This window comes from Uranotaenia lowii, chromosome 1 (assembly GCF_029784155.1).
Source record: "Uranotaenia lowii strain MFRU-FL chromosome 1, ASM2978415v1, whole genome shotgun sequence".
Classification (NCBI taxonomy): Eukaryota; Metazoa; Arthropoda; class Insecta; order Diptera; family Culicidae; genus Uranotaenia; species Uranotaenia lowii.
Window position 1 is genome coordinate 164,708,894 of NC_073691.1, and position 114,475 is coordinate 164,823,368.

Consider the following 114,475-nt stretch of genomic DNA (forward strand, 5'->3'; position numbering starts at 1 on the left):
TAAAGCAAATGGAACCAAATTTGGCATGGGAGGGTATTTGGATACGACAAATATTACTATGATTATCTGGGACCCCTCCCTCTTTCCAGTAGGGAGATATAAAGGGGAGAGGGGGCCTCTTTTATAATTTTTACATAACTCAATAACTAATTAAGCAAATGGAACGAAATTTGGCATGGGCGGGTATTTGGGAACGTGACATATTCTTATGATTATTTAAGACCCCTTTTTTTCCAGCGGGTGAAAGGAAAGAGGGAGGGAAGTTTCATACAGTTATTACTGCATTTCTCAAAAACTACAACAGCAAATGAAGCCAAATTTGGCATGGAACGATATTTGGGTACGAGAAATTCTTCTATGAATATTTGGTATCCCTCACTCCTTCAAAGAGGTGGATGAAAAGGGGGAGAAGAGGTCTCCCTTACAATTTTCAGTATAACTAGAGAGTTGATCGATCAAATTGAACCATATTTGGCATGTGAGGATATTTGGATACGAGAAATGTTTCTATTATAAATTGAGGCCCCATCTTTTTTAGCGGAAAGATATAAAGGAGGAAAGGGGGGCTTCCATACAATGTTTTTGCATAACTCGAGAATTAATCGCGCAAATGAAACCAAATTTGGCATCAAAAAGCATTTGAGTACGAACAATACTTTTTCTATGTGAAACAATTCCTTTCTTGCAATAGGATGATAGAATTAGGAATATAGGAGGGGAAGAGGAGGCTTACATTTAACTTTTTTTTTTACAAAATCCGAGAAATGGACAAAACTTAACATGAAAATCTTTTTGGTATGATTCTATGATTATATGACACACTTTCAGTGAGTAGGTACAAAGGAGGAGGGAGGTTAGCCCAATACAATTTTATTAGCATAAGTTCTCAACGAATAAGTTCTAACGAAACCAACAAATGTACACAAATATGACATGGAAAAGTACTTGGTTACGAGATATGTTTCTACGATTGTTTTAGACCCTTACGCTTTACAGTGTAGAGAGAGGAAGAAAGGAGAAGGCTCCATATACATTTCGTTGTAAAGCTTAAAAACTTATCAACCAATCAATGGAACTATATTTGATATAAGAGGATTTTCGGGAACGAAAAAAATGGGTATGATTATTAAAGATCACGACCACCATTTAACAGGAGATGAAAGAAAGAACAGGGGAGGGGGCTCTCTTATCAGTTTTTAGCATAAATCTAGAACATATCAAGCAAAAACAACCATATTTTATAAGTTAGATTGTTTGCGTACGAATATTTGGGCCCTCCCAGCTCAGGGTGAAGTTTAAAGAAACAGATTAAAATTATCAGATCTTTAACACAAATTTATAGCTCAAGATTCAAAAAATTTGTTTTAGTCATCTTTGTACTGCAATTCAAAACTCCAGCTGCAGCCCTCATTTTATAGCGGTTGCTTTAGAATTATGTTATAATTTGATTTAAAATAATGCCAACAAAACAATAAAAATTTGGATAGTTTCTGAAAATACTATTTGTTTTTAAAAGGTGTAGCAAAGCACACCGGGTCAGCTAGTGGTATATATTATTTACTGAAACTTGATCTCTAAATTTGTTTTTCATGTTCTGAAATTTGTACTCTGTTTTTTAAAGCTTCATAATGACTTAAATAATGTAAAAATTTATGGATTTTCCACCTTATTTCGCAAAGTGGGAAGTTACGAACTTTCATAAAATCATTTGTCACATTTATTTTTGACTTATGCCAAATACCCGTACGCAAAAAAAAACCTCTTATAAAATATGGTCCTTTCTTTGAAAAGCTCTTTATCTTAAACTAACATCATAGGAGCTCCCCCATATTTTCCAATTTTGTCCCCCACTGCAGAAGGTAGGCTGATTAACCCTGCTCAAGTTACATAAATTTCTTCACTTCTTCACTTTCAGCTCCTGATTAGCTTTAGATGGTATATTTTTTGGAATTGAAATAATTAGCTACAGAAATTTGAAATAAAAAATGATGAAAAAGATTTTCAATAACCATTTCAAACAGCTTTTTTCGCCATCCTCGCCCTTTGAAGCAGTTTGAATATTTATCCTTTTTGCGCTAAAATTATGTTAAAAATGTCAAACTCGTGGACATGAGACATTACAGCTTGAAGTTTTCCCAAACAGCACTTGTCATGGTATGAAAATTATCGATTTTATACAGTGCAAATTTCTTTGTTTGCTAAATTTATAAAAACAAAAAAAATAAGTATTTAAAAAAAATATCAGTTGCATCACTAAATAAATTTTGAGCGTTTTTTGTTTTCTCTTTGAAAGTCAAATAAGGTACACCGGGGCAAGTGCAAACGGTTTTCACCATAGTTCAACTTTCACATGTCCTAGAAAAATATGTAAATCTTCAAAAATTATCAATTATCGTTCGTTGCATCATTAAAATGGTTCTCAACAAATTCCCGTAGAAAGTGAAAAATTAAAAAATGTTGGTAAAAAGTAACGGCACTTTTGTGAGAAAATTTCTAAATTTGCACTTGCCCCGTTTATGGGGGCAAGTGCAAACGCAATGCTTTTTCCAAACTTATTCAAAGATGCGTCAGTGTATCGTTACTAAAACGATTTAAATACATGTTCCGGTATGTTTTACCAACTTTTTTTGATGTTCTGCTATATTAATTACTTTTTGGAACTTCAGTTTTGCTGACTGTTGTTTGAAGCAAAAGACCTTCATTTGCCAAGGCATTACGGAATTTTGAATATCCGCTTCAGATATAACACTTTGGATACCCTTTCTGACCACTCTAATATAATGCTGAACCATTTTTGAGATGATTTTTCTTTAATGTCTGATGTTACATGGCTTAAAGGTGCATTTGCACTTACCCCGGTAGTGTCGTTTGCACTTGCCCCGCAGTGTGGGTTGACAGGAGTGAATATTATTTTCACAATTTTTAGGGTCTACTGAAAATTTATCATAAATTTTCTGCTTTCACCTGCTTTCAGTCCAAACACTCACCTTTCGATGAAAAATCGGATTTGAATTCCCTTTTTTGTAGCCAAAAAAAGCAAAACAAAAACACACTTTTCATGTCTAGTACGTACTTGAATTCGTGTGTAATCAAACAGTGCCGTGTTTTTAGTGAATAATTGAAAGAAAGTTTAGTTTATCTATGTCAGATTGTTAATTTGGACAACAACAACAACTTCTAGAAGAAGAAATATTTTTTATTTTTTTTTGTAACAGAGGAAAGTTGATCGTTTGCATTTGCCCCGAGTTTGCACTTGCCCCGGTGCCCCTTATTCAAAAATGTTGGCAAAAACATATTTCTAAGTAAACATTTGTCCCGTATGTTGGGGCAAGTGGAAAAGCAAAACATATTTTCAGATGCGTCAGAGTAATGGCTTTAAAATGGATTTAATACGTATTTCTGTTTGTATGTTTTATCAAGTTTCATTGAAATATCTGCAGTATTCCTGCAGAATTCCTGCAGTATAAATTTATGTTTGTTACTCCACTTTTAACGAATGCTGTTCAAAGCAAATGAACTTCATTTACAAAGACATTTAAGAGTTTCAAATATCCGCTTCAGTTTCAACATTCGGAATACCCCTTCTGGTCTTTCCAACATATTGAATAATTTTGAAGATGAATTTCTTAAGAGTTCGACGTTTGCCCTTGTCCAACCGTGTAAGTTGATAGGAGGGAATATTGTTTTTATTACTTCAAGGATATACTAAAAATTTCTCAAAAAAAATTAGCTTTCAGTTGAATATCAGTTCACAAGTTTCATTTTTCAAAAAAGAAGCAAATCAAAAGTCGCTTGATAAAACTTCAGTTAAGTATATATTAACATGTTCAACAAAATGTTTCCATCTACCTCTGTAGAAAACATCTTATTCATATCTCTGTTATCAATATGAATCAAAAATAACCTTGTAGGCAAAATGTGTTAAAAAATTGTAAATGTCAATTCTTTATTTTTTGTTTTTTTTTCAATTGTCCGCAAAGTGTCATACCATTATTTCATTAGCATCAGAACTAAATTTATATTTTTTAGATAACAAATGCTACCTACATTTACACGAATTAAATATGGAAGTATTTTTGCAGATCTTTCAATTGGTTTTGTGTAGATTGATAAAATACCAATCCGTGTCACATCTCGGCAGCATTTATTTTCACGTGCTGTGTACAATTAAGCAAGAAAAAACACATCTAGGTTGCATATCGCCCCACGTACATAAGAAATATAGGTACTTGATTGAGAAACAGGCGCCTGATTGATAAATTGTTCCAGTGATCAATGAACAGTATGTTTTGGTTACTATCCACTTGCGACGACGTTTGCTCGACCATAGAGACGAAAAAAAACCCCTCGAAGAAAAGAAAATCTCTTAAAATTGATGCCATGACTTTTCAATTTCAGATTTTGGCAAAAAAAAAATGTATATGTTTTATTAGATCGACAAAATGTCAATCTGGATCACATCTAGGCGTCATTCATAAACATGTGCTGTACAAATGAGCTAGGAATCAAGTAGAAAAAAAAATCACATCAAGACATCGCCACCCCTTGCATTGAAAATATGCTTGGTTGAGAAATACGCGTCAAAATATTCCCACTGATCAGTATGCTATGCCTTGGTTACTATCCTCTCGCGACGTTGGCTCGCAACGGCTCGACCATGGAGACGAAAAACAAACCGCCCAAAGGAAAAAAAATCTAAAGAAAATGGATGACATGACTTTAATTTAACTCCTTTCAAAAAGAAAAAAAAAGACTTTAATTTGTTTCGACAAACTACAAATTTTGTATGGAAGCCCCTCCTCCCTAAAGTCGGAGCGGTTTGTAACTATTATAGAAACCATCTCCGGCCCCAAAAACCCTTAGATGCCAAGTTTCACGATGATCGGTTCAGTAGTTTCCGAGTCTATAGGGAACAGACAGACAGACAAACATTCATTTATATACATATACTAGCTGACCCGGTGTGCTTTGCTACACTTTCAAAAATTTTTGAAACTTGTGGTACCTAGTTATTTAACTTGTTATTTATTTGCACAAAATTTTGAGTTCAATTTCAATATCATTAAATTTTTTTTTTCAAAATGAATTTGCAAATTTTTTATTTTGAAATCTTAATTATTTTTTTAAATCCGTGTTTTAATCCTTTTTATGACTCTGAATTTCTTTGCTTAAAAAGTTTATAACTTATGCCAAAATATTTTTTTTTTATAAATATGAAACTTTGTCAAACTATCATGTGAGCATTTTCAGTAACAAAATAACATCATGGGACATTTATTTCACCTATTCGTTCTCGAATTATCATACGAATTACCCCCATTCCTATATCCCTAATTGAAAGAAGGTGGGTCTCATAACATCAGAAAAACACTTCTTGTATACAAATACGATCCCACGTCATATATGGCCCCATTCTCGGTAAGTTCTCGAGTTATTCAAAAAATTGGTGTCCCTCTCCCTACTGTATATCTCCCCTCTGGCAAGAGAAGGGGTTTTCAAAGCATCGAAGAAACATTGCTTGTACACAAATTTGCTCCCATGATAATTTAATTCTATTTTCTCGATAAGTTTTAGAAATATTAAACAAATTTTATCAATGCCCTCTTTTCCCTCTATATCGTTCCACTGATTTGTGGTAGTGATGCTAAACTACCGGAAAAAACATATCTTGAGCTCGAATACCCTCTCATGCCAAATTTGGTTTCGATTGATTTATAAGTATTGTCGAGTTATGCTATAAAATTTGTATCGGAGCCGCTCTTCCTACCTATCCCCTACCTGGAAGAACAGGATCAAGATTGAACATTCCGTGTATTCAAATACACTCCTATGCCAAATTCTTCCCCAGTTGCTAAATTGAATGATTGTTCCATTTGTTAGATAAGTTTTTGGTTTATGCAAAACAATCATACATATATGAGCTTCCGTCTTCCCTAACTGCATTCTCAATTGAAGGAGAAAGAAGTCTCAAATAAGCTAATAACCATTTTACGTATTCATGCCAAAGCTTTCCCATGCCAAAGTTGTTTCCATTTGCTTGATTAGTTCTCGAGTAATGCGAATAATTGTAAAGGAGCCCCCCCCCCCTCCCCCTCTCCTTCATATCACCCCACTGGAAGGAGGCAGTAGTACCAAATATTCACATAAACCTTCCCTGTGCTCAAATACCCTCTCAACCCAAATTTCATTCCATATGCTTAGTAAGTTCCCGAGGGATGTAAAAATTATATGGGAGGACCCTCCCCCCTTAAGATTTTCCGACTTGAAGGACGAAAGGTTCTCAAAATATCATAGAAACATTTATCGTAATCATATACCTTCCCACGTCAAATTAGGTGCCATTTGCTTGATTATTTATCCAGTTTTGCTAAAAATTGTAAAGGAGCACCCTCCCCCCCTTTCTATATCCTCACTGGAAGGAGGGAGGAGTACCAAATATTCATAGAACTGTTTATCGTACCCATATACCCTTCCTAGCCAAATTTGGTTTCATTTGCTCGAATAGTTTTCAAGCTATGCAACAAAAAAGTGGTTAAAGCCTCCCCCCCCCTCCTTCTTCCTGTATCTCCAATGGAAGGAAGGAGGAGTTTGAAATAATCATAGAACCATTTTTCGCATTCCACTACCCTCCTATGCCAAATTTTGTTCCATTAGCTTGATTAGTTTTCGAGTTATATGAAAAAATGTAAGGTAGCCCCCCTCCCCCCTTCTTATCATCCCACTGAGAAGAGGGAGGGGTAACAAATATTCATAGAAATATTCCTCGTTCCCAAATATCACCCCATGCCAAATTTGATACCATTTGCTTGATGGGTTCTCGACTTATGCAAAAAATTGTCTATTGTTTGGGAGGCCCCTCCCTCCCTTCATGAGAGAGGGAGGGGTCTCAAACCATAATAGGAACCTTCCCCTGCCTCCAATACCCCCACCTGCCAAGTTTCACGCAAATCGGTTCAGTAGTTTCCGAGTCTATAGGGAACAGACAGACAGACAGACAGACAGACAGACTGACAGACAGACAGACAGACAGAAATTCATTTTTATATATATAGATATAGACAACCGTCATGTTAAATTACAAGATAACTTTCAACTTACATTATTCATATTTACGAATTAAACTTAAAAAACACTCAGAATATCAACCGGGCAAAATCTGGGTAAAAATAAAACTAATAAAAATGGGCAATCTAGAATGCTTACTTTAAAAGCATAAGTATAAGTATAATAATACTAAATTAATGTATGAATGAAAAAAAACTACTGTGGTTAGAAATAAATATTTCTATTTTTGTAATCTTGTCTTCTTCTAGATTTTAAAACAGATATCAAATTCTTTGAAATTTTCGAGTTTTGTGTCGTTCCTTCAGTTTTATCATTTGAATTCCTTATCCCATTTTTAGCTATTTTATAACTGAATTACTGTCTCCATATTTGAAACATCTAATCACAATTTAGAATTTATGTTTTCAACTTTTGTTACATTTAGAAGAACTAACGACACTTTACCATCCATGTAGCATTCGTGTCTGAATTTGATTTGAACTTACGATAAAATGGTTCTGATTGTGGTTGTGATTCCGGGCAAAATCTGATTAATGGTTTTGAATTTTACTCTTCAACTCTTAAGTATCTGTATCTCCATACCATGGAATATAAGGTGAATTATTTGGTGTACTTTTTTTTAGTTTAGGAGTCCAGAATATTAATATTAATTCTTAATTGTCATGAGGAAAATATTTATTATGCTTTCGCTGAAGCACTTACAGTGAAACAAATTGATTTGTTTATTCAAGATTTTTTCCAAAACAGTGAATTTTAGTTGGTGATAGAGTTATTAAATAAATTGCGAATTGATGTTAGCATTTAACCTAATAGAAAAAAAAAATTGAAAAAATCGGAAAAAAAATTTCACTTCTTGATCGACTCTTACCTGTGCGCATCCGCTATCGATTTGGCTACCATTTTTTCGTGAAATAAGCCACCAAAAGAACCGCCAGCATCGAGTTTCCAGAACGGCACTGAGTCACGTCGGTTTGTTTTTTTTTTGTCTCTACCGGCAGCGGCTGCTATCTAGAAATACGGTGGCTAGAAAACCTTTGTTTCAATAAAATCGAGCAAGATAAACTTTCTGATTATTAAAATCAAGTAAGTTTAGCTTTTTGCTAACTCAAAAGTAAAAAAAATATTTTTACTAACGGAAAGTAACAGCGAATTTTTGCTAAGTGGAGCCCCGAAAGTTTTGTGTGTACTATGAAATATAATTCTATTATATAAAATTCTCTTGTAACGGTGTTTGTAATACTACTCCTCCGAAATGACCCAAACGATTCGAATGAAATTATTTTTAGAATATTCTGTAGCCATGCGAATCGGTTTATATCGAATAAAAATAATACAAAGTTGCAACAATTGTCCGTAATAATTAATTTGTACTTTTTTGAATCAAATAAAAGTCATAGCTTCCATTTTTTCGAGATTTTCTTTCCTTTGGATGCCGGGCGGTTTGTTTTTCGGCTCCATGGTCGAGGCGTCGTGAGCAAACGTCGCGAAAGAATAGTAACCATGGCATAGCATACTGATTAGTGGAAACATTTGGGCGCGTATTTCTCAACCAGGCATACCGTCAAAGCACATGGGGGTGCTATGAAGCCTAGATGTGGTATTTTTCTTTATGATTCCCAGCACATTGGTACAGCACATATTAATGAATGCGGCCTAGATGTGACCAAGATTGATATTTTGCCAACCTGATGAAAACGATTTAAAAAATAAAATAAAACCATTTTGAGTTCGTGTTATTTTAAGAAGGAATTGTTGTCTGAAAAATATGAATTTGGTACTTATGAGTATGAAATAATGGTATGACTCCCTGCGACGTTTTGAAAAAGGAAAGTGGGCCCAATAAATAATCTAACTAAGTAATTTCAACTTTTTTAAATGAAAAACACTGTACTGTTTGTTTACACACAATTCAAGTACGTACTTAACATGAAAAGTGTGTAGTTGTTTTTCATATTTTGATTCCATGAAAAAGACTTTGCATCCGCTTTTTCGTTAAAAAGTTTTCTTTGATTGATAATTTATAAGTGTTTGATATGACCGGTGGAACAAATACAAACGCGCTTTCTAGCCATGAAACATATACTTTTGAAAAAATTCATCTCCAAAATGATTTAGCTTGCTGTGCGAAAGGTTAGAAAGGGGTATGTCGTGTCTTGAGCCTGAAGTGGATATTTAAAATTAATGTCTTTGTAAATGAAGGTCTTTTGCTTAAAACTGAATTCAGTATAAGTGGAGCATTGTGTTTGCACATGCCTCAATAAACGGGACGAATGTTACCTAAGAAACATCTTTTGGGCAACATTTTTAAATATATAAAATTCAACAAGAGTTGGTTGAGAACTGATTTAGTTATGCAACAAACGAAAATTGATTTGTTTTTAAGAATTAAATAGGTTTCTAAGATTTATAAAAGTTCAACTCTGGTAAAATTAGTGTATCTGAACTAAAACTTAAATTGAAAATAAAATTAAAAAATAGAAGCAATAAAAAACTTTGATAATACAGTGAGCGAAATAAGAATAGAACCACTATGTGTTTTGCTTGTTAAAATATGAATGATTGAAAATCACCAAAACTTTGTTCTATAAATTGTTCTGAATTGTTTAACGGATAAATCAAGCATAAGTTTACTTTTTTTGGACGTTGCAAATGGCGTTGAGGACCAAAACTATGGAAAAAGGGTGCGAAAGAAGAATAGAACCACTTGTGTTTTTTCAACAAAAACAAAATTATTTCTAAAAATTTACTGTGTAATAGTGAATAATAATGCTTCTATGAATTATTTGAATAGTTTACTGTATTTTAAGCAGTTTTCTAGAATTTCAAAGATTTTCAAAGGTTTCAAAAGGGGGTTTCGAGAGATGCTCCTCTAGCGTTTAGGAATTTGATACTTGAGCTATAATACTCTATCAAACTGCTTTATTTCTTCATCATCATTCATAAGTATGATGCAAATTGACGAAACATAGATTTGATGCTGAATTTGAAGAAAAAAACAGGCTTCAAATTCAAAAATACTAATGTTTTTAAATAGTCAAACGCTATTTCTCTAGTTTCAAGTCATAGATGGCAGCACTATCTTGCAGTTAAACCGAATTGATGCCCATTTTCGAATATCTGGGATTAATTCAGGTGTGCTGGATGATTTTGGTCAAGAAATAAGTACTTGGTATCGTGTGACCGCCTTGGAAATTCTAAGATCACAATATCAAAAAATAAGAATTTCATCATGAACCCATGAAAGTGAATTTCTTGGACCGATAATCAGAATAATTTTGTACTTTCCGATGGAGCTTGATGAACCAGATAAATAGCAGTATTATTAGTATGATTTGAAATTGAATCGGAAGTTGAGATGTGTAGTAATTTTGGCAGTGTTATATTCTTGTGCTGGTTTTTTTTTTTTGCAAATCCGGAAAAGATTTCTGCAGCGTGAACTCCAACAAAACTATGTTGGAAAACAACATCGAAATGATGAATATGGGCCTAAATTAACCTGAAAAATCAATATTGAGACTTAATTTGGTGTTAACGGCAAGATAGTGCTGCCATCTATGACTTGAAACTGGAAAAAGTTATGTTTATTGAAAAAAAATCTAAGTTTATGAATACCAATCTGTTTTTTAATGATTTAAAATAAACCGAAAATGTTTGATTCATCATTTCACGTCATTTTAATGAAGAAAGTAAGTAGTTTGGTAAAGAATTACAGCTCAAATATCAAATTCCTTAGTTCTAGAAGAGCATCTCTTAAAACACCATTTTAAACCCTTTGAAAATCTTTGTAATTCTAGAAAACTCCTTAAAATGCAGTGAACTATTCAAATAATTCGTAGAAGCATTATTATTCACTTTTACACAGTAAATTTTTAGAAATAATCTTGTTTTTGTTGAAAAAACACAAGTGGTTCTATTCTTATTTCGCACCCTTTTTCCATAGTTTTGGTCCTCAACGCCAATTGCAACGTCCAAAAAAAGTAGACTTATGCTTGTTTTATCCGTTAAACAATTCAAAACAATTTATAGAAGAAAATTTTGGTGATTTTCAAACATTCATATTTTAACAAGCAAAACACATAGTGGTGCTATTCTTATTTCGCTCACTGTAGTTACCCGTCTCGGCGCAAAAATCACAATTTTGAGGTATTGTGTTATGTTTACAGCCAAATTTTAAGAAAACATTCATACCTGATTGCCAATGGGCAGATAAGGTCAGTAAGTCAGACTTTCAGCACAAAAGAATTGCTGTGATTCAGTGATTCAGCAAAATGTCTGGAAGTCCATATCATTAAAACATGCATATTGAAATAAACAGAAACTCAAAAAAGACAGTTATAGTTTTAGATCTTGAAAACCTAATTTGGAGATCAATTTTAAGAAAAAACTAATAAAACATCTTTGCACTGAAGTAAAAAACTTCAGTTGCTGCTTTCTTTTTAAAGCATTTGCTTCTAAATTATGTTGAAATTTAGTTTTATACGTCGTCTAGGAAATAAAACTGAATATTAATTGTTTTAACAAACTTAATACAATTTTGGAAGGTGTAGCAAAGCACACCGGGTCAGCTAGTCTATATATATATAAAGCAATTTCTGTATGTTTGTTTGTTTGTCCTCTATAGACTCAGCCGTCTTTAGAGCTAGAGAGCTGAAATTTGGCATGGATGCTTATTAGGACCAGGAATGATGAACAATGTTTTTAGATTTTCGGATGACCCCTTCTGAAGGGAGTCGTCCATAGAAGACAAATATGGTTTTCGCGATATTGACGTTACTTTTTGTCGGATCGTGTTGAAAATTTGCACATGAGTGTTTTGAAAGACGAGCAATCGATTTCGGGTATCAAATTTTGTGTAAGGGGTCAGCCAAAGGGGTCGTCCATATTAACTGTTTGCTGTTTTTGCTATATTGACGTTATTATGCATCGTATTCATATGAAAATTGGTACATGATAGTTTTGAGTTACGTGCAATCGATTTGAGGTATCAAATTCAGTGTAAGAGGCCGGCAAAAAGGGTCGTCAATATTAAATTTTCAGTATCTTAGTGATACATTAGATTGGGATGAAAATTTGCACATAGGAGATATTAGGGACAAACAACTGATTTCACTTATCCAAACTAAAATCAGGGGTCGGCCAAAGGCGTCGTCCATATTAGCTATTCATTGTTGATGCGATATTGTCGTTATTATACATCGGATTCAGACGAAAATTGGTACACGAGAGTTTTGAGAGATGAGAAATGGATTTCAGGTATTAAATTCAGTGAATGGGGCCGGTAAAGGGGGTCGTCCATATAAACTTTTCAATATTTTTGCATTATCGTCGTTATTATACATCGGATTGGGATGAAAATTTGCACACGGTAGTTTTCAGGGACGGGCAATCGATTGCAGATGTCAAAGGTTTGGCCAGGGGTCAACGAAAGGGGTCGTCCATATAAATTAATTTTTCACTGTTTTAGCAATATTGACGGTATTTTACAATGGTTTGCTTTGAAAATTTGCACACGGGAGTTTTGAGGGAAGGGCAATCGATTTCAGATATCAACGATTATATAAGAGCCCCCGAAAGGAGTTTAGCTTTTTGGCAATAATTAAGTTGTTATGCAATGATTTAGTCGGAATTTATACACGTAGTTTTTTGGCACGGCACTTTCATACAAACTGTTCATGACATATTCCAAGTTGAAAGCGAAACGGAGTTCGTATGGGATCAGCTAGTATGTAAATAAATATGGGAGAGTGGGTAATCATGGGCCACTTTTTTCTATGCTCCATAACTTCTTTATTTTGAAAGATAAAATATAAAAAATAAATGGTACGGTTTTTTTACAGTTCTTACGTATCATAAGGTTTGTTTTTTTTTTAATTTTTAATGAGTAATTTTCTCCAAGTTCTGACAGTTTTGAAAAAAAAAAACATTTTTTTTTTTGGATTTTGAAAAATGGTAGGGATTCGTGGGCCACAAAATTCAATTTGACCAAATAACATGCAAAGTTTATGAGTTGACCCAAAACTGTAATTTCATAATTCATTTCGTTATTTTTAAGTTATTTTATATGATGAAATTAAAAAAAAGAGTTGTGTATAATCGAATACTTTCGAAAACCTGGCTCGCGAACATTTCGGCAAAATTCCTTATATAGGATGGACAAAATATTTTTCATTTTCATTTAGCATAAGGAATAGCAAATAGGAAAAATGTATTTTATGTTCTGAATGTGTATAAAAACATAAAAATATAGGTGGCCAAAGATTCCCTACAAAATGTGGCCCACGATTTCTCAATTAACCCTTCGTTTCATAAAGTGACAAATTTGCAACATTTAATGTATGAAAAAAATGGAAAAATCGTATTTTTTTTTAATTTTTTTTCTTGATGTACACATAATTTCAAACAGTTTAAAATAATTTTTGAGGAAAAATAAAAAATCATGAAACGAAGGGTTAATGGATGTTTCATAAAAAAAACCTTTTTCACGTGAAAGAACAAAAAAAAACTTAGATCCTAAGCGTATGAGCATATATGTCGGGTCCAGGACGGTTCAAGCCTTTAAAACCCCTCAGATGACCACCCAATTCTGGTTTTCGGGTCCGATAAATTAAGACGGCGACTAGATTACAATCTATTCTATTTCGCACTTTTCGGGACCCCGAGTTACTGCAGGGTTCGTTGAGTACTGTTCTAGTCGGCACAACACTAACGAACAAGGTGTTCAAAAGAAAATCAATAAGTTTATATACTCTTACATAACTGCACTTTATCGATTTTTCTAGGGATGATCAATCCGACATATATTTCTTATGACCTTTAGGTTAGTAAATTTTTAATACTTTTTTAAGCTTGATATAAAAAAAGCATATGATGCGTATTTAAGTCAACAACATATACAAAAATATGCTTACGCAAAGCGTCGGCGATGACTGTTGGATTGAGATGTTTATCTCAACATACATCTGAGATATTAAAAGTGGACCACGTTACCCCACTCTCCCCTATGTAAATCTTCCGAAATTCTTTTTTCAAACGTCCGCAAAGAGTCATACCATTATTTTATTTTTATGCATCAGTACCAAATTCATAATTTTAAGACAACTGCTTTAATAAGAACAAACTAAAAATGGTTTGAATTTAAAAATCGTTTAAATGGTTTTGATTTGATCGGCAAAATATCAATCTGGGTCACATCTAGGCGTTTTTTTTAAATATGTCTTTATTTGTATAAATTCATCATTACATTTATATTACATTATTACATTAAATTAGGTGTTCAGCTCAATAATGAACTGTTCAGAGCCCTATAGTTAATTAGATAATAAAAATTTGTTTATAAGACTTAAATTTGCGGAGCGCAATCAAGTATCTAATGAAAGAGAACATCATGTAATGGCAAAAATATTTTAAACTTAAAACAAAAACTATCCTAAAATTAAACTAGGTAATTGTAGATAAAGCGAATCCCTGCGATGGAAGACTGCATCGATTTGCCTCTGAAATTGGAGATGATTTTGTTGGCCATCTCTTCGATCGATTCAATGCCCGCAATCCGATGAAGATCTTCGATGCTGTGCCATGGTGGAAGCCGCAAAATCATTTTCAGATCCTTGTTCTGAATCCTCTGGATGGCTTTTTTCCTCGTCGCGCAGCAGCTAGACCAAAATCGGAACTGCATACATTATCGCTGGTTGAAACACCTGTTTGTAGATTAGCATCTTATTTCGCAGACACAACCTGGATTTCCTGTTGATGAGAGAATAAAGAGATTTGGCGTATTTATTACATTTTGATTGAATATCTTCAATGTGATTTTTAAAAGTAAGATTCCGATCAAGTGTGAGTCCCAAGTACTTCACGTGATCAGACCATTCTAATGAAACCCCATTAAAAGTTATGGAATGATTTTCATTAGGTTTTAAAAATTTAGCTCTTGGCTTATGGGGAAATAAAATAAGTTGAGTTTTGGAAGCGTTAGGAGAAATTTTCCACATTTTCAAGTAATTCAAAAAAGGATTTAATCTACTGCGTACCACCCGTAAATTTCGACCTTTGGCTGAAAGCAAAGTATCATCAGCAAATAATCTTCTACCTTTTCCTTCTGGTACGTCAGGAAGATCAGAAGTAAAAATATTGTATAAAATCGGCCCAAGTATACTGCCCTGAGGGACCCCAGCTCTAATGGGTGTCCTTTCAGAGCATGAATTTTGATAGCTTACTTGTAAGGTTCGGCTAGTCAAATAATTTTGAATAATTTTAGTGAGATATACAGGAAAATCAAATCGAGCTAATTTAGCTACTAAACCTTTGTGCCAAACACTGTCAAATGCTTTTTCAATATCTAGAAGAGCAACACCAGTTGAATAACCTTCAGATTTGCTAGCGTTAATCATATTAGTTGCACTCAAAAGTTGATGTGTAGTAGAATGTCCATGACGAAAACCAAATTGTTCATCAGGGAAAATAGAATTCTGATTAATGTGAATCATCATTCTATTCAAAATAACTCTCTCAAATAGTTTACTTAGAGAAGTAAGCAAACCAATTTTTCGATAACTTGAAGGCTCTGAAGCACTTTTTCCAGGTTTCAAAATTGGAGTTACTTTGGCATTTTTCCATTTATTTGGAAAATATGCCAAGTGAAAACATTTATTGAAGATTTTAACTAAAAAAATTAAAGTGCTTTCAGGCAACCTTTTAATAAGAATATAGAAAATCCCATCTTCCCCCGGAGCTTTCATATTTTTAAATTTTTTGAAAATTAATTTAAGTTCATCAATATTTGTCCTACAAGAACTTTCAAACACATTTTGTTTAGAAAGAATATCATCCAATTCTAGGGAAATTTGAGAATCAATTCGACTAACAACGTTTAAATTAAAATCATGAGCAGACTCAAACTGTTGGGTTAATTTTTAAGCATTTTCTGCGTTAGTTAAAAGAAGTTTATCTCCATCTTTCAAAGTAGGAATTGGCTTCTGGGGCTTTTTCAGAATTCTAGTTAATTTCCAAAATGGCTTTTAGTAGGGTTTTATGTCCTCTACTGCTTTTGCTAATTTTTCATTAAGCATAAAATTTAAACGACGTTTGATCTCTTTTTGAAGGTCGCAATAAATAAATTTCAAATAAGGATCCCTAGTTCGTTGATATTGGCGTTGACGGATGTTGTTCAGTCGTATCAAAAACTGAAGATCATCATCGATCAAAGGTTGATTAAATTTATGTTTAACTTTAGGTATTGAAGCGGCTTTAGCATTGACTATTGTAGTTGTCAAATTTTCTACAGCCAAATCAATATCTTCTATTGAATTCAGTGGAACGTTTACATCTAAATTACGTTCAACAAAATTCCTATATCGCTCCCAGTCAGCTTTTTGAAAGTTAAAAGTAGAATTTAAAGGGTTTTCAATGGGACTTTGGGATAAAGAGAAAGTTATTGAAAGGTGGTCTGAATCGAGGTCCGCATGAGTAACTAATTTACTACAATGCTCGGCTGAATCCGTTATAACCAAATCAATTGTGGAGGGATTTCTAATTGAAGAAAAACAAGTATGCCGATTAGGATATTCAACAGTAACTATAAGACATCAAGGCGTTAATTTTTAATATGTGCTGTAAAAATGAGCTAAGAATCTAGAAGAAAAAAATCACATCTAGGCTTCATATAGTCACCACGTGCATTGAAACAAAACTTGCTAGTTTGTAGAAAATCTATCCAAAACTAATGTTATATTTATATATCAATGAAAAGCCAATAACTTGACCAACAAAACCCACTAAAAAAATTATACGAACTCGTCCGTACTCTTAAGGTTATAACTACACCCAAAATTCAGCCTCTGTGCCAATGGCGTGTAGTCAATTACATAGCATCATTGGTACAAGAAGATAACGCGATCGGTGCTGATTCGATTTGCTCCCACCGGCATTAATCTCCCAAGTTAATCGAATTGCGTATGTCTGAAAGAAACAAAATAAAAACGCTTTCACGTCCCTCCCTATAGCATCACAAGACGAAGAAGGATGGAAATAAATACCGGCCAACACCAGGCAGCCAGCCAACCGAGCACTGTGCGTATGAATGTAGCAAAAGCAATAACAAAAACATTCTTCTAATAAAGCATTTCCCGACTTGTCAACCGAACAGCTGATTTCTCATGTTTACAATTTTCGGCACCTGGTGGTAGGGTAAAAATAACAACAACACTACGCATGTTCAATGGCGGGATAGTAACGAAACCAAATTGGCGGTGTAATAGTTATGCATAACCATGGTTATTCAAAGTTCTTGATTTTTTAAACTACCTCAAATTAAATAACTGTAGACATGAAATACTTTGAAGGTAATGTTGATGTTATGTAATGTCAATTTAAAAAAAACAAATTTCTTTTGAAGAAATAATTGAACAGTGCAAATCTCTCAAGTTCAAAATGGCGACCAGTAGGTGTTTACATTTTTCAAAACAAAAACAAAAAGCTACCCTACCATCATCTGTCTCAGGAAATACTCTATTCAATCCCTTCAATCCACCGGCAAACAACCACGGCCAAGCTGTGCGTATGTATGCAGTAAAAGCAACAAAAACAACATTGCTTCAATTCAATCTACCGGCAAACAACCCGTCATTCACTCGGCGATAGTCACTGAGTTCGGACGGTTTTTCATTTCGCTCTTCTACGCTCGTGTGTTTGTTGGCCTGGTGTCACTATCAGGGACATCCAAATAACATCCCGTTTCTGGCGGTTGTTCTCCCGACGTGAAAATTAAAACCGCCTACAAATAGAGTGAATTTTTCGGATATCTTACCAAAAGGATGGTGGATCCTAATCCACCTTGGGCCAACCGGACCCAAAATCAGAAACAAAATCACAGAAGGACGCTCCCTTCATGGATGGATCCAAAAGGACTTCATGGCGATATTCAATTTCTTGTGCTGCGAGCTGAAGAAAACTATAAACTCCCAAACAATCCATTTGTTGTTGCCAAGTCCATCGACCGTGCTGTCGGACGAATTGATGGGGCAAATCCTATCAACAACGGTGAGGCCTACCTGCTGAAAATTCGAAGCATCCACCAATTCAACCAACTGCAACAACTCTCGGAACTGATTGACGGAACCAAAATCAAAATTGCGCCACACCCAACACTCAACACCTGCCAACGAGTGGTATCCTGTAGAGAAGTTCTTGGATTGTCCGACGAAGAGATCCAAGAAAATTTAGCGGACCAAGGCGTTACCAAGGTGTACCGTTTCATCAGAAAAGTTGACGGAAAGTCAGTACCAACAAATTCAATGGTCTTGACGATAAGTGGAACTGTCGCTCCGGATTATATTTATTTCGGATTCATCCGCACACCTACTCGACCATACTATCCAAGGCCTCTCCTCTGCCGAAAATGCGGAAAATTCGGACACTCTAAGGTCAGATGTCAACAACAAGAAAAATGTCTTAATTGTGGGGAATCCCCTGCACATAGTGATTGTTCCCAGGATCCACATTGCCTTAACTGTGATGGGACGCACTCCGCTATGAGTCGCTCCTGTCCTGTCCAGCAGGAGGAACAAGAAATCGTCAAAATCCGGGTGAATTTGGGGATTTCCCAGGGTGCAGCAGTACGTGAGTACCGAAACCGCCAAAAAGCAGCCCAAAACATCAGCCAAATTCAGCAACGCCTCACCACATCATCCGAACATGAAAACGCTAAAGACCTCCGGATACAAGAATTGGAACAGCGAGTGGCCCAACTCACCACACAACTACAACTTCTTCTAGCTAGCCCGGAATTGGAATCGACAACCGAAACTGATAACTCGGATCATTCTGGAACCACAACTATTACAGTCAGCAGCCATGCAAACTCAAAATCATCAAAACGCAGCCGACGTCGCAACCGCAAGTCCAACGATGACAAAATTCCCGAAACAAACTCAACTCCTAAGAAACAGTGCCTCGAACCAGATTGTGAACCAGGCTCCTCCTACCCCCGGAAAAATCGACCCCACAACCAACAAGAGAATGGTAAGTCCGTTCCAATTAATCTTTCCTAATGGCTTCATACATGAACTCCCAAACATACAACATAATGACGCCTGACAGCAATAGTTCTCTCAACAACAATAGACCGAATAACTATCCCACCAGAAAAAACAACCAGCTTTTAGCTATTCAATGGAATCTTTTCGGGTTACGAGCACGTACATCCGACCTACAAATACTTTCCACCCAGTATTCTCCAATCATCTTTGCCCTACAAGAAACTATGGCACAACCACAACACATCCCAAAAGAATTCATAAAAGGCTATCATCTTCACCTCAACTACCATCCGGGCATGCAAGGCACCGGATTAGCCATAAAAATAGGATTTCCTTATGCACCTCTAGTGATAAACTCTACCCTTAACATAGTGGCAGTCCGCCTAAGATCTCCCGTCGAAATCACCGTAGCATCTATTTACATTTCCCCAAAACTTCAATTCGTAGAGTTTTGCGAGGAATTAGAAAGTATAATTACCCAACTTCCAGAACCAGTATTAATTATGGGCGATTTCAATGCGCACTCCACCTTGTGGGGGGCAACTCAAACCGACAGAAGAGGATCTTTTATCGAAAATTTTACTGCCAACAATAACCTGCATATCCTTAACAACTCACTTCCCACCCGAATCTGTCCCTCAACCGGAAACACATCTGCCTTAGACCTTACTATGGTTTCGTGGAATTTGAGCTCAAAAATTAGTTGGAAGGTATTTGAAGACACCTACGGAAGTGACCATTATCCCATCTCAATCTCCCTTGAGGTCTCGACCCCCCAAGCTTCCACGAGACCCAGGTGGAAATATGACGAAGCCGACTGGATCGGGTATCAGATAGACATTGAGAAAAATCTACACAGGGAGGCCAACCACAACATCACATCTTTTTCGAAGCTGCTCTTCGATACAGCCAAACAGTACATCCCCAGAACCAGTGGAACACCTGGAAAAGCATCCGTTCCCTGGTGGAATTCGGAAGTTCGAGACGCAGTAAAACTTCGCAGGAAAAAGTTACGATCCTTGAAAAGACTCCCTAATAACGATCCCCGAAAGGAGGTTGCACTGAGTGAATTCAAATCTGCACGCTCCACAGCTCGCTCTACCATTAAGCAGGCCAAACAAGAGTGCTGGAAACAATTTGTCGAAGAAATTAACCCCTCAACTCCATCCGTCAAAATATGGGACAAAATAAAACGGTTGAACGGCTCTAATAGATCCAGCCGATTCCATCTACTGCTCAATCAACAATACTCCAATGACCCTTCCTTACTAGCTAACTCATTCTGTAATTTCTTTTCCTCTGTATCCTCTCCCGAATCCAACTCCCCTCAAACTCAGACCATTGACTTCCATACCCTCCAACACTTTGATTATAACACCGATTTTGACATGTTTGAGCTTGAGAAAGCTCTCGAAAAAGTCAAAGGTCGCTCAGCCGGAATGGATGAAATCGGATATCCTCTGCTAAAAAACTTGCCACCTCTTGGTAAGACCATCCTCCTGAACATCCTAAATCAGATCTGGCAAAGTGGAACTATACCTACACAGTGGAAGGAAGGACTTGTTATCCCCATACCCAAACCAAATCAAGATTTGCATCAATTGAACAGCTACCGACCAATAACACTTTTGGATTGTTCTGGAAAGATCCTTGACGCATGGTTAAACGTCGGTTGGTGTCTATTATCGAGTCAGACAATCGTCTTGACAGTCGACAATTTGGATTCCGCCCCGGCTTCTCTACCGATGACCACTTGACACATTTAGAAAATTATCTGGAAAAAGCTCTCTCCAAAAGAAATCACGTGGGCTGTCTCTCTGTAGACATCTCAAAGGCTTTTGATAGTGTCAGTCGCCTGAAAATCCTCTCAACGATTAAAAAATGGGGAATTCTTGGCAGAATGGGAAAGTACATACAAAGTTTTCTCACAGATAGAACAGCCAGGGTTTTTATAGACGGAGTATACTCGTCTCCCAGTGTGATACGCAACGGGGTACCCCAAGGCTCTGTGATAGCACCTACTCTTTTCCTAATAGGCTTGCAATCTGTTTTCGGAGTAGTACCCGAACAAGTCGAAACACTGGCCTATGCTGACGACCTCATCATCCTAGCCTCCTCCCCCTACTCACGACTTGCTCGAAAGAAATTGCAACTAGCTGTAAACAAACTAGAAGCCTGGGCACCCTCTGTTGGTTTTACTTTCGCCCCCGATAAATCCAAATTATTGCACTTTGGCCCCAACAGAAGAAAATTGCGTAAAATACCCCCACTTACTCTGCAAAACAAAACTATACCTCTCGTCCGCACAACCAGGATACTTGGAGTGTGGATAGATGATCAACTCAAGTTTACGAACCACATCAATCGTGTTCGGAAGGCAACGAACAACAAACTAAACATCTTAAAGAAACTATGTACCCCAAATGGAGCAGGATCCCGCTCAACTTTACTTCTCTTCCTCCATGGATGGCTCCTACCAACGATGCTTCATGGTATTGGATTTTATGGCCGTAGTTATGATTTCACTCTAAAAAAATTGGAACCCGTTTACAATCAGGCTGTTCGCTCTATCAGTGGAGCCTTTAAGAGCAGCCCAATACCCTCCATTATGGCCGAGAGCGGCCAATTGCCATTTAAACTTATCCTTACCAAGATAATCTCCACAAAAGCAATTAGATGGATATCTCTCGATCGCTGTACAAATGCACCACTGGTTCTACGTGCCAAAAAACTCCTCATGGAAATACATGCCTTAATCCCACCCATCTGTACTCGTTATGATCCAAGAATGCTCAAATGGAACGCTCCAACTCCAAAAATCGACCTATCTTTACTCTCAAAAATAAAAGCTGGCGTAAATCCGTCTATAGTGCTTCCCCATTTTCATCACTTAGTGAATAAGAAGTACAGTACATCACCAAAATTTTATACCGATGGTTCAAAAACCCTTAGCGGCCGAGTAGGTTGTGGTGTATACAGCGGAAACACAAGTTTATCACTTGCTCTCCCTGCTATCTGCTCTGTCTTCAGCTCTGAAGCGTTCGCAATATTGTCAGCTGCTCAAAATCTATGTCCACGCGGTTCAGTTATTTTCTCTGATTCAGCCAGCGTGTTGAAAGCTACTGCTGCCGGTAATATTAAGCACCTTTGGATAGCCGAGCTTTCCGCAGTTATCTTGCAGAAAAACATCACTCTGTGCTGGATTCCCGGGCATTCAAATATAATAGGGAACGAACAAGCTGATCTACTCGCCGCAGCAGGTGGGCATCTCGATCCCCCAGATCAGGCAGTACCACATAGCGATGCCATTCAATGGCTGAAACGACACATCACTCTAACTTGGTCCCAGGAGTGGAATAATATTCAAAACAACAAACTAAGGGAAGTCAAGAACTCAACCGATACATGGAACGATCGTTTACTCTTCCACGAAAGACGACTATTGACCCGTCTTCGCATAGGTCACACCAGACTGACCCACGGATACCTGATGGGCAAGGAAGATGCCCCATTTTGCATTGCTTGCCAAACACCTCTGAGCATAAAACACATCCTCCTATATTGTCCAATATATCAACAAGCCCGCAAAGAAGCAAATCTTGGAATCAGCCTAAGACAAGTTCTTTCTAACTGCCCCACGGAAGAAAATAAACTTTTGGAATTCCTTCGAAAAAGTAAACTCCTATCACAAATATAATCAGCCAAACATTTCTGGCAACACTAGACACGGAGGAGAAGGGATGAATAACGCGAAAGTGTTAAAATCCCAGAAAAACAAAAAAACAAAAAAAACAAAAGGCAAACAACCCACTTCCCGGCAATGTTATTCAAACCGTGTGGAGCCAGATCCCTGCAACGCTACACGATTTGTCTATGTATCGTGTGACCAACATCTTTTAAACATGTGCTCGTGAATCTCGTTTTTAAGCTTTTTTTCCTCAGATTTAAGCTTTTTTTGCCTTGAGAGCATAGGAGACGAAAGTTTAAATCTGAGGAAAAAAGCTTAAATCTGTCAAAACGAGGGGAAAAAAAGGGGAAATCTGAGAGATGTGCTCCACAAGGTTTGAATAACATTGCCGGGAAGTGTGTGGAGCACATCTCTCAGATTTCCCCTTTTTTCCCCTCGTTTTGACAGATTTAAGCTTTTTTCCTCAGATTTAAACTTTCGTCTCCTATGCTCTCAAGGCAAAAAAAGCTTAAATCTGAGGAAAAAAAAAGCTTAAAAACGAGATTCACGAGCACATGTTTAAAAGATGTTGGTCACACGATACATAGACAAATCGTGTAGCGTTGCAGGGATCTGAAACAACCACGGCTAAGCTGTGCGTGTGTATGTAGCAAAAGCAACAACAAAAACATTCCTTCAATTCACCGGCAAACAACCATCGGCCAAGCTGCTCACCTTAAGCAGCTGTGTATATGTAGCGTGTGTATGTAATAGCAGGCAGTAAGCAAAGCACAGTTCTCATTCAATGAGTTTCCCTTTGCCTTCACTCCCGTTCCCTTTCCCGTTTCCATCGCAAGACAAAGGACTACCTTGAAAGGCGGCCAAACGCCGGGAATCCACCGTTGTGCGATTATTTGTGATTGTTCGGTGGCAGAAACCCTATGACAAATATCCCTCGTCCTGCATGAAGCTCAAATAGTACACTGGTTAGGATGTCGGACTGGCAAGATGATATAGTTGGTGATCTGAGTTCGACTCTCCCTACGGGCGCTGTAGTTTATATTTTTATTTTCTTGTTTCTGGGATGAATTATCCAATAGGAAGGAAATCCCATAAAATGTTTTACTTGTTTCGCTTGAATGTAGTGGTCATGCATCATTTTGTTTGGGAGCCGAGTCCTTATGCCAGTTATGGTTTTTCAAACATACCGTCTTCGGCACAGTGCACATTTCAGCGCATTATCGGTACAGAGATTTGCTAAATAGGCATTGGATTATCGCAACCTCTTCTATGGGTGTACCCCTGTGTGCGACGCCTCGACCATGAAGACGAAAAACAAAGCCTCCACAGGAAAGATTATTTTGAAAAAATGGAAGCCATGACATATATTTGATTTAAATAAGTACAAATTTAATTATTACGGCAATTGATGTGACTTTGTGTGCTTTTTCAACTGATAAAAACCGATTCTCATGCCTACGAAATATTCTAAAAATAATTTCATTCGAATCGTTTAGGTAATTTCGCAGGAGTAGTGCTACACACACCGTTACCTACTAGAGAATTTTATATAATAGAAGATAACTTATCCCCCCATTTCCCAACAGTTAACTCTAAGACCGCGCCTGAATCTCACTTGAAACTTTTGAAATCATTTCGATATTGGTAGGTCACCGGATGACCAGAACATGATTAGTCGGCAACATTGCTTCAATGAATAAAGTGCATAGCTGGAAGCTCTCGAACTTTAAACTTCATCGTTAAAGCTCGCTTAAAGTTCAACTTCCCCGAAACTTACTTTCCACACTGGACAACAACAAGAGTCTGCTCGATCAAACCGAAACGCGGCCTGTCAGTCCACGCGAAACACTCGATCGAGAAAGTCGCTCACCGTCCGGAGAGTTCGTTGCTTCAAGCCGCGCAAGTCTTCGCTATCGATCAGCCGATCGGGGAGACGAACGAGGAAAAAAGGGTGGAGGAGTTGCATCAATAGAATTTGTTTACATTTCAAGCAATCTTCTGGGAAGAATCACCTAGTGCTGACCTAGTGCTAGCTAACATGGCCAACGAGAAGGAAAGTGACAAATCGGGGGTGCAAACGTTGTCCAAGACGGAAAAAAAGCTGGAGAAAAAGCCACAAGTGGCAGGTGAAGGCGGCAGCAAGAAAGTTGATCAGTGAGTTGATTTGTTTGTGCTAAAGCGTTACGAAATAGGAGCTCAAAAGTGAAAGAATCAATTTGAGAAAGGGCGTTCTTGAACTTGCCCGCAAAACGGGTTTCGCTGCAACGTGGCTGGAGATGATCTTATTTCGGTACAAAAGTGAAAGAAATGTCAACAACGCAGAGCGAATGTTTGCGTTTTCGGTAATAGGCTGGAGTGATTTTTTTACGCAACCGATATGAAGATGTTGCATGGTTTGAGTCAAATGAGGTTTTTTTTGTTGGGTTGAATATCGTCGTCGCACAAAACGCTGCTTGCATTTGGCGATCTCGATCTCGGCTAGTTTGCGTGATGGTTGCTGGCTTTGAAAAAGAAGACTATCCAAGGGCGACATAATCGGTGTTAGTTTAGTTGAATTACTGGTTTTTGCTAAGCCGTACAGTGAAGATCTGATTCATGTTTTGAAATTAGACTGAGTATTCTTTTCAGAACTATTATGATTCAATTAACAAAACGGATGAAAATCGATTGGAGCGACATTTTATTTATTTGAAATACCGATGAACTCAAAGCCACACCAAATATAAATCATGACACTACACTACTGGAAGTTCGACAACTTGTTATTTTATTCGGGTGTATAAAAATAAATAAAAATCTACAGGAACCCTCAATAAATTCTTAAAATCGTTAATTTTGCATCTTTTCGTAAACGCACCCTGAAGGCTCAGGAAAAATAACTTCCCAATCCGACCTTGAGTGTAAATTTAATACTCCTCGCTTAAAACCGCTGTATCACTCTTGTTTCTCAACCGATTTTTACAAAATTTATGGTAAGAGAAATTTCGTGATGTTACTCAAATATGTTTTTCAGACAACATTCAGCTACAATTCACCAATTTTCCGTCATTAAGAGTTTAAGAAAAAAAAACTGAAAAAACATGCTTCGAAAAAAAGACTGTAGATCAGCTACGGAATGCTTAAGAAAATTTTCACCTAGTGGCCAAGAAAGCTGAAGTTAGAAGCTATACGTTGCATATAAGGATTTTTTTTTTAATTTCTTACGAGCATGACCGGCTACAAAAAATGTAAAATAAGTTATGCAAAAACCGTACTTTTAAATCAATGAATCGTCAAAATTGTTAAAATCACATCAAATAAATTTTGCAAAGAGGATTGGAAATTAACGTAATTAGAAGCTATACGATGCAGATGAAGAGATATTTTAAGAATTTTTTTAAGATCATTATCACAAAAATGTAAAAAAGTGATGTAAAAACCGTTCTTTTCAGAATCGTCAAAACTGTTTAAGTCACACCCACTAGATACATTTTGAAAAGAGGATTGAAAAGTTGACGTAATTTGGCTCTTTTTTGAATGTATAGATTGTCAAAATACAAAACACAGAATTTTTGATGAATTTTCACCGTTTTCATGTTTTACGAACTTTGGATCAATTTGCAATTTCTCAGATTTCCTCACAATCAAATTCTTTTTTTTTGCACTGGATTTCGAGTACATTCCCGCAAGATTTCGCAAAAATTTTGAAAAAAAAAATTTCATCAGAAAGGAAATTTCAAACCGATTCTAGTGGTGTAATTACATTAGCGTTCCAATACTTTACACAAATATAATTAATACACTATTATTACATCTCTAGAATCGGTATAAAATTCCCTTTCTGATGGAGTTATATTTTATTAAGAAAATCTTGCGTGAATGTACTCAAAATCCAGTCCAAAGTTGAATTTTAGTGCAAGAAAGTCTGAGAAATTGCAAAATGATAAAAGGTTAAATAACAGCCTCTTTTGAAAACTCGTCAAAACTTCTGTATTTCGTATGTTGACAATCTTAAAATGCAGGAATGGGTCACATAACGTCAACTTTTCAATCCTTTTTTGAAAATGTATCTGATGTGACGTAAACTACAGCATGGATCACGATCACGTGCTGAAAATTAATTAATTAGACAGTGAACGAGGGATAATCTTCCTTCAATTTTCAGCTAATGACACAAGTCGGGAGCTGCAGCTTTCCACTGAACCACTCATCCGGATCTCTGAATAAACTAATTTCGTTAGTCAACAGGCACAACGGCCCAAAAACATTTCATAGCAAACAAATGTTAGCCCTTTTCTTATGAGAATTTGCAATAACACGCTTGAGAAAATTCCTTGAAACGGATTTCAAAAGTCATCCACTTATACTTTACGTGAAATTCATGAGGAAGTTGACAAGTCACTTCAGGATTCACGTAGAATCGATGGGATGCGACAAATTTTGAGTTTACGTGAAAAATTCCGTAAAATAAATTTCCAAATTATTTTGTGCAAATTATGTGCTTGAAAAAAATCGTTTAGGACGCATGAATAAAAACTCCAAATTTTGTTTTTTTTTCAGTTGGATTTGGCCGGACATTTCCCAAATTTCATAATTAATATCCGGGAAAACCCAGATAAAACTGGGCTATCTGGAAACCTTCATTTTCCGTAGTAACGTGAAATAACTTGATTCCAAAAGGTGATTTGAAAGTAAATGCCAGAAAATTTGCTTGCATCCGCCGGTTTAAAGTCCCATACCACTCTAGGCCTGTGAAATTTTATTCTACGACACTCTATGACGTTCACGAATTGAAACCAAATTTTAATTATTAATTTTAATTAACAATTGAATATACTTTTTGAATTGAAACTCAAATCTTGACACAAAAAAACCCTACCTCGTTTTTCATATTGTTTTTTTTTTTTCAAAAGAAGTGTTTCTATACAAGTAATGATTAATCACAATCATAAAAAGTCGTTCATACATAAGAATTATTAAAGAAAATTCTGTAATTTACTGACAAAACTTAAAAAAACATAAAATCGCGTTAAAAATGATAAATTAAGTCGTTGATAATAAGTAAACGATCGTAAAAATGGTCACTTAAAGTCGGTATAAGTCGGATATGATAAACAGTCCGCCATGTTTACAATTTGGTTCTCCCGCACAAGATTCAAGTGAGAAAGAAACCTTGTTATTCTCTCTGTGAGAAGCAGTGCAACCAGATTACTAAATAACAGATGATTTGTTTGAAAGAATTGTCCAATGAGAGAAGCAGCAAATATTATCGCTGGCAATGGTTTACATGAATTGAGGGCAAAACTTGCGCTCTCTTGCTTACTTTCTTACTTACTTGCTTACTATCGTCCTATTTGTATAGTTCTGATCGCTCTAAAAGAATTCAAAAAAAAATTGTGTAGGGGAGAGTGAGGATACTTGATCCCCTTTTCTTATTTTCACCATATCTTTTTGGACAAATTTAGAAACTCGCACTCTTTTACATTTTCTGACAGCGTGTAACTTCAAGTTTCTATGCTCCTAAAATTAGAACGATACTTGAACCCGTAGATGAACTAGAAGCATTTTCGTGGGAGTAAAAAAATCGCGATATTTTTGAAGTTAGGGGATACTTGATCCTTTATTCAGGAAGCCCTAATCCATGGAAAAAATCAAACAAAACCTCAAGATAGAATGTTAATTGACTATTTTGGTCATGTTTGTTCTCATTTCACAATCTATAATTGTCAGAAAAATAAATTTCATAGCTTATTCTCAACCCTTATGACATTGCATACTTACGGGCGCAATTTTTTATAAACAAGAGAAAATCAATTATTTAAGCCCTTTTCTTCAGATAATGGATGGATGAATATTAGCTATTTGATAAATATTAGTAATCTCGTAATCAGCAATGACCACGATCCACTGAGAAGAAGAATATACCGGGATCAATTGTACCCAAAATCAACATTTTAGAAAACTTTCCCTGAAAAAAGTTGGGAGTTTTCCATCACTTCGAAAATATTGTATTTTGAAGTTCATTTTACACTTGAAAGATTGATGTATCGGAATAAATATTTTTGTTATAATATTTCCATGTTAGGATCATTTCAAAATGATGAAAACCCGAGCAGACTTTGATGCCCAAATTGATAGCAAACTGAGATCATAATAAGGTGTCAACAGTAAATTGATAGCATATCTTATATATAAAAATGGAGGCGTTTTCTTTGTGATAACATCACGTATGAATGATCGGTCGGAATGAAGTGAAATTTGGTATCTGAGGGTTTTTTGCGTCAGAGATGGTTTGTATAATAGTTTCAAGAATCTCACTTTTTATGGAAGGTGGTCCCAACACAAATTCAACTTTATTTGTTACGATTTCCATAAGAATGCAGTTAAGGACGTGTAGATGAAATTGAACATTAATTACGATTTATACTTTAGAAGGTAAAACGAAGTTTACCGGGTCAGCTAGTTTTGCTATAGAATTTTGAGTGAGAGCAAAATGAGGCATAAATAAGGTTTCATATATATTTTTATTTGATACCCAGCTGAGACCAAATTTTAGTATCAACAGCAAACTAGAAGCAAAATGTGATGTAGAAATTAGTTTGATAGCAAAACTAGGCATCATTGAGGTATCTATTTCTTTTTATAAAATACAAACTTGAGACTAAAACTACCTTGATAGCAGAATTTAGCATCATTGGGGTATCCATAATAATAAAAAAATACAAATATGAAATAATATTTCATGATTGTATTTGCTGGTTGTAAGTACAAATATCGCGGCCACCGATCCTCTCATTTTTGAAAATATTGAAAATGAATTATTCACACGCTCCCGATTTCAAAATCAAATAACCTACTAGACTCAAAATAGAAATTCATTGGGGGTCCTTATCTTTGAGTTCGTCTAGGCATTCTCAAAATTAAGTTCTAACAGGAATGTTCAAGATCATGCTCGTTCAATTACTCTGACTTGACTTGTTTTTGAGTCTTTTATTAGATTTCTTTTGATAGCTAACTGAGGCCACAATAAGATGTCAACAACAAATTGAATTCTGCGAAAGTTAAACTAAAGGCATTATAAGCGTTTAAATTTCATATGATTTTAAACTGCGATCATTATCCGGAATAAATAGCAAAGAAATCTTGCAGGGCTTAGTTTTTATAAAAGGAAAATTATGAATAATTAAGAGGTCGATGGTTTTTTCAGAAACAAACTGAAAAAATTACACACCAAGAGAAAATTGATTGATTTCACCGCACCGTCTTTAAAATCCCTGAGAAAAAGGAAAAAAATGATTTCACCGTTTGCAAAATTAAGAATAACAAATGTATCTCTAATGGTAGGACGTATCTAAAATGTTTCAAACGAGGGATATTTCAGGGTAATATTCTATTTTTCCAAAAATAGGATTCATTGAGTTCACTAATCTCTAAACAGTAAAGTTCCAAGACTTAACTGTTTTTGAGAACAGAAAAGATAAAAAAATGACCTTTAGCTGCGATAAGTATTCAAAAAACCTGATTTACGAGCAACCTTATGTTGAATATGAGGAATATGATTGAATACGAAAATGAGAATAAATCTTATCCGATTATAAATCTTATCCGAATATTAGGATAATTAAAAAATTCACTTGCAGCTCTACTAGGACGATGACATAGCGAGTGCGATGCGAACGCGCATTGCTCTCACTATGTAATCGGCCTAACACAGATTGTTCAACGCATTATGATATATCCACATGAACATGAATTTCAACCGTTGTTGTTTTGTTTTGATTTTAAAATTAATTCTTAGATGTTAAAGTATTAAATGAAGAAATTGCTTTCTATGCGTTGGAACATGTTGATTTGAATTAAAAAATCTCATTGTTTGGTTCGACGATTTTGATTAATTTATCCGCAAATAAACCAAGAATGAACAAAAAACAGTTTTTGTTCACATTTGTTAAGCATGTCATATCAAATCATCGTCATAATTTAAAATATTTAAGTTCATTTTAATTTAAACTCATATAGAAGATGTAATGATACAAAGAAGCAGTGGGTATATGGTGAAGGTTACTGAACCACTTGGTTTGTTTTTATACCGAAAGTGTTTTCGTTTGTTGATCAACGTTTGTTGATTACCTAAGTGAATTTTTTTTTTACGAACAATGCACCACGGCAAAGATTGCAGAGGATTCAGCTGCAACGGCTTTATGGTGATGGTGAGTAAAACAGGAAATAAACTGGATACATAGTAATAAACTTCCGCTGCCCTCACAGAAATCACAGCAGCCCCAGCCGCAACAATCGCTGAATGTTAAAACTGTCGCCCATCCCGGGACCCTGGATATGTCCGTTTTGCATCCTAGGACATGTCGGCACTATAAAAAAAATCAGCAGCCGAAGAAGGAAGACTCCTGCCGGCAACGCAGAGCAGAAATGAATCGCTACCGTTTCCGTTTAATCGTCAAAATGCTCAAAGTGTACGGACGAAATAAGAGGAGGAAAAGGTTTTGTGAAGCCAGCATCAACTCGGCCAAAAAATCTAGGTGAAAATGTATCCGAAGTCGTAAACATCGCTGTTGACCTCTGGGAGCGAATTGAAATTAGGACAGGACCGATTCCAGCTTCACCAAGAATTTCCAAGGCATCTGCTTGAGAAAGAACAACTAGAAAAGGTTACTTCAATGAAAAATTTAAAAGGTATGTACGTGTCATTCCTTTTTTAGATCAAGCGTTAGCAAATCATAATGAGCACCAAGGATCAGTATCCTAAAAAACCAAAATTTCATTCATTTAAAAAAAAATTCTTTAAAAATCGGGTAAAGGGCATCCATTCAATTTCATTAGGCCAACAGATACACTCGGCACATTGAAAGTTTATAAAAATAAAAGGCCTTTAATAAACTAGTTGTATAAAAAAAAAGTTAGGCTTACACTACACCCAATTGAGTTAGTTGCTGCAAGAAAAAACTTAAAACTCCCCCTTTTGCTCGGGAGACAGGATAAAGTACCGAAAAATGATAAGAGCCTCCTGAACAACATGAGATATCTGCAACTAATCTCATCAACCAACATAACGCATTCGACGCCTAGTGTAGACTAGGATTCAAAAAAAAATAACATACCTATATTGAACCATTCCTGTTCATTTACGAAAATTGAACAATTAAATTTGAAACATTCATGACACCGTAACAATTTTTTCCATCAAAATAGTTCATAACAGTATTTCAATTGTATATATTCAGGCGTTTCAGTATGTATGCTTGTTTATGTATATTACATGACGGCAAACCAACTATGACAATGAACATCATGCACACAAAATTTTCGAGGCCTGAAATTAGCAAAATTTTGCTCAAATTTGACCAGCTAAAAAGTTAGCAATGGAATTAGCAATTTTTTTTAACTAAAATTTTAGCAATATAGTCGAAAGGTGTCCAGACTAAATTTTTACTAATTTTTCAGCATATAAAATTATTTTTGCTAAAATTTAAGCAAAAAATTGTTTACCCCCAAAAATTACTAAAATTTTAGTAAATTTTGAATTTCAAAGTTTTCGTTGGTTTTTCAGATATCTATTTAAAAAAAGAAAAATCGTAATTATTTAATTGCTGTTAATTTATTCAATAAAAACAGCTGCATGCGAAAGCTGTAGTAAGATAGATTTTTTTCACTAACACTTTACGGAGCCTTAACACTCGCGTGCCAACATTATGGATGGAGCCAATATTATACCTGAGGGCATTTGACAAAAGCCATAAGACTATATACTTTCATCTGGGGCCACCAATCAGCTTGGCTGAAATTTTGTAAGAGAAAAATTGTTAAAAATTAAAAATATGATTTTAAGCAGAAATATATTTCTGTTGAACTATTTAACTCAGCTTGAATAAAATGAAAAACATACTTGTAGAAAGCCCATCTTCAACTCAACATGTTTCTAAATTCTCGCCTTTAACAAACAGATCAAGAAGTGAATAAAGCAACGAGGCCTTATTGTTCCAGCAACGCAATGATATCATTCGGAAACAGCATCGCAGTGGCGTACCTGTTGATTGAAACACAAATAAAAATAAGTACCTATCTATTAATAATCTTAGTCAGAATAAAAATATCATTTGTTATGTACATGTTTGTTTTCGGATAAATAGTTTAGATTAGGTAAATTTAAATTCGATTCAGATGTGCTATTTATTTTTGTCAAACATCTGGTACTGAGAAATCAAATTTTGGAGCTTAAATGTGTATGTGTATCAGATTTCACCTTTCAGATGGCATTGCAAAACTTTTCTAAAAACATGTTTGTTTTTAAACAATATTTGTAGTAACAGAACTGAATGAACGAAGCACGAATTTGAGAGAGAATTACATTATTGCATAAAAATTGTAAGCAGAGTACGGAAAACGGGTTCCGGTTTTATACTCCCTGGAAAAAACATAAATGAAAAAAAACCTACCTAATACAAAACACATAGGACATGATTCCCGGAAAATGGCGTTGGACATGATTTCGCTGAGAGTCGATGATGAGTGCTGAATTTTATTGGATTGCACAATTGTCAGCGGAAAGTTGGAATTAGAGTCCGGATCCGTCCTAGTCGGATATCATTGTTTTATTATCCTCTATGTACAAAGCACTGTTTCCATCTTTAACATGAGATGAATCATCCAACAGGATGAAAATCCCTGAAAAAAAATCAATCTTTAGCGTTGTCGCAACTTTTTTCATAATTCACACCGCCGCCACTCTCACCAACTCCGGTGCCTTCTATCAGCTTACCGCTTTTGGGAGATCACCTGCTCCTGCAGCATCCAGTTAGGCTTTTTGCTATGCTCCGTACTGTACCACTGTTACCTAAAATATAAAATGTTTTGTTTCAAACTCAATCTTATTCACAAACTTACTGATCCTCTTACTTCCGGATAATGTCCTTCGACAGCAAGAACATCATTACGTAACCCTCCTTGGTCGTCGCCTCCCCAAGCTTCTCGTCTGGAGTGGGGTTGTCTTTTGTTGACCGCTTTACCACAGGCAGGTATCATCGTTCATACCGAAAGTATCCGGAAGGTAATTTAAAACAGCCTGAGATGAACGTCCCGGGAACAGATATTCACTGGCTAACGAAACAGCCACGACCGATGGATTGTTTGAAATAACAATCCATGGGATTTTATCTCGCCGAATGTAGAGAAACAGAAATGAAATTATTTACATTTTTTTAGCCTGAAACCGCGCGGCCGAACGAATAACACCCGAAAAATGAACTGTCAACAAACGCGGTTCGAGCACATACTATTAGTTCGAGTCCATGCTAATATAGTTGCTCAATTTAGTAGCAAAGGGTTTTTTTTACTCAAATTGAGCAAAAGTCGTGACAATTTGAGAAAGTGCTAACTGGACAGTAAAAAAAAAAATTTGCTAACGGAAAGTAACAGCTCATTTTTGCTAAGTGGAGCCTCGAAAGTTTTGTGTGTGGTATTATGAACATTGCAGTGTGCGCCTTCGTTTGTAGTTGCATAAGTGAAGGCGATTTTCATGATTCATTTCTTTCTTGAGAAGTTGCTATATTATCCTCCATATTCGATATAGTAAATGTCATGTACTTGACATATCATATGTACTTTACATTTACTGTATGACTTTAAATTTTATTTAAATTAAGAAAAGCTACTCACAAAATTAAAAAAAAAAATCACTTTACTAATTACATCATGTCCTGGCGTTTGAAATCATGCGTGCTGAAGTACATAACGTCTCTTGCTTTTCTTACCAAATAAGATGGAAAATAAAGAATATAACAAAAACATGTTTCACGATTGTCATAAAAAACGAAATATTTTACCTAAATTCTTGTTCTAAAATTCCCTTTTCCGCCACAAGATGAAGATAAAGCTACGCTAGAATAATCTATTTGTTTCAAAATTAAAAAATATAACTGAACCAACAAGTATTGCATTATTAGATATAGGTAATGCTTAAAATGGAAAAAAAATTATTTACAATATTGCAGTTTGAACTAGCCTACCTTTATGTATATTGTTTGGAAATTTTTAATATTTTCAAACATTAATACTATCAAATTAATTTGTTATAAAACTGTTAATACAGAAAACTAATGGGTGCATTAAATCTACACGTTTTGATTTTCGTCGTTCATCACAATGAAATAGTTCATTTATCTGTAATTTTCAGAAAAAAAATACTAATTCAGCAAATTGATGCTTACAAGTGTATAGATTTCATACACAATATATCATCGATCGAATTTTTAAAATCAGCATTCTTGCATTTTTCAGCATTTCTTGCAAGGTGTATACCACCCTCAGTTCCCCTTCCGTATATGAAACGCCTGAATGTATACAATTTATTTGTTTATGTCTATTTTTATAGTTAGAAAATATAATGACAAATATCAGTGATAAGATTATTTTTTTAAGTTTTCTGGTTCATGCTAAAGATTAGCTTTGATGATTAAAGGAAACCCCGAATAGAATTTTATGCCAAAATAATAGAAAAAATTGCTATCACGTTCTGAGTGCAAATTTTGTTATCCTTTTGGTTGACTTAAGGTCGTACAGCAAAGGGATGCCAAACTTAATCTTTTGTTGAAAGCCAAATAATGCCTCAATTTTGAATATTTTGAGGGCATATTAAAAGCAAGTTTTGCTATCGCATTAATTTTATTGATGCCTTATATAACCATCATTATGCTGTCAAATCGTTAAAAATGTGAGGTGTCATTTGGGTCTCATAAATAGCAAAAGTTGGTCTCACTTTGCTAACCAAGTATGAAAATTTGTGCTCTCATTTTTGCTGTGTACCACCTTATGTCAAGCAAAATGAGAGCAAATTTGGCTGTCAGGGCGTGATAGCAAAATTTGCTATAATTTTGCCATAAAAGTCTGCTCGGGAAATGATCTTCAAGTCACGTTTTGTGAAATTTTTCAAACAAAGTTCAATAACCCAAAAACTTATTTTGTTAAAAATTTTTGAGCTTCAACCATTGCTGTTTTGTTCCATTTGGCACATTTTTCTAGAACATTTGATCTTTGTAAGACATTCCAGTTTCGAGATATAGCTAAGGAATCAAGTATCCCCAGGGATCAAGTATCCTCATTCTCCCCTATATATTGCCTTCACTTTGGTAGGTAAATGCTGTTTTTTTCAAGTTTTATACGATCATTCTATAATGTATATCAAATGTATAACAAAGTTGTTGAGAAATATACCTAAAAACATGTTTGCTGGGTAGTTTGCTAAATAAAACCTTTGTTTTAATAAACATTCTTCAGTAGTGTCCGAAGTACTTGTGTTTCCTATTATTATTAACTGAAGTTTTTTTTTAGATCATTCATCATCATCATCATCATCAAAATGTTAATCCCTAGTGGAATAAAATATAATAAACAAATTCAGAATCACTAAGTTCATCAGTTATCAATGATTGATTTCACTCAAAACTAATTCATTTTGAAGCTTATAATCGTCAAATCAGCTGATAGACAATATCTGATTCAAGGTTCGAGTTCAGCGCACCAAAATGTGCTTAATCAATCATTTGAACATAGGCATTAAAATTCTGTCTCTTGAATTATCTTGATAAGACGTTTTAATTGAAAAAAATCTTTTTTAAATGTTTAAAAATAATCTTTTTCATCTTCATATTATGTTTTAATTTATAAAGGGTTTAATCGCCGTGATTTTGTTTGTTAATTTCATTTATCGACCTTATCGGTGAAAGTTAAAAGAACATAACAAAGAACACTTCAAGATTTTGAAAATAAACAAGAAGGAACACATTTTCATTTTCAAAATCTCTAAATGGGCTTGTGATATAGCTCTGTTGGTAAGTCAGTTGCTTCCTGAGTCGATGTCCGCGAATTCGAGATCAGGAGTAAACATCGTTGCAACGTTGATATAAAGTCACGAATGCCATTAAAATGATAAAGCGACTACAATCGAAACAAAAAATAAGTTCAAATTCAAAAGTTGTTATCGGTAAAATTAATCCTCTTTAAGTTTTACCGATAACATTTGATTTATTTTTTTTTTATTATGAAGAGAAATCACCGTGAATTTGTTTTATGAAATTAATTTGCGGTTTTATCGGTGAGGGTTAAAGAGTTGAAATGAAAGACGGATAGAATATCAGAAGAAAATTCTAAGGTGGTGAAAAGAGCGAAGAGCATTTGAAATAGAAGCTTGGCCACATACTAAATTCTTTGTCCCACACCAATTAACTGTATTGAAGAAGTAGTACCCAATAGAGAAGGCACTACGTTTTTCGATACAGTTAATTATGGATGGTTCGACCGCCATGTGAATGCACATGTGTCGAACGGATTAATTTTTAATCATTTAATTCAAATTGCTTTGTTTAGTTTTTTTTTTGTTTTTAAATAAATTTGCCAAATTGAAAAGTCAAACTAATAATTTTATTTGGAAATAACTTTTAATAAGCTTGTCTTTGTTTTTCAATTCCGAATTTTTATGTTCTGAATCATCATCTTCTTGGAAGAATATAAATCTATGTTTTGAATAAAAAAAGATAAATTTCTAGCTTTTTCCCTTTCCAGGACTCATTTTTTTTTAATCTGTCATGATTTTTATGTAATCTTTGAAAAAATCGAAAGTAGCTAAGCATAACTTTAAAGCGCAATGTAAACTTAGTTAGTAGGTATTTTCTATATTTTTTTCAAAATTTACAACAAAACTCGAAACTTATGATTTTAAGCGCCGATGTGGTTTTAAGCGGATAGGCTGGCGCGAGTCTGGTTTTGGTATGCCAGGCGTACTGGGTTCGATTTCCGGTATCGGCAAGAAAACTTTTAGGTTCGAATCCCATAAGTGGGCCGACAGGTTAGATGTGTTTCTTTCTATAACTGACTCGTAATAGGTATGTTCAATCAGTCGCCAGCTGGTCAGGTATATAAACGGATGCCGGAATACCTGTAAGAAAACTAGCCCACCTACACGCTCGGCCATATTGAACCATTAATGCTTGAAAAATAACCATAGTCGAAGTTTTGTGGATCAAGTCGTTTTATGAGTTTTCAGTGAAAACTTATAACATGAGAATTCGATGAGAACTTGGATTATGGTTATTTTTTAACCGTTTGCTTAAGGTAGAAAATGGTTAAAAACCCCCGTTTTGAGCAAAAGTGAATGAGATTCTTTCGTTAAGTATTAAAAGGAACAACTTCGATGGAAAACGGATATTTTTAAGGTACTTATTGAAATCAAACAAATGTACATTATTATACTTTTTCATAATATGTACCCAGATTACGTGCCAATGGAATTGATATTAAAAAAGAAGCACCCATAATGTTCGGTCACAATCCATCAAGGCTGGTTGTTAGTGTACTGAATGTTCGTTGAAGGCCAAAAACTAAGTTGGAGCACAACTTGCAGCACGAAATACTCCATGAATCTTTCCATTTGCTTAAGTAGCGGATCATTTTTTTCTAAAACAATTAAAAAAAAAAATTAAAATTTCGTTTACAAAATTTTCACCTAGTTCACCGACCTGAAGGTAAATTAGAATAGCAAAGGAACACAATGCAAAACCACGATAGCAGCGGCTCATTTGGTTTAATGAAAATATTAAACTTTGGAGCAAGTGTTTTGTAAGAAGCAGTTTGAGCCATCGGAAACACCGGATGTATGTTATCTCCCATCATTTATGAGATTCTCTGTAATGAAAAAAAAATTATGAGTATAGCCAATATGTAAACAATGTTTGAAAAAGCAATTTACCTTTGATTTTTGGTTCCAAATGGTTTCTTTTTTTGTGCTCGTTATTCTAAAAAATCCCTTTCAAGCTTTCGTGCAAAACACTTCGGCATCTGAACACAATTTGCACCGAATGAATCAAAAGAAAACCGGAGTATAATCTTCCAAGTCGATTTAAAAAAAATGAACAATGGCGGAACGGAACATTTTTTAACCATTATTATGGTTTTCCACTGAAACTCTGAAAACGCATGAAATTTAACAATTCATTCCGTTTGAAAAATAACAATTTTCGAAGTTTCCGAAGGAAAATCAGAAAACGGTTGAAAAAAACTCGAAAATGGTTAGAAAAAAAAATGAGCGTGTGATTGATTTCTTCTTCCAAAATATACCTAAATCATCACACGCATACATTCACTCCACAGTATGGTGGTGCACTGCTTTGGAGATTTGTCGAACTTAATAATCTAAAGAATGCACTTAGGCAGAAACTGCGGCGAATCCCCATGCACCCATGGTGGATTACTAACATACATACCCAATAAAACTCGAAACTCCCTATTTTGATTTCTATTATTATCTGATTATTCAAGGAATCATCCACATCCCAACTTGTGCTTTACCAGAGATGATGAATTGTACATGTTGTATTTTAAATACATAAAGTTATTATTGTGAACTCAATGAAAATCAACTTTTCTCGCCTTTGATTTTGATAACTGGTAGAATTTGAATATAAGAAAAAGGTTTCATTTCTGAATTTTATCACTGGCACCAAGCATGAAAAAAAAATCGCATCGAAGTTCAATCAATTTGCAATTCGTGCTGAATTTCAGAATGCCGGCTTTGACGAGATTTCTCGTACCCTGGTTTCCATCGACCGGGAATCTGAGCTCGACTTTCTCTGATCCTCACGCTGCGGCCGAAACCTTCTCGCACATTTTGAATTAAGTTATCGATCGTCACGTACCAAAACACGCTACTGAAAAGAATATACGGACTCCTTGGATCACGAATGAACTACGACGACTAAAGACGGTAAAGAAGAAATTATAGAAATCATAACAAATCAAGATCTCCCACACTCAGGACATTTATCGTACACTAAATTTTGTTTACAAAAAAGTCAGCAAACGTTATCACCAAAACTATCTAGCTCGAGTTCAGCGTGATCTTAAGCCCGGACCTAAAAACATGTTAAAAGTCAGCGGAATGAACCTGCCCAGTGAACATTTTGGTCTGTATATTTCAGTTGTTTCTGAGATATACACACTTTTGTACAATCTGAAAAAGTTGTATAGAATATTCTATATGAGCCTGTACGTACCAAAGTGGAGGCAATATACGGACCAAATTTTGCTCACCTTGGAAATATAAAACTTTGTATTGCGTTTTCAACAATTTGATAGCAACTTTGCTTTGCATAAAATCTTAGGATTGTACAACTTACAACTTTCTATTGCCTGCCCTACAATTTGATTACAATTTCCTTTTGCACGTAGCCTGAGGTTTGTACAACTTTCTTCGCCATGTAATACAATTTATTGTTACTGTATCCCAAAGCAATTATATTTTTCCCTTATTACGATTTTACTATGAATCGCCTTGAACATTAATACAATAGAATTTAATGTTTACTGCGAAAAAAAATTGAACTTTATACAACTTTATGTGTCTCTTTTTCCTCAGTCTCGAACTCACAACGTTCCGATACCTGTCTTTCGATAGTTCCTCGGCGCCATTTCATGTTGATACAAACAAGCAAATTTGTTCATGTACAGTTGAAAGTTCTGTTTAAAAACCAGTTGATCGTATAAAATACCACTGACTGCATCATTTCGGACTTCAAATATATTTATAGATGCCGTTTTTTGAAATACAACTTTGATCTATCTCATAGACGATTCTATGACAATCAATAATTGTCATAGAATCGTCTATGTCTAACTATTTACTGTACTGTCTATGTCTATGTCTAACTATTTACTGTACTGTTAAACAATTTGACAATCTACAGATTGTTTAAATTCCATTATACGATGATCTTACAATTACTGTACGACCTTTCATGGAAATAATATGTCATCATAGATCGCAAGCATGAAAGATTGCGTAATTGTACAGTGGGATATAATATTGAGCTTTACACAATTCTACTGCAATTCAAAACAACTTTAGTGATCTTTCTATACGATTAACAAAATATTACCGTATATAATGAACTATACAAACCATAAACGATAAAATATAACTTGGTTTAGTTACAACATGATTAATTTTAAAAGACATACACCGTCTTAGCCGATTTAGGCTTTACAGACTGAATAAATGACGTGGACAACTTAAGATTAACATTTAAACACCCAGTACCGAGATGGGAATCGAACCCATGCCATCAGTGGGCTAGCGATTACCGTCATACCACGCTAACCACTCGACCACCGAGGACGTATTAATTAACACTGCCTTCATGTTTGAAACATAATTTGTCAAGGATTTCCAATTTTTGCAATTGTTGTCATAAGATGATTACGATATTACTAAGCATAGGAATTGCATTATTAACAATTATTTACCGATTAAGTTAATCTCAATAAGCGACTTTGAATGACATATATGAATAGATTGTTTAAATTACACTATACGATTTTCTCACAATTACTGTACAACCTTGCATGGAAATAATATGTCATCATAGATCGCAAGCATGAAAGATTGCTTAGTTGTACTGTGGGATAAAATATTGAGCTTAACACAACGCTACTGTGATTCAAAACATCTTTATTGATCTTTCTATACGATTAACAAAATGTTATCGTATGTAATGAACTATACAAACCATAAACGATAAAATATAACTTGGTTTAGCTACAACATGATGTTTATACAATTCCACTTTAAACTGGATGCATATACAATCGAAAATGAACACTGCTTTACGATTTCTGGTTATCTGGGTGGTCTGCCAACCCAAATGTTTCTGGATGACAATGCGGCGAACTCTGATCATGGCATCTGTGGCCGAAAAATTCTCGTCTATCTGTAATACAGCGTCGATATCCCCTGAACATTTGTATAGAGCCGCCAGGAAGATTGCGCCAATGGGCTTCTCTATAAACAACATTGTAGTTGAGGATGCAGTCATCTAAGAAGCAGCAGCTAAACTCAAAAATTCTTTCTCTACGGGTCCGGACGGAATACCTGCTACTTTTATTAAACGTGTCATGCCTGTTTTGCTGACTCCCGTTAGGCTTATTTTCCAAGCTTCGCTAGACAGAGCTACCTTCCCCTCACTGTGGAAAAAGGCTTAAAGGGTGATACGGTCAAAATTTGGTCAATATCAACTTGACGTATTCCTTTCAATTTTGCGTTTAAAAACCTGAACACCCCTCATTTTGAAGGTATGTGTGTAGAATGTTTCTCCTATTTTTATTTTGGAATTCAGTCTTCAGTTGTCAAAATGCCGTCCAAGAAAGAAGAGCAGTGTATTAAAATTTTGCTCACGCATCTCGAAAATCCGAGCTACTCGCACGCAAAGCTGGCAAAATCGCTAAAAGTTGCCAAATCAACCGTTACAAATGTAATTAAAGTGTTTGGGAAACGTTTGTCGACAGCCAGGAAGTATGGATCGGGGGGAAATCGAAAACCGGAAGCCACTGAGACGACAAAGAGAGTTGCCGGTAGTTCCAAGCGAAAGCCTAACCTCTCTCTCCGAGATGCCGCAAATAAGCTGGGTGTATCGTCTACAACCGTGCATCGAGCCAAAAAACGAGCCGGACTATCGACTTACAAGAAGGTAGTGACTCCAAATCGCGATGATAAACAAAATACGACGGCCAAAGGGCGATCCCGGAGGCTGTACACGACGATGCTGACGAAGTTTAACTGCGTGGTAATGGACGACGAAACCTACGTCAAAGCCGACTACAAGCAGCTTCCGGGACATGAGTTTTATACGGCAAAAGGAAGGGGAAATGTAGCAAATATTTTCAAACACATGAAACTGTCAAAGTTCGCGAAGAAATATCTGGTTTGGCAAGCCATCTGTACCTGTGGCTTGAAAAGCAGCATTTCCATAGCTTCCGGAACTGTCAACCAAGAAATTTACGTGAAAGAGTGTTTGAATAAACGTCTGCTGCCATTCCTGAAGAAACACGTTCCGTACTGTTTTGGCCGGATTTGGCATCTTGCCATTACGTTAAAATGGCCATAGAGTGGTACGCCGCGAACAACGTGCAGGTGGTTTCCAAGGACAAGAACCCTCCCAACACGCCAGAGCTCCGCCCAATTGAGAAATACTGGGCTATTGTCAAGCGGAACGTAAAGAAGACCAAAAAAATTGCTAAGGACGAGCAGCAGTTCAAGGCAAACTGGCTTTCTGCGGCGAAGAAGGTGGACAAGGTAGCTGTACAAAATCTGATGGCAGGGGTTAAGCGTAAGGCCCGGCAATTCAGATTTGGAAAAGCGGAAGCCTAATTTTTCCTGAATTTTATACTAATTAAACTTGTAGAAGAAATTAAATTTGATTTTTTCACCGATTTCACCGATTTACACGCGTTTTCCCTTGACCAAATTTTGACCATATCATGCTTTACATGTTTCCGGTGTATAAAAAAGGTAACAGGAGAGATGTCTGTGGTAAAATGTCTATAATAAATATATAAAAAAAAGGAGAGATGTCAACAACTAGCGGGGAATCACGGCATTATGCGCAGTAGCCAAACTATTCGAGTTGGTGGTCTTGGATCCGATTTTCTTGCCCTGTAATAATATTTTTTCCGACGATCTACACGGATTCATGCCCAAGCGTTCCACGACAACTAAACTTCTGACGTTTACTTCTTACGTGCATGAAAGTTTTGCTGCGAAGTTTCAAACCGACGCAATTTACACCGATTTGTCTGTGGCATTCGACAAAGTCAACCACGATATTGCCATTGGAAAGCTCGAACGCCTGGGTTTCTGTGGAACTCTTCTTGGTTGGTTTCGGAGCTTCCTATCTGGACGTAAATCAACAGCTCGCATCGGGGACTCTTTCTCCAGATAATTCTCTGCTTATCCTGGTGTGCCTCAGGGAAGCCATTTAGGGCCGATTATCTTCTTAATCTATTTCAAAGATGCGCTCTCACTGCTCGACGGCCCATAGATATGCTATGCTGACGACCTAAAACTATTCTACAACATCAACGGCTACAACGATATTGATTTCCTACAAAATCAATTTAACCTCTTCGCTCACTAGTGTGTAGGTGTGCTATAAACTGAATGCCTTTGAATCGCAGTAAATGTGTGTGTAGTCATCAGCTTTTCAAGAAGGTGCAGCCTTTTTCCGCTGAGAACATCCTCGGAGATAAGCCAATCGCATGTGTTGATCACATCAATGATCTGGGCGTAATTCTAGACCGGAAGTTGGAATTCAGGACACTCACAAACTACGTTGTCGACAAAGCCTCGAGAAGTCTTGGATTCTTATTTCGAGTGTCCAAGGACTTCAAGAATGTGTATTGTCTAAAAAGTTTGTATTGCAGTATTGTTCACTCTATCCTTGAATATGCATCAGCTGTTTGGTGTCCCTTCTACCAGAATGGGGTCAAACGGATCGAGGCTATACCGCGGCGCTTTTTGCGATTCGCCCTTAGACATTTGCCTTGGCAAGACCCGTTTCACTTGCCAAGCTATGAACATTGATGCCGTCTCATAGACATAGACACTCTTCAAGCCCGCAGAAACGCTGCACGAGCTACCTTCGTCGCCAAACTCTTGACATCGCGAATTGACTGCCCCACGCTCCTAAAAGTAATTTCTATAAGTGTGCGACCCCGAGGACTTAGAAACCAAGATCTTCGATTGTATGTTCCCATTCGATTGAACAATTATGGAGCTAGTAGCGCTATCATCGGTGTTATGAGAACATTCAACCGCTTTTCTGAGCACTTTGACTTCGACGTTTCGAGAGTTTTCCGTAGTAAAGTTTTAAATATATTGAGAACCCTGTAATTAGAATTAGAGTAAGGTGGGGTAAAAGTACGAGTCGGGTGAAAGTACGTTTTGAGATTATCAGAAACTGAGAACAGCAAAATTCAAAACTCTGGCGTGGTTTGATAATGATTTAGAAATCCTACATCCAGCCAAAACATTTTTTCGTAGATGTTGAAAATACTCCGGAAAATAAGGTGAAGTAATTTTTTTGCATAAATGATGTAATATTTGAAAAAAAAAAACGGCAAACATGTTTGGGCAATCAATATTCTGGCTCTCAATCAAAGTGTTAATGTGTTTGTTTAGTTGTTTTCAAGCACTATCAAATGCCGAAGAAACAATTGAAATGTCTTTGCTTTGCACAATAAGCTGTGAATCACAAGAAACCTTGAAGGGGCGCAAGTTCGAACTGCAAATGGGGCAAAAGTACGAATGATAGACAAGGTCCACTGTAGTAAATCTGATTCGAATTTTTTTTTTGAAAATGCACTGCAAACAGCAGCGCATATTTTTGTTTCTACAGAGACCTGCGTGCAGAAAAAATTGCTCAAATGCGATGAGAACTGGATTTCGTTAACCTAGGGTTGCCATCCGTCCCGCAAAAGCGGGACATGTCCCGCTTTATTGTTGAATGTCCCGCTGTCCCGCTTTTTTCATCAAAATGTCCCGCTTTTTTTCGGAACATTTTAACAAAGTTCACTCATTTGAACTGAAAGAAATCAAATTTTAGTCTCAATTTGAATTTATTGGTTCAACACAGAAAATCTCAAATACGTCTTTTTACAAATAAGCAGCCTTTTTCATAGTTTATATAAAACAATACTGAATAAATCTCAAGTTCTTAGTATTACAGTAACATTCTGATCCAATTATGCTTTTTTGGAGCACGTTCAATCAATGTATGAAGAAAATATTGTTGAGATTGCTTCCAAATAATTTTAGATTATTCTAGTTTTTTTTTCGCAGGAATCTCAATCTTATCTTGTATAAGATAGTCTCATAAGATAGTCTTATATACCACCTTTTTTGACTCAATTGTCCAAATTATATAAAAAATGGATGCTTTCTTGAGTTTTCAAATTTTTAAACAAATTACCAAACAAACAAAGTTTTATACAAACAGAACAAAAGTTTTTTACGCGATATAAAATCCGCCGTTAACATGTAGATACGACTTGAAATATTTTCCCTAAAAAACATGTTAATTCGTAAGATTTGTGTAAATTGAAGTCATGTAGGAAAAAACTGAGTATAGTGTACTTTCTATGAACAACTTTGGCTAATGGTATACGTTTAAATTGAGCTATACAATTAAGCTTTTTTGAGAGTTTCTAAAATGTCCCGCTTTTTTCGGCTATGTCCCCCTTTTTTTCGTGAAATGTCCCGCTTTTTTCTGAAAGTATCTGGCAAGCCTACGTTAACCTGTTAAATACGGACAATTGGTGAAGGACTCCGAATTCGCGCAGTTTGTTCGCCTCTGTATCAGAAGCGAACACAGAAGCTGCTGCTGTAAGCAAAGATTGATTGAAAATATTGTTCCTCTTGACTTCATACAGAAATGTGGAATTTTGAATGGTCGTACTTTTACCCCACATCATTCGAACTTTTGCCCCAGAGGTGGGGTTAGAGTACGTTTCGATAGCGGTTAGGCATTTTCACTACTGCTATCAAATGCGTCGATCGATTATCTTCGTATTTTTTTAGAAAAGAGATAAGAGTCCAAGGAATCAAATGCTGTTCTTGGTTTTTTGGAAAAACAACTGCACAATTTTCTAAAAATATGATAGCACTAAGATCGTACTTTTACCCCACCATACTCTAGTACTCTTTTACTCTTTTAATTTTTATGTCATCATTTGGACCAATATGTGTTTCGTTGATTTGTAATAAATAAATAAATAAATTCGTTTAGTTTTAACTGCCGATCAAAGCAATCGGGAAAGGAAAAAAGTTCACACACCAGAATGAACACTAACGATTGCAATTTCGAATGCATGAACTTTTAATAAGTTCGGGTGAACGAAAAAAAACCCGGCCTGAAACATTCGCCGCAGTAAACTTGGATCGTTTTTTATTTTCACCAAATTTTGCACTATCGAAAAATATTGGGCAATGGGCGATGGAAGCGAAAAGTTATTCTTTCTCTCCTTAAGAAAAACGCCTTTAGAACTGTCAAAAGTTGGGTGAAATTATAGCTGCATCACACTTGCACTAATGCAAAACCATCACCCAAATTCGTCAGCGCTTCCATCGCCTATTGACAAGCAGATGACGAAGACAATGGTAAGACGATTCGGGATGAAGATGAAAAAATGGTGGAACAAAATGCCCGCTGAGGTTCGCGGACAGGGTGTCCAAACTATGATTAGTGGTATTCGCCGGTTGATTCGAGATTTCATCAACACCACATCGGAATATTTTTTTGTTTTTTTTACCTGTAAAGTGCAATAACATACCTACATTTCGAATGCATCCTGATTTAAGATCAACTATGCTTTAAACTTTATACTAAAAGCATAATAAAATTTGAAAAAATAAACACAAAGGAAAGGTTTCAATTATTTTTTACTTCATCATTGCAGCAACTGGTGGCTCCTGTTCGGGGTGGTCCTGGCCGCCACCATCGGAACCCGCTTTTACAATGTCACGGTTCCGGATCACGTCTGCTGGGACGAAACCCATTTTGGCAAGATGGGTAGCTGGTACATCAACCGGACCTTTTTCTTCGACGTTCACCCGCCGCTCGGGAAAATGCTGATCGGCCTGTCCGGCTACCTGACCGGGTACGATGGCAAGTATCCTTTTGACAAACCGGGCGACAAGTACAACGGGACCCACTACGAGGGGATGAGGATTGTGAGTTTTGATTAATGTGTTTTTTTTTAATTTGTAAGTTTATATATAATTTTTAAATTTCAGTTCTGCACAGCGTTGGGTGCCGCAATCGTTCCCATGTCATTCCACACAGTTTGGGATATGACAGGATCGCTGACTGCTTCCGGTTTTGCTGCCGCTTATCTGCTTTTCGATATCGGTATTTTAATCTTAAATCGATACATTTTGTTGGATCCCCCGTTGATCTTCTTCATGACGGCTTCTGTGATGGGCATGGCTCGGGTGACCAAGTTGACTCGGGACGGAGTCAGTTTTGGTGGAAAATGGTGGGGATGGCTTTCCTTTACCGGAGCTATGTTGGCTTGCACGATTAGTGTCAAGTTTGTGGGTTTGTTTGTAGTTCTTCTGGTTGGACTGCACACGGCTAGTGATTTGTGGGATGTTCTGGGTGATCTTAGTCGTCCAATCGCATATACCGTGAAGCAATTGCTAGCCCGAGCAGCAACGCTGATAGTGCTGCCAATTATTCTATACGCAACATTTTTCTTCATCCATCTGCACGTGTTGAATCGGAGCGGAAGTGGAGACGGATTCTACAGTTCCGGTTTCCAATCGAATTTGATTGGAAACTCACTGTTTAACGTCTCGATGCCCCGACAGGTGGCCTATGGTGCCGTGATAACGTTAAAAAATCACAAAACCGGAGGAGGATATTTGCATTCACACAATCACCTGTACCCGAAAGGATTCGGCGCCCAGCAGCAACAAGTCACGACCTACAGCCATAAGGACGATAACAACAAGTGGTTGATAAAGCCGCATAACAAGCAAACGGTAGAAAACGTAACGCTAGTAAAGCACGGCGCTTTGATTCGTTTGGAACATGTTCCCACAACGCGAAACTTGCATTCCCATCGAGAACAAGCACCCGTTACCAAGAAGCACATGCAAATCACGTGTTACGGAGAGGTGAGTACCTAGAGATATGTAGTCGGGACACCAACCTCTCTAAAGCTCCAGCTAACGCCGTTACAGAACGATTAACTTTCAAAAGCTTTCGTCCAAAATTCACCACTCACAAACTTTATCCTTTCTTCCCACAGTCCGGACTGGGCGATACCAACGATGTGTGGCAAGTTGAAATCATTGGCGGCAAGGATGGCGATGTGATAGAAACCGTTACCAGTCGGTTGATCCTGTATCACTACAACGAGCGGTGCGTGCTCACCACAACGAACAAAGCGTTGCCCAAGTGGGGCTTCGAGCAGCAGGAAGTGACCTGCAATCCGAACATCCGGGATAAGGCTGCGGTCTGGAACGTGGAGGATAACCAGTTCGATCAATGTCGGTAGTCGAATGTTGGTTTTAATGGGCTTTAAATTAAGTTTTTCTTTTATCTTCAGTACCCAGTGTGAATTTCCAGGTGTACGCACCCGGATTCATAAGTCGGTTTTTTGAGTCACACGCGGTCATGTTGCAGGGCAATTCGGGACTGAAACCCAAGGAAGGAGAAGTTACTAGTCAACCGTGGCAGTGGCCCATCAACTATAAGGTAAGTGCAGATATTTTTTTAAACGTACCAATTACAAGGTTGAAAACGAGGGTAGAAAGTAGAGTAGCGCTTTCGCTTTTCACAAAAAAGGGATAGTACTTTCGCTGTTGCCACATTTATTGAAAATGGGTGGTTAAGTGGACTTAAAGTGTTGTATCCTTGAGGTTTTGGATTCAACGATGCCTGTTTTCTATCAAACATCTACACTTGTTCCTGAAACAGAAAGCCTTCTCATGTGCTTTTCGTCTACACGCAGTTGGTCTCTGGCTGTCAATAAATATCGAAAGATCGTCGAGTCATACAAATGTGCGGCCTGAATTAGTTAGATTAAACGAGTTCAATTTAGTGCCAAACGATTTAACACCAAGAGTAGTTTTCTATAAATGAACTTTACAGTCAATTTTCCTTCTCCTCAAGATTGGTGATCAGGTTTTTTGGAGGACCAAATGTCCTCTCATATTGTATTCTATACTGACGGTTCATTATCCAACGGCCGTGCAAGTGCAGGAATTTACTGTCAGGTGTTGAACATAGAAATTGATATTGGTACTGTATTTCAGGCTGAGCTATATGCGATTATGTATGGAGTGCAAATTGCACTCCAGAAGAAAATTATGTTTAGAACAATTTATTTCTGTTCAAAAAGTCAAGCAGCTATCAAATCACTAACTGCTTCCGGTTCTAGATCAAAACTGGTAATCGCATGCCGGAAAGCAATCAAAGAACTTGTTGCGGGCAACGGATTAAACCTTCTATGGGTACCCGGACATAAGAGAATTTTTGGAAACGAGTGCACCGACGAACTCGCCGGAGCTAGATCGGAAAAGGAATTTTGCGGACCAGAGTCGGCTGTCCCAATATCGCCATGTTTATTCAGAAACCAAATTCAAACTTGGTCCTCTAATCAGGATCAACGAAACTGGGAGGAGTTGGACCCTTGTCGCTCTTGCAGTACCATAACGCAAGACTAAGTAATCCAAGAAGAGTGTGTCTAGATTGGACGACAGAGGACAGAACTTTTTTTTTTCATCTCCGAATGCTCGAGAATAAAGTTCATTAACTTAAATTGTTCTGTTTATATTTTGTGATCCGATTGGTGCTTTACGTTTCCTGACCGAATTGAATATGGTGTCAGAAGAACCCGTTTAAAAATCGATCTTGTGCGAAGCTCCGGTCGAAAAATCCGTGCACTTTTGTCTTTCGGTTCCAGTAGGCGGACATAACCTACTGTCGTAACCTGGTGATTTCGTTTTAGTAACAATTGCTTAGCCAATTCAAGATAAATCTCTTTGTTTGATTTAATGGCAGCAGTGAAAACTGCTGAACCATTATCGCAACGTTCTACTTCGTCCTGGTGCCCGAACAAGGGGACCTCGACCAGCTTGCGGGCACCACCGTCTTCAAAGCTGTCGGTTTTGGTTCGAATTTTCGAACCATTGTTTCCTGACCCGGCGCTTCCTTCTTCTTGATTGTGGTGGAGGTGGTGGTTGGATTATCCCTTTTGGCAGAGGGACCCGGGACTTCCTTCTTGGTCTGCATCTCCATCTTTATACACTTTTTCACTGGTTATAAACAACTCTTCTGGCAGCGCTGGTTTTTGATCGACCGTCTTGTTTTATTGTCCCGCAGTTTTATTGAAATATTTACTAGAAATACGTATTTTTTAATCTGTGATGAGTTTAAGTGGCGTTATTTAGTGTTCAGTGTGCAAAACCGTACTATGATTTTCTACTTTAAATTGTCCTAAATGTGTTAAAATTGAGTTTTCCTTTGTGCCGTAACACGTAAAAAAAAAACATACCCCAAGCATTCGTGTAGTGAGCTGTGTATTGAAAGTCACTCCTCTAGGTTGGTGAGTAAAGTGAACTTTCTTTCTTATTACTTTTCACAACTAACATTCTCAAGAGTATATTGCACAGCAACAAATCGTTGATCAAGCATATATCTCAACCGTATCTGCATGCGTCCACCGTTTGTCGGTCTATCTGAGTAAAAAAAACTGCCGCTGTTCAACTTCTTGTGGTTCTATCATTTGCTCAGCTGTTAGTAAATCTCGTCGCTGAGCGGTGTAGTATTTGGCCAACCTCGGGGCACTTGCAAGTAGTGCGAAAGTGTGTGTCTCTGTTATTAGCGCACTTCAAAGGGTTGTGTTTCTTACACTTGCTAGCTTGTTAGTCAATCTCGATCGCTAGCGGTGAAGATTAGGCAAACGCAGCCAGCGCACATGAGTAGGTACGAAAGTATTGTTGCTTCCGTCAGTAGCACACATTGTTGGAACTAGCGTGTGCTGGTTTTAATGGTGACTCGTCACTTGTATTCTTGATAGTCGTACACAGTGCAACATAAACTTGAAAATTGTTCTTTTTGGAAAGCAATGATTTTTCTTTTGTTTTAAAATTAGATTTTTATTAGATTTTTTTTTTGTGCGTTTAATATTATGTAATCAATTTTTTTTTTTATTTCAAGCGCTTTAAATTACATTATCTTTAATTTCGTACACACACATTATTTAGGTTTGTCTTTGTCCTTAAAATTTAATTTGAGTTGCGATTTTGACATTGAACCCTTTTAAATAACGCTTTTAATTAAATAGTTCTCATCTCCGTACATACATATAATTTAAGATAGCTTAGGGTTTTTTTAATTAAATTTTTGTTCCTCTTTTCATAACAGTCTTTCCTTTTTAATATTTATTGTGTTGTTTTCTTAAATAATCCTAGTTTTAGTTGTGCATTTATTAAAAATAAATTTATAAGTCTCTTATTTCTTAATTTTAATAATTTCTAGCTTTAGTTGTGCGTTTCATCAAACGAGTTAGTTCCTTTTAGCTTTTAATCGTTGTATTATGGCGATGGCGAACATGGAATGTGATGACGAAGTTATCTGTATAGAGTGTAATAATACTGAAAATAATCTTGATAAAATACTTACTTGTGCATATTGTTTCAAGAGCGTTCATCTTCGGTGCAAAAATTTGATTGGCAGTGCAGCTCGCAAAATGAAAGCGCAGCAATACTTTTGCGATGCCAACTGTGCATGTATTTACGCCAAAATAATAAGTTTACGGAAAGATCATGAAACTATTATCGAAAATATCCATACTAAAATTGAAACGACCGTACATAATGTGGTTTCACATGAATTGACCTCAATCAAAACGGATATGAGATCAGTTACTACTGCGATAGAGGCTTCGCAGGAATTTTTGTCCACGAAATTCGATGAAATTCAGACTGATTTCAAAGACATAAAACTCCGAAACGATGCTCTTGAAAAAGAAGTAACTGACCTCAAATCTAAGCATTCAAATCTTTCTAATCAGGTCCTTAAATTAGAAGTAAACCTCGACCGATTTAACCGGGAAGCTGTTTCTAAAAACCTCATGATCTTCGGAATGCCATACAAAAATGGAGAAAATACACAAGAACTTGTACGCAAAACATGTGGCACTTTTGGCTACGAGCTTAAAACTGAGTCCATTTTAAACGCTGTTAGGTTAATATCCTCGAACAAACCCAATGAAAAGTGTCCACCGATCAAAGTTTTATTAAAAGATACAGTCATAAAAGAAGAAATTTTTAGTAAAAAAAAATTTTTTGGGAAACTTGCCTCTTCTTCAATAGATCCTTTATTAGTAGTTGATGGTAAAGCGCTTAACGTCACAATAAGGGATGAATTGACGCCCTTATCTATGGAAATTCTAACTGAATTGCGCGAATATCAAGATTTAATTGGAGCCAAATACATCTGGCCCGGAAGAAATGGTGCCATTCTGGTCAAACAAACAGAAAATTCAAAACCTGATATAATTAAGACTAAACTCGAAATGAATCGTTATATGAGCATGCATGTCACTCAGCAAGGAAATAACACATCTACGATTCCAAATGAAAGTCCTTCACTCAAACGAAAAAGGAACAATGCTGATCCACGATCAAAATAAGATCTTAAATCTACAACTGTTTGAAACTTTTATATATTTTATTCAATGGATAGTTTAATTAATAGATACCACGAAAATGTAGAAGATTTTAATTTAAGTAGTTTTAATAATGATTCAAGATCCTTTAGAATTTTGCAATGGAATGTACGTAGTATGAATAATTTAGATAAATTTGATTGCATATTACAAACTATTGATCATTTTAATGTTTGTATCGATGTTATTGTTATTTGTGAAACTTGGCTTGGTAAAGATAACTGTTGTATTTACAACATTCCGGGATATACATCTATTTTCTCTTGCCGTGATCAACCATATGGAGGCCTAGCTATGTATATAAAAACAAATTTGAATTTTAAAACTACTGAAAATATAACTTTTGATGGCTTTCACCGAATAAGTGTCGAAATCTGTACAAGTGGTCAAGTAATTTGTGTTCATGGCGTATATAGACCCCCTGCATTTTCGTTTAACAAGTTTTGTGATCAAATTGAATCTCTTCTAACGTCTGTTGCTGATAATCACTCCTGCTTTATTGTAGGTGATTTAAACGTTCCTGTGAATCTGGTTAATTTGAATACCGTAGCAAAATATAGATCTATCTTAGAATCTTTTGGATACGCTTGTACAAACACATTTCCTACTAGGCCAACAACTCGGAATATTCTAGATCACGTAATATCGAAGCAAATTGACTTAGATCGATTGAAAAATGATACAATCTTTTCTGATGTTAGTGACCATCTACAAATACTCACGTCCTTCAATTTATTAGGTGATAAAAATGTAACAATTCTAAGAAAAGAGATAGTTGACTACGCTAAACTAAACAGCTTATTTGTGAATTATTTAAACAGTATTCAACTACCAGAAAGTGTTGATGAAGGCCTACAAGAAATCACATCAACTTACAATCGCTTTGTGAAAGTTTCTACTCGTACACTTAATAAAAGGGTAAAACTTAAAGGTAATTGCTGTCCGTGGATGACATTTGACCTGTGGACACTCATCAAAATAAAAGATAATTATTTAAAACGATCAAAAAAGCATCCTAATGATAACAATTTGAAAGAGATGTTAATTCATTTAAATAAAAAAGTGAGTGCAAAAAAACAAGAATGTAAAAGGCTCTATTACGAGCGCTTATTAAATAATTCTCCGCATTCTAAGCTCTGGAAAAACATAAATACGCTCTTAGGTAAATCTAAAACGACTTCCTCAATCAACCTTTCAGATGAAAGAGGTGTTATAACCAATAGTACACAGATTTGTGAGAAATTTAACAAACATTTTTCCACAATTGGAAAGAACCTGGCTAAAGAGATTCCAATAGACACTGAAAATGATCATTTGTCTCATATCGCACAGGTAGAAAATACAATCTTCTTACGACCCGCTAATGTAAACGAGGTTCGATTAGTTATTTTTTCACTTAAAAATAAAAAGGGTCATGGACCAGATGGCTTCCCTGTTAATGTCCTAAAAAACAACCATGAAACATTCTCGTACATACTCACACAATATTTTAACCAAATATTAGAGTCAGGAGTTTTCCCGAACTGTCTAAAAATTGCGAAAGTTATCCCTGTTTTTAAGGCTGGCGATTCGCTTGACGTCAATAACTATCGTCCTATCTCGACCTTAAGCGTTTTTAGTAAAGTGTTCGAGAAGCTTCTTGTTAATAGGATTGTAGACTTTCTAAATCAGAACAATATACTCTATAAACTGCAATATGGATTTAGATCAGGCTCGAGCACTCAAATTGCCATCTCAGAATTAGTGGAATCTATCATATGTAAAATAGAGTCAAAAAATGTTGTTGGGGCATTGTTTTTGGATCTCAAAAAAGCTTTCGACACTCTAAATCATGACATATTATTGTCCAAATTGCATAAATACGGGATAAGAGGAACAGCAAATAATATCCTTCGTAGCTACCTAGAAGATCGCAAGCAGTTTGTGGCTATTGAAAATACAAGAAGCGAATTAAGAAATATTGATATCGGTGTACCACAAGGGAGTAATATCGGGCCATTACTTTTCCTCTTATATGTAAATGATTTATGTAACCTTCAACTTAAAGGCACAGCACGTTTATTTGCCGATGATACAGCAATTTTTTATTCAGAAACTTCACCTGATATTATAATTCAGCACATTGAAGACGACCTAAAACTGCTTTCAAAATATTTCAATTCAAACCTACTTTCACTTAATTATACAAAAACCAAATACATGTTGTTTCGTTCTTCACATAAAAAACTGCCTCGTACTAATGACCCAGCTATGAATGGTAATACGATTGAGAGAGTTAGTTGTTTCAAATACTTAGGAATTTACTTAGATGAAACTCTTTCATGGAATCGTCAAATTGAACACCTGGAAAAAAAAATTACTCCTCTTTGCGGTGTTCTTTGGAAACTGAGAAATTTTGTTCCCCAACATGTTCTCTTTAAATTTTATTTTGCGTTTATTCACTCTCATTTGAACTACCTTGTTATGATATGGGGAAGAGCTTCTTTGTCTCACTTACAGAAACTTCAAACGCTCCAGAATAGATGCTTGAAAAACATCTTAAAACTCCCTTTGTTATTCCCTACCTTTCAGCTATACTCTTTAAGAACGCATAACGTTCTTCCAATATCTGAACTCTGTGATTTGCAAACTGTTATATATATCTATGATAATCTACACTCAACTGAAAATATTCAAAACCTCCATTTTACTACGGGGTTGCGAACTCATAACACTCGCCAGTCAGATTTCTTGCAACGAAGCCGATCCACAACATCATTAGGGCAAAAAAGAATTTCGTTTATTGGACCTACTAAATACAACACCTTACCAACTGATATTAAAAACATAACCAATCGTTCCATGTTCAAAACCAAAGTGATACAGCTTTTGAAAGAAAAATTGAACCATTAAAACAGTCGATCATCAACCAGTCTTTGTTTTGCTTACCTTTTGCATATTTGTAGCGTTAATTTCTAATATTATTATTCTTTAAAAAATTGTAGTTTGTATTTTTATCTTATTAAATTATTGAACATAACTTGATAAAATTAGTAAATATAATTAGTGTAATAGTAAATATAGTATAATGAATCTCTTCAAAGGAAATTATTTTCCATTGAGATTCATATTGTTGTCAATTTAGTTAAATAATACATTTCCTCGCACGACATTAAACAATTTTGTGTTCTCAGCATGATTAAAATTTGCTCGCGTTAACTTTTATTATTCATTGCTGCCAGACATGCTGAGAACAGTAGCGTCCATTACCAGGGGGCTCAATTGAGCCTTTTGGTGTGGGGGAGTGTGGTGGGCCGCTACAAAAAATAAAAAAAAAAAAACCGTCACAAGTCTTCCAAGGTGTGCTCTGACATGAACTATCAAAGAGATGTCCGTGATAGAGACCATCATCTCAGAGCTCTTGCGGAAACCAACCAACTTTTGAAGAATTTTATATCCGAAATTAAACTTTTCTTCAAAATCAATGTTTTTTTTTTTTTTTTTTTTGTTTCGATTATAGTCGTTTTACCATCTTTATGGCATTCGCGACTTTATCAACGTTACAGTTGGCGGATCGTTATTGAAAAACTATCCGGTACAACTGTGTTCGATGTTTACTCTTGGGCTCGAACTCGCGGACATCGGCTCAGGAGACAACAGACTTGCCAACTGAGCTATATCACAAGCCCAAAAAAATCAATGTTTGTTTTGTAATGAATTGTTCGTTTAGGTAAATCCCTTATTATCAGGGTTGTAAATTACTAACATTTACATAGTAATTCAAGCAAACGAAGGAGATATAGACATAAATCTGTTTCATTTTAGCGGGTTTTTGAATGACTTCTTCTTGTTAGTCTTATTGTTCTGTTTAGTTTCAGTTTTATTTTCTCTATTATTAATCGCCTATCTCTACACCTACATATCGTGATTGTTTTGGTTTCGGTTCCGGAATAAGTTGAGTGATCACAATGAAATGGATGAACTCAAAGTTTTGCTTGAAAAGCAGAACGCTATTTTCAGCCGATTAGTGGTCGGGATGAATAAGCCACAGAAGCTTAAAATCCCTTGAGAAAAAAAAAAGCCGATTAGTGGTTCATATGGGAGCTATGCAACCAGCAAACACTGCTCAATCCGTGTCTCAACCGGTCCCTCCGCCCCCACCGTTGTGTCTTGAGGGGGACATGCAAGAGAATCTGGATTTTTTTTCGAGAAGAATTGGCACACCTATGTAGGAACCAATAGGAGTCAGCAGAAATCAAATGAATGTTTTCAGTAATAGTATTTAAAGGGATAATAAACTTTCTTAAGATCATCATGAGTATCAGTTAAAATGAGATTAACAAATGTAACCAGCATAACCTGTACTGCCTAGTTCAGTAGGGATCTTTGATTAAAGCGCGTACCATGCAAGGAAGCGCCTTAGTGAGCAACGAAGGAGGACCACCTGACATTCCCTATCGCACCACCAACCAGCGCGATTAGGTCATTACCAAGAATGACAAGAGGGCATGATGGGAGGAATCCATGGATGCACCACAAAGCCTTTGACCTGGATCGGGGTCAAATACCGCATGCAAGATCCGCTTCATTTGGATGGAAGATCTCGACGAAGCCACACAATCCTGTGAACGCAATCAACCAGCTGTGAAAAGCGTTTGAACATCCAGGTAGCAATCCGACTCCACCCCGAAAAGGCAAGAATATGACGCTGGTGCAATCCTTTCTCCCATCATGTTCCTACAGGACCCCGATATTTGGCTTTGGAAAACCAACCCGCCGTGCCAGCGTCCGTCAACCAGTGCTGGCCGTTTTGGGCTCATTCCTTCGCGCCACCTTGGCAGCATCCGTTTACCTGTGCTGGCCATTCTAGGGCTTGAACCCATTGGTCGGATTACCGTGCCGCACCTGGCCTGGCTCTTCGACCGCCCGTACACTGACCGCGTGTGTCGACCATTTGCACCTGGATTCCCCCCAGAGGTGTTCGGAATTTGTGTAGTGCAATCAGGCAGCCATCAACAACCGACGGCCAGGACGTCAGAGGTGGGCAAACCGTGCATGCAGTATCAGCAGTGACCCGTTGACCTACCTGTGACCCACGTTCCAGGGGTCCTTCCGGCATCCGTTCCGGAGAGAACCCCTTCCTTGGCCCACGTGCTTCGGCTGTACCAGCTCGCCACCTGTAAGACGCCACCCTAAGGTAGGACAACCCAGCTTAATCTACTGAGAGTTCCGGTGACCATTTGTGTGTACCCCAAGATAGGGAAATAAAGGTGGGATTTCTTTAATGCGCATTTAAGGTGTTTCCTTGTTCCGAAAATTTATCGAGTGTGCCGACCCTGAGGCTTAGAGGGGGGTTCTTGCTCGGCTGAGCAGTCTGGGGAACCGTTGGTTACACAAACAAGTTAATATAAATAATTTAAATGCGATTTTATATAGTGACAACGATTCCGATCAATTTATTTTGAAGGTAACCGTTTTGTATTCCAGTGTAGACAAATTTGTCACAGTAGAACTAAACGCTCAAATGTATGTTCTGAAGTAAGAGTGTAACATAAAACGCAAACTTTGACCGAGAGCCCGAGGAAGCGGGATCAAGAGCGTCATTCTTGAACCGATTTCCGGACAAACAAGTGGTGTTCAAGTGAAATTCAGGAATTTCGGATAGAATACGCTATCGGAATGAATGAGTGGCCTGAAGTACAAAATTCCAAAAAAGTTAGTTTCCTACTCTCGGTGATTGGATTTGATGCTCTCAAAAGATACTTTAATTTCCAACTGACCGACGAACAGAGAAAATCCCCAGAAACTGCCTTTGCTGCTATTCGTGCGCGTGTGATTAGACCTCGCCACATCTTCGAAAGCGGCTTATTGCCAATAGTAAAATAACGTTGGATAAAGCTGTTGATGAGTGTCGGCTGGAGGAAGTTTCAGCAAAATGCATATCTACATGATCTGGGGAACGAAGAAAAAAGTGAAGTGTTAAAAATAAAAAAGAAAGTACAGAAAAATTGCAAATTTTGTGGTAGTTGGCACATTTTTAAGAAGATTCATGCTCTTCTGCCTATGGACATAAGTGTAAAATATGTAAAGGAAAGAATTACTTCGAAATTGTGTGCCACAAAAACACTGGTGAAAAGAAAAACAAGAGAAGAGTTAAAGAACTAAAACAAGAGTCAGATGAAGACATGTGTGATACCAGTGAATCAGTGTTATCAGGATCATCGGCAGGTGAATACGAAAAGGAGATCAGGAAAATTCACAACCAACGCAGCGATTGGAGGGCATGTTTTAGCAGATCTGTTGCTCAAATTTGGTTCTAGCTGGAGCAAGGGAAAATGCGAACTAGATACTGGCGCAAATACTAGCATTGTTGGCGTTAATTGGCTTAATCAGTTTTATGGTTCCGGATGCCCAAAGTTGCTTCCTCCACGTTTGAAACTTCAAAATTTTGGTGGAGGGACTATTCCTGTATTGGGTGAAATAAAAGTGCGCTGCAAACACAAGTCGAAGGAAGTAATTCTGGTGCTACAGGTAGTCGATGTAGATCACCGCCCTCTCCTATCGGTGAATGTCAGCGAAATTCTTGGACTGATCAAATTTTTCAATTCAGTCGCTTAACAAGTCCCAAACACGTCATTGGATTTATGGAAAATCTACCGCCTAGCAGCCAACAAAATAGCTGACATCCATGCCTGTGTATTTGAAGGTTTTGGAAAGATCGCATGAGAAATATCACTGGAAGTTGATTCGTCCATTCAGCCACACATACTGCCACCTCACCGTGTTCCCATCGCTCTTATGGAAAGATTGCGTTAAGAACTGATCCAACTAGAAAAGACGGAATCATCACTAAGGAACAACGCCACACGGATTGGGTAAGCAACATCCTACTCGTCAAGCGATCTTGCTTTGCTTGCTTGCTTTTTTCGACAGTTGATGCCAAAAAAGGATTTTGGCATATTTCTCTGGGTCATGAAAGCAGTCTTTTGACCACATTCTGGACCTCTTCCGGTAGATACAGATGGTTGCGTTTACCGTTTGGGATCTCGTCAACTCCATAATTTTTCCAAATGAAGTTCAAAGAAGTAATTGATGGACCAGAAGGTATTGAGTGTCTTGCAGACGACATTCTCATCTACGGACGAGGAGAAACACTCGAGGAAGCGTTAAAAGACCACAACATTCGTCTCCGACATCTCATTTATCGGTTGGAGCAGCACAACGTCAAACTCAACCGTAGAAAGCTCAAACTATGTCAGTCAAAAGTGAAGTTTTTCGGACATGCATTCACCCCGAAGTCTGATTTCGGAGAGAACGCCTTGGAATTGGAGCTCAGCTGAACAAATGGAGTTTCAAAAAAAAAAAAAAATAAAGGATATGGTGCCCAGTGCAGATACTCTACGGTATGACGACATGAGACGACCCCTTATGATTGAATGTGATGCCAGTTCCTTCGGACGGGGGGTGGCAGTATTTCAAGAACAGGGCATTATAGGAAATGCGTCGCGTACGTTATCTGAAACTGAAAAAAATATGTTCAAATACAAAAAGAGCTACTTTTAGTTCTTTTCGTTTGCATCAAGTTCGATCATCTTATTATTGACATTCCGCACGTTGTGATCAAGACAGATCATAATAACCTTTAATAAATGTTATGAAAGCTCCGAAAGCTCCGAAAACGCTTCAAACCCTTTACGTTCCCTGCACCGAACTTAATAGTCGCCTAACTAAATTATTTTTAGAAAAACCATCTAAAATCATATTAAGTTACTTGTTCACTTTAAGTAAATCTCATTGCAGCGCCTTGATCAGGGCACTCTCCGGTCATTGTAAACTCATCTATCATATGTAAAACATTCAGCGTGCTGAATCTCCAGTATGTGGTAATTGTAAACCACACAGTATTAAATATTATTGTGCATTTACATGATTTAGCTGCAAAAAATTGGAACAAGTCTTTTCTACTAAATTCACATGACTTATGTAAATTACGAGATGAAAAAATGCTATTGTAAATTAACATGACCAACACAATCAATCCGTTCTGGCTTATTATTCCTTTTTAATTTTTGGATAATTATTTTATCAACTTCTAGTCACTAGCCTCATAATCAAGCATGTTAATGATGGCAAAGTCATTCATAATGTTTAATTTTTCTAGAGTCAACAAGCTCCAGATTTGAGACACTATTTTCTTGGAGCATCAAGTCGAACCTGCTGCTTACCGGCCGACCATTTGGTGTTGGTTTGTGAAACGATTCTGCTACATATTGTTTCATGCTTAAATCACTGAAAAGCTGGTATAACTCCCCCTGCGTAGGAGAAAGATATTCATCGCCCAGAGCTCCTGGCGCCAACTAGCTCATCATTCCCTAAGCTTCGTTTCCCTATCATGTAGTGATACCAATAGCAATATTTCGATTTTTTCGTAAATCATTCAGTTTTCATTTGACAATTCGAAAATATTTTTTATGAAGGAAGAGTTATGTAACTCAGTTAGTTTAAATTTTTGTTTCAATGTAGCGGATCCATTCCATTTTTATTGAAGAAGAGTGCATAATCTTTTAAAAATTTTATCCATAGGGGAAATTTGAAGAAATTTCAGACGATCTAAAAACTATACTCTCTAATAAAATGCCTAGACTAAATCGTTCACCAGAAGATTCTTTTTAAAAGAACCGCAATTTTTTCCTCAATAAAAAAAGAACATTTTCGCTTTGAAAGTCTTTAAATCTATCACTTTTATTTATTTGCTAAACTTAATTATTAAAAACTGTTAAACTTTAATTCAATAATATTATGTTATTATTTTTTAAATTTTAATATCCAAATAGGAATTTTTTTTTAATACGAAGAATTGATTTTCATATGTAGGCATGTTTCAAATTTTGTTCCTCAAATTTCAAAGCTCAATGAATCTAATACATTTCAACCATCGGGACCTTTTTTCAGGAAAACATAACAAATATTGGACACCATAACAACTTATACTTTTGCACGCAGAAAAATTGAAGCAGGCTTAAAATACTTGGTAGATAATGAAATTCTATATATTTTTCTACGTGTCATTAGAACACGTGGAGTAATTTTTGAATGCTAGCGCCCTATCACAACCAGTGGATTAATCACTTACTAAGCAGTTAAGACACCTTTGGTTGATGGAAATGTGGCGCAGAGTTATATCAGTTTATCAGTGCTTTAACCTCCACCGCGATAGCAGTTTTGTTTCCAGATATTCGATACTTAATTTGATGGCAAGTAGCTATGGACGCCAACATTGAATCACAAACCAGCGCTTAATAGCTATCGCCATGATGTTCACAAATTTCGGCAGCTATTTCGTCGGTTTTCTGATAAATACTGTTGTTGCTGTTTCGAAGCTCGTATTCCGGTAAATAGCCCAAGGAAGACTTTTTCTTTGGCGATATCTGTTTCAGCTTTTATCGGATTACTTCCGGTTACACCGCCGCCGTCGTCGCCGCCTAGCTTGACGCCAGCAACAGCCGCACCCAGCATCAACGAGAAACGGAAGCTGTTGGCTTTTGCCCTGTTCTGTCCTTTTACCAGTTCACATCAACCCCTTTCCTTCACCTACTTAATCGTTCTCAATGAAGCGATGGAAATCGGGCAAGGGGTGTAAATGCTGTTGCCCATTAGAGCCGTTAACGAGGGTTGAAGTAATTAAGAGATCTTGCGAAATGAGTTTTGATCGGGCAGATTTTTTTCTGAAGGGGGAAGGGGAGCGGTGGCTCCTGGCACGACTTCGAGCGGAAGTTGCTAGCCGCAGCTGGCGATGAGTGTTTCTTCGATTTCCATCAGCTGTGAACATAAATAATCAGGCAAAATAGCGAAAGTGATGAAACAGATCGGGTGGATATTTTGACGGAACGATCTATGTATACTTTAATCGAAGTTAGTTGAACTATGATGTCGATATTTTTTTTTTGCTTATATAGGTATCAACGAAAAATTTCGAACATATGGGCTGACAATGCAAGGGGGTATACGAGAATTTAGAATAAGGTACACCGGGACAAGTGAAGACAATAGTTAATTGATTACGAATTACACGATTTTTGAATGTAAAAGTTTATTGCAAAAAAGTGTGAACAACTGAAAAAAGATGGGGTTCATTTTATGAATATTCGTTGGATCAGGAGGACCAACATGAAGAATGTTCTGAAGGTTAAGTTTAGGAATATTCGTTTGATTGAGAGGACCAACATGAAGAGTGTTCTGAAGGTTTATTTTATGAATATTCTTTGGATCGGGAGGACCAACATGAAGAATGTTCGGAAGCTTCACTTCATGAGCTTGCGTTGGATCGGGAGGACTAACATGAAGAGTGTTCTGAAGGTTAACTTAACGAATTTATTTTGGATCGAGAGGACCAACATGAAGAGTGTTCTGAAGGTTCACTTCATGAGTATTTGTTGGATCGGGAGAACCAACATGAAGAATGTTCTGAAGGTTAATTTGAGGAATATTCGCTGGATTGAGAGGACCAACGTGAAGAATGTTCTGAAGGTTCACTTTACGAATTTCGTTGGATTGGGAGGACCAACATGAAGGATGTTCTGAAGGTTCAATTTATTAGTTTTTGTTGGATCGAGAGGACCAACATGAAGAGTGTTCTGAAGGTTCACTCTATGCGTATTCGTTGGATCGGGAGGACCAACATGAAGAGTGTTCTAAAGGTTTATTTTATGAATATTCCTTGGATCGGGAGGAATGAACAACATGAAGAATGTTCTGAAGCTTCACTTCATGAGCTTTCGTTGGATCGGGAGGACTGACATGAAGAGTGTTCTAAAGGTTCCCTTAATGATTTTTTTTTTGGATCGGGAGGACCATCATGAAAAGTGTTCAGAAGGTTCATTTTTTGAATATTCGTTAGATCGGGAAAGAATGTTCTGAAGCTTCACTTCATGAGTTTTCGTTGGATCGGGAGGACCAACATGAAGAGTGTTAGGAAGGTACATTTGATGAACATTCGTTGGATCGAAAGGACCAACATAAGGCTGGTCTAAAGATTTACTTAATGAGTATTTGTTGGATCGGGCGGACCAACGTGAAGAGTGTTCTAATGGTTCACTTCACGAATTTCGTTGGATTGGGAGGACCAACATGAAAGATGTTCCGAAGGTTCAATTTATTAGTTTTTGTTCGATAGGGAGGACAAACATGAAGAGTGTTCTGAAGATTAACTTTATAAATTTTCGTTTGATCGGGAGGATCAACAAAAAGAGTGTTTTGAAGGTTTATTTTTCGAATATTCGTTGGATCGGGAGGATCAACATGAAGAGTGTTCTGGGGGTTCATTTCATAAGTTTTCGTTGGATCGGGAGGATCATTATGAAGAATGTTCTGAAGGTTCATTTTATGAATATTCGTTGGATCAGGAGGACCAACATGAAAAGTGTTCTGAAGGTTCTTTTAAAAAGTTTTCGTTGGATTGAGAGGACCAACATGAAGAGTATTCTGAAGGTTCACTTCATGAGTTTTCATTGGATCGGGTGGACCAACATGAAGAGCGTTCTAAAGGTTTTTTTTTAAATATTCGTTGGATCGGGAGAACCAACATAAAGAATGTTCTGAAGCTTCACTTCATGAGCTTGCGTTGGATCGGGAGGACTGACATGAAGAGTGTTCTGAAGGTTCCCTTAACGATTTTTTTGGATCGGGAGAACCACCATGAAAAATGTTCTGAAGGTTAATTTTAGGAATATTCGCTGGATTGGAGGACCAACATGAACAGTGTTCTGGGAGGACAAACATGAAGAGTGTTTTGAAGGTTTACTTTACGAATTTCGTTGGATCGGGAGGGCCAACATGAGGAATGTTCTGAAGGTTCACTTTATGAGTTTTTGTTGGTTCGGGAGGACCAACAAGAAGAGTTTTCTGAAGGTTCACTTTATGCAGAAAATGTTTAAATTGTGTATGAAAAAGTTTTGTTCCAAAACACCAGTTTGTAAAATTTAGAAAAAGAAAGATTGGTTATAAACATTATCGAATGGGATTGGGATTGTTTTAAGTGTGACTGGAGAGGGATGTCCAGTATATTAAGGTTGTAGTATGTATAGTATTAAATAGTTGTTTTGAGAACTTTTCTAGTCAAATGGATTGGAAGGACCGCAATTTATATCTGTGAAGAACTGGATGTTCAATATCTGCATAGAAGTTTGTTTAGGTAGCATTCTCGTTGGAAAGGCGTTTCAGAGTGAAATGTTGAGTACAAAAAAGAGACCTCCACTGTAAGATTAGCATGACTAACTTCAGGAGTGTTCTGAAGGATTCCCACGAAGGATTCACTGAGTTGAGATTAACAGTAAATCATGTGTTTGGTTGGAGCGAGATGTTCAATACCAGAGGAAAGTTGAGGGACCTTCGAATCAGTTTTTGTTTGTATAACGAATCGATAATGTCTATGTCGTTAAAACTTCAGGCCTTTTTTTCAGGGGAACACAATTATGGAGAAGGCAGATCTTGTCATTGATAAGGCCGATAAACCAATCAACAAAACAGAACTCAGAACTCAGGGCTCAGATTTCAGAACTTGTAATTCAGATCTTAGAACTAAGAACTTTTGACTCTGAGTGATATCTCATCACTCAGATTTCAGAGCACAGATCTCAGAACTAAAATCCCAGAACTCAGATCCCAGAACTTAGATCTCAGAACTCAGGAACTTAGAACTCTGAACTTGGAATTTAGAGCTCAGAACTCAGAACTTTTTATTAAAAACTTCCCAGTAAGCGCGTCCTCTCAAAAATCGACAGAGCATGTAAAAAATTGAGAGTTGAGTCACCGAACTAAGAATAAAACGGTTATTTTCGGCGACACTCCAAGAACGCAAATATTCTCATTCGGTTTGTCCTGCCGAGATACCTAGAGGCAACGAATGCTAATGCGTACATGCGAAATCAGTTTGAATCGTACGCTCGTACGGTGCAGTCGACTTCTCAGACAGGCAAACACGCGTTTCGAAGGGAAACATACAAACACGATTCGGGTTGTTTTCGTGTGTTTCTCTGGAAGGAATGTCTTAGATTATTTCGTGGCACTCACTCAAGGCACGCGTATGGTGTGTTCCTCTCTGCCGATGTGATGATGCAAAATCGCCAGAGAGATCGTTACGATCCCTCTGGCGATTTGAGTTACCTCTCTGCCGATTCATGTTTACTGGGTTAAAGCTCAGATCTTAGAACTTGGAACTCAGAACATAGAACTCAAAACTCAGAGCACAGACCTCAGGGCTCCAGACTTAAAAATCCAAACTTTGAATGACATGAAATCATTGTTATAATTTTATTTTGTTTTCAGATAATCAATGTAAGTGATAGTTTTGTACGGATCCATAACGATATTGGATCATTAATAAGATTCATTTTCTCAATAAACAAATTTTGATTTTGATCATAGTCGTTTTCGACTGAATGGTTTTGGCTGCTAAGGTGCTTGAATATGTTGATGAAGGAGAGTACCAAGCATATAGACTCGTAATCATGCTCATCACGGTCAGGTAAATGCATCCGGAACACTTCAATATAATTATTACAGAGGGGGAGCCATAAACCGACACGTGCGGTGTATTTGAAGTGTTGACAAAGATTTCTACATCCAGAATCATTCAACTTTAGGAACGGTGCACATGGGGCGGAAACGTTCATTCCATTCATTCACATTTTACACGCATTAGGTACCATGCCACAACATTCAAACCAAATGCCATTCATGAGCAGGGTCTAAGGTGTAGTGCCAGAGTTCTTGGCCCCCATCCTTCCTTCCTATCAAAGAAATTCCAACCAACATTCTCGGTCGATAATAGAACAAAGACATTCCCGAGTGCGCCTAAATGTATGCACTTATTTAGCAGCAGTCTTTGGCTCTCGAATACAAAACGAGCACCTTCAAGCTCATCCACCCCACACGCAAGCACATACTTTCGAGATGAACATTATGCCGCTTAATCATCGTTAATCTGACCTGCTCGTACGGTCCATTTACAACGATGAATAGAAGGGAGGGTGGCTTCAGTTGTGGTTCAGAATGTTGTGGCACTGCTTTTATTAGGAATGGATCGTGATTAAAGTGCTAACACTGAAACCATTTACAAAAAAATCCGTTCGATGCGATATTTATTTTCAAGCAAAAAACAATCTCCACCGTTGCCTAAACAAAAGCGTTGTTTCAAAATACTTACCATAAATTAAGGCGATTTCTTACCGAGCCCGGAAAAGACCATCGTACCGCAACCGATGAACATCACACTGCTGTTCAAAGTGTTGTTTTTTCTGTTCAACCAACTTTCGACACGTTCCAATGCTAGGGCCTGCGGTAGTCGATGATGTAAATAGCTTTCCGGCTGGAGGATGGATTGAAGAGAAGAGGATGAATGCGGTTACTCCAAAGGTAAATACTTCAACGGTGATTGCAACCAGTTCAATTTCTAAATTCGATTTGTCCGAACCTAGTTGCGAATTCATAAGTCAATTTTCGGACTTCTCATCCGTCAATGAACAAGCAGTATTTCTGTTATCATGGCACTCGAAGTGATGTGCCGAATTTGACATCAGAATCTTGAGCACAGTCAAACAATAAAGGGTGATACGGTCAAAATTTGGTCAAGGGAAAACGCGTGTAAATCGGTGAAATCGTTTATTTAAAAATTCAAATTAAATTTCTTTTTCAAGTTTAATTAGTATAAAATTCAGGAAAAATATTCAGTTAGGCTTCCGCTTTTCCAAATCCGAATTGCCGGACCTTACGCTTAACCCCTGCCATCAGATTTTGTACAGCCACCTTGTCCACTTTCTTCGCCGCAGAAAGCCAGTTTGCCTTGATCTGCTGCTCGTCATTAGTAGTTTTTTTGGTCTTCTTTAGGTTCCGCTTGACAAATTCAAATACTCTTTCACGTAAATTCCTTGGTTGACAGTCCCGGAAGCTACGAAAATGCTGCTTTTCAAGCCACAGGTACAGATGGCTTGCCAAACCAGATGTTTCTTCGCGAACTTTGACAGTTTCATGTGCTTGAAAATATCTGCTACCTTTCCCCTTCCTTTTGCCGTATAAAATTCCTGTCCTGGAAGCTGCTTGTAGTCGGCTTTGACGTAGGTTTCGTCGTCCATTTCCACGCAGTCAAACTTCGTCAGCATCGTCGTGTACAACCTCCGGTATCGCGCTTTGGCCGTCGTATTTTGTTTATCGTCGCGATTTGGAGTCACTACCTTCTTGTAAGTCGATAGTCCGGCTCGTTTTTTGGCTCGATGCACGGTTGTAGACGATACACCCAGCTTATTTGCGGCATCTCGGAGAGAGAGGTTAGCGTTTCGCTTGAAACTACCGGCAACTCTCTTCTTCCGGTTTTCGATTTTCCCCCGATCCAGACTTCCTGGCTATCGACAAACGTTTCCCAAACACTTTAATTACATTTGTAACGGTTGATTTGGCAACTTTTAGCGATTTTGCCAGCTTTGCGTGCGAATAGCTCGGATTTTCGCGATGCGCGAGCTAAATTTTGATACGCTGCTCTTCTTCCTTGGACGGCATTTTGACAACTGAAAAGTGAATTCCAAAATTAAAATAGGAGCAACATTCTACACACATACACCTTTAAATTGAGGGGTGTTCAGGTTTTTTAAATGAAAAATTGAAAGAAATACATCAAGTTGATGTTGACCAAATTTTGACCTGGCATACGAGGAAAACCTGCTATTCGGGAATGAGGAGTTGGTTTCCTGTCAAGCCGCAGGCCTACGCGGCCCTCATTAGATGGGAACCGAAAAACGAAAGAATAATCTTTTTTTTTTTTTTTTTTTAAACTGTGACCCAAAAATGGGTCTTGACTCAAATATTCAGTCAGCGAAACCGTGCAGTATATGAGAAGGCAATGCAAATCTTGCCGTGCCTAAAATATCCAAATTTGAGTCCAACTACCGTAAGATGAAAAGATGGGAATAGATATAGACCAAGAAAAATGATTATGATCACATGGGAGAACTATTCCCTTCATTCCGATAGACATCGACACTCAACCAGTATAATTTTCAATCGCCAGGTTGGTCTCCTGTAGTAGAATGTTAATACATGGGCCCCGGAGAGGCGCAAGATGTGGGTTCAAGTCTCACCGGGAGACAAGGCGAATTTTTTTCGCATGTTTTTCAACATCAATTTTCCCATATCTAGTCCCTGAAATTTCATCTAAGTTGGATTCATTTCTCTACAAAGAAAGAATAATCGTAGCCAGATTTAGAACACGGGTTAGAAACCTTACAATGGTTCAGTTTTATGCGCCAACTGACGTTGCTGATTTGCAGGAGAAAGAGCAGTTTTACAGTCAACTGAACAGCGTGGTAGAGAAAATTCCGAAGGGTGACATTCAAAATCATTTGGGCGACTTCAACGCAAAGAATGGCTCTTACAATCAGGACCTTGAGCGCATCATGGGGCGCCATGGTCTAGGACAGATGAGCGAAAACGGAGCGCTGTTTGTAGAATTTTGTGGCAACAACAACATGGTGATCGGTGGATCGCTCTTCCCCCATCGGCCAGCACATATGGTCACTTTGGTAGTCCGAGATGGCCGAACAGAAAATCAAATTGACCACATCTGCATCAACCGAAAATGGAGAAGGAGCCGATCTTGATGTCCGCCACAAACGAAGCGCAGACATTGCATCTGACCATCACCTCGTCCTTGGCGAGATACGAATAAGAGTTGCGCGTGTCCAACGGCACGAGGAGAAAGTCGGCTGTCGATACGACTTCCGCCGGTTGGAGAATCCAGAGGTGAAAAGGGCATATGTTGAACAGCTAGAATCCCGAGCCTCGGAGTTGCCGACAGACGGAACAGTCGAAGAACAGTGGTGTGGAATCAAGAATGCTTTTATCACGACGAGCCATGGTACTCTCGGTAAAGTTTGTGGAAGAAGAAGTGAATGGATGTCGGATGAAACTTTGAGGATGTTCGATGATCGGAGAAAGGCGAATGTCGGAATTGAGCAGGCATGTACCGGGTCAGCCAAAGCAGCCGCCCGCTTACGATATGCGGAGCTGGAAAAGGCAATTAAACGAGCTTGTAGACGAGACAAGAGAGCCTGACAAACTTCCTAGCCGAAGAGGGAGATATCCGATTACTTTATGACATTTCTCGCCGCCTCAGTGGTGCAAGGACTAATGCTAGAATGTCGCTAAATGGCCGAGCAGATCAGTTATTGACCGATCAACAGATCAGCTCAAACGATGGACCTAGCCCTTCGAACAACTCTTCCGAGTCACGAATAGCGATGGCCAACAGAACCCGCAGCTCGAAGGGCCAACGGTAAGTCGCATTAATGTCGTCAACTCGGAAGTGCCCTCGTTGGCTGAAATAGAAGCGGCAATCAAAGACATGAAATCCAACAAAGCACCTGGGATCGATTGCATCCCTGCTGAAATGCTGAAAGCCAACCCTGCCTTGTCAGCACAAATGTTGCACCGTCTTTCCGCTGACATCTGGGATACTGCAACATTCCCGGCCGACTGGAGGCAGGGTATCCTCGTAAAGGTCCCGAAGAAAAGAGACCTGACAAAGTGCGGTAACTGGCGAGGCATAACGTTGATCTGTACAACCCTCAAAGTACTCTGCAAAATGATCCTGAATAGGATCCAGGAGAAAATCGACGCCACACTACGACGGCAACAAGCTGGATTCCGATTCGGACGATCATGTGTGGACCACATCACAACGCTACGAATCATACTGGAACAAATCAACGTATTCCAGGACTCTCTGCTGCCAGTGCTCGTTGATTTTGAAACAGCATTCGACAGACTTAACCATGAAACATCTGGGCAGCTCTAAGGCGACGAGGAGTCCCAGAGAAAATAGTCCATCTCATCGAAGCACAGTACGAGGCATTTTCGTGCAAGGTCTTGCACGCCAGTGTCTTGTCCGATCCAATCCCGGTAACTGCTTGAGTGAGACAGAGATGTGTCTTATCACTGCTACTCTTTCTCATCGTAATGGATGAGATTCTGACTGGATCGATCGACTGTGCACCGAACCGAGGATTGCCGTAAAATCCTTCAACAATGGAGCAACTGAACGACCTTGACCTGGCAGACGATATCGTTTTGCTCGCCCAAACACAACCGGATATGCAGGGAGAGCAAACTCGACGACCTCGGAGATAGAAATCAACACAGGAAATCTTTCCAGTTTCATGGTAGCTGGGCAACAGGTTGAGAAAGTGGAGTGCTTCCAGTATCTCGGTAGCCAGATAACGCCTGATGGTGATTTGCATTTGCTAGATTTGCATTTGCGAGTCTCCGGAACACTTGACGCTCACGCCAAATATCTCTACGAACGAAAATTCGAACCTTTAACTCAAACGTCAAATCCGTATTGCTGTACGGGTGCGAAACTTGCGTGCACATATGCGGTAACGACGCGAAAACTGCAAGTATTTGTAAACCACTGAATGCGGAGTATCATCCGCGCTTGGTGGCCTGGCATCTGGATCTCAAATGAGGAACTACATCGCCGGTGTCATCAAAGGGCGCTAGAAATCAAGATTCGGGAACTTAAGTGGAGATGGAATGGGCACACGTTGCGAATAGATGAGAACGAGATTTGCAGAGAGGCGCTTGAATGGAATCCAGAAGGACATCGGAGAAGAGATAGACCCAGAAACTCGTGGCGGCGAAGTCCGGCCGCGGAAATCCGAACTGTCGACGAGAATCTTGACTTTGACCAAGTGAAGACGCTGGCTCCGGATCGTCAACAGTGGAGGTCTTTTACCACGGCTCTATGCACCCGAGGATCGGCGCGGGAACGTTAAGTGAGTAAGTAAAGTGGCTGCGTCCTTTTGTTTACACACTGTACGTGATAACATCAAAAAAAACATTTAGTTTGTGATAATATTTCAAAATGCGTGGTCTAACACCGGAGAAGAGAAAAAGTGTACTGATGGTGTACTGTGGTGTACTGTTAGCGGAATGTAAATGAGAAAATTGGCCAAAGAAGAGGATGTAATGTGAGCGTCGAAGCTGTACGAACAGCTGTTGAAAAATATGGTGAACATTGTATATTTGAAGATTATCCGAGGAGTGGTCGAAAATTTGGTCCTGTAAGCCCTGCTATCGACAAAAAGGTCAGGGATACCTACAAACAGAAACCATCTAACGTGATGGGGTCAAGACGTACCGGAAGCATAAAAAAACCTTAAAGGAACCAAATCAAGCCGTTGCTGTCAAACCAAGAGCCCGGAAACTGTATGATCCAATATTTTGCAAAATTTCTGTGTGCATTAGGCTGGAACAAATTTGTATAGATCGCTGAAATTTCCAAAAAAAAAATCTTCGATAAGCTGAAAGCGTTCCCTAGTTATGAGTCATTTAAACCTAACCTCAAAAAACAACTGTTTTGATAGTTTCAGAGCTCGTAAGCTGTATAGCCGATACCGAGGCAATAAGACAGGTGATTTCTAATAGACGGCAAAACTCACGAAAAACCATATTCCAGACAAATTCCAGCGGTTGAATCCAATAACATTTCTGATCGTGGCTAGGTCCCTAGCATTTTATAGTATGTATTTGCTGGTTCTTTTGTATAAAATATAACGATTGGTCAAGATTCTGCTCCTGTGAAAATAACAACAATTTTCAAAAAGAACACTTAAGTTTTCGCTATTTTTAAAAGCCTAGAAAGAGTAATCTTGAATGTACCCTTCGCCACCTATGATCTGTACTAACATATTATACTTAAAGTTCAATCTCATGATGGTTTTGCTTCGTTATTGTCGGATTTTGCAGCAGCCATTTAATTAAAATCGCTTTGAGATGGCTTAAAAATAATAAAGTTTTGTTAAATTCATAACAGCTGCATTCACTAAATTGTCCTCAGTTTCTTTTAAAAGAGAAATATTTTGGACCGAAAAGTACCAGAAATTGAAGGAGAAGAATGTAGCCGCCTAAAATATAGATTAGAAGAAGGATAAGTGGGATCAACTGATCAATATTCTGGCCGAAAAAAGTGTGCGCTGGCCGATGGGAGATACAGAGAATAAAGTAGAATTTTTTCTTACAAAAAACGATACATTTTTTTTCAAATTATTTCATGAATTATCATAATCTACATTTCCTTCATAGAAAGTATTTCGATCAAACGAACTGTTAATGAGATACACGCATTCGTAACTGTCCCATTTCTAAATCCACTAAGCTTTATTTCATCTTTTGTATTCTTCATATTATTGATTTTTTTGATAAAAAAAATACTTGATCTATAGATTTTGTGCAATGATTTTGTATGTAATTTTGTTGCATTGTTATTTATTCCAATTTATTTTTTTTTCGTTATTTTTTATTAGCCCCCCCCCCTTTGCGGGGTTCCAACTCCGAGTGACAAAAGAAGGATTTGAAATTTGTTCTGGCATCATGGACGATAAACCGTACGTGAAATTGGACTTTAAATCCCTTCCTGGGCCACAATACTTCACTGTACGCAAGGACAAGGATATCCCGAAACGGAGAAGGAAATTTTCACAAAAGATTCCGATTTCATTATTAAAATTCCAGTTGATTTAACAAGTTTGTTTCCTCGGCAAAATTAATAACAATTTTTTTTCCTAAAAAACGAATGATTTTTTTCTTAATGACACAAGCAATTAAATTAAAACTCATCGTATGAAATCTTTTTTAATCAAAATCAAAATGTTAGTAAAAATCTTCTCTAGATGAATAAATAAGAATTCCGATTCCCTGCAGGACAACTCACGTCTCGTTCCAGATTTTTCCTGAAAACTTTTTAAGTGGCCACCACTTGCGTCACTCTTACAAACTTCTCTATTGGAAAAGTTGAAAAAAAAATTGACATCAATCGAGCAAATGACTCCCAACTTTTCGCCTGTCCGATTGTCCAGGGAATGATTTTCCGGGTTCTTTTTTTGCTATGGTTTTTGAAACCAAGAATCAAAATCGGAACCCGCGAAATGGTGTTACGTAAACATTTGAAGTGGCAAATCGGTTCGATGCGTGCTGTTTCATTGATCCAAAATTTCCCGGAGGATGCCGGGAAGAAAATGAAAAGAAGGGGGGGGGGGGGGGGGTACAGCGAGTCACGATGGAAATACGAAAGGAGAAAAACTTTTCTGCAATTCATTTGAATACTTACTTTCGGGTTTCTTTGTTTTGTTTGCGTTGGGAATTGTGGGTCAATTTTAAAATTTAGAGGGGTAAAATCTGACGAACGTTGCCACATTGAAAGTCCAATGATCTATTTTTAGCTGTTTATTTCTATTGAAAAAAGCTAGTTTTGTGCTTATAATTATTTTAAACAAAGGTGTTAGAAATTTTTGGGGGCTTCTTGCTACACTGTACACCTGAAAAACGAGTCCCGAAACAGAAAAAGTGAAGCTTTAAGTGGTTTTGGTTTGTTTGCTTATGCCGATGATATTTCTGAGAGTTTCCAATTTTTGTTTCATTCTTTTCTATTTATTTGATTTGAACTTGTTTGTTTCCATTCACAACCGTTTTTCCTTTTTATTTTCAGGGTCAATTTTTCTCTGGCTCCGAGCATCGAGTCTATCTCCTGGGTAATCCTGTCATCTGGTGGAGCAATTTGGTCTTTCTGGCACTGTTTGTGCTGGTGTTTTCGGTAGAAGTTGTCCGAAACCAGCGGAATTCAGGGGCGGAAACGACCGGCCTGGCCGGAACCGGAAATGATGGTAAGTTTCACGATCGCGTTTTATGCCTGACTTTCAATAAACCAATTCGAAACAAATCAAGATGAAAACAATCTCCGATAGTGATACAGTCAATTTTTATTAATTCATTTCGATGATGATGTTTGATTTGAAGCTTCCAATCGCCGTCAAAGATTTGTTTCGACATCAATTGGCTTCGGTCGTTTTCACGGGAGCCTTTTCGAGTGTTTTTTTTATCTATTACAAAATATTGTTATTCATATGGAAGGCATTGTAGTTTCAAAGAAAATGAATAGTAAAATTTATCATAAGTTTAAGTTGGGACTCTTGTTGGGGCTTGAGTTTTTTGTATAAGTAAATTAAAACAAAATAAAACGTGTCGCCACTCAAAAGTGGCTTAAGCAGGAAAGTTGATTGCGATAAAATGAATAAAATTTCAAATTTTCACTTAATTTTCCCGAATGAAATGTATATGGATTTTTTTTTTATTACAACTATTTGACTTAACCTCTGATACATAGCTGGCCAAGTCGGTATCGAAAATGATATTAATCTATCTATTAATCTATGATACTACTGATTACAAATCGATTTCACAATCTATAAAAAACTGAGCTATTGTTTTATAAATTTGGATGTCACATTTTTTCAACAGGATTTGGATGTCAGGAACCACGCGTTTGTCCAAAAGTATCCTCCAGATGATGCTCCGTTTTGCATCGAAGTTAGGGCATAGGAAAAGGAAATGATCAGGATCTGCATGTGTTGCTCCACAGTTGCACATAGCGTTTGGTATAATCCTATTTCTATGCAAGTGCGCAGGTAAACGGGAGTGATTACTGATCAGTTTTGATAAAATTATTATTTCCCTTCTGTCTAGTTGCAGCTGATGAAACCATGGGAATGTGTTAACTTTAGTCAAAATACTATGACAAAATCGACCTTTGAGTCCAGCGTTCCACGCACTTTGCCATCGATGCTTGGCGTTTTGTAAAATCGGAAAAGAGAGATCATGGCTTGTGATCGTGTATTCCTCTGGTATACCATCTCTACACGCCAGTTTTGCTTCTTGATCAGCCCATTCATTTATCTGGATGCCTCGATGTGAGGGAACCCATACAAAATTAATTTCAGTACCCTGACGTTGAGCTGAAGAGGTCATCTTTTTGATATCATACCATGCCATGGAGTTCGACGATCGAAATTTGTTGCTTTGAAGGCTACGAAGACTGCTCATGCTATCAGTGATGATAACATATTTACCTGTTGGAAGTTCGGAAATAATAGAAACCGCTTTCCGAATGGCAAGTAATTCCGCTGAGTAGACATTCATTGAAGGATGGAGTTTGATGCTACATATTGCAGCATTAAAGTTATTGACTACTGCGTAACCAACACCCAGTAAATCCTTTGATCCGTCTGTGGCCAAAACGTAGTGTCCAGCATATTTCTGTTCCAGTAAATTGTCGACTAATGTAACAGTTGGAGTTTCCTGTTGTTGTAGATTGGCAACAGACAAATCAATCGAAAGTGCCGTTTTTCTTACACCCGCGTTGTACAGGAAACATGGGAGATTGTCCAGAGTATTTTGCAAGGGAAAAAAGTCGTTCAGGTGCTGTAGAGCCCGTCGAATGCCAGTGGCGAAGGATCTCGTTTCCAGAGTTGGTTCTACAAACTGCTGATGCCATGATTTCAAAAATGCTCTTCTGTTGACGAAGCGTATTGCCGATGAGTCTCTTCTTATACTTAGTGGACAGAGGCCAGCCAGGACATCAAGCGATCCTGTATGTGTAGTTTTTGTAGACCCTAAACATACTCGGATGCATGCCCACTGGATTCTGTCTAGTGTTAGGCTATCCTTAGAAGTCAAGTTTGTCATCAGCACGGAACCATACTCAATGATCGACCGAATGCACGTTTTGTAGATGTGAATCATTGCTGATGGGTGCGCTCCCCAGTACTGTCCAGCGATACTTCGAAGAAAATTAATATAGAGGGTTGTGCGTTTTTTGATTAGCTGAATATGGCCTGTCCAAGAAAGATTTCTAGTCAAGTGCATGCCTAGAAGTTTCATCGAACTAACAAATTGCAACGGTTCATTATGCATCACGATATTAGGCACTGTACGAGGTTGCCGATTGGTGATTAGAAGGCATTTACTTTTTGTTCGGGAGATTTCCAATCCAAGGAGCGTAAGACCATGAATCAGAATATCTATCCCCAACTGAAGTGCTCGGCAACTGTTGTCCAAATTGTTTCCCCTGACAGCAAGTGTGGTATCGTCAGCATAGTTAACCTTGATCACTCCTGACGGTAAATTACGCAACAGTCTTGTCATTATGACGTTGAAACAAATCGGGCTGAGGGGTGATCCTTGAGGGAGGCCTTTCCAGGTTGTTCTTTTTATCATACTAAGATCATTTCGACTTGTGGATAGAATCCTTTCCCTAAAAAGTACATAGATACTGCGAGTGAGACATTCTGGTACTTCTAGTGCTCTTAGTTCTTCAACGAGTAATCCAATTTCAACATCATCGTAAGCGCTTTTGATGCCCACGCTGCATACAACAACATGTTCTTGGTTTTCTAAGGCATCTGTAGCTTCCTCCAAAAGAGGAAAAAGGGCGTCCATGGTTCCTTTATTTTTCCTGAATCCGCAAATTTCACTAGGAAATATGTTGTTGCTTTCTAGAAACCATTCTAATTTTTCTTTGATTACTCGATTTCAAGAACGCCGATTTTGTCGCTATGTCACAAACGCTTGACGCCATCGACTGGAATTCTGAACTCGAATCTTGCGATCCAAACGCCGCTGCTATGAAGTTCTCCCATATCATCAACTACATTATCGATCGTCACGTACCAAAACGCTCAGCAGCCCCTGACCTACGTGCTCCCTGGGTCACGAAAGAGTTGCGACAGATGAAAGCACTCAAGAACAAAGCCCTCCGCTACTACTTGAGGCACAAGTCTCTCCACGCCAAAAACCAATATCGCAAACTTAACGCAGCTTATAAAAAAGTATGCACGCGTTGTTACCAGGGCTACCTTATCCGGATTCAGAGTGGTTTTAAAACTAGACCTAAATCGTTTTGGCAGTACATTAAGGACCAACGGAAAGAATCGGGCTTACCGTCCTGCATGTTTTTGGAAGACAAGTCGGCGACCTCGGACCTTGATATTTGTAACCTCTTCGCTGACAAATTCCGTAGTACCTTCGATTCTGGTTCAATATCTACGGACCAGTTGACTGTGGCGGCTAATAACGTCCCACGTCAGAGCACTTCATTCCATCACATCGTAATCGATGATGATACCATCTTGAAGGCAACTGCTAAGCTGAAATCCAGTGTTTCTGCAGGTCCGGATGGCATTCCAGCGACTTTTCTAAAACGCTATATATCACATATGCTGACTCCTATAAAACGAATCTTCCAATTATCGCTCACGGAATCCACGTTCCCTTTAATTTGGAAAGAGGCTTACATGTTTCCGGTCTACAAAAAAGGTGACAGGAGGAACGTTAACAATTATCGCGGTATTTCTGCCCTATGTGCGATCGCCAAACTGTTTGAGCTGGTTGTATTAGATCCATTTTTCTCGTATTGCAATTTTTACTTCTCTAACGAACAACATGGATTCATGCCCAAACGTTCTACGACTACAAACTTGTTGACGTTTACATCTTTCGTGCAAGACAGTTTTGCCAAGGGATCTCAAACCGACGTAATCTACACCGACCTGACCGCAGCTTTCGACAAGGTAAACCACAAAATAGCCATAGCCAAACTAGATCGTATCGGTATTTGCGGCTCCTTACTGGAATGGTTCCATAGCTACCTGGTAGGACGGAAACTTATTGTACGATCAGGTGAATCATTTTCCAATCAATTCCCTGCCTCTTCTGGAGTACCTCAAGGGAGCCACCTAGGACCCATCATATTCCTGATCTACTTCAACGACGTGCTGCTGCTTCTCGATGGACCAAAACTGGCGTATGCCGACGACTTGAAATTGTTTCAATCTATCAACAGCCCCGAAGATGTCAACGTCTTGCAGAGCCAGTTTAACATCTTCACCGCCTGGTGTGATGTTAATTGCCTTCCCTTGAACCGCAACAAATGTTCGGTAATTTCGTTTTCACGCAAGCGGCTACCGCTATCGGCTGATTATTTTCTGGGAAATGAGGCAGTTGCACGAGTTGAGCATGTGAAAGACCTTGGTGTGATCCTGGACAAACGACTGGATTTCAAGATCCACACTAACTACATCGTCGATAAAGCTTCCAGATGCCTGGGTCTTTTATTCCGCATGACAAAAGACTTTAAGGACATTTATTGTCTTAAAAGTCTCTACTGCAGCTTGGTTCGATCGACCCTCGAATATGCCTCGGCTGTATGGTGCCCCTACTACCAAAATGGCTCGGAGCGTATCGAGGCCATCCAGAGGCGTTTTCTGCGCTTTGCTCTCCGGAACCTGAACTGGCAAGACCCGTTCCGACTTCCCAGCTACGAAAGCCGCTGCCGCCTTATCGACATCGACACGCTGCAGGCCCGCCGGACCGCAACACGGGCCTCTATTGTTGCCGATCTGCTTTCGTCGAGAACCGACTGCCCTGCACTGCTAGAAACACTCCAACTCAGCGTACGATCCCGAGGCTTGAGGAATCGTAATCTTCAGCTCTTTGCTCCTCTCCGACAGAATAATTACGGAGCTAATACAGCGGTAATTGGTGCAATAAGGACGTTTAACCGCTTCTCCGATCATTTTGATTTTGACGTTTCGAGGGAATTATTCCGAAGAAGAATCCTCAGTGCTTTAAGAATAGTATAGGGTAAATTCCGTGTAATTGTAGTTTGTCTTTAATTTTTAATTTTTAACCTATCATTTGGATCAATATGTGATCTGTTGATGAAAATAAATAAATAAATAAACATAAACATTAGCATTTCGTAAATTTTGCGAAAGCACGAGGCTAATGCTATTGGACGAATACCGGAGGCTACGAGGGTATCTTGGTTTGGTTTAGGGATTGCCACAATTTTGAAAATTTTCCAAGCGCATGGTATCACTCCATTGGAAAAAACGTCGTTGTAAATTTTAGCTAAGCAGCGTAAGGCAACAGGTGGAAGATTTTTGATGACTGAGTGTGGGATCAGATCTACTCCTGGAGCTGAATCTTTCCCAGTTTTCATAACTGATTCGATATCCCGAACAGTGAAAGAAGAATTTTCCAAATGTTCATCACATTGGCAAGTTGAAAAAACCAATTCAGGACCTATCGAAGATTGCGGTGCTATTTTGTCCAACAAGCTGTTCAAAGTGTCCTCTCCAATTGCTTGAGCCAAAGATGTCGCACCATTTCTAAAATTCCTAGCTAATCTCCACAGAGAATGCAGTGTTGTCGTTGAATCGAAATCGTTGCAGAAAGAATGCCATGATTCAGTTTTCTTCCGTCTTACCAGACTTCTAAATATTCTTTCTTTAATCGCATACCGTTCATAAGACTCAAGAGAAAGACTTCTTTTCCAACTTCGAAAAGCTAAGCGGGTTGCTTTTTTAGCTGCAGTCAACTCTTGATCCCAATATGGCTGTGGACACTTGTTGAGATTGGAATCTTGTCTTGAAGGAGTTGCGTACTCCAAAGCTTCCCAGATTTTTTGAAAGAAGTCTTCGAATGTTGAGATGTTGGGGCCTGATATATCATCTTCCAATTTGTCAGAGAACATCTGCCAATCAGTTCTCCTAACATTTAATCTCGAATTCATGCGGTGGATTACTATGCTATTAGATCCAAAAGTAATGGGGAAATGGTCACTACCATTTGGCGAATCCATAACGTTCCAATCAAAGTCCAGACTTAGATCAGATGAAACCAGAGTGACGTCAATAGCACTCCACGTCCGGTTTACATCATATCTAGTTGGACTGCCAGTGTTCAGCACAACAAGATTACTGCATTCCAAAGCCTCAGCTAAGTGTAAGCCACGAGTGTTATCCGTTTCATTGCCCCATAGCATGTGTTTGGCATTAAAATCTCCTCCGATGATACACGGTGTAGGGATCGCAGCAAAAAATTCCTCAAATTTTGTTTTGGGCACTACCGCTTGATGATGAATATATAATGAAACCACCGTTACAATTCCAAAACTGCTTTTGATTTGACATGCTGTGTGCTGGATATCGAAGATACCAGGTGTCGTGATTTTACGAATCTCAATTCAGAGATTCACCTAAACACGTCTGTCGCTCGCAAGAATAGATCAATGACTGACTTTGTTTTGTTTGTTTGTCAAGTGCTGCCAAAATAGCAAATGTTCTCATAGAAATTTATTTTATTTTATTCATCTACAGTGTTGCCGAATACAACTATTATTTTATTTTATTCCTAATTAAATTTGATTTATTTTCTGTATATTCTTTATCTCATCCCTACATTCCTTCTCACCTCTATTCTAATCATAACTTTTCACACATCAACATTTTTTTTTTTAGTGCAAAATTTTATTTACCAAATCTCCTCAATTTTATTCCATATTCCACATCTTTATTCTCCATCCTACAAATTTTATTTAATTTCTTCTTATCCTTCATCACATTTCTACATTCCTTCTCAACTCTATTCTCAATAGAATCTTTAATTTACCGACTTTTGTTTTTTTTTAAATAAAAATTTTTATATCCCAAATATCCCTCATCTCACTTCTACATTCCATTCTCTGCAAAAGCCTTTCAAATCTTTTTTTTTTGGCATATTCTTCATTTCATCCGAAAATATTCTTCACAAAAGCCTTCCTAATTTGTGCTTTCTCTGTCGCTCTGCTTTTATTTACCAGAGCCAGAACAATCCGCAAAAAAAAAACATTCTTAGCAACAGCTTTCTCAAACTGTGCTTTCCTTGTTACTCTGTCTCTGTTTACAAGAGCCGGAATAATTCGATAGTATTCTAAGAAACAGCCTGCCCAACCAGAAGGCTTATTCAAAACAAACAATCAGCAGCATCAGCCTTAAATATCTGCGCTTTTAACGGCAATTCCGTCTTATTTCCACCGGAAGGCCAAATCAAAACAATCAGCAGCAGCCTTAAATATCTGTGCTTCTAACGGCAACTCCGTCTTATTTCCACCGGAAGACCAAATCAAAACAATCAGCAGCAGCAGCCTTAAATATCTGCGCTTTTAACGGCAATTCCGTCTTATTTCCATCGGAAAGCAGCCTTAAATATCTGCGCTTTTCAGGGGCAATTCCGTCTTATTCCCACCGGAAGGCCAAATCAAAACAATCAGCAGCAGCAGCCTTAAATATCTGCGCTTTTCAGGGGCAATTCCGTCTTATTTCCACCGGAAGGCCAAATCAAAACAATCAGCAGCAGCAGCCTTAAATATCTGCGCTTTTCAGGGGCAATTCCGTCTTATTTCCACCGGAAGGCCAAATCAAAACAATCAGCAGCAGCAGCCTTAAATATCTGCGCTATTTGTGCTTATTCTATCAATCACGCCATTGTCGTGATTTTACGAATCTCAATTCAGAGATTCACCTAAACACGTCTGTCGCTCGCAAGAATAGATCAATGACTGACTTTGTTTTGTTTGTTTGTCAAGTGCTGCCAAAATAACAAATGTTCTCATAGAAATTTATTTTATTTTATTCATCTACAGTGTTGCCGAATACAACTATTATTTTATTTTATTCCTAATTAAATTTGATTTATTTTCTGTATATTCTTCATCTCATCCCTACACCAGGGACAGTAAATGCTACCGCCCTCAGTTCTTTTCTAATGGCAAGTGCCACTCCCATAGAATTGCTCCTATAATCGGTTCTAAATACATCAAACTGAGGAATAATAAATTTCTTGGAGCGGTCCAAATGCGTTTCATTCAACAAAATTACGTTAGATTCCATTGAATTAATTATGTTAATAAGCGACGGTTTTTTGGTTAAAATTCCTCTACAGTTCCATTGAATGCAACGTAGTGGAATAGCAGAACTTTCTTCAATCGATGTGAGCATCTATCATAAACGCAATGAACCTAGATATCCTCTCACATTCTGCATCAAAACGGTAGTTATTTTCTCCATGAATTTGTCCCTCAGCTCTTCATCTTCTATTACGCCTAAAATCCTCATCACCTCATCGGATCCGATGCCTGCCTGAATAGAAGTCACAAACCCCTTCTGAAATATTTACTTCAAGTTGGGGAAGTTCTTCTATTAGGTCATCATCATCACCACATCGTCGTTTTGCACTTACTCGAATACATGATGTTGATACTGGAGAGATGGATCAATTTTGTTGCTTTTGTTGTTGATTTTCTTGTGATTTTCTTGTGAAAAAGTATCGTTACGTTCTTGGTCCTTCTGTTTTTTTCAAAATCAGCTTTGGGCATTGTTTGTGATTATTTGCTCTGTGCGGCCCTCCACAGTTCACGCACTGAGGCTCGTCAGCAGAGCAAACGTGTTCAGCATCACCTGTTCCATTGAGGCAGTTGTTGCACCGCACCTGGCTTTTGCATTGGATTTTAGAGTGACCATTGAATGGATTTAAAAAAATAGATAGAAACATTAATATAGGTTTTTCATGAAAAAGATGGCAAAATCAACTCAAATTCTACTTTATATTAGTTACTAGCTGACCCGGTGTGCTTTGCTACAACTTTCAAAATCAAATGATATTTTCGGAAATTATTCAAATTTTTATTGTTTTATTGGCATTACTTTAAATCAAATTATAACATAATTTATAAGCAATCGCTATAAAATGAGAGCTGCACCTGGAGTATCGAATTTCAACACAATGATAACTTGAACGAATATTCAAAATCTCGCTCTGTAAATTTGTGTTAAAGATCTGATAATTTGAAGCTGTCTAGACGGTCTCAAATTAATCGCAAACCATCTAACTTATAAAATATGGTTGTTTTTCTTGATATGTTCTGGATTTATGCTGAAAAACTGATAAGAGAGCCCCCCCCCCTGTCCTTACCTTCACCCCCTGCTGAATGCATGCCGTGATTTTAAATTATCATACCTAATTTTTTCGTTCCCAAAAACCCTCTTATATCAAATATAGTGCCATTGGTTGATAAGTTTTTCAGCTTTACAACAAAAATTTATATAGACCCTCCCTCTTTACACTGTAAAGCGTAAGGATCTATAACAATCGTAGAAAGATATCTCGTTACCAAGTACCTTTTTTCCATGCCATATTTGTTTCCATTTGTTGGCTTCGTTAGCATAAATTGAAAACATATGCTAACACAATTGTATTGCGCTTACCTCCCTCCTCCTATGTACCTACTCACTGAAAGGAGGATGGTGTGTCAGATAATCACAGAACCATACCAAAATGATTTTTCATGTTAAGTTTTGTCCATTTCTCGAATTTTGTAAAAATTCCCAATTCTATCATCTTACTGCAAGAAAGGAATTGTTTCACATAGAAAAAGTATTTTTCGTACTCAAAAACTCTTTGATGCCAAATTTGGTTTCATTTGCTCGATAAATTCTCGAGTTATGCAAAAAAAAAATTACATGGAGCTCCCCCTTCCTTATTAATATCTTTCCGCTGAAAAAAAAGCTGGGGCTTCAATTTATGACAGAAACATTTCTCGAATCCAAATACCCTCATATGCCAAATATGGTTAAATTTGCTCGATCAACTCTCCAGTTATACTGAAAATTTGTAAGAGAGACCTTTCCTCCCCCTTTTCATCTACCTCTTTGAAGGAGTGAGGGATAACAAATATTCATAGAAGCACATCTCGTACCCAAATATGGTTCCATGCCAAATTTGGTTCCATTTGCTGTTGTAGTTTTTTAGTTATGATGTAAAAATTGTATAAAACTCCCCTCCCTCTTTCCTTTCTCCCCACTGAAAGAAAGAAGGGTTCTCAAACAATCATTAGAACATGTCACGTTCCCAAATACCCTCCCATGCCAAATTTGGTTCCATTTGCTTTATTAATTTTTGAGTTATGTAAAAAAATATGAAAGAGGCCCCCTCCCCCTTTCTACAAAAAAGGGGGAGGGGTCTCAAATAATCATTGAAATATTTTTCGTATCAAAATACCTATCCATGCCAAATTTGGTTCCAACATCTTGATAAGTTTTCGAGTTATATGAAAAATTGTAAGGTAGCCCCCCTCCTCCCTTCATATCACCCTACTGAGAGGAGGGAGGGGTACCTTATATTCATAGGAATATTCTTCGTACTCAAATACCACCCCATGCAAATTTTGATACCATTTGCTTGATGGGTGCTCGAGTTATGCAAAAAATTGTCTTTTATTTGGGAGGCCCTTCCCTCCCTTATTGAGAGAGGGAGGGGTCTCAAACCCTAATAGGAACCTTCCCCGGCCTCCAATACCCCCACCTGCCAAGTTTCACGAAAATCGGTTCAGTAGTTTTCGAGCCTATAGGGAACAGACAGACAGACAGACAGACAGAAATTCATTTTTATATATATAGATTTTCAGCAAAATTCTGTATTCAAAAGGACTCGGTGAAGAATTTGAAATTTGAAATTAAACTTACAATCAAAATTATGAGTATGCGATCTCATGCAATTTGAATTCCTCAACGAAATGGGCATCTCGATAATTTTATCTGGATTATGAAACTCATTTACGAGCTGAATCTGAATTTTGAACAATGTTAACCTCTATTCTGCACCTGAACTCAGTATTTGAATTTTGGATCTGTTTCCGAATTTCAAAACAATGTCTGGAGTGTACAGAAAATAAACGATTTCTGAATTTAGATTCCAAATCAACAATTCCATTTTATTAACAGGCAGAAAACATAGTGGTGCTATTTTTAATTTCGCTCACTTTATTTTGATTTATATTTGATTTTTTCATTCAGCTCTGCCTTTTTTCATTATTTTTTGAACAATATTTTGCTTAGTTTTAAAGGTAATTTTAAATGTTTTGTTTTTTTAATTTTGTTGGTATTTTTTTATTTTAATTTTTTTTTTGCAATTGAAGTCTTTTGCTGTCATATTTTTTCTTTTTATGATATTTTTTCCTATTTTTTTCATTATATTTTTTTAATTTTTCAAGTTAGTTGTTTTGTTCAATTTATGTTTTCTTTTTTAATAGTTTTTTAACACTTTTCTGAAATTTGTTGTCATGTTTTGAAATGTTTTTTTTTTCATGATTTTAGTCGATTTTTTTTTATTTTGTCATTTTTGGTATTTTTAGGTTATTTTTGTCGTTTTCGTCATATATTTTGAAAAAAAGTTTTATGTTTTTCTTTGTAACTATGGATAATTTTTTGTGTCATTTTTGTCATTTATATGCATTTTGTGTAATTTCTTATCATGTTTTTAATTTTTCTTCATAGTTTTTATGTACTTTTTGTATATTTTTGTGTTATTTTTTGAGAAATTTTTATCTATCTTGGAATGGTTGGTAATTCTTATCATATGTTGTTATTTTTTGTAGTTGTTTGTTATCTTTCCAGTTTTCGATATTTTTTGTCTGTCTTGGCATTTTTGTAAATTTTTGTCATTTTTTGTAATTATTTGCTTTTTTATTATATTGGAATTTTAAAGCATTCAAAAAAGCTACAATATTGATCAAATATTCGGTAAAAGTTTTATGATAAATTGTTCAATATTATCGTTCATTGTCTAGAACAAAATCCGTTCAGGAATCTTGACTTTTTGGCTTTTAAACAGCAGATTTTTTTTTAAAAGATTCATTTCGAAATTCCGAATATCTTTTTTAATAACAGAAGGAAACAAAATTCATATTCTTAAAGTGCAAAGAATAGTAGAGCTTATTTCAACTGATTCGTGGGCGCTGACTACAAATATGCAATTAGTTTTTTTTATATAAGCTCTTGTTTTCGAATTTACTTTTTTGAAAAAGTGAAACTGCATTTAACAAACCAGTTCATTTTTTAAGCACAACTGTAGAACATGGCATTTTTGTTTTTCATAAAATGGTTCGAATTCAATCATCAACCTTTTCAAATACTGCAAGTAATTTTGAAGATTTTTTTTCCTTTTTTTAAACACGGGAATTTTGACAAATACTTAAAGTAACTTCAAACCAAATTGGATCTTAGAAAAACTGCAACCTTAATAAAGTTGTTAAATGAATTCAAATAAAATACCCAAAGACTTCCGTTAGTGTTTTCACAACGAATTGTGATGTAATCCATTAAAATCTTTGAGAATTTGAGAATTAAATTTTTTTTAACGTGTGTAACAATTTGGCCAATAAGGCAATGAATTTTTGACGTTTACAAACGCAGTTCGCTGCGATCATGAACTTCCGCAGTGAGCAATACTCTTTAACTTATACTTGTTCAATACACTTATTCTTAATCCTACACACGAAGAAGCTAGACGCTTATCCTTTATAATCCGAAATATCCCATGTGATTTGGGAACTGGGGAATTAAGGTTTCTCACACGTGTTTCTCTGAAACTAGAATATTAAGTCTAAATTTTCATTCCTAGATTTGATGGAGAATACTAAAAAGATAACAAACACAGAGAACAGGCGTACAAGCTAGTCTTCGAAACTAGTGTTAAATTTCCAACAGCTCTTTTGAACCAAATTTTGTTTTTCTAGCTGTGCGAACAGATGTTTTCAAACACACCAAAACAAATTTTCAATACAAAGCTAAGCAAAAATAAGAGAATTTTAGTCAGTTTTGAACAGGTCGTTAGAGCTAATTGACGTGTTTCAAGAAAATCGCTGATGTAGTTTCGTACACTCATTATGTTGCATAATGGAAAAAATATCTTCAAAGTTATTCGCTTAATAATTCAAGCTAGAATAACTTATTTTTTAAGAATTAGTCAAGAATGTTCATCCTCTGACTCCGAAATTCGAAACCGAAATGCTTAACCCTATTCCAAAGCGTTAACTTGTTTTGACTGCCTCAGTAGTGCAAAAGTAAAGAAAGTGAAATTTTGCCCAGTTAATGATAACTTTTATTGCCAGGGCCGGACTAAGCGATCGGGAGAACCGGAGCAATTTTTCTCGGAGGGCTACTACAATTTTTTTTAAATATGCCAACTAATCGGAAATGAAAACCCTTATTGGAGCTGCCAGCAACTAAAATTTTTTCTGTGCGGCAAGCTTTCACTCAAAGTTCAAAAAAAAAAATATGGATAAAACTTTGAATGAAATGCAAAAATAAATTTAAATAACAATTTTAAAAACACCTGTTCAATTTTATTTTCTAATGATGAAATATGGAAACAGAAATACAATTTTGATTTTGATAATAGGGAACCAGAACCTGGAAATGGGTTTAATCTAATTTGATATTTAGTATTCACAAATGAATTTGGAAATTTGTAAAATGTGGAAATTAATTGGTAACTTTTGTTCAGCTCAGAAGATAGCACTGTTCCAAGCCAATTTTAGTTTTTTTTATGATAGCATTTGAATTTTTACGCAATTTTTTTTTGTGGAGATTTTTTGTTCAAGCTTGTAAAGGGTGATACGGTCAAAATTTGGTCAAGGGAAAACGCGTGTAAATCGGTGAAATCGTTTATTTAAAAAATCAAATTTAATTTCTTTTTTAATTAGTATTAAATTCAGGAAAAATATTCAGTAAGGCTTCCGCTTTTTCAAATCAGAATTGCCGGGCCTTACGCTTAACCCCTGCCATCAGATTTTGTACAGCCACCTTGTCCACCTTCTTCGCCGCAGAAAGCCAGTTTGCCTTGAACTGCTGCTCGTCCTTAGCAGTTTTTTGGTCTTCTTTAGGTTCCGCTTGACAATAGCCCAGTATTTCTCAATTGGACGGAGCTCTGGTGTGTTGGGAGGGTTCTTGTCCTTGGGAACCACCTGCACGTTGTTGGCGGCGTACCACTCCATGGCCTTTTTACCGTAATGACAAGATGCCAAATCCGGCCAAAACAGTACGGAACAAACGTGTTTCTTCAGGAAAGGCAGCAGGCGTTTATTCAAACTCTTTCAATTAAATTTCTTGATTGACAGTCCCGGAAGCTATGAAAATGCTGCTTTTCAAGCCACAGGTACAGATGGCTTGCCAAACCAGATATTTCTTCGCGAACTTTGACAGTTTCATGTGCTTGAAAATATCTGCTACCTTTCCCCTTCCTTTTGCCGCATAAAACTCCTGTCCCAGAAGCTGCTTGTAGTCGGCTTTGACGTAGGTTTCGTCGTCCATTACCACGCAGTCAAACTTCGTCAGCATCGTCGTGTACAGCCTCCGGGATCGCCCTTTGGCCGTCGTATTTTGTTTATTATCGCGATTTGGAGTCACTACCTTCTTGTAAGTCGATAGTCCGGCTCATTTTTTGGCTCGATGCACGGTTGTAGACGATACACCCAGCTTATTTGCGGCATCTCGGAGAGAGAGGTTAGGCTTTCGCTTTAAACTATCGGCAACTCTCATTGTCGTCTCAGCGGCTTCCGGTTTTCGATTTCCCCCCGATCCAGACTTCCTGGCTGTCGACAAACGTTCCCCAAACACTTTAAATACATTTGTAACGGTTGATTTGGCAACTTTTAGCGATTTTGCCAGCTTTGCGTGCGAGTAGCTCGGATTTTCGCGATGCGCGAGCAAAATTTTGATACGCTGCTCATCTTTCTTGGACGGCATTTTGACAACTGAAGAGTGAATTCCAGATTCAAAATAGGAGCAACATTCTACACACACACACACACACACACCATCAAAATGAGGGGTGTTCAGGTTTTTTAAACGCAAAATTGAAAGAAATATGTCAAGTTGAAATTGACCAAATTTTGACCGTATCACCCTTCACGTCTGCTCTCTGCGTTTTGCTAAATGTATCATTTTTAATCCACATCAGGTAACATTGGAACATTCTGACTGAGGGTAGCGTTAGAAATTAAAAAAAAAAATCAACTGCAATTTATACATATTTTCATATCCTTTCCTCCCTCCAGATTTCAAATGGCGCTCCCTGCGGGCCTGTGCCTGGCTTTTCGGCGGCTGGATGCTGCACTACTTGCCATTCTACGCGATGGGTCGAGTTCTCTACTTTCATCATTATTTTCCGGCACTGGTCTTCAACTCGATGCTCACAGGTAAGTCGGTTCATTGATTGGGTTTTCTTCGGATCTAGCTATGACCCAATAATGTAAGGTTTTATTCAATCAAGCTGGAAGTGATAAAAGTTTTTCCGGCATAATAGTGCCCGGCCGAATAAAAACAGAGAAATGAGAAGCGAAAACTTTTATCACCTAATTGAACATTATTATAACTCGATATGGCCAACTTTATTACTCGGTCCCTCGGCAATGGCCATCGAGTTTTTAACCTACAATGGAAATTCTTTGCATATCTTTTGCGGGAAATCTTATTCTTGCTGGGAAAGCTCCCGTCAACGGCATCCAAAGTGAACCTTCAAGCAGAATGAGGGGGTTTGAGTGAGCATCGTTGCGAGCAATTCTAAGATTTAGTCGTCGAACGTGGATGGTGGTCAATAACTGGTTTGCTTGTGCCATGCTTGAAAGTGGTCCCAATGTTAGGGAACCGATGTTAGAGGTAGTATTCATTGAGAAAAATGTATTTTATAGCGTGATTTAGGTTGGGTCGAACTTAAGCAAAATTATCCGGCTCGAAGGACCATACATGATCGAAAGCTTTTAATCAATCAATTTAATGCTATTGATTGATGAAATTATCATATTAACTTAAACCAACTGTTGGAAGAACCCATCTACTTTGAAATTCAATTCCTCTGTCTGAAAGCAAAGGGTAGAAACAACGACAGCAACGACTGTGAAACCGTGTCTTCGACAAGACCTCTCTATCGAGCTCAATAGAGGAAGAAAAATGTGGCAAAATTCCCTACATATTTCACACATTCTCAGTCGACACCTCCCCCGAACTTTATCGTTGTTGGCGTTCCGGTTTGTCTTCGGTCTCAGAGTATCCAGAATGGAGCGTCGTCTAGTTAAGTCGACGGCGATGATGAGGTTGAAAATGATGGTGATGGTATAAGAATAGAAACTATTTAGAGATAGCTGAATACTACATACAGTCTGCTCCTCTCTGGAGCCACCACTCGCCAGAAACGGTGGGAGATGTGTCTGCAGCCAGCCAACTATTTCCAGACCGCGTCGTTTGAAAATCTTAGCAGGGAAGGGAAAAGGTGACATGAGAGACCTCCCATCTTAGATGATTTGATGTGGTGTCGGTTTCGGCGCCAATCTTTATCTCTCTGGATGCTAGCGTAAGCCGAAGAAGCGGTTTAGGAGATAATTTCGCTTCAACCGTGTCGTTGGAGCTGCGAATTTCCCGCTTTGGCTGAAGATATTTTAACTTTCATTGATTAACTTTTTAAAGAAATTTAAATTTTACAAATTTATTATGACTATTGGCTATGTCTGGGAAAAAAACTTCAGATCCATAGTTTTTTACCCTAAATCAAGGCGTTCTCGGCTCAGTTTTGTTGGAATAAATTTAGGCGAGTCCTGATAGAATTAGGCACATCAATCGTGTTATTTGAGTTATACTCAGCTTTTGATTTTCTCAATGGAACAATTGTGATAAATTTGCAAGTCATCACCAGTAAATCAAATCGGACTCAAAAATCTCTATTTGTAACAAGACCTCTTCGAAGAAACCCCTTTTCTTGTTTCCAATCTGTGCTGATGTGACGCAAACCAATTTAAAAAGCTCTCCAACTGGTACGAGCACAAGAATCAAGTCAAAACTCAAGCCGACTTCAGTCGTTCTTCTGCAATGGAGGAGTTCGCTGAGAAGAAACGGAAAACCGGAATGCCCAGCTGCTCTAGGGAATCGACGAAAATAAAATTAACACAATATAACAACCGGGCTCCAGAGCTCGGGAAAGCAGAGCTAAGAAAATTAGCACAACGTGTCCGGCATTTTCGATTGAATTTTTATTGCTCTCGACCTTTCAGTGATTTTTGTACGCTACCGAGGTGCTAGGCATGGTTGATTAATTTGAAAGGGGGATGAGGGGGGTGTTAAAAAGGATTTATTTATTTAATGCACATCAACAGATCACGTATTGATCCTTATGAAAAATTTTGGTCTTTCGATAGTTTGACAATTCCAACGGTGTCGGACAATCAGTTCTAGATGAGAAAAGATGACGACAGAGGCTCATGTGCCGGTCCTGCGGGCTTTTTTTCTTTGTAAGAGGAGTAGAGGAAAAAAGGGGAAAGAAAACAAAGTGGTAAAAAAGCAGAAAAACAAAAGCATAATAGAAACGGTGACGAAACTAAAAAGGAAAGAATAGAGAAGATAATTGAGAAGAACGTTTAGAAAACAAAGAAAAAAATAGATAGAACAAAAATAAGGGGAAAGAAAACAAAACGAGATGATAAGTTTAGAGAGAAAAAAATTGAATTGAGCAGTAAAGAAACAAAATAATCTCAGCAAATGTTACGGCCATGAAAAGCCTAGGACTGTAGGGAGGAGTGGCCTTGGCGAAGCTACCACTTACTTGCCCTTTCCCCTTCTAGGACAACCCTTGACAACCCCTAGTAGTTGCCAAACAGTGAAGGCAGGTCCGCAGACTGTCTGCCTGAAGGCCAAGGCCGGGTCGATGTGAGCGCTTGGGAAAACCACCTCGTGGGATTTGATCTTTTTTTATAAGTTGATCAACCAGGTGGTAAATCCTTTTTACGGATTGCATTCCAAGGCACGGCGAGCCACCGCTTCTCCCCAGTAAATATGCTACTCTGGGTCCATGGGTGCAATTGGTCGACTCTAGATACTATGTACCCCTACGCCATACTTCCCATGCGGACCTGTAACGAAGGCTATACCCGTGATGGGAGACCAAGTCAACGCCTAAGCGCTCATCGGATTACATAGTTTCAAGTCGAAACTACAGCATATATACCCTGCTTCTTGTTACAATTCAAGATTATCGACCTCTCTTTTGACGACTCCAGGTCCGACCTTCACTCGTAACTCGAGGCTCGCTTGGTTTCTAAGATTATCGTGCGCTCCGCCTCTGTTCGAGACCACTACTGCAAGAAACCAATGACCTCTCCTCTACGAATCGAGATCTTGGCTCCGCTTGATTTGTCTCTCGAGTTGCTCTCATCGAGAGCAGCTTATACTAGAGACGCGCCTGTCACAGCACACGTCCGGGGCTTTACGAAACTATTCAGATGATTCCCGGCGAAGGCGTCATCCTACACCGACTCGAGTGACTCACCCGCCGACGACGTAAAGTCACTCTACCCGAAAGTATTCCACGGCGTGAATAATTGTTCCCCTACGAGTTTGACTGCGATGAAGGTTATTTCTTATCCTCGTAGCTTCGTCGTAGGGAGGCATTCTTCTCAGATACTCCGCGGGCGGTGGAGCTATCATACACCGTTAGCGACGTACCTAACAGCTCGCCATGCGCAGAAGGTAAAATCTTATGCTTAAATAGTGGGAGGTCTATTCGCGCTAGTGCGCTCCAAGGCAATACTCATTAACGAGACCACTTTCAGCAAAACCTCTCATCCTTACGACTCGACGCCTGAACTCTCCTCTAACGACTTGAGAACCGACATCTCCTCGCAATGACTCGAGAATCACACACAAACCTCTCCTCTTCGCGACTTGAGGCCTGATCTCTCCTCTGACGACTCGAGATCCGACCCCTCCTCGCATCGACTCGAGGTGACCACTTGTCCAGGTTTTCCTTTTGTTGATACAGAGCCTGGTCTCTCTTTTTACGATTCGAAACCCGACTTCTTATCGTTAAAGACTCAGGGTTGACCACACAAACCTCTCCATCTGGAGGTTCGAGGCCTGACCTCTCCTCAACGACTCGAAACCCGACCTCTAATCTCCAGGATTCGAGGTTCGCCACCTTGCCCGTCGTGTGCCAGATCGAGAGCAGCTTATCCTAGACTCGCGCCTGTCACGGCACACGCGCGGGACTTAACACAACGACTCGAATGATTCCCGACGAAGACGTCATCCTACCCCTTCTCGAATGGCTCGCCCGGCGTCGAGAGCCACTCTACCCGTGGGTATTCCCCGATCGTGGAATAACCCTTTCCCAACGATTTCCACTGCGAAGAAGGTATAGTCTTATCCCCGCAGCTTCTGTCGTTGAAAACCGCCCAACTCGAATACTCCCCGAAGGTGGAGCAGCCTACGCACGAACTCGGCGCACCCACGGCATCCGCTACTCAGAAGGTGTTGCCTTATCTTCGTAGGTTTTTTTTTAAACTAACACAAAAACATACAGGATCTCAATGAAACTTGATGTTTCCTCGGAGAGATTCCTTTTTCTTAACTCTAAGCGTACATCTTTCGAGGATATGATGGCTAGCATCTTACAAATGCTAAAACCAACAACCCACAGAAAGTGTACTATGTATGCCATGATCGGGATTCGATCTCATACCCGCTGGCTTAGAAAACTTGAAAGCTATCCTCTACGCCACGGGCTCCGGCAAACCGTGGGGTCGGACGTCCTCTTCTCGACAGCCCCCCGTCGATGGGGTCAGTCTACTTCGACCGTTGTCCGGTCTTCTTTATCCCCCTTGGCTGGCAACCCTAGGATTTTTTGCCCGCGGATTTTCCTGCCCGTTGTGTGCCAGATCGAGAGCAGCTTGTCCTGGACTCGCGCCTGTCACGACACACGTTCGGGACTTTGAACGCTACGATTCGGATGTTTCTCGACGGTGACGACATGCTACTCCCACTCGAGAGGCTCGCCCGGCATCGAGAGCCTCTCTACCCGTGGGTATCCCCCCACAGTGGTTAACCCTCTTCCTTCGAGGTTCGCTACGGAAAAGGTAAAGTCTTATCCCCGCAGCTTCCCCCTTAGGAAGCAGCACTACTCGGATACCCCCCGACATTGGGGTATCCTGCACACGTTCGCGGCGTACCCCTGACCTCCGCTACGCAGAAGATGATGCGTTATCTTTGTAGTTTTGGTCAAGGGATCGGATGCACACTACTCAGATGCTCCCCGTCGATAGAGTCATCCTACACCGTTCGCGGACTGCCGTTGGTTCTGTAGGGCAGTCATGATCCGGGTGAACCCATCGCTGACCGTATGCCAAGTGTTGGAACCCGCACACATCCTCTGTACAACGTTATCTGCTGTCGTGTCGGGGCCACAGGCGGCAAGTACGTACCGCCGCAGACCTCGGACAGACAAACACCACATGCTCGGGTGTTTCCTCTACATCCCCACAATCTGGGCAATATGACGAAGCGAAGCCACATGTCTCAATCGGTAATGGTACTTCATGAAGCATGCATGACCAGTCAGAAATTGCGTCATATAGAAGTCCACTTCGCCGTGCCTTCTTCCGATCCAGCTCCCGATGGGCGGAATCAGATGGGTCCACTTTCCTCTCGTTGAGCTGTCCCACAGCTGCTACCGGTTGGACATCGAGTCCTCATTGGCGAGATCTCGAACATTGGGCGTGTCTTTGTTGTCGTAGCAATAGACATCCTTCTCAAGCAGAGATGGGCATGACACCCGCTACCGAACAGGTGGCTTCGGACGACATGGTCCGGTATCAGCTGATAACCCGCAGGTTCATCAGCCGCTGAACGCTGCTAAGTCGCTGCAGGTTACAGTTTCTTCCCAGGGCCTGCCTCCAGTTCGCTGCTCCGTACCGCAAGATCGATGTGGTCACACTTGCCAGGATCCTCCTTTTGCTACTTCGGATGGCCGAGGAGTTCAGCATCATCCGTGTGAGTGCGGCCGTGGCCATTGCCGCTCTCTTGCAATGGTACCTGTTTGGGGTGAGATCAGTTTGGTAATTAGCACCATCTCGGTTTTGTGGTGGGCTAGACGCAGGCACTTGGGTGCATCCAGCTTTCCACTGCCTGGATAGCTACCGTGGCCAGTAGCTCAACCTCCGCTGTTGAGGAGCCTCTCGCCAAGAGGACTACATCATCCGCAAATCCTACGAGTTCAGCTCCCGATGGGAGACTCGGTCGTAGGAGTTCGTCGTAAGTGATGTTCCACAGAACCGGGCCGAGTATTGACCCCTGGGGAACCCTCACCGAAACCTCTTGTGTTCGCAAACCCTCGCCGGTCATATACTGCAGTTGGCGATTGTGGAAGTAACTTTCCACGAGCCTATACAGATGCATATGCCGGGGTCCTCATTTGGATGAGCGACGACGCAATCGCTGTCCAACTGGCGTTCTTCACATCAAGAGATTAGGGATTGGACCTCAAGAGACAACCATGCATGACTGTCCCATCAGTGGGAGCAGATCCTTGGCTGAGATCCAAACTCTTTCAGGTGGAGGGGCTTTGAAAAGAGCCGATTGTGGCAGCTGGACCCGGGAGCAAGGCGTCGGAACGAAGCAGCGAAGAAGCAATGCACTATAAATCGGTTTACATTTCTATTCTTTTGTTCTTTCTACTTTTCTACTATTATCACTTCATTTACACTATACATTTTCACCCATCTAGACGGTCTGACGGTTTGATAACGAATGACTACACATGCGCGGCAGCGCGCGTTTTTATATCTTGGACTGGTTGGCTGCTGCTCACTGATTGGCCGACGACTCTTCTCTCTTCTCTTCGCTTCTGGTACATCGGAAATATCTGCATTTTAGAATGCGACGCTGCGTGATGTTTTTCTCCACCTTATTGTTCGCGTTGACGCTTTTTAAAGAAGACTGCTTTGCGCTGATACTTCTTCCCTTGGCATTGCATTTTAGGAACATTCTCAACCTTGGGCTACTCATCCATCATTTTGACTGATGAAGAAGATCATTCTTAACTTGGCTGGCTTTTCTTCCCCTCGTTTCGGTGCTTGCTTCCTTCCTGCTCCGCTCGCCTACTGCTGCCCGACCCATTCCACGCACACTCATGACGGAGGTATTCCGTCGGAAGGTATCGGCTTCCATATCCGGCTCGAAGGACCATTTCATGTTGTGGCCTTGAAAAGCCATTGAACTGTAGGGGCGGCGCTTGGGAAACTAACCACCGATGGGACTCATTCCCCTCGTGGGAATGAGCCTCTCCTAGACAACCTCTGTTGTTGTTTCACCGGTGGAGGCTGTCGAGTCCGGTGGATCGAAAGGCACTGTCTTTTTACCGGATTCGATTTTTTTGTCTTCAAAAACAGTCGTTCAAAATGATCGACCGTCCGTCACAACTATACTCTATTAACTGAAATCCGTTAGCATTCTTTTTCTAGAAGAGATAAGAGAGTGTTTTTTCGATTCCAACATCACACACACAATCGTCCATTCCAAAATATATTCTCCTCTCTGATGAGTGTTATCTCTCTCGCCTCGTATTTATTTGTTCGAGTTGGTAGTAGTTAAGTCACTGTGTCTTGTCATAAAGTTCACAGGAAACGTATGACTAAAATTGTGTTCATATAAAAGTTATTTTAATTTATTTTCCGATTATAATTTCTTATGTTCTCCTATATTCTCTACATCCCTTTCCTTGCCTACTCTTCATTTGTTAGGATTGATAATTTTTTTGTTTATGTTTCTCAATTGTACATTTGATACATTTACCATTAATTCAGATCCCATACATCTCGGATTTCAATTCATATCTCGTCTTTAAAATCAACAAGCTCATAATTCAGGCTTGAAATCCAACTTATTAAGATTACAAGTTTATGCTTTAATTTGAGAAAAAAAAAATCTCATTTCCAATTTGAATACTAAATATGCAAAATTGAAAAAAAAACAGCTTCACATCAATCTTAACTTAGGTTTTTATTTCAGATCTCCTACAAGGGTTTCTTGTAATTATGAATTATGAATTAGGCGATCAAATTCAGAGCCATTGCCGTGACTGGTGGATTTTTGTTCTTAAAACTCGCACGTATTGACATTCGCGTGTCCAATTTTACTGCATATTGCCTGAATTTCCTCTACTAACAACAAACACCGTGCTTCAGAACAACTCTTAAATTTTTTTTTTATTTTAACATTTTTTTTCACTAAAATTTCACTATGAAATCTTGATTTAAATCTTTCTCAATCCAACGAGACATCATTTTTTTTTTCATTATCACATAAAAATTCGTTTCACTTTAAGTGGATGATATAGGCTATCATGGAACCTTTCGGGACGTTTCTTTTCATTTGTTCATCTTTATATTTTCTTATTTCTCCTTATTCACTGTTTTTTTTTTCATTATTTCACATCGTTTTAACATTTCATCTCATCCATCATCTTCTATTCTACTTATCTTCACATCCTTTTTTCAACTTTTATCTCTAGACTCTTATCTTCTAATTACCCTTATTTTGTCAACTTATTTTCTCCAATTTTCATATTTTCTTTCTTATTCATCATTCTTTTCTTCGAATTCTATCATTTTTGACTCATTACTCAGATTTTTTTCTGCCTTATCTGATAATTCTTTCTTCGGAACTGCTGTGAATTAATATTTTCCGAAGCTCATTGATTCACTTAACTTTATTTGTTTAGAAATTTAATTTCGGAGAGATTTTTTTTTGTACCAACGGACAAAGTAATATATTTCTATCATCTTCTCAGCTTTTTATCATTTAAATTGCTCATCCTTTTGTATTGTTTTCTATTTTTTTTTCTTTCCAGCCTCTCATTTTGATTCCTTATTTTCTTTTGTCCTTTATTTTCTCTTTTTATCATTTTTCTCTCTCATCACGTTATTTATACCATTATATAACTTCTGATTTCAGCTAACCGCCTTCTTCGGATTTGCTACTGCTTCATCTTGTCACAAGCTCATTGTATTTTTTTATTTACATCTTTTTTTTTTTTATAAATATATCCTTGAAACTAGATTTTATATTTCTCTTATTTTTAACTCGATACATAACTTTTGATGTTTTTTTTTTTTAAATAATTTGTTTAAGTGTGGCATCTCGACTTCAATCTTTCTTGAGCCAACAGGACTTTTATTGTTATTGAAAAATGCTTTCATTATAACATTCACATTACTTATTGGCTGATCAGTATTTTAAATATTTGTTTTTTTGTACCCTAATACTTCTTTACACGCTAATTACCATTATGGTACTCATTATTTTACCCTTTTTTTTAATTTTTAATCCTTTTACTAGCTGAATTGAGTTTCATTCAAAACTGCACTGTTATGTTTTACAATCACTTTTAATTCCCTTCTTTCCAACTATGTCACCTAATAAAGAAATCCATAAAATCTCACACGTCTCATATTCCCATCTTCTCATTTTCTAATCATCTCACGTTTCAAAAATTTATCTATCATCTTCTATTTTTGTTGTCAAAACTTTTTTTCATTTCTTTTTCGTTTATTTTTCATCTTTCAATATCTTCTATTTTCATTTTCCCCCTTGACCATTCCAATGGTTCATGATTATCTGAGTCTACTTATTATATCGCTTATGACATCTTAGTTTCTCTTTGTCTAATCTCCGCAGTTTCTCAAATTAAAACTTGTGAAGTTTCAGGATATCTTCTATGATTTTTTTTTTCTTTATTTTCTTTTTTTCTGATCTGATAGTCACAACTTGAGCATATCATTTTTTTTCTTCCTATTTTTTTTGTTTCGATCTCTCTTTTTTTTATTTTGTTTCGGTTAATTCATTTTCTCAGCGTTTTATCTTTCCCATCTCATTCATTATATATTATTATCTTCTCATCTTTTCCGCAATTTTCCTCTGATTTTCTAATCACCTTTATTTTTCTCTAATTATTTTCTCAGTTCTGGTATTTACAACTTTTAGTTTTCTCATCATGTCATCATTCAGGCTTCAAAATTTCCATCGTTGACAAAGTTCTTTTAGTTTTCTCATCATATCATCATTCAGGCTTCAAAATTTCCATCGTTGACTAAGTTCTCATTTTCAAAAGTGGAATTCAGACCAATTCGACGTTAGCTTCACATTCAAACATTTAGACGATAGGCCACTCGAAGCCTCTTTGTGTCGCTCGAATGTTTTTTTTTTCAACATTTCATTGTATTTAACGCTCAAAACTTTAACTAGATCATAAATCTGTCAAGACTCTCGGTACTTGCCACTCAGAGCAAGATTATGGCCGTTCAAAGCCAGTAATAGACCACTCGAGGTCGTCAAGAATCGCTCGAGATTCTTTCCAAAATTTTACAGAATCGTTCAAAATTCTGACTATTCGCCACTCGAAGCGAATAGATTTTTTTTTCAAACGCCAAGAATCGCTCGAGATTCTTAGTACTTGCCGCTCGGAGCAAGATTGTGGCCACTCAGAGCCAACAGTAGACCACTCGAGGTCATCAAGAATCGCTCGAGATTCTTTCTAAAACTTTACAGAATCGCTCAAGATTCTGACTATTCGCCACTCGAAGCGAATAGATTTTTTCTAACGCCAAGAATCGCTCGAGATTCTTGGTACTTGCCGCTCGGAGCAAGATTGTGGCCACTCAGAGCCAACAGTAGACCACTTTAGGTCATAAAGAATCACTCGAGATTCTTTCTTAAACTTTACAGAATCGCTCAAGATTCTGACTATTCGCCACTCGAAGCGAATAGATTTGTTCTCTAATACCAAGAATCGCTCGAGATTCTTGGTACTTGCCACTCGGAGCAAGTATGCGGCCGGTCAAAGCCAACTGTTAACCACTCGAGGTCAACTTGAATCACTCGAGATTCTTATTTTTTTTGCATCTCGGAGCAAAACTTCACGTTCTTTTTCCAATCCACGGGCAGGATTTCATCAACACACCGAAAACCACTAATAGCCGATTCAATATGGCCACCTGGCTTCACTTTCAGCCTATCTTTGCACTAGTTAATTCTCACCTTTCTTCACCGAATCACTTATGTTTCACTTACCAGGGAGCGTTGACTGTGCCATTGTCGAGTCCGGTGGATCGAAAGGCACTGTCTTTTTACCGGATTCGATTTTTTTGTCTTCAAAAACAGTCGTTCAAAATGATCGACCGTCCGTCACAACTATACTCTATTAACTGAAATCCGTTAGCATTCTTTTTCTAGAAGAGATAAGAGAGTGTTTTTTCGATTCCAACATCACACACACAATCGTCCATTCCAAAATATATTCTCCTCTCTGATGAGTGTTATCTCTCTCGCCTCGTATTTATTTGTTCGAGTTGGTAGTAGTTAAGTCACTGTGTCTTGTCATAAAGTTCACAGGAAACGTATGACTAAAATTGTGTTCATATAAAAGTTATTTTAATTTATTTTCCGATTATAATTTCTTATGTTCTCCTATATTCTCTACAGAGGCAAGTCCACGAACTGTACCTGGGGCCAAGGCCGGTCGATCACTGGCTAGCAGTGATCGCAAACTTACTCTTTCATAGGGGGTGGGGGCTCTGGCAGAAGTCGATTGGATCGAAAGCAAGCGAGGAGGAAGCACAGAGGAACAACACACACTTCTAGTGGAGCATTCTGGCTTTATTTGCTCTTTATACACTAACTAGCTGATCCCGTACGAACTTCGTTTCGCTTTAAATCATTGGTAGGGTAAATGTACCCGAACTTGGCCCCTAAGGCATGGTTGACTATATTTCCCATGATTGTAGTCTTCCTGTAATATGTACCTTCAAAAGTCCTTCGACAAATATGATTGCTTACTACACAGAAAAAATTAATTGCTGTAAAATTACAGCAAATATCCTGTAACAAAAAGGAGCAGGACATTTGCAGTAATTTTACAGGCAACAACATTGAATTTCAAGTGATCTGATTATTTACAGGTTTGTTTAAATTACAGGTTTATACAAATCCCAGGCCTGTAAAATTTTGTTTCCTTTGTGTATTTATTCATGGAATCGTCAACAATCAAAACAGCTCTTAATTCAATTTTATCAATTTATTTGCTTGATAATGTTATTACGTACCTACATTAAATTGTATCATTAATTTGTCAAATTTTCCAATGCTTAAAAGTAATAAATCATGATTTTCCTATGAAAGCTCCATAAAACCGATTCCATTTGCGTTTTGGAACTCCGGCAGTGGCTCAGGGATGAGGGAATCGTAATAGGAAATTGGAACGGAGATGACAGATGTGTTCCGTTTCAATAAGTGTAAATACCACTACCAGAAAGAACTTTCGTCAATGAAGAAGGCATCATCAGTAATGTCCTTTCAGCTAAAAAAAAAGAATGATTTAGGTACTTAGTATGTGAACTATTTTAGGCAAACATACGTTGAATGGCGCCTTCCGAATTAGAACGTGGTATTCCTGCAGTGATTCACCTGAAGCCGCCGTCTAAGATGAAATCTAGTGTGACAGCGAAAAAGTAATCGGGTCAATACATATCATGTCAACCGTGATCCTTTTGGGTCCTACATTTCTTCTATCGGTTTAACCTCGGACGAACTTTGTTCGGTTTCTACCGAGACAACCTGAAAAAAACTTAGGATAAATATCTGCTGTACTTCCATAATTGGCTTTTGCATTTAGTTAATGAGAAATTTAAAAAAAGATAATATAAGAAAAATGTTAAATTTCATACAATAAAAAAAAACAATACATAATAATGAATAAACAAATAATAATGGAATCCGTCGCGCTTACCTTGCTCCAGTCACTCTCTGTCTGACGTCCTTCAACCGAAAAAAGAGTCCTGTGAAATTTCTCTTCCTTTTCTTAAAGTATTCGTTCGTTAGAAGCGGTTTGCTCCCGATGCCATGGTAGAGCAATAAAATTTCACTGCTAGGAAACCAATATTTTTTCCTTCAACCGGGAGCTATTTTTGAATCCGTTTTTCTTAAGCAGGAGTTCCAGTCGATGTTGAACAAGAACACATGTGGACACTCTTGCTGAGGTGGACTTGAGTAACGGAGTTCCCAATTTGCAGAGGTTGCTATTGGGACCTTCGAGTTGGCTCATTTTTGGTGAACGATCCTTGTCGGAAAAGACTGGTTCTGCTGGCAGAGCGATTTTGTAGGAAAGTACTTGATGAATTCGTTAACAATTATTCGAAAAAAAAAGACTCACCTTCCAAAAACTCTTCGATGATTGTTTTCCCTATGACTATAATTTTATGTATCGGACCAGTACCCAAACACTGGAATTGCAACGTACGAACCAGCACCCCGTTACCTCTGGTAGCAACGAATTTCTTACGGAACGCGGCACTATACTGGGCGGCTTTGGTTGCCAACTTCTTTCGCGAGTCATTTTTTGAGGCGTAATTACAGGCAGTTGTTCGTTCCCAGTTTTTTTCTTGCAGAGAAATTGCTGGAGTGTCCGAAGAACTAAAAACGAAGCTTAAAACGAAGAACCGAATCAAAACAAAAACTTCCGCGCGCTGATTTGACGTTTCTCTTTGAAGATTTACTGGGATGCCAGGCGATTTGAAAATTATTGGACACGTAATTTATTTCGACCTGTAAAACTAAGGCAAATGTCATGCTCCTTTTTGTTACAGGACATTTGCTGTAAAATCAAAAGATTTTTCATTTAATTTTAGACAAAAACCATTTAAATTACATGTTATTCAAATCACAGGTTGTTTTATTTTACAGGCATCCATTTTCAATGACATGTAATAGTCAAAATTTTTTTCTGTGTAGCCTGAAATGTAGTAAAAATATGTCCTTGCTTTAAAGGGGTGGATAATTTGATATAAACCTGATCAAACTATTGATTGAAATGCTCCTTATCGTGGCCTCCGTTCCGAATTGTGGCCCTTTATGAGTTCCTTAAATTGGCCGCCTCTAGAAGAAATTTGCCTCACTAATACAACTACAGCTCCCACGAATTCGTTGATAATATCCTGGAAGGAAGCACAACAATGTTCTGTGTTGTTTTCAAAAAGTCGGAAGTACGAAATGTCAACCATTTTTTAGAATTGATATTGCGTGCAGAATTATAATCTTACGTAAAAAAGTTTCATTTGTTTGTTTCAGTTAGGTTCCAATAGGTTCCAAAATATTGCATTGGTTAACATAAATATGTTTATTAACCGAGCAAACAAATCGTTTGTTCAATTTTTTTAAAATGAAATCATGATAGATCTGTTTCCATTGAAGTTAACATACGATAGTGAATGTTCATATTTTTTTATTCCACTCCCATAAAAGGAGAGACATTTTAAAAACCATTATGACCGAGGCAAGAAGCAAGCTAAAGCTAAAACTCAAGTAAGCGAGCGATTCTTTGAATCATACCTACATATTTAAAATGTCGCCCTTAGGAATTTTCTAGCAATCGTTTGCGTACACCCGGATAGCAAAACAAGACAAACTATCGCTCACTCCAGCCAGCCTGATAGAAATAGATTGCATCTCACTCGTTCGTCTGGGGACAAATTTACAAGCTGAGTGAAATTCAAGCTGCATCCCACTCGCACTCATGCAAAATCATCATCCAAACTCGGCAGCGCTTCCTTCGCATATTCCTTTCCTACGGAAAACAAACGTCGTCACCTCTGCTGATGCACAGTGATTCATAATATAATACAAACTTGGTCAAAATATTATTTTTGATTTCACATGAAATTGAAAACAATAAAATTTAGCTCTTAATAACATAATTTTTCAACATTGTAATGCAACTACATTTTTTTAATAAACACCGTTCCTTTAATTTTTTCTTACATTTTTTTAATAATTTGTACATTCCTTTCAAAGCGACACATAAACAGCAAATGTTCATCTCAAGCACAAATAAAATGAAATCGAAATACGTTGGACCTTATTTCCATTTGTAGATTTCTTTTTTGGGTCTGGATAAAGTTACTTCAATGTTGAGATCCAAGATATCGATTCGGATCCGAATCCTGTTGATTTCGTGCTCAGAAGTTGAGAGGAAAAGTTCTAGAAATTTACCAAAAAAAAAGGCAGCTAAACTTTTAGTATTATAATTCCAACTAAGATGCCAAATACGCTTGTGAGATAAATAAATTGATTACAGTCCAAATACATTTATGGTATTTTTAAGTTATTTCAATTCAATCATTCTTTTTACTTTCGACCGGTTTTAAATTTCCAGACCACTGTGCACTAACGGCCGACGATTCGGCTGCCGGCTGCCGGCTACCGTCTGCCTGCTGATTTCGTTCTCACACATACATACAAACCTCAATTAGTGGAATTTCATGCCAAGATTAGGCGAAAAAAATGTTTATATTTTCTTCAATTCTAGATCAAATATGTACGTTGTTTGGAGTAGGTTATAATTTTATATTTTTTGCCACGTTTTGCTGTAACCAACGGTATTTTTTAGTGATTTTTTCATAGGGAAGTGTGTTTTTTAAATCGATCCGAAGGTGGCAGATGCACTAGCAAGGTAGGTTCATTTCAGATTTTTTCCGAAAATCGTAATTTTACTTCCAGTTCGTCATGTGAAAAAAAATTATTACGCAGTTATTTGGATTCAATTGCGGACAAATGCTATGCAGAATATAGACAAATGCGATTTTCTTTTATGTTTGATTTATTTTATATTTTTAGGCATATGTTTGACATACAAATTACCAAAATGCATTTTGGCATGCCAAGATAAAGAGCATGCCAAGTTAAGGCTCACTTACCCTACGTCAAAATGAGTTTAGAAAATGAATTCGAAACATTCTTTCGACAATTTTGGGGAAAAAATTCAACAGTGTTTAAAGTCGCTACTGTTACTATTACTTGAAATTCAAATTAAACGGTTGATTGGCTTTTTATTAAAATTTATGTAAGAGTGTTTTCATCTCGATCGGTTGCAAAATCTAGACATTATGGCAGAAACATGTACTATTTGTTTATGTGCACGACTCTTTTGCTTGACCTTCACACTTAAATTGGTATCAAATAACTGCCTCCAACAAAATTATTGCACAAAACACTGAACTTTCAATGAAACCCTCTTTTTCTGTCCCATGGCCCGAAATTCGATGATTGAAACCAATTTTACGTTACTCAAAACTCCCTTTTGCCATTTTTTCTTTTCAAATTATATGTAAAATAACGTCAGGAACTTGAAAACAGAGAACAGTGAATATAGACGCCCCTTTCGCCGACCCTTGACACGGAACATGCTAGCTGGAGTCAATTGCTCATAGTTTATAACCCTCATCTGAACATGTTCATCTCAATCCGATGCATGATCACGACAATATCGCGAAAACAGTGAGCAACTGACATGGACATCTCATGGACGGCACCACGATTCAAAACTTGACATCTGAAATCAATTATCTTTTCTGTTAAACTACCATGTGTCAATTTTCATTACAATTCTATGCTCAATCAAGAGAATATCGTAAAAACAGTGAACAGATAATAACCCCTTTTGCCGACCCCTGAGTCAAGATTTGAAACCTGAAAGCAAAAGAGCGTCCCTCAAAACTCCTATGCGGAGATTTTCATCTCAATCCAATGTAGAATAACGTCAAAATCGCAAAAACATTAAAGTTGGGTATGGACGACTCCTTCAGCCGACTTCTGATCCGCAATTCAAAACTTGAAATCGATTGCTCGTCCCTCAAAACACTCATGTGCTAATTTTCATCACAATACGAACTATAATAACGCCAATATCGCAAAAACATTAATCAGTGGATATGGACGACCCCTTTGGTCAGCCCCCGACCCTAAATTTGATAACTGTAATCGATAGTTTGTCTCTCAAAACACTCATGTGCAAATTTTCATCACAATCCTGTGTATAATAACGCCAATATCGCAAAAACATTAATCAGTGAATATGGACGATCCCTTTGGCCGACCCCTGACCTTAAATTTGACAACTGTAATCGATTGCTCGTCTCTCAAATCACTCATGTGCAAAATTTTAATCACAATCCGATTTACAATAACGCCAATATAGCAAAAACATTAATCAGTGAATATGGACGACCCCTTTGGCCGACCTTTGATCCTAAATTTGATAACTGTAATCGATTGCTCGTCTCTCAAAACACTCATGTGCTAATTTTCATCACAATACGAACTATAATAACGTCAATATCGCAAAAACATTAATCAGTGAATATGGACGACCCCTTTGGCCGACCCCTTTGGCCGACCCCTGACCCAAAATTTGATAACTATAACCGATTGCTCGGCTTTTAAACTCTCATATGCAAATTTTCAACACAATCAGACGAAAAATAACGTCAACATCGCGAAAACATTATTTGTCTTGTATGGACGACCTCTTTCAGAAGGGGTCATCCAAAAATCTGAAAACATTTTTTATCCTTCCTGGGCCAAATGAGTATCCATGCCAAATTTCAGACCTCTAGCTCTTAAGACGGCTGAGTCTATAGAGGACAAACAAACAAACAAACAAACAAACAAACATACAGATAATTGCTTTTTATATATATAGATTACTTCACTTTCTTCACCAAATTAGCGATGAGCATCGTCGGTTTCCTCACCGCGGGTGGTCTCAAAGAAGACCACTGCTGGCAGGCTCTTCCTCCTTCTCCGGTTCCTCTGCTGGATCGATGTCGCCGCGATGGTGGTTGAATAATCACCCATGATGCAATGCACGAGAGCGCGAATTTATATAGCTTCGGGTGGTCGGCTGCTGTTCGTTGATTGGTCGGCGCTTTTTCACGTTTTTCTCCTTTCTCAGTCCGCTTATCGGACTGAATATACTCCCCATCGGAAAGTGTCTCGGTTGCTGGCTGTCGTAGATAAGCGACACACCGCTTATCAGTGGCTCTTTTGCTGGAATATGGAATTGCTACTGAACCCTTTGGTTCCGATTTAGAGACCTCGTTGATGGCTTTTGGTGGAAGAGTCGTCCCTTTCGGGGAGCACCAATGACTGCAGAATTGGCAGTGCCCGAACCTTTTCGAACCGACTCTCGATTGCCACAATTACTTCCTCGTAGAGCTCCAAAAAGATAAAATAGTTGTCGTCATGTTGCTAACGCTTGTTGGTAAGATCTCTTGGTAAAGCTGCTTGTACTCAGCCTTTGAGCTCTCGACACTCCTCTGGTATACCTTTAATTGAGCCATGTTTCAGGATGCCTTTAATTCTATTCACGTTGCGGTGCGCCCTCCTTTGGTTGTGGTAGAGTAACTCGGAATCTCTCAGAACTGCTTTCTGGCTTCATTTGGTTTCTCACTGGGATGTCGTTTTGTTTCAATGTGCTCCGCTCTCAGCTCTACGCTTCCCAATCCACTCCATTCAACATTAGACGGCGGTTTATCGTCTGGAGGTGCCGGCTTCTACATCCGGCTCGAAGGACCATTATGTGTTGTGGACTGTATAGAAACTTCCACCGATGAGCTAGTTCCCCTAGTGGAACATGTCTCTCGTAGACAAACCCTGATGGTGAGTCTCATCGATGGAGACAGGTCGTAAGAGACTGTCTGTCTGGAATGCCTCGTAAGGCTAGGGGGATCTTACTCGTCTTTTTGACCGAGATCGAACTCTTTCCCAAAGGGAAGGGGGGCTTGCCGATTTTGGAAGTAGATCTGGGAGCAAGCATCGAACGGAGCACAAACAACACTATTTAATGGCGGTACATTGTTGGTTAATTTCTCTGTATACTTGTCCTTTTTGCACAGTTCTTCTCTTCTTAAATATGTTATATGAATGGTTGCGTTTGAAAAAAGATAGAGAAACAATGAGTGGAAAAGTGGAATAACATGAAAAAGTACGACACTTATCTAAGACTTTGTCGATGCGTTTTCTGACTATGCATTTTGATTATTTTTATTCAATCTTTAGAACCGAAGGAATAACGAAAACGCTCAGTACATTGAGATCTCATGCTCAATAACTTTTTCATGGTGAAATTGGAGGATAGAATATTGTATATTGTAGTCTTTGGAATTCGTTTGGTCACATTTGACGGTCGCCATTAAAAGGGTTGAATACAGATTTCATTTTCAACTTTAAATCACATAAACAATTATCGAAGAACCTCAATTTCTATAGGCAACATTAGCTTTACCATACTTTACAATTCACTGTATAAAGCATATCTACGATTCTACGGAGCCAATTCTATCTGCACCCTTTCAATAACAAATGAAAACCGAAAAAAAATAACCGAGTTTAAATTTACGTCAAAATATTCACTTTGCCATCGGCAACAGTTGAGCGGTTTTTCGACTGATGATATTAATTGATAGCTGGAAACGTGCCATGGCTGTGTGGATTTTCGTTTTCCTATTATATATTTGCTCAACACCGAATAATACCTGTCAGGAATGCACTCGTTATCGTTATGGTTTCCTACTGCTATGCTAGAGGCATTATCCGGGAAGGTTAACAAGAGCAAAAATATTGTTTGGATTAAATTTGCATTTTTCGATAAAACTGGAAATGTCCATCATCACTGTTCTGAAGGGAGATGGTGTAAAAAATCAATGCTACTCTTCAGTCAAAATTTTTTCAAATCTTTAATATAGTCTTCAGGAAAATTGGATGAATTTCAAGTTCTGCGGGAAACGTTCATTGGGGAAGTGGCTCTTTATTTATTATATTTGCACTGGATTTCAAAAGAATTTGCAAAGTTTTTGATGTCATAAAATATTTCCTAAGTACAAAAAACTATCACAAATATATCTGGTGGGCTTGTAATATCCCAAGCAACCAAAAGTCCCATAAAACAGATACAAAAACGCTTACTCAGCCCCATCATTGAAATGAAGTACGTTCTATGCAGCTGAAAATTTAAGTTCTTATTGATGCTTTCATGTTCCAAAACAAGTCTTAATGATCTTCTATTCAGCTTCCAGCGGCCTCTCAATTCAGCTTCCAAAAAATCGCAAAATGAGCAAAAAAATTTCTCTCTATCTTAACTGAACCGTTGGCTTCGGTTCATAACACCTTTTCGTGATTATTTACTGTGTTCTGTACCGGTGCCGCCATGATGCCACGCGCCGGATATCAAACTCGACAAATTGTTCAATTGCTTCTTTCCTACATTTCCTACATATATCGCATCAGAATGGTCACTCAAGTACAAAATTACTTATTGAAAAAAAAAACTTGCCCGGCTTGGGGATCGAACCCCGATCTTCGTGGTGAGAATCGAACACGCTACCACGAGACCACGCCTAGATGTTGTTCTAACTGAAACTAAAACTCGAAGAGGTGATTTGATTTTGAAAGCACATCAATGCACTTTTTGTGACTGATCAAATCCCGTTTTGAGCACTTTTGTGCCCTTTATGTGACTTGCCAAATCCCGTATTGAGCACTTTTGTGCCCTTTATGTGACTTAAGTCCCGTATAACGTAAGTATAGATCACTTTTGCAGCTTTCAAGTTCGTTAATGAGCACATATAGTTCACTAATGGGAATTGGGCAAAACAAGTCACATACAACGTACATATTAATCACTTTGGCAACTTTCAAGTTCATTAATGAGTACATAAAGTTCACTAAAGGGAATTGGGCAGTTGATTCTCTTTGTCAGCCAATATGTAACTTTCAATGCCTTCATTCAAGTAAATATGTGACTTTTGGTTGCTTGGGATAGCTCAATTGGCAAGTTTGTTGTCTTCTGAGCCGATGTCCGCGAGTTCGAGCCCAAGAGTAAACATCGAACACAGTTGTACCGGATAAGTTTTTCAATAACGATCCGCCAACTGTAACGTTGATAAAGTCGCGAATGCCATAAAAATGGTAAAACGACTATAATCGAAACAAAAAAAACAGAAAAAAATCTGTAGAAAATCTCATGGTAACTTGTTTGCTTTTTAAAAGAATTTCATTAACGGGATTCGATCTTATGACCGATGGCTTGAAAGACTTGAACGCTATCTTCTACACCACGGGCTGCGGCAGAATTAACGATCTTTCGGGGTAATTTTTGTTTGTGTTTCTATAAAATCAGAACATAATACGCATTTATTGGAAAATAATGCAGGAAAGAGTCCAAATCATCCGAAAGGTTCATTCCTAACCATAAATTACCAACCTAAACCCGTCAAGCGACACCCCAAGTAGTAATCATCCCCTAGAATGAACTAAATTTAGCGTGAAATCACTTTTTCAATCGCCGTAATCGCGTTGGGAGCTAGGAAAGCGTATGATTTTTTTTCGGCCAAATTCAACCCATTTGTTGCTTGTTCGGTCGACCCTCCCTCGATGCCGTGATTATGGAAAGGTAAATTCAAATTACGGAACGATATCATAATAATGACGTGTAGACTGATAATGAGTCTATTATCCAACCCGAACGTTCGGATGCAGTGAGCAGATTTTAAATCGGATTATAAGTTATTCAATATTGTAAACCGGCATTACATAATCACCCCCAGCAAACATTTTTGTAGCTATATTCTCATACTGTTTACCACAAATCGAGCAAATGTAATAAGAAATTTCTCAGTTAACAAAAACGGGACAGAAATAATATGTTACATTAATTTATGGAGTAAGTGTTTTCATAAATTGTGATTAATGTAAAAAATGCAGAGCGCTTCAAGCCGTTAATACAATTATTGTATCCAAGTTACACTTATATCCATTTATTTTATTTTTTTCAAATGCATTGTAGGTTATCAGGAACATCCTATATTTCAACAACGTTAAAAATTCTCAAACTAGTTTGCCAACTTGTGTCGAATTTGGAAAAAGTTTCATCGTCCTTTAGAAGCCACAATTTGTTTTAGAAAGAACTCGTTGAAGCATAGTGATTTTTTATACATCAAAATTTTTTTTCAATATTTCGTTCAAGGGGATTTTGTTTTTTTTTATTTTTTTAGCTGTATTATGCATTTTTTTAAATTATTTTGCTGTCTTGTGATGACGATGAGCTATTTTCGTTGTCTTTTTTTCTCATCCAGATTTCGGTAGATCTTGAATAAAATAAATTTCTCCAAACACTTTTATATTTTAAACACCCAAAACTTCACATCCTTCGAAGTTTTAACCCATTCATGGAATAATAACTTTTTCGCACATCAATTGTACAGAACAGATTCGCCACCAGCAAACATTTTTGTAACTCATGGAAGGGGGACGTCATAAATATAACTGGCTTGGATCGCCAATGTGAAGTTCCATCAATGGGCCATGCTTCAGATCCACACTAGACTCCCGACTAACTTCAACTAACATTATGGCTAGCTAGACACTTCAGGGATCAGTTGGGCTAGCGATTGCTATCGCTGATGTTGGGAGTATGCCTCTCATTCCAACTCGTATGTCTGCTAGAACAAGAGGCATATCTAGGATGCCACAAATAAAAATCTCAATTTACTATATTTATACTTGAATCAACCATATTCATAGTTGAGTACATGAGTTCCCTTAATTCGCTGAATTCTACTGAAATTTTATTCGAAAAACTAATACATCCAGCCTAATCCTACCAAAGTTTAATCGATTCGACCCTTTCGTTTGTTTTTCTCATCAACAGGGATAATGCTGGATTTCCTCACCCATCGGCTGCCAAAATGGGCCCGGCAGGCCGTCCTGGGGATAGCATTGGCCATTCTGATGTACAGTTTCGCGCTGTTTTCGCCGCTAGCCTACGGGATGCATGGACCATTTTCTCACGAACCGAACTCCACCCTGGCCGGACTCAAGTGGATGGATAGCTGGGAGTTTTAAAGGTTTTACTCAAACAGGCATGGAAAGTGAAATTAGAGTTAGATAAAACGTAAAATGGAAACTTTAGTTGAATAATTATAATATGTCACTCAACGAAATTGTTTAATACTCAAATGTTTAACTTCAAAAAATAAATAACATATTCGGAAAATAATATTTATTTTTCAATTGAGAATTTCCATTCCAATTACCGGGAAATTTATCCCATCGATATCATTAGTATGGGACAATTTGCTGTGAGTTTTTTTTGCCACCCACATCTAATGAAAAGTTGTTTATGTTGATCAATTTCCATGCTACTGTGGAAAGTTTTTCGAAACCACAATCAATGACCTCCCCCTCCTTCCGTCGTAAATCATCAACAAGGGGATCTTTTCACCGGTCCTTTGGAAAATTCCAAAGCTGGTTTCACTTTCTCATGGGAGCAAACAAGAAAGGCAGCAACATCAATGAAGTAAGGCAAGCCTGTTGTGAATGTATCTAAGCCATCAACTTTGTGTACGCATAAGTCAGGAATTTCTCGAGTCTTTTCACGGTTGATGTCGGGCCGCTCTCCGAGAGCTTGGTAGCATTTATTTGCGTGGGTGGAATGGAGAAAACTCCAAAGAGGGAAGCAATTTCAAAAGTTTGTCCTAGCAATGTTCTGGTTTTGCTGCTGGTGACAATAATCCTATTACAGACCCCGTTCGTTTTTGGCAACATTCGATTTTGGCAACATTCGATTTTGGCAACATCCGATTTTGGCACATGTGCCAAAATCGAACGGTTTTCAGAAACAACATTTCCTTTTAGTTTTCGTTATATCAGGACCAATTCAATTTAGACAAACACCATAAAAACGTTTTTATGTTCTGGAATGGTGATAAAATGCAACAATAAAAACCAAAATTTTTAAAAATTTTATATAGTACTCAAAAATGACAAAAAGATAAAAAAATTCAAAAAGTTGAAAAACAAATTCAAACAAAACACTGAATATGACAAAAAACAACTAAAAAATGATGAAGAATGACAAAAAGAGCAAATATGACAAATGAAAACAAACATTATAAACAAAGCAAGAAAAGTGCAAAATGCATCAAAAACATGAAAAAAAAAAAATTAAAAAATGAATACAAATGGTCGAAAATTGACTAAAAACAACGTTTTTGATAATACCAATAGTTATTTTGTAAAAATAACTGAAAAACAAGATAAGAAAAAAACCGTTCGATTTTGGCAACATTCGATTTTGGCAACATAAAATGAACGAGCGTGTTGCCAAAATCGAACGGGGTCTGTATATGGCTTTCCGAGTAGAAAACCGCTGGCCACCGATGGGGAGAAGTTATTTCTTTATGGCTTTTTTTTGTAAACAGTGCGTGTTCTTCGAAAACGGTTAATGTCACTTTGATCTGTGAGAGCAACAGTTGTGAGCTTGATTTTTTCTTATCAGCTGATATCTAAACCTTTTTTGTGGATTTTTCCAATCGGATACTCAAATAAATGTTTTTTATATCAGTTTCAGTTTCAGGGAATCAAACCGAGCACTAACGAAAACGATGACTGATAGGTATATCACTTTGTTTAACATTTAGCGAGAAATATGATAATGATTATCCTTAACGTAACGATAACTTTAAAACGGATTGCACAACTTATCGAACACCAATTTAAACTTTTTGAGGCCCTCTCACTAGTGATATACTCACATATTCCATCGAACGTTAAAGATATTTTTGATTCCCTGTAGAGCTCCCATTGTTTTTTTTGGAACTTAATCGAACTCAAGTTTCCTGCCTGCATCTTACAATTGTTAATAAACATTTTTGTAATTTTGTAATTTTATATTTTATTGTAATTTTTGTCATTTTTGTCATTTTTGTCATTTTTGTCATTTTTGTCATTTTTGTCATTTTTGTCATTTTTGTCATTTTTGTCATTTTTGTCATTTTTGTCATTTTTGTCATTTTTGTCATTTTTGTCATTTTTGTCATTTTTGTCATTTTTGTCATTTTTGTCATTTTTGTCATTTTTGTCATTTTTGTCATTTTTGTCATTTTTGTCATTTTTGTCATTTTTGTCATTTTTGTCATTTTTGTCATTTTTGTCATTTTTGTCATTTTTGTAATTTTTGTAATTTTTGTCATTTTTGTCATTTTTGTCATTTTTGTCATTTTTGTGTCATTTTTGTCATTTTTGTCATTTTTGTCATTTTTGTCATTTTTGTCATTTTTGTCATTGTTGTCATTTTTGTCATTGTTGTCATTTTTGTCATTTTTGTCATTTTTGTCATTTTTGTCATTTTTGTCATTTTTGTCATTTTTGTCATTTTTGTCATTTTTGTCATTTTTGTCATTTTTGTCATTTTTGTCATTTTTGTCATTTTTGTCATTTTTGTCATTTTTGTCATTTTTGTCATTTTTGTCATTTTTGTCATTTTTGTCATTTTTGTCATTTTTGTCATTTTTGTCATTTTTGTCATTTTTGTCATTTTTGTCATTTTTGTCATTTTTGTCATTTTTGTCATTTTTTTTTATTTTTGTCATTTTTGTGATTTTTGTCATTTTTGTCATTTTTGTCATTTT

The 114,475-nt window shown here is 37.7% G+C and overlaps 1 protein-coding gene and 2 long non-coding RNA genes across 3 annotated transcripts; 1 reads left to right on the forward strand and 2 right to left on the reverse strand.

Moving 5' to 3' along the window:
- The first annotated feature begins 24,622 nt into the window (after positions 1 to 24,622).
- Positions 24,623 to 112,051, forward strand: LOC129739120 (protein O-mannosyl-transferase 2). The gene is made up of 8 exons (XM_055730551.1): positions 24,623 to 24,942; positions 47,059 to 47,332; positions 47,396 to 48,280; positions 48,415 to 48,655; positions 48,715 to 48,863; positions 74,354 to 74,528; positions 89,417 to 89,557; positions 111,715 to 112,051. Exons 1-8 carry the CDS (start codon positions 24,827 to 24,829, stop codon positions 111,906 to 111,908), a joined length of 2,175 nt encoding a protein of 724 aa, XP_055586526.1. The 5' UTR covers positions 24,623 to 24,826; the 3' UTR covers positions 111,909 to 112,051.
- LOC129739270 (uncharacterized) lies at positions 32,476 to 34,125 on the reverse strand. The gene is made up of 5 exons (XR_008735814.1): positions 33,679 to 34,125; positions 33,542 to 33,616; positions 33,219 to 33,447; positions 32,669 to 32,809; positions 32,476 to 32,560 (listed from the first exon to the last, which is right to left on the reverse strand). It is a non-coding gene; the product is annotated as an uncharacterized LOC129739270 (long non-coding RNA).
- LOC129739205 (uncharacterized) lies at positions 101,264 to 102,442 on the reverse strand. Its single transcript, XR_008735776.1, has 3 exons — positions 101,962 to 102,442; positions 101,590 to 101,789; positions 101,264 to 101,532 (listed from the first exon to the last, which is right to left on the reverse strand). It is a non-coding gene; the product is annotated as an uncharacterized LOC129739205 (long non-coding RNA).
- Positions 112,052 to 114,475: the final 2,424 nt, after the last annotated feature.

Coding starts and splice junctions, on each gene's coding strand:
- LOC129739120 (XM_055730551.1), top strand. CDS start 24,827: ATGGCCAACGAGAAGGAAAGTGACAAATCGGGGGTGCAAACGTTGTCC. Junction 48,656..48,714: donor GGATAACCAGTTCGATCAAT/GTCGGTAGTCGA, acceptor TTTTATCTTCAG/TACCCAGTGTGAATTTCCAG. Junction 89,558..111,714: donor CTTCAACTCGATGCTCACAG/GTAAGTCGGTTC, acceptor TCTCATCAACAG/GGATAATGCTGGATTTCCTC.